This window comes from Apus apus, chromosome 12, assembly GCF_020740795.1.
Source record: "Apus apus isolate bApuApu2 chromosome 12, bApuApu2.pri.cur, whole genome shotgun sequence".
NCBI lineage: Eukaryota > Metazoa > Chordata > Aves > Apodiformes > Apodidae > Apus > Apus apus.
Window position 1 is genome coordinate 12,937,353 of NC_067293.1, and position 141,779 is coordinate 13,079,131.

General features: G+C 44.2%; 4 protein-coding genes and 1 non-coding gene across 8 annotated transcripts; 2 read left to right on the forward strand and 3 right to left on the reverse strand.

The window, feature by feature from the left end:
* Positions 1-391: 391 nt before the first annotated feature.
* On the forward strand, positions 392-6,563 carry CD40LG (CD40 ligand). The gene is made up of 6 exons (XM_051630620.1): positions 392-601; positions 2,420-2,557; positions 3,448-3,493; positions 3,796-3,852; positions 4,153-4,215; positions 6,190-6,563. Exons 1-6 carry the CDS (start codon positions 446-448, stop codon positions 6,561-6,563), a joined length of 834 nt encoding a protein of 277 aa, XP_051486580.1. The 5' UTR covers positions 392-445.
* Positions 6,564-11,270: 4,707 nt separating this feature from the next.
* Positions 11,271-51,089, reverse strand: ARHGEF6 (Rac/Cdc42 guanine nucleotide exchange factor 6). Of its 3 annotated transcripts, XM_051630161.1 has the most exons (22): positions 50,894-51,089; positions 49,774-49,857; positions 41,798-41,882; positions 36,958-37,085; positions 36,344-36,545; positions 33,678-33,748; positions 32,158-32,252; positions 30,554-30,649; positions 29,606-29,728; positions 28,208-28,346; positions 26,605-26,664; positions 24,321-24,467; positions 23,318-23,404; positions 22,250-22,328; positions 21,313-21,446; positions 20,893-21,018; positions 18,048-18,068; positions 17,162-17,255; positions 16,085-16,174; positions 15,173-15,272; positions 14,260-14,314; positions 11,271-13,620 (listed from the first exon to the last, which is right to left on the reverse strand). In XM_051630161.1, exons 1-22 carry the CDS (start codon positions 51,056-51,058, stop codon positions 13,480-13,482), a joined length of 2,322 nt encoding a protein of 773 aa, XP_051486121.1. In that variant the 5' UTR covers positions 51,059-51,089; the 3' UTR covers positions 11,271-13,479. The 3 variants fall into 3 exon arrangements, with proteins under 3 accessions (XP_051486121.1, XP_051486120.1, XP_051486119.1); XM_051630160.1 differs by lacking the exons at positions 49,774-49,857; positions 50,894-51,089 and adding an exon at positions 45,004-45,123; XM_051630159.1 differs by lacking the exons at positions 18,048-18,068; positions 50,894-51,089 and having other exon boundaries at positions 49,774-49,997.
* A 7,979-nt stretch (positions 51,090-59,068) lies between these two features.
* RBMX (RNA binding motif protein X-linked) lies at positions 59,069-69,720 on the reverse strand. Of its 2 annotated transcripts, none has more exons than XM_051630055.1 (9): positions 69,637-69,720; positions 68,127-68,253; positions 67,823-67,929; positions 62,274-62,445; positions 61,060-61,176; positions 60,593-60,707; positions 60,354-60,479; positions 60,174-60,262; positions 59,069-59,672 (listed from the first exon to the last, which is right to left on the reverse strand). In XM_051630055.1, exons 2-9 carry the CDS (start codon positions 68,233-68,235, stop codon positions 59,365-59,367), a joined length of 1,143 nt encoding a protein of 380 aa, XP_051486015.1. In that variant the 5' UTR covers positions 68,236-68,253; positions 69,637-69,720; the 3' UTR covers positions 59,069-59,364. The 2 variants fall into 2 exon arrangements, with proteins under 2 accessions (XP_051486015.1, XP_051486014.1); XM_051630054.1 differs by having other exon boundaries at positions 60,174-60,277.
* LOC127389869 (small nucleolar RNA SNORD61) lies at positions 68,001-68,073 on the reverse strand. The gene has a single exon (XR_007890725.1). It is a non-coding gene; the product is annotated as a small nucleolar RNA SNORD61 (small nucleolar RNA).
* Positions 69,721-74,215: 4,495 nt separating the features above from the next.
* Positions 74,216-106,682, forward strand: LOC127389501 (transmembrane 9 superfamily member 2-like). Its single transcript, XM_051630053.1, has 17 exons — positions 74,216-74,434; positions 74,959-75,026; positions 76,344-76,437; positions 78,093-78,220; positions 78,446-78,575; positions 80,794-80,921; positions 83,235-83,346; positions 85,728-85,807; positions 86,741-86,849; positions 90,923-91,055; positions 92,606-92,725; positions 92,897-92,954; positions 95,664-95,823; positions 96,399-96,550; positions 97,994-98,105; positions 98,526-98,697; positions 106,046-106,682. The coding sequence occupies exons 1-17, from the start codon at positions 74,315-74,317 to the stop codon at positions 106,111-106,113; spliced, it is 1,944 nt and encodes a 647-aa protein (XP_051486013.1). The 5' UTR covers positions 74,216-74,314; the 3' UTR covers positions 106,114-106,682.
* Positions 106,683-141,779: the final 35,097 nt, after the last annotated feature.

Below are 141,779 nucleotides of genomic sequence, written 5' to 3' on the forward strand. Positions count from 1 at the left end.
CTTTTGAGAAACAACTGACTTTCTGAGTGCTTCCTAGCCCCTGGAAGCCCACACTGCAGTTCAGCAGCTCTGCCTATGGATTCACAGTCATAATTTCTTTGAAGATGACTTGCCAAGAAACTTTCATCCACAGCAGAAAAAAAAAAAACAATGGGGTATAGTCTGGAGTGTTTCAAGGGCAAATATGAATATATGGAATAAGAACTTCTCTTTGCTTCTGGTACAACGGTAGGAAAAAGCATGGAAGTGCACCAGAGAAGAAAGTCTAAGCAACTTTTTTGTTGTGGGAGATGGTGGTGAACAAACCTACCCACTACGAAGAGACTTTTCCAGGAAGTGTAGGTTGCTGCAGCCTCTATCCCTTGAGCAGAGGGTGCTCACACAACAGTTCTCATGCTACTTGCAAGCAGCACATTTGAAGGAGCCTCAGCAACGTGCGCGGAGAATGAACGAACCCTACGGCCCCGCGACAGCCCGACCCATCAGCAGCACCTCGCCCAGCACCATGAAGGTGTTCATGGCTTTCCTTGCTGTATTTATTGTAGCACAGACGATCGGGACCGTGCTCTTCTGTTTGTATCTTCACATGAAGATGGATAAGGTAAGTGGAGAAGTAAAATTGTCTCTGCTGGATCGCTAACACAATTTGCCTTCAGCCCTGGTGAGAGGTGGTCACCAAAAGGAGGAACATGGGAGATTATGCTGGCCACTGGATGGACAGGGGGGTGGCATTTATAACACCCATGTTCCCATTTCTGCTTTAATTTGCCCCTAAGATGTACAGTGAGGAAGAGACCTGTTCCCTTCAGTAACAAAACTAGAACAGATCAATCAAGAGGAGCAGTTAATAACAAACCTGGCAGATGATGGCCAGTCTGGGGAGAAGACAGTAAGTCTTGAAGAGGTGTCTATTTTAGGCTCTTTGTTGTTTTTTCTGATGCTGGCAGCACTGTGACAGTAATTGCAAGGATGGAGGGTCCAGAAATGAATATTTTTATTAATATTTTATTACTGTTTATAATTGTGAATTCTACCAACATCTCTTCAGGTTCTTTCTGCTTTGGGAAGAAATTAATAAATCTTAGTATTTTGTCATTTTTTTGAAGAGGCACAGTATTGGTGACCCTGCCCCACACTTGGGACAATATTTACCAAAAAATTAAAAACTGAAAAGCTGGTTTTGAGATTGCCATGACTGCAGCCATCCTACATGATGCTTAAAATCACTGATGTAAAGCTACTTTTCTTCAAAACAGAAAAGACTATAGGCTAAGGAAATGAAATATGTCTAAAACCCCAAACGAGTTCTCCTTATCAGATACAACGATAAGATCATCATTACTGATTTTTAAACATGTTGTCTCATCTTAAATTGACGTTTAAGTGGGCATCTACTGATCTTCGAGGGTGGAGAGCGATCCTGAGCTAGAGGGACTTATTAACTTGAGGGGCTGGAAGGGGACTTTGCTGCACTAGGATTGCAGCCTGGGGAGAAGGGGTGAGTGGAAGGACTGACCCAGCAGAGTGAAACGTGACTGCACAGGGCTGTGGCAGAGGATCAGAGACAGCTAAATGGTGGCAGGAAGATTTCAGCTGCCTTCAGAGCTCATGGCAGGGCTTCAAAAATGACCCTCTGCATCTCAGCACTGCCTGCATGGAGCACTCTGCCAGGCTTTGTTCTCATGTGTAACTGACTGCTCTTGTCTTTACCATTTAGCTGAATGTCAGGTTTTTATTAAAAACAGGTGTAGTTTCCAAAATCAGTGTTTTCTATCTACACATCTACTTACTCATTCTTTGTTTCAGCTTTCTGATTATTTTTTTTTTTAATCTGATTTTTTTAATCTGAAGCTCTTGGCAGAGTTCAGCCCCAACCAACAAGTCATTTTGGTCTCTTTGGCAGTTCTTTTAGTCAATAAGCTAGCCAAAAGACCATGAAAAGCCACCCTGCAGAGCAAAGCCACCCTGCAAGCATCTCTGCCGCCTGCCAGGGTCACTGGGGCAGAGCAGCGAGCCCCGAGCCACGCGCTGAGGTTTCTGTGCTGCTGTCTGCAAATGCAGGCAGGCAGGTGTCTGCCACCTGCTTTTTGGAAAAGGCAGAATGGATAATTTAAATTAATTATCAAAGTGATAGAAAATAGGAAGGGATCTTGAGCAGTCCTCCTCACATACAGTGTTACCAACCAGTCAGCCCTGCAGGTACAATTCTGGGTGTCTGCAGGTGCAGATGTTGTGCTGGAGCTGGTGGGAGCACTTGGTACCTGCTGTGTGTCTGCCCTGCTCATCCCAATGCTGAACCAGCCTCAAGCTTTCCAGGCTGTAATTCATCCCTGTCAAGAATACAGCTTGGCTCTGCTGCTGGCATTGCAGGTTTCCCAAGAGCATCCCATTCACCATCTCTTCTCTCCCCCGCTGGCAGATGGAAGAGGTGTTGAGCTTAAATGAAGATTACATCTTCCTGAGGAAAGTACAGAAATGTCAGACAGCAGAAGGTCAGAAGTCTACATTATTGGACTGTGAAAAGATTTTAAAGAGCTTCAAGGACCTCCAGTGCAAGGTATGCTGCTGTTTGGTGGATAAAGACCCTGCTGAAGGTGGAGGGGGGGCTTCCAGGCACACACGGCTTCACTCAAAGTGTTATTTTAAACCCATGCCTGCCCTTTACCTTGGGGCTGCATGTCACACGTCCTTCCTTACTTACACTATATTATTTTTACACTGTATTTTTACATTATATTAATATCAGTGAAAAACCTCATCCTCTTTTTTCTCAAAATGGTCTTGATCAGAGCAGGTCCAGCTGCAGCATGCCAAGGGATGTTCAGGGCTTGTGGTGGGAGGGATGGAGCTGCAGCCAGGGACAAGCTGCTCTCAGTCCTTGACTTCTACATCTAGGAAGAGCTATGTTGACCAGAGCAGGCAGGAGAGGGACATTCATTCCTCATTATCAGTGCCTGATGACATCAAATGCCTTCAGGTTTGCATCAGCACCCAACTGACAACAGCAAATTGTATCTGAGATCGGCCTCATTCAACAGGCCTGAAAACCCCCCTCTGTAGGCAGCAGAGGCAGTGCCCAGCTTGCTGGGCTGCACTGGCAGCTGGACTATCCAGCATAGGTTTAAATGACCTGAAAAGGAGGTTGTTTTGTTTGTTTATTTAATTATTTTATTTTCAAATAAACTTTCCTCATCACCTAATATTCATTGCATAAAATAAAGCCTACAAACCCCCTGCTGTGAAGAGCCAGTCAGCCCGTGGCTGTGTGTGGTGCTGGAAGGGCTCAGCAATTTTTGGGTACTCTCCTCTGAGAGCTGGCAGGGCTGTCAGAGCCAAACAGCACCAACCCAAGTGGTGGCCAGAGCATCCTCTACACAAAAGCTTTCAAAAGTATTGATTTTTACATCTTAAAAAACCCAATTTTTTTTTTTTTTCCTGTTGTTACAGGATGGAGAAGCCAGCAAGGGGGAGGCCAAATTTGAAATGCAGAGAGGTGAGTTTTCTGGTGCCACCAATACAACCATAGCTTGCTGGAGGCAGGTGGAGTAGCTTGGTCTGGGCAGGGGTTCCCTTCACCCTGCAACAGCCCACCAGTGCCCCAGGCACGGCATGGAGGTGGGCAACAGGGTCAGGGTTTGGAGCATCCCATGGGGGTGGGACAGGGCACGGCACGGGGCTGGCAGAGGGGGGCACTGGGCACGGTTGTCACACCAGGGCAGCTGTCTCTGAGTGCCACGTTGCCTGAAGATGAGGAAAATGAATCCAAAATTAATCTGTGGCCTTTTCACATTGTAGGCCATGAGCACCGTGACCATCCCCGTCTGATGCACAAGAATGAGACACTGGTGGAAGGTAAGGAGTGGCACATCCAGGTCCTGTTCCCACAGTGAGCAGGGTGGCATGGGTGCCTCAGTGGGCTTTGTCCCTCAGGGGCTTCACCTTGGAGGCAACTGAGCATCTTGGCTGAGCAGAGGCCAGATCCTGCCTCACCCAAGGCTGACCGAGGAGACTTTGGAGACCATGTCTCTGAGCTGGGTTTGGCCCATGGAGAAATAACAAGGGTGGGAGGTGATTCCTGCAGAGGAACTCTGCTGCCTGGAAGGGGACAGGGAGTGCCATGGCCTTGATAACACCAGCCTTTCCAAATTGCAGCAGAGAAGAAACAGCCGATTGCAGCCCACCTGGCAGGTCACAGTAGCAACGAGAGAGTCTCAGGTAAGACAGACCTACTTTGACACTCCTTGGCCAGGGAGCCAGCAGAGCATGGCAGTCTGATTGTCCTGGCCAAACCCTGCTGTAAGGGCAGGGACAGGGCCAATGCCACTCCAGCACCAGACCGTGTCCCCAGGCACAGCAAACCTCCCAGTGGTTGTGTCACCACCTGCACCTTTGCCACACGGGGTTCGTGCATCCCATGCCAGCTGCCCTCGGTGGACTTACATATGCCCTCCTAGAAATGCACCAAAATGGCTTCATCCTTATAGTATTTTTTATGAGGGGAAAACTGTTTCTCTTTGAATTTAGGGAAACCAACCCCTTGCTTTTCTTTTGGACTCAAAACTCAATGCTTTTTCTCTCTTGGCCATACCTTGCAGGAGTGGCTGTTGGTGGCTGATCTAATTATCTTCTCACCTATGGTGGTCCTGGCAGCAATGGGGGCTGGCTGATGACTTTACGGTTGAAGCATAGATAGCTCCAAACAGATTCATGGCTGTGGCCATGTTAGGTCTGAGTCCCACCTCCATTTGCATTTGTGCATCCCTTTGCACAGACCATGGCTGCTCTCGCAGCTCCATCCCCAGCACAGCCCTAGCTAAGGGACATCCTGCCAGAGCAAGGATTACCCATGTAAGAAAGAGCTTGCAAGGTCAATCTCTTGATCTGGCAAGGATTTCTCAATCTGAGCACGTTTCAATTAATTCTGGAGTAACTGCCAGTAATCAGCAGCTGCTCTTTCCATCTCTGACGCAGCATTTCACCCAGAGCTCAGTCTACCTGTGGAAAGCTTCACGTTAGATAAGATCAAAGAAGTGAGAAGCTTGCTGCATTTTAAAACTCCCTGCTTAAGCTTTTGTTAAACCTATAAAGCAAGCTGAAATTGGCCAGAGAGCAGCAGCTGCCTGGAGCTCAGCTCTGCTCCTCAGGACTGGGGCACAAAGAAAACATCCCCATGGGATGCCCAGGCTGAGTGGCTCCCTTAGGACCACCTGTGTCACCCCACTATGGGGACTGGGACTCTGGGCCAGGACAGTCAAACCTGTTATTCCCCATGGAGTTGGGCTGCTCACCCCTGATCTTACAAGTGTCTCTGTAGGCTGGGGAGGGTCTGGAGGAAGAAGTCTAAAACCCCTCCCAGCAGTGGTAGCTCAGCCCCTATAGCCGTGGCTTCCTGGTCCCTTTATTAACTTATCTGCACTGACCCCAGTGGGAGCACATGTTCATGAGCTACTCTGATGACACCAACAGTGCCCCAACAGCCACGCCAGGAGCAAGTCAGCATGGGCACTGGTCCCAGCAGAAGGAGGCAGCACTTGCCATGCAAAAGCCTTCCAGCTCTCCTCCCTGCCAGGAGGACCAAAACTCTGGGACAGTTATTTTTGTGCTTCCTTGGCAAAGTCTTGCCTTCTCCAGAGGACAAGTGGAGGAGGGACTTTAGAGGAGGCAGCACCCAGTTTGGAAAACCTGTGTGTTCTGGCATAGTTGCCTCTGAAGACAGGAACTTCAGTGTGTTTTGGAAGTGCTCTGAGAGCTCAGAGGCTGTGCCACCAAAAGCTGCGGAGATAACAGCCCTACAAGGGGGATGCAGGGGTATTTGGCCTGTGGTGGCAACTGTGTGCAATCCTCCACCCTAAGCATTTCCACTTGGTTGAAGGAAGGAAGCAAAGTGCTCCTCCACTTGCGTAATCAATTCAAGGGTGTCCAGGAGTCAGTGACCAAGAATGTAGGTTAAACACTTCCTGACCTCAGGGAATGGGGCCCCTTGGCTTAGGGGTCATTAAAAGGCTTAGCAACATCTCTAAAGGAATTGGCCAAATGCTGATGGTACCCTAGGGTGGGCAGGACCCACCCACACACCCCCAGCAGACAGACACTGCCACGTCAGATGTCTGTAGGGTGTTCCCCCAAAATCAGCTTGCCAAACTGGATGTCTCCTTCTCCCAGCTCATCTGCCATGTTTTCCCCCCACAGTGCTGGAGTGGAGGCCTACGATGTACGGCCCCATGAACGACAACTTGATATCCTACCAGGAGGGGAAGCTGAAGGTGGAGGAAGCAGGGCTCTACTACACCTACTCCCAAGTCAGCTTCTGCACCAAGTTGGCAAGTTTAGCACCCTTCACCCTCTATATTTATTTGCATCTCCCCATGGAAGAGGATCGGCTCTTGCTGAAGGGACTAAGCACCCACAACACCTCCAGTTCTTCCTGCATGCTCCAGTCCATCCGGGTGGGAGGCGTCTTCGAGCTCCGGAAGGGTGACATGGTCTTTGTCAATGTGACAGACTCAAAGCAATTGAACTACAAACATGGCAGCACCTACTTTGGCATCTTCAAGCTGAAGTGAGGAGGGGACTTCCCTGAGCCGGGGGTCCAGCCCAACTTTGTTGAACAAAGTGGCTTTCCCTGTTTCCCATATTTATGTTCCTCTGCCTCTTTGGTCTTCTTGTTTCTCAGTTTGTATATTTTGTTATTTATTAATGAGGGCCATGGGCCCTCAAGAACAGAAATGGAACAAAGTGTGAAGCTGTTGTTTGTGCTTTGCTTTCTTCTTTCATTGCCAACAGTTGGGTACATGCTGGTGATGTGTGTCTGGGTCCACCATGCCCCACGTGCCTGGCAGGGTAGATGTCCCGTTATGTCACTAGAGCTTTACTTAGCAAATTCTACCATCAACGTTTCTTTCCTAACAACGTAGGATGGCTCAGGGCACTCCAGCCAAGCTAGATTCATACATATCTCCCGTGCCAATCTGCTCACAAAACAGCAATGGAAAAAAAACATGAAAAGGCTTAGGAACGTCTCCTCTAAAGGAATCAGTCAGCCAAGTGCTGTCCTTGTGTGGTAGCTGCTGGTGATACATCATTGCCACCCTCTGCTTTGTCTTGAGAAGCCCCTTTTTTCCACCCATGCCTACCTACAAAACTCAAGCAGCCTTCTCATGTAGGGTGACACTGCCTTGGCCAGGTCCATCCTGGGTGACATTTGCCCTGCACTGGAGGGGCAATCTTTGGCCAAGGGGGACTGTTGATTGCAAGGCACACGGCGGGTAAGGTGCTGGTGGTGAGCTGCTCTTGGCGACCTGAATCTGCTTGCTAGACTGTCTTCCTTTCAGCTCCACAGGTAGAGGACCCTCTGCCTGTGGATCATTTCTCTCCTCTGTGGAAGGTACATTGGCCACCACCATCAAATTTGGATCTGTCCTCTCTCCTGAGACCTATAATTCCTCAGGAAAGCACAGGAGTGGCAGGATCAATTGCTTTTTCCCAAGCTTTCCAAAGTGCATGTGCAGAGCATCTTCTGGCTGCCCTCACTGAGGATGTGCAGACAGGCAGGACCCCATCTCAGCCAGGGGAGATCCAGATGACACTGCACACCGGGGTGTACCTGACCTCTGCTCCAGCTTGGCACTCAGGGCAGGCGAGATGAGCCACACCAGGGCAGAAGGGTATCAGTGCAGCACATTCTAAAGGCACCTAAAGATGCCAAAACTGGCAAGCCTGGAGTGTTTGGTTTATACAGGTGACACTTGTTGGAGTGCAAAAGTTTGGAAATACTGCTGGAAGTAATTTGGTCTGCAAGTGGAAGAGCTTTCAGATGCAGGCAGTCCCTGGGGTTTGCTTGGCTGGAGGCTGCAGGTCTGGTGGGCCAGTCTTGGCTCAGCTCGCTGCCAGTGCTGGGTGCCTGGCACAGCCCCTCCCAGAATCAGTAGAGTCGGCCAGTCTGGTTTTGCTATGTTAATATTAAATCAATTAATTTCTGGCAAAACTGTAACTTCATCTGAAAATGGACCATTCTCGCTATTTCTTTAACTAAACTGTCTTCCACTGGTGGACAGAGAGGGGCTCTGTGCCAAGGGGCTGCATGTGGCCGTGTTTGGCAGCCAGTTTTGGTGTTCCCTGTTCCTCCTTCCTGAGAGTGAGGTTTCCTCCACTGTGGCAACTAAGGCAGTTTCTGAATGAAGAGACTGGGTGCTTTGTGTGCTTTGAATGCTGCCCACCCTTCCCAGCCCCAGACTGGGACACACGGGTATTTCCCAGAGTCCTGCTTCAAGCCTGGGGACCAGGAGGGCAGTGTGGCCAGTCCCAAACGCTTCACAGAGCAGCTGTCCCACCCTGCTCCTTGGGGTGTGCTGGGGGTGCCAGGGCTGGGCAGCACAGGGGGCATTTTGGCTGGAGGAGAGAGCAGGGACCCCCTGAGAGAGGCAGCAGGGCTGAAGACTCTGGCACAGCTGAGGAGCATAAAGATGGAGGTTAATTTAAGGAGATTGAGGACACCTGGCTGGGAGAGGGTTCTTCCTGCCTGTCCTAAGGGTGTGGAGCCTGCAGGGATGTCTCAGCTTTGAAGCAGAGGGATGGATGCATCACAAGGTGGGATCTGGTGGTGGTGGGGGTCACACTACACCTTGGCTGCTGCTGAATCCCAGCCAGCCCCTGGGGACTGGGCTCACAGAGACCATGCTGGGGGGCTGGAGAGGCCCAGCTGAGGTGGGAGCTACAGGGGAAACCAAAGACTGTGCCATGGTCTGAGAAAGACCATGGGGGGGTTGTGGGAGGGGAGAGTTCAGGGGAGTGTGCCCAAAACCTTGGGGAGCAGAAATGCTGTTAGTCATGGATGAAGGGGAAGGGTGTTCAGCTCATGACCCAGAACCTTGTTGCAGCTCCCCCTCCCCGCCCCCCCAGCTTTGGTGGCTGTGAGCATTCAGTGGGGGTGTTTGGGCTGGGTGGCAATTCCTGGCCAAAATCACTGACAGAGGATCTGGGAGCTGCAAATTGCATGGAGGAATAGCTTTTTCAGATGTGGTTGAGGGGAACAATTGAGGAGGGGAAGAGAAAACAAAACAAAAAAAGGCACAAAAGAGCTCGGTAAGTTCTGCAGCAGGAGCAGCAGATGCCAGCTGCCACCTCCCCTGCCCACGGGCTGCCTGCCCAGCCCCAGCCCCCTGCCAGCACTGCTGCCTTTCCTGGGGCTTTTGCTTCTTGCCTCTGTTTCTTTGCTTGCCAAAAATAGCCCGTGGGATTCAGATGTGAGGTGGTGTGTAGGAGGGGAGGAGATGTGATTGCTACCATCCAGCTGTGGCCTTCTCCTGAGCAGCTTTGTTCTCCTCCCCGGCCCCTGCCTGGAGCTGTGGCGGGTGCAGGTTTCCTCTCCTCATGGAAAGTCTGAAGGTTTTCAATACATTGACTCTTCCCTTGACGTGGGGCCTCTCTGCCACTCCTTGGTCTGTGGATTTTTATGGTTTCTGAACTGATTTTGGTTCTTCTTTCTGAGTAAAGAAAAGAAGGGGATGAGAATGTGATGAGTACCTGGGGCACATGAGCAGGACTGGCACAGGATGGTCACGGATGAGCAGTGGCAGGAGCAAGTGGCAGCATGGCCATCTGCTGGGCAAGGTGTTTGCACAGCTCAAGGCACACTGGGCTCACTGGGAAATAGATATACTTTTTTAAAATTCTGTACAAGAAATGAGACTTTGTTGTGTTGCTTGCTGCAAAAAAAGGCTGTGGTACCGGTTTCCAGGCAGTCTCACCAGCTTGTGTCACTGAGCTCGGGGCTGCTGGGCAGCAGGAGCCAGAGGATGGCCATCCACATGCTGTGTGACTGTGTGTGGTGGCCTCTCAGGTGACAAGCCTGTCCTCCCATCTCTGTGCACTACTTTGTGGTGGTTTGTTTTCGTTGTTTTTTTCCCCCTCTTGTCAGCTGCTGAGGGCCTGGGTGCCAGCCCTGCCTTGGGATGCCCGGGCTCAGCACCAGCATTTCCTGACCTTTTTCCCTGGTCAGGGCAGTGTCCAAATCTGCAAGGTCTCTAGGATCTGCCTCGGTATCTTCTTGGAGGCTGAATCCATTGCGTGGACCCCTGCCTGGGGACATGGGGACTTCTCCCTTCTGCTTCATTCAGTTTGGGCTCAGGGGCAGTTGTGTCATGGAGTGATGTGGTCAGCAGGAGCAGCCCACCAGCTGTGGTGATTATTTGGGCTGGGCAGATTCAGCTGGGATTTTTTTTGTCTGTGTTTTGTGTTGTTTTTTTGGGGTTTTTTTGGTGGGTTTTTTTTTTTTTTGTCTGTTTTTTTTTGTTTTGTTTTTTTGGTTTTTTGTGGGTTGTTTTTTTTTTGCATTGATGGTAATTTGAAGCCAATGTCTGTTGCTTGGAGTAGGTTGGTGCTGCTTGTGTTGGAGCTGGGTCATGGAAAGGGTCTGTTTGGGAGCTGGAGTAAGTGAAGGGGCCAAAGGGAGCCTGTATACAGTAGGAGAGCAGGATGGAGGGTCTCTGGTCAAGGCCTGGGTCTGGCCTCATGGGGACCTGGGAGTGGAGCTGCCCCCTCCAAAATGAGCCTGTGGGCTGCCTCAGGTCTGGATGTGGCCCTCTCTGCCTCTGCAATTAGTCCCCAGAATGCCACTTGGGTTCAAGCGGGCTCCTGTGCAGACTTCGGTGTCTTTTCCACAAGGCATCCAGAGCCAGTGTTTTGTTTTTCACTTGTTCTTTTTCCCACTCTGGCTGCTGTGTCTGGGGAGGGAGAGCAGAGTCTGGCTCTCCTGCCCTTGATCCTCCAGCTGCAGGCTCAGAGCATGGCCTGTCTCTAACAAAGAATGAAAAATACCAGCGTGCAGGAGAGGTCTCGTCCAAGTGGTAGACCAAAGGAAATCCTGTCACCACACCTAATCTCCAGAAAAAAAACACCCACTAGCTAAAAAAACCCACCATATATATACAAAAATTCTCAAAACAGGCAGGAAGTCACTTATCTACAGCATCCTGGCAGTGCAGAGGAAAGCAGCAGGTCTCCATAAAGCATCCCTATCAACAGACTGCAAGAGGGGCTTGAGGGATGGAAATGCATCTCCACCCCAGGACCAGGCATCCTTCCCTCTGCAGGGCTGGGTGGTGGTGGGAGCAACAGCCCAAGTATCAGCATTTGCACCAGTATCCCCAGCAGCATCCAGTAAATTGGAGGGTGGATGATGTTGCCATGAACATTTTGAGCAAACCAGGGATGCCTGGAGCAAGCACTGGCTTTGCTTTTGCAGTGGAAAGAAGGGAAGCAGCATCAAGAGCTAAGAAGCAATTTTTATCCTTCTTTATTTGTTGAAAATGTCAATTAAAAAACTGTTCAAAATAAAAACATGTTAGAAAAGTTGAACTTGCATAAGTAGTTACAGTAAATAAACCTACATGACAAAGATAAACTGGAAGGCAGCTGACACAACATCCATCTAAAGACAGACTCACTGGAACCTATTTACAAAGCACTGTAAACAAAGTAAAAATATGGAAACATTGCTGTCCATCCAGCATGGCTTCTCTTCCTTTTTATTTTCATGTCTTTTTTTGGCTTCTAGCTCTTGATAAACACTTGATCCAAAAGGTCCCAGTGTGCCCTCCATCACATTACATCTTATAAACATGCATATGTACACAGCACAGCTTTCAACTAAACCAGGGGACAGCAGGAAAACATTTCCACCCTCTCCCTGGAGAGCAAAGGGCCCTTGGTTTGCTCCCTTGCCCCGGCTGCACGTCACAAGCCTGGTCCCCAGGCCCCCTTTGGGCAGGTAGCAGGATTGGGCAGTGCCAGGGTGTTTGGGCACAGCATCCCAGAGCAGCAGCAGGAGCTGCTCCGTGTGAAGCCAAGGTCCTTACCCTGGAAAACCATTAACCAGCTCAGTAGGGCTTGACTGCTGACCAAATTGCTCAGCTGCATGTCTGGGTGGGGAGGCAGGGAGCTGCCATCCAGCTAGGATGCTCTGGAGATGGCAAATGTAGCCAGAACAAAAAAGACCTGTTTTGTCCTAGGAACAGCTTAGATTTAAAGACTGTTTCTTCTTACACTCCTTGTGATGTTTTGGAGTCTAGCTCTCCCCAGACACCGTTTGCTATGTTCTGGCTAAATTTTAATTGTAAGGAGGGAGTTGTAATTATTGCCTCCATTATGTCCTTCATGATCAACGTGACAGTATGACTGTAATGAGCTGTGGTGTGTCTGCACAGCCTGGGACCACGCTGCCCTGAAGATACATAAGACTTAACAACTTTAACAGGTTACTTTTATAATGTTGCTAAGGAAGGAAGGAAAACATCAGTTCTAAACTACGGTATAACACCAAATAAGATGAAGATAGCTGATACAGATGCATGTTGCCCACGTGCTGTGTTTGAGGAGCTCTACAGGGATCTGGAAGGGTGTTCCATGTTCTTGCCCTAGGAGCATTCCAGCTCTTGTCAAAGCACAAACAGATTTCCTATCCCAAGAGAAAGTTCCTTTTTCCTAGCAAAAAGCCCCTTTGGGGGGAGGTGGGGAGAAGTGGCCATTGGCTACATTCCCAGCCTTTGGGAAGGAGCATCCGAGAGCCTAACATGGGCAGAAGGGAGCAGGGAACCAGCACATTTGGGGGTTGTTGTTTGTTGTCAAGCAGTGTTTACATTTCATACAGAGAAAAGCATGTCCTGCAAGGGGAAGCACAGCAAAACTATAAACTCATAGGATACCTGGACACTCAATGTGAAAACAAAGGAGGGGGTAGGAGTTACAGATCATGCATAAGAAAAGGGATGGGAGGGCAGAAGAGCAGTTACCTGTTGTGCTAATCAAGAGTTGTGAGGAGGCAGCACTGTGCAACAGACCTTCCCATGCGCTCTGACAGGTGCTCCAGATCTGACTTCCCCAAGGAGTTCAAATGTCTTCACGTTAATTGCACATTTTAATCAGTATCAAGGCCACACAGGAACCACAGTATTGCTGGGCTCTAGTTCGCTACAGTCAACTAATGGGGAAAACAAAGGTGGATGGGAAAGCTTCCCCAGTTGTGATTATCTGAAAAGAGGAGCATGGTGCTTTTTGGTTTCTGCTCAATGCCACCTCAATGTTTTCATTCAATAAATAGGTACCGGTGCTTTTGAAAAGAATGAAAGCATTAAAAAGTGCCTAAGCTTCCTCTAGGAAACTGCTGCCAAACCCTTTGTGAGTGGCAGTCACCAGCAGAGTTTGCATTTGCTCCCCGTAGCAGGTACGATGAGGTATTAGTTGCTGCAGATGAATTGTGAATCATGGACCGCTTGCTTACTGGTTTAGTTGTGATTGTTTCTGTTTATTTCCTTACTGGATGGAAGAAAACCTATTCTTTTTTCCTCTATGATTTTTTTTTTTTTGTAACAAAATTCCCCAAACCAACAAAATACGGAGCAAGAAGAGGCAAAGGATCCAGTTCCACTTCCCAAAAAAACACCTGAGGTCACACACACCACTGCCAGCAGCTTCTCCCCGAATTCAGGCGATCAGGGACGACTTGCGCCCCGTGTCCTCCCTGCCACACTCGTCTGTCTGCTTCAGCAGCCTTCTAACCAGCTTCTCCAAGTCCTTCCTGGATTTAAGCTCTTCCTCCAAACACTGTTTCATCCTTTTGTTTTCCTGTGAGGTGACAAATAAAGGCATAAAGATGCAGTTAATAGCCCTGCGCTTTATGGAATGAGGTACTTTCACACTTTGCTGCCTGGTGCCTCAGAGGAGAAGTATCAAGGACATTTGACAGGTCACTGCCAGCTTGTGAGGATGAACAACATGGGTTACCCGTGGTCCAATCCACTCAAGCAGACCCTTACTACCTCACAGACCTGTACAGAAGTCCCAATGACTTCAAGAAGGCAGAAGCATTCTCCTGGAAACCTAATTTTAGGCTGGGTTCAAGGACCCTGTTCTCCTGCTGGGGTCTCTCCTACCTCCAGGCTTGCAGCTGGAGGACCTACATCCTCTGAGTCTACAAGAATTGGTATCCATCAGACCCCTATAAAATGAATAGTCAAGCTGAAAGAGCTTTTAGAGTAGGGGGAAAGTTTCATGTTACCATGAAGACCAACTACTCCTTCCCTCCTGCTGGTTCTGGTGCTCAAGCAATTGCTTGATTCAGGGACCTAACACCAGAAGGAGCTGAGGGATAAAACCAGCATCAGCAAGACTCTTCCTGGACACCAGCCAGTAGAAGACAATGACCCAGTGCAGCCTGGCTGGGTTTTGTTCAACTCCCAGCACAAACGATCCCACTAAAATTACCTGCTTCAGTTCTTTGACTTCATCTTTCAGTGCATAAACTGTGTCAACGAGGCTCCTGCAAGAAGAAATTAAAAATAAAAGATATAAAAAGATCTGGAGTGCAGTAGCAACAGCATGGGTGCTAATGGGGAAGGTGCTTCCAGCTTCTGCTTTGTTCTGCTGCCCCTTGCAAGCATCAGGCTGCAGCTGCTACTGCCCATGAGGGGACTCTGGAAACATAGCTCGGGAGCATTTACAGGCCACCAGTTCAAAGTTCAGGGCTCTTTTCTCAAAACTCAAAAAAAAATACCTTGTTCTGCTATCTTTAAATTATCAACAAAGGTCTGTGGCTTTGGCTTCCTTGTTTACGCTACTGCAATAAATACCAACTATTTTAGAACTAGAAATGCCTGAGCATCTTGTAAAATGGCCTTGAATCCTCGAGGTTATGCTGCAAACAAACAAGGATGAAAGGAATTCACTGTCTGGCTTAGAAAAGGAGTGGATCAACAGTCACCCAGATGCTGAGGCTGGACGCACTCACAGTCAGGGTGCCACAGAGGCTGCTGAGGGGTAGCAGCAGCCCGGCATGTCAGTAGTTAAAAAAGAAAAAGAGCCATTTGTTTGGTTTTGTCCTCACTGACCCCATTAGCTACATCTGGATCAGCTCTGGGACTGCATAAACTGGCTCTCAGGGCAGCACACAGACTCCCAGAGGGCTACAGCCACGTCAGAGCAGCTGGGAAGGCAGCTCTGCTCTTCAAAAGGGACAAAATAGCAACTGAAATAGCCTGGCAGCTCTTGCCAGGACTAAGGCAGAAGTCAGTGACACCAGCCCCTCTCCTCTCCAGAGATGCAGAAGGTGAAAGGATTGGTTTAAAAGTCTTTCCAAAAAGTGGCCCAGGGATCTGCACTGGAGAGCAGCCACACTTACTTTTCCTCTGTGACAGTCTGGCCGTTGCTTCGTGTTTCCTCTATGATGATTTTCTCTTCCTCAGGAAGAAGGACTTGGGGGATGGAGTCTTTACGGGAGCCTGTGTACAAGAATTAGTCACAAGGAAGAAAAAAGGAGACTTTTTTCCTGATGCCCAGGCCACTCTAGAGAGACAGCACAGCAAATACAGCCTTGTTCTCCTGCTCCTCTGATCTGCTGGGGCAGGGACACCGGGGCTGGAGCAGCCCCCAGCTGCCTCCCATGGTTACATACAGCCTTATACCTACAGACTTGGAGTTAAAGCAGCAAGTGGAAAGTTTTCAAGAGTGCTTATTGCATCCAAAGCTACATCATGACTTATAAATGAAATAATTTTATCAGGGTCAAAAGCTCTCAGGAGAAACATGCCCTCCCTTTTAAAAATATACCATTATTTGATAGTTCAGTGATTTAATTCGACATTTCACCACCAATGATAAATAGTTATCTTTCCAGACTTGAAGATGTTAGATAGGTTCTTATGAAGCAGCTTGCTCTTAAGCACGCAGCTGATTGGGAGATAATATTCATGCTTCCTTTCTAAAGCTGTATGCAACCTGAGATTACCATCAGGTTTTCAGCGCCGACAGCCACAGGCACTTACTATGTTTGCTTAATTCCTAACAAGAGCTGGTGAAATAGCTGTGTCTCATCTGCCCTCCTACCTACTTCATTCTCTGTGTTTAGAAGAAAAAACAATGGCAACTAAACCACTGGGTAGATGAAGCTCCCTTATCTTGAAGATTGAACACCACACAGTTTCCTAGCATGAGTCTCGTTGCTGCATGATGCAACCATCTGGGTTTTTTTTCCCAGAGGGGTTATCAGCATTACAGGCAGAGTAAGAACTAAACACTCTGGTTGTGTGCCCACCTGAGCTGAGGGCTTGCTGGAAGCCTGCCCCAGTACAGTATGCCTCAATCACCTTCAGGATCTGAGCATCTTCTTCCAGCGCAGCCGTACCTGTAAAACATTGCAGACACCAGCTGCTGCCAACAGCCAAGCACTTGGGCTGCATCTCTCCCAGCCTTTGCTCCCAAGTCCCTTAACAGAAGAGCATGCTGTCTCCTTGACTGACACTGTCTCCAGGACCTTGCCTAATTCCTTTTTGAGGTCCTTTGCATCTTCTGCCCTTTGCAATGTCCTGTTGCATTGAGTATCATGGCTAAATGGTAGGAAAATGCACTTCTAGCTGCTCATCTCAGCAAAAGTCAAGGGGTAATGCCTGACTTTGGGTGCAGGGAGCATCAGGAGATGGGTAGGCAAAGTAGCCCTGCTAGGAGGTGTCCGGTACAGCCTTCTCAGAGCAGGACATGGAAAAATGAAGTCTTCATTTCCAGCATTAGCTCAGTGCTGTCTTCTTGAGGGAGACAACTAACCTTCAGGTTTTATACCACAGCAGGTCACCACTGTGTGACCATGGCCTTTCATGTAGAAACCCCGAGGAGTGTCCCAAGTGGACTTCAGGGAGCTTTCAGCACATCCCTCTGCAGGTGAACACCCCTGTAGGGATAAGGCCTTTTTTTGTTCCTTGATGCCCAGTGGAAAGTGTTCCAGGACCTGCCGTCACGGCCAGGTAAGAGTTTGTCCCAGCTCTCAGATGTATTTTTATGACTATTGATGTGCAGTTTTACTGCAACTTTTAACTACTTGGAAGTAGTTCCTTGGCTTTGTACCCAGAACAAGACCACCCACAACCTGAGGCCTTGTGTTAGCAATCACCTTAGGAAGGGGGTAGCTTGTCTGTCACTCGTAACTGGAAGGGGATCTGTCAGAGGCTGAGGACCTGTGTGCTTCCAGAAGCTTCCTGTGCCCAGGAGCACATAAGCTTGCTCACAACGTGAGCATCCTGTCACATCCTGCACTGCAAGAAAGGCCATTCTCAAAGTCCCATGGACGTCACTGAGCACACAGAAACCTCCAATAAGAAGAGAAAAATACAACACTTACTTTTTCGAATAACAAACTCTTCATCAGATGGTTTTCTCTCAGTTTTCCTTTTTGGAAGAAACTTCTTCATTGTTTTTGGACTTTTGCTGGAATCCTACAGAGAAACAGACTCGTGTTGAAGCAGAACCACAGGCAGCCCCAAGAGCAGAGCAGAGCAGCTGAATGCAGCTACCCGTGTTACACACAACAACACATTAGAGAACTACAAAGCAGACAATGACAAAGCTGGGGAAAATGATGCTTTTTGCCTTTCCCATGTGCTAGTTGTGGCCCACTGCTCCCTGGAGCACCTGCAGGTCTGGGACAGGACAAGCTCCTTTAGCGAATTCGATGCTCAGCTAAGATCCTTAGCCAAAGAATTCAAACACATTCACAGCACTTTTAGTCTGCTTACCAACTCTGGGGTCTTTGCTGGAAAAGCCTACAATCTTTCCTTGACTCAGTTTGATTTCTAATATGAAACAGTCGACAAATGACATTGCCTCTAAATACACACAATTTGTAGGAGAGTATAGATCCCCCACACATACACAGAGAACAAACAAACACGAAGTTAGTTTTTGCTACGACTCCACAAGTAAGAAACACAAGCTTTTATCTCCTTCACTGAGTTACAAGTCTTGCTGATTGGGAGAGAATTAGTGTATTAGTAGGTTGCAGGCAATCAGGAGTCTATGCAGGAGAGGAGACATGCCAGGCAGTTTAAATACCACAATACTAAATCCTTCTTAAGAGTTACCTCAAAATACATTTGCCAGTCGACACTGAGTCTTGTGATAACTTACAGATACAGCCAGGCAAGATTAGGGTCGTGCAAGCATGAGAAGCATGAACAGGAACAAGCATTCTTTGCCAGGACAAGCCAAAGAGATGTATCTACCCTTACCTTTAAGATATAAGACATCCTCTACAATGAATATGCAAAGAAAGAGAAGATGAGTGTGAGAGACTGATGGTTTTATTGACCAAGTCCATTAAATCCACAATTCTAAAACACATTTCAATGTTAGTCCTGTGATTAATGCGGCACACCCTGTACTGGTTTTTGAGCACTACCAACATGCAAAGGAGCAAGTTGCCATGCAAAACTGAAAAAATTACATGTGAAACACATGGTAAGTGGGCATTAATACATTCAAAACATCAAAATAGAGAACATGCCTATGTTACATGGTTAGCAGTAGGTTTCTGTAGATGTTGGTTGTCTAAAATGGTGCTTATAAACACAGGACCCATTGCTGCACGGCTGGCTCCATCCGAGCCCCAGGGAGCACCTTGGGGTCTGGCCCCACACTCAACACTGGTCTTGTGTTCTCCAACCCAACCCAGCCGGGATGATGAGATGCTCTGCCCAGCCTGGTGACAGTCCTCCAGGACTGCATCTTCTCAAAGGGGACCCCCTTGAGGGACCTGCCGTTCCCCCTGGTAACTTGCCAGTGCCAGGCAGCAGGACAGCAGAACCCCCCTGCTCCAGTGGCAGGACAGGGAGCTGCCTGCACACCCCTGGGATGCTTGGCACAGGGAGCAACAAGGCTCTCCTGCAGGTCTGGCCAGCAAAGTAATGAATCCTGATGTTATAAACCCTCCATGTAATGCAAAGCAGGCCACTAAATAAATAAATAAATAAATAAGAGCTGAATACATCATCTGTGAACCTTTTTCACTTTGCTAACCTGAATCCGACACACCGCTTTACCCACAGCACCTGCTCTGTCATTTCAAATGATTACTGGAAATGGAACAGGAAAAATGACCCAATTTCAATGGAAATAACATGAGTGCTGTGCAGTACGCAAGCAGGTTCTGGGGTTTCCTGAGCACGGCGAGGTGCAAGGAAATGCACAAGACTGTGCCATCCCGTCCTATGCTGCTTGAAGCCAATTAGAGTAACACTGGATGTCTGAAATTCTCTAATCTTCTAATCAAACCTCCCCACTCCCTTCTCTGCAAATAACCTTTGAAATTTGAATTTCTTCATTATTCCACCAATACAGGAAGGTGCCTTCATTATAGGAAGCTGTTAGTACAGTTGATTTTGTGCCCTACTTTAATGTAAAAAGAAAAACACAACAGTGAAATAGGAATCCTGCTTAGTGACCAAGCACCCCAGAGGGAGGGAGGAGACAGACGCAGATCTGCTTGGGCCAACAACTGTCATCACAGGCACATGTCCACAAGTCACTCCCCTCAGGGGAAGCTGCCCTCTCGGTGCAGGCTGGGCTTACTGGGTACCAGGCTGCCTGCCCAGCTCTGCCCTGGCTCTGGTGGACCCACTGGCTGTTGGGTTTCCACCAAGGTGATGAGCTCAGCCTGTTCCCATGCAAACTAGTTTTTGTCCTTTGACACCTTGCACGCTGCCATCCTGCCGGCAGCAGCATCCCACCCCTCAGGGCTCCCTGCCTGCCCGGCCTCTGTGGCAAAAAACTTCTGACCTGCTCTCAACACAGAGAGTTAAACTCCTGCTATGCACAGCAGGGGACAACTGAGAGACTGCAAAAGACCAAGGTGTTAATGATACCACTCAATCTGTGGCTTTGGCCTACCTTATAAACAAATATCAGCCTCGCACTTCCATGCAGAATAATTTCTCCTCTAATCAAACCTCTTCCTATATTTTAATTCACCACACAAGCAAGAAATGGTTTTGTCTACATTAGATTTGGACCATGCAGACTTTAAGGATTGTTTCCAGTCTGCTCGGCTGCTTTTTGAACAACTTAATTCCCAAAGAGAATGTGATGTTTTACAAATTTTAAGAAATAAATGTAACAAAATGCCGTGAGGCTGCCTAAAATCTCTACCTGGAGCAGCGGACCCACAGCCTCCCTGGCTGCTGGGCCCCTCATCCCTATGGACTAGGGGGTTTGACCCCTCTTTGTCCCTGTCCCCACTGGCAGCCCGGGCAGTGACACTCCCAGGGCTGCTGTACCAGGAAGGGTGGCTGACTCAGAACTGGAGTGCTTGCTCCGCAGAGGGAACGTTACCACAGTTACTAGTGAGTAATCCCAAAAGTTTAATGTGAGGTAGGGAAGGAGAGTACTGCAGTTGCAGCAGGGGGTGAGAAAGGGAGCAGGGTTGTATTTTGGGTTTCCCCACGCTGCCTCCCACCTTGGGGTTTCTGTGGGGGAAGCGATTCCTCAGGTTGCTGCCTCCCAGCAGGGTCTGGGTGTGTAAAGTGCTGGCGTGGGCGGCGAAGGAGGGTTGAACCCCATGGCTGATGCAGGGAGCCCTGCTCCAGCCACCAAAACACGGGATGGGGAGACACGAGAAATATCAACAGGCCTCTTCCCTCTTTCTCATTGCTCTGCTTAATCCTGCAGCACCGGTTTGAGCAACGCTGAGCCGCTGCTACGGCTCCTCTTGGTGCAGAACGTGGCAGCAGGGAGCCTGGCTCACACCCACAGCTGTGACCAAGGCAGAAGGAGGAGAGACAGCTCCACCATGGCACCGATGGGACACACAAGGCTGAGGGACACCCCACTGTGGGACTGATGACATCCAGCAGCCAAGGGTGCTGGCTACAGCAGCCGTCAGCAAACATGGGGAATGGGGCTGAGCCTGCAAACACACGTGCTCCTGCTTCCCTTGCAGCACAAAGCCAGCCACAGCAACAAGCAACATCCCCAGTAACCTAAGCTTCTGGGTCCTCACTACTGGGACAAGAACCCTGGGCACGAGCACTAGGGAATGCCATGAAACCAGGGCTCTCTGCAGGCAGGTGGGATGGTTACCTCTTTGTAACTCAGCGCTGCCGATGGTCTGAGTGGAGGAGCAGGACGGAGGCAGCTGAGGCTCCAGGGCTTAAGGATTTTGGGGGGTTCCAGAGGCCCACGGACCTGTCCGGCTGAACTAAATGTCTGAGAAAATAGATGAGAACAAACGAAAACTGTTAAAACACCAAACAACATAGAGGAGCAGAGGGAGGTGGACAAGAAGAGTGCATCTATAAGTTGCCACATCTAGGTTGCAACCAAAACAGGGCAGGATATGTGCAGAATGGTAGAAACACAACATGGTTACAAGCAGAACTGCAGGATGTATCTGACAGTTGTACACATCAGCTCTGTACCAAGGTCTACTGCTGAAACTGAGACACCAGGCTGTGCTGAGACCCTGGGCAGCAGAGAGGCTTGGGGAGGGGTGATGCTTACCGAGTGAGCACTCCAGGACTGTGTTTTGGATATGGTGTTGCATGTCCCTTTGGTCAGCCTCTGCAAGTGGTCCAGCCATTCATGCAAGTCCTGGCTGGAGCTGCAGGACACGGTGATCCGCTCCATCATGTTCCCTGTGGCAGAGGGTTAAATAACCGTCTTTAACACGTGGTAGAGACCCAGGAGGAAACACAATGTGAGCTCTACTCGACACAGCAGCAAGCCGGCCCTCAGTTTGAAAAGTCCAGCGGCTGCAAAAGGACAAAGATGTGACTGCCCATCAAGGGACCATGGGAGCATCCACAGAAGCAGCACAGGAAAAGGGAGCTGGCAAGATGAATGTGTGAGGAATTATTTAAGGTTAAAAGTAAGCAAACACATTTGCACGATTAATTGGGCCCTGACACCAAATGCCACCAGCACAAATAGCTGAACTGCAGCCAGGTCACTGAGCATGACAACTGTGTATAGGTACAAGCAATGAGATAAACTGAAGGGGAAAACTGGCTGGAACACTAGGAAAGCTACCTGATGACCAGAGCTGTTAGTCTGACAATAAATTAAGTGCTCATAACTGCATGGGATAGACCCAGGATGCAGACAGAGCATGCATGCCACAGAGCAGTGCTAATGGGGCCACAATCAGCCCTGGCAGGATATTTGTCCCATATGAACACTGCAGTCTCCAAAAGCAGCCCAGTGCCAGAGACAGAGCTCGAGAGCACTGAGAGGAGGTTGCCTCGAGCAGGAGGGAGATGCTCAGGAACTCAGACAACACAAGGTAAAAGAGCTAAAAAGAAGAGCTTTGTGCAGTGGGTGGGGACACAAGGAGGACCAGTACCTAAGGCTATATATATATATAGATAGATATATATATCTAAGGCTATAAGCTGCTGTTTGAAGCACAAGGATGTCCCCAGGTAGGGGCCACACTGACCTGCAATTTCAAACACGTGCTCGTTCCCTTCAGCATCTTCCAGCTTTGTCAGCGTCATTCCTGTCAAAGGCAGCTTTCCCTAGGAGAAGTGAGGAGGAGTCAGTGTCTGCATCTGCTTCCCAGCGGGTGCTGTTCTGCATGTTTCTTCTGATTTCTTTCTCTTTAGGAAATGCCATTAAAAACTAATTTGTGAAAGCTTCAGACTGCAGGAAGAGCCTCCCTTAATGTATGGATCTAGATTTCCCTGCACAACTAGGTCAAACCCCAGAGAAGAGGCTCCCATTACATCTGAGTCATTCCTGGCTCATCTGCTGCCCCTTCCCTTCACTAGGTGCAAACCCTTTTTACAGCCAAGTCAGGATGAACTTCCCCTGGTTTTTCTGAAAGCCTCACCTGTCCCTCTATTTTGCATGCTGAACTACATGCTCACCTTACTCACCACTGGTGGGTAAAATCTAAAAACCCAGCCAAATCCTTCCCAAATCTTTACCATCACCCTTGTATATGACAAAGGACACAACATCCCTTCCCTGGGGGTATTGACTGTTTCAGTCAACTGAAGAAAAGCCAAGCTCCCAACAGCCTGATTGCAGCCATGCCAATCGTAAAACGCAAGACATACAGTGCTTTGGGGTGCCTCATGGAGTGAAAATGTTTGTCTCTGTACAGTGGGCTTTATAGCAGTGAAGTATTTTCCAGAGATAGCCCAACCCTGAAAATTAGCTGTCTGGTCATGTGGGGCGGAACCCTACAGCTGGGTCAGGACACCTTACACACACACACAGACACACAAAAATCTTGAGAACAGCATGTAGGACATGCTTCTGGGGTTTGTTTTTTTCCCTAATTTCACAGCATTCACACTTACCAAATGCTGTTTAACCAGGTGGCAGGACAAAGGCACTAAGTGTCCTGGCAGGCATGTTAAACTAAGCCCTGTTTCCCAGCCTGGGGCATTTGCATCACAACAGAGAGGTTTCAGGAAAGAAAGGATTTGAATTTGATAAGAGCTATCTGACTTCCTTTTTCACACCTAACGCCTTGCAGCTTCAAATTAAGCATGCCTACCTGATAGATGAACCCACTCATCCGTGGGCTTGCAGACAGCATCAGCAAAACGTTTGAAAACAACAAGAAATACCGCTCTTCCTTCTCCTGCGGGGAAAAACGTTGATGTTGGTCCAGTTTGCAATGCATCACAAGCAGCTTCCTCCAGCATCCTTCAGCAAACTGAATCTGCTGCAGCTGGAATCGCAGCCTTCCAGAGACCACCCCCAAACTGATTATTTTGGCTCTTTTTCTTGACAGCATCTCATTTCTGTACTAGCTTTTCCTGCATACATTTTGCCTGCATCCTGCTAATCCTGACAATACTATTGACTCCCAATAACTTCAGAGTGCCTCAGAAGACTAAGACCTTATGTCCCTCAGCAGTTCACACCCCAAACAAGACTTGAGGACTAGACTCTACAGGGCTTTGTTTTACAGGTCTTCCCTTCCCGTGGGAAAGTTGCTACAGCAAGCAATTCAGTGCCAAGAGGCACTTTCCCACACAGCAAACACCAAACATGGTTTTAACAACCCTGGTGAAGGTGTGTGTCGAGCACTGGTGTGATGCTTTGGGAACAGCAGCACAGGAATCCCTCCAGTTATTTCCAAAGCACAGTCAGCTCTGGAGCAGGACATCAGGGCAGCCACCACACTGTGAGCAGGACGTGGCAAAATGGTTATGCTAATGCACACTTTTAAGTCAATCTCATTTCTCAGAGTAAGTCACAGGGGGAAAGCGCGAAATTAATGTGCTATACAACACTGAGACACTTCTGCTTGAAAAGTGTGTCACTGAAGGCTGAAGCTGAGCCCCCAGGGTGTGACGCAGTGCCTGGCTCCAAGGACGTGCACAGCCCCCTTGCACAGCACTTCTCCAAGTAAAATTATTTATCAGCATTATTTGTCAGCACTTGGCTGGCCTGGGGTGAGAGTTGCTGCCACCTTGCACCACTGATCCCACGAGCAAGGGGGGGCATCTGAACACAATGTCTTTACCCAGGAGACAGGCCACTGAACTCACCTCACTTCCCCCACACTGTACCATAACCTGGGACATATAGATGATGTTTCCCATTGTTTTTATGTCCTCTCCTTCCCAGCGCTGGATGGATTCAGAAAGGATCTGCAGTTCAAGCTGTTTCCTCTTCCTTAGCTCCTGGCACTGCGACTGGGAATCACAGCAGGGCACTTTGTTAGCCAAAGGGCAAACCCAAACCACCCCAACCAAGATGGTTTCACTAGCAACCCTCCAACAGCCACGTGGGCTCAGGGCTGGTCACATCTAGAAATCAGGAAAGCCTGCTTTGGCTCTGTCAGACAAAGTTAGTTTAAAAATAATCACACCCTAGCAATTTATGAAGTAATGAATATGTTAAAATGTCAAAGAAATTGCAAACTGTGCTGAGCAAACTTTTCCTTCCAAACCAGTCCTACCTCTGAGAGTACAGGGTCACATTTTCCAAATCAAGACTGAGCAGAGCTAAATGCCTCTAATTTTGCTGCTGCTCAGAGACATTTTTGCCCATTTTGCCCAAACAGCAAAGAGAATTATACTCGCAGCGATGCAAAGTCCCCACAGGTCAGATGGGTGGATATTTTCTAACCAAAATTTGCAAACCCAAAAGCAGGACTTGGTGCGGTATTTCAGCTGTGAAGTAGCACAAAAAAGAAGTTTTCATAGGTGCCATAACTGAAATGACTGCACCAATGCTCAGCATCTGGGGACTCGTAGAGATCCATGGAGCAGCCAGGCCTTCAGCAGTTTTCAGGAAGCAGAGGACAACGCTGACTGAGCAATGACAGCCCTGCAAATCCAAGCAAAACTTGCCTTGACTGACCCCTCTCCTAACAGGGAAAATTGCTGCAAAGCCAAACCCAAGCTCAGTTTTTACCAGCTGCTTGTTTTTTTTTCCAAACCCCTGTTTCTGACAGAGATTTTCCTCCTTTCCAGCTCATTTTCATACAAACTCTTTAGACTATCCAGATCTTCAGAAGGAGAGGCTGTATTGTGTCTAGTCTGAAAACACACACTTTTGAACCAAACTGCGGGGGCTTCCTCTGGTTTTGCAATTGCTGTGGGTTTTGATGGTTCTCCGGGGTGTCTGAATCCAATGTTTCCAGGATGCAAATCCATATGAAAAACACAGCAATCCATCACAGTCTGTGCAGATGTGACAGATGTCCCTGTCCTGCCATCACTCAGGAGCATCCCTGGTCCCACCACAGGACCATGTGTCCATCACGAGGGGCATCTCTGCCTATCTAACCTCAAATCCGCACTGAACCTTTTTCAGCTGTATTGTAATCACATTAAATTGCTCTGTGCCCAACTACACATTTCAAGTAAAACCATCATTTCTGAGCACTCCTGAAGATTAATGACACCTTGTAATTTAAATGAATTATTCCCCTGTTGTCTACTAGAATATATAGAAAGGGAGCTGAGTTTCTAAGTAGATGTTACAAGATTGCCCTTTCCTGTTTTCTATGAACTTTCTCCTCCCCATCTTTTATCTGCACTGCTAAGCACTGAAAACTTGCATCTGCTTTGCGAAGGAAGGAAGTTGGACCACATCTGGAGTGGTTATAGTGAAAGGTATTCAGTGGCTACAAAGTGAGAGAGTCTATAGGTTTTTTAATAACTGAAAAAAGCTTTGCCAGGTAAAGCCTTTGCACACATGGGTGGCTTTACCCCCTCTTTTTCATCTCAGGACTTTGAGGGGTGTAGGTAACACAACTCACAGAAACAGGACTGTTATCTCTGACTCATCCTTTCATTGCTGCTTGCTCTGTTCACCAGCCAATGGCCACAGCACCTGGTGCCACAAATTACCTGCAATACGGTCAAAGCCTCCTGATGCTTGGGGAGCAAACTGCAACAAAACCAAGAGTCACTCAACAGGCTCAGATGGGTTGAGTCAGACACTTGTGTTAATCTTTCACAGCTCATCTAAAGGAGCAAGGGATGGTCTAGTTTCAGGTGGCAAATGATTAGGGTTTGGAGGGAAAAGGAGAAGAAAGGGACCCCGCAGTCACCACTGCCCACATGTGGCTTTCTGCAGTACAGAAAGTCAGAGATCCTCTGTTTCTGCTGCTGGGACCGTGGAGCCGGTGTGGAACTCCTGAAACACACAGCCAGAGTGGCAGCTCGAGGCTTAAAACTTCAAATTAAGATCCTTTATAACCCATCTTTTCCAAGCCAAGAGACCTTTTTTTCTAATGAGGAGACAAATGTCAGGCTTGACTCATTCTTTGTGAAATGCAGCCCTGAAATGGAGCACTCTATTTTAAGAATTGCCACCTACCACAAGGGACTTGAAGGATGTGATGGCTTTCAGAACCTCTTCGTGATCTGCATGCGCCTCCTGGTGAAGAGAGAGGAAAATCCTTCAGCAGCAGCTGCAGCTGCCTTGCACAGCACCCACTGCCCAGCAGAACCAGGTTCCCCCAGGTACCAGAGTTGGCTTCCTCACCGCCCTGCTCAATGTGACCTCTTGGGTCAGGGAGGAGAAAGCAGGATACTGGCCCTTATCTCTAACTGCAGCTGCATGCTAGTACACTCTTGGCACCTTCTCTTGGGCATCTAAGGCTACATCACCAGCTCTTCACCTTCCAGACCATGCCAAGCAAACCCTGAGTTGTCTAGGTTGTTGTGATGGAGCTGGCCCTGCAGCTGTCAGAGGATGCCTGGGATGGCTCACCTCTGAATGGGGGATGAGGGCTGCCCTGGACAGACCTGTCCCATCTCCACCTGCACAGCAGTACAGGGAATGCTATGGCATATATCCACACTGCATACATCTACACTGCATCCATCCATACTCCTCCCACGGCATCACAGTTTAAACCTCAACCCTACTGATTCATGCAACAAAACCCCCACACTTGGCCTCGAAGCTCAGAGAAACAGCTGATGTGTGTGTCCCCAGATCCACTGCTGACCCCATACAGCATCCTGCAATGAGCTGCAGGTGGCTGCAGCCAAGCCCAGCACAGTCCCAGCAGCTCAGCTAAGACAGGTGAGAGTGGGATAGGTCAGTCTGGTTTGTGCCTACAGGGCAGACTTTTATGCCCCCTCCTATGCAGAAAATCCCCTGGCTCAAGCAGAGGTTTTAATCCTCTGGCTGGGATGTGGATTTGAATGATCATGGCTAAACATGCTGAGTAATTAACGGCTAATTAATCCTGGAAGAGGGAAAAAGCAAACTAAGTTAAAATAGACTGCTACTTCTGTTTTCTTCACCTCCTTGCACCACCCCTGAGGTTTGCAGCCCTGTGGCTGGAGGACCCCTGCAGGTGAGTAGCAGAGCTCCAACAGCAGAGACCTTTAGAGTCCCCACAGAGGAAAAAATGTCATAAAGCAGGTCTGCCACCTGCCGAGGAAGTCTGTCCTCCCTCACTGCTCTCCCTGCTCCCAGGCACTTCCTCCACCCCCATGTCTGCACTGGCTGCCAGATCGATGTCTGCCACCCCACAGGACCACCAGCCTCGGGCAAGGGGTGGGAATGTGCCTGTGAGCTGCAGGAGCAAGCAGCTGGGGACAGGATTCTCATGAAATTATAATCAAAACACTGATTTACTACCTGCCGTGCAAATAAATACCAGTTGTAGCCTGACCCTGAACCCTGCTTTGACTTGTGCTGGAAATGGCCCACCACTGAGAAAGAGCTGGGGTGAAGAGCAGGTACTGCCTACCCACAACATCCCCAGGCTCCACTGCTTCCCCTCTTTTAATCTGAAAGGTAGATTATGTCCCACGGAGGTGGAACAACTCCCTGGAGGGGCGCTCAGTACTTTTAGCAATGTGGTGCTCCAATTCCAATGGGCAGAGGTACCTCTTGCAGCTCATGGGCAGCTCCTGCAGCACCTGGGGGCAGAGCCTGCCCGGCAGCCCCACATCCCACCTACCTCCATGTGCCGCTCCAGCTCCTGCAGCAGGGTCACATATTTATCCAGCCTAAGGAAGGGTTTGCTGAGGCTCGTGGTTAAGATGAGAATGCCTGGGGTGGCCGCACCCTGGCTCTCCATGAACTTCTCCAGCTCATCACTATAAATAGAGACAACAACAAGCAGGCAGGCTCGCCGCTGCTGAGGGCTGTTTTGCTGCCTCCCACACTCTCCTGCTGGCTGGGGCTCTGCTCTGAGCTCTGCCTTTCTAAAGGCAGCACAGCCTCCCCTCTGAGCATCACCCCACTGCAGACCCAGTGTTTCCAGCCAAGCAAGACCCCACTCCCCAGTGATGCAGAGGAGGGTGCTGGGGGTTGTTGGTTTGCACAGGCTCTGGGGTACATGGGTGCTTGCAGCTGGTCCCCCAGCAGAGCAAGGTGGCACAGGGCCAGGTGCCTGGTGGACAACAGGGGCTGCAGAGGCTGCTGCTGTGCTGGAGGACATTGCAGCAACATGACAGGACCCTGCTGAGAGCTGTGATGCTGTAGTGAGCTTGTACATAGTTCTGGAAAACACAGCTTATGTGTGTCAGTACAGAAGCCAAAGCTGATCCTTTGACTGATTTAAGAGAAGGGATCAGACTGGAGAACAACATGAATGAGTCCTTTAAAGGAGCCAAGCTTTTTGCTAGGCTGAATTAAAGAGGGATCTCAGCAGGTTAAGTACATATATTATGAGTTCCCACTACAGAACAGGAAGACTTAAACAGTATGCCTGGGTCCTGGCTTTCCCATCACTGCAGGGAGGACAACTAAGCTGCATTAGGGATGACACAGTTGTAGCCTTTTGGCTTGGCATGCTCTTCAGCATGACGTTATACAAATTCAAGTGTTTACTCAAGTGGGACTTGTTGAAGGACAATCTACCAGTGACCCTGCAAATCAACCATTCGGTTGAACAGCAGCTCAACTATTAAATTGGGTAATTCCAGGAGATGCAATGACCACTCTCCTTCTGCAGTTATGTGCCCCACACTGCAGTGCCACAGGGGAACACACTCCCATGTGTGAGCACTTCAGCAGTGGGTGTAAAACAGCATCTGGGCCCTTTAGCAAGTAACAATCACAGGAGATGCTACTGCAAGGGCTGAGGTTGCCTCTGTTTTACCCAAGAGTCCTGTAAGCTCAGACAGGAGCTGTGAGACCTGCTCTGGAGACAAGCAGCGTAAGTTGTCTCCATGCTGGATCCGAGAGGCTGAAGAGGCCCAAGGTCCCAGCAGTTTTCCCAGCAGTAGGATCCCATGCTATGCCCCTTGCCCCATTGTCAAAATACAGGTCAAAGGCCATGCCAGGTCATTAATAATAAAAGTAACTTGTTAAAGGAGGGATTTCAGCCTGGACCTTCCCCTCCACCACTCACCTGTGCTGCGTGAGGACGCTGACGGCGCAGGGGTGGTTGGCGCAGTACGTCAGGTACAGGGAGCGGAACTGGGGCATCAGGCTCATGAAACAGCCTCCCACACGCTGCTGGTTCTCGGGCAGCCTGTGGACACCAACACACCAGCACACATTGAGCCTCTTGATCTGCACCCTGCAGCTACAGCACTCTTAGGTATCTGCCCACCCGCCGCACGGGGACATTTCCAGGGCACCACTACAGCAACAAGCAAAATACCCACGCCTGCCACTTGGGAAGGGGGAAGGAAGCCCTCACATGGGATTGGGTTTTTGTGGTGCAGTCAGTCATACCACAACCCGGTATCAGCCCCAGGACAAGGTGTGACCCAGCATGTCCTGTCCCATCAGCAGAGCTGCAGCTGAGATGCCACAGGCCACTGTGGCTGGTGAGGATGTGCTGGGAAGCACTGGGGGCAATGGAGAGGTGGTGCTACTCACTGGGCTCCCCAGGAATATGAGAGAGGAGATGTGGAGAGAAAAGGAAGCCACAGCCTGAATACATTTCCAACATTCAGTCTTTTCTCCAGCTCTTTTCAGCCCTTCCAAAGGAGAGGCTGGACTAAGCTCTGCCACCTTCCCCTGAGGGAAATTACCTCTAATAATCTGCTGTTTGCTCCCTGGCAATCCCCATCCTCACACCTGCCAGATCTCCCACCCTACATGTGTATGCACCTTTAATCTAGTGACACTTTCATTCAGCAGATGCCTTAACAGCAGAAATGTCAAGAGTTTCTTCTACCTTCCCTCCTGCCAAAGCACTACCTGTTGCCTTTCTTCAATCCTGTTATTTTCTTCTATATTTAATGTGTCTAAGACAGCAGCCAGGAGGAACTTTAATGAATGTGTCTTCCTATTATTTTTAGCTGCAGTTGAATAGCTTAACACCCTCAGCACTATGGCACAAGCTTACTTCGCAACTTCTTCCAAGGCTTGGTTCAGTGTTTGCTGAAATGCAGAGATTTCTTCCACATTTCCCAGCAATGATGCGATGTCCACGGCGCTGAGTCTAGAAGAGTCAAATCACCAATTAGCATCAAAGAGATGTTTCTCTCAGGAGCACCCCTATGGTATCTGTAAGCAGTCCTTCCAAAAAGGCCCAAGAATTTCTCTTTCCCAGATACACAATTGGATATAAGACAATAAAAAATCCATGATCTGTAAGCTACAGATCACAGCCTCCCAGAGAAGAAGTCTGCTGTCAGGGATTACCTTAATTGGATTTTAATCACTTAATCACACTAATCTTCTCAGATGCTTAGCTAACAGACAACGACAGATGGGACTTCAGCCAGGGATGGGGAGGGAGGTGTGTGCACAGGCACAGAGATAGCTTTGTCTTCATGGACTCATGCTGTGTGTTTCCCCTTGGGAGGAGGGTCCTACAGAGCTGTCCCTCAGGTAGGACTTGCCTTGTTCCTTGAACAAGGTTGGATTTTTCCTAGCCAGAACTAACGTGTCTGCTTCTCTCATCCTCATACCACCCTCATTTAAGCCATTTTTTGCCTAGAAGGCTGCGAGCATGACAAATTTTCACAGCTGAATACATCCCACATGAAGATACAGGGAAGAAAGGAGAGGTTTAAATACAAAGGCCTTAAGACACCACTTTCCCATCTCTCTGGACAAAGTTTAAATATCTGCCCTCTGCCTGGGATGCCCTGGGGCTGCCTGGTCCCACAGTGCTCGCAGCCAGAGGGACCCTGGCCCCAGTCACAGCCACACAGATGGGGTGACCGAGACAGCACCGTTCAGAAGAGATGACTGTAAAGCTGAAGCAGTAAGCAGGAGCTGAAGCTGACTGCACCAGGTCTTTTATGCAAGGTGAAACCATGGATAGAAATCTGCTGAGAGGCACCAGTGTGCTGCCTGTCGCTGCCTGGGCAAGGACAGGACGGCACGTGCTGCCTCCGCAGCTCTGGCCAGCACGGGCGGAAAACACCGGCTTCTTTCCGCAGGTGAGCCCTGACAAAGCCCCCCAGTAGCTGCTTGGGCAGTAAGGAATGGCAGCACGTTCTTCCCAAGCATGAAGGTACTTTAATCCAATGGCTGTGCAGACGGGGAGACAGGGGAGTCACTTCTTGCTGGGCAGCAGTTTGGACTTAGCAAGAGGCAACTTAACTGCAGAGAACAGGTGCTGTCACATGCGAAAGGAAGAGATGCCGCTGAGACAGTGCTTGCGGCTGAGAAGTCACAACGAGGCAAATTACAAGAGAAGAAGCCATGCAAGGCATTCTGCTGGGAAACATGCATGCTGGGACAGCCACACGGGAGCCTGCAGATGGGTTGTAACAGCCAGGTGGAAATGCCCATCTCTAACATGGCCCAATGCCTGCACGATCACTGAGGAATAGGAAAGAGCAGAAACCTGTACAACAGAGGTTTTTCTGGTTCACAGAAGCTGTGAGGCTTTACAAGAAGAGCAGTAACAGACCCTAAACATACAAAAGCAGGAAAGTAATGAACTATGGTCGATTTTACAGGGTTCTCTCCACCTCAGATGCTCTCATATCTTACTTATCATAAGACTGCAGGGGTCTTAAGTAAGTTCCCAGAAGTGACTGTAGTTCCTTCGCATAATCTCGTTCTGTTTCCAGAATATTTTGCAACACCTAGGGTGAGAGACAGAGCACCGAGTACATCTTAGTACTAGCCACTAGTCAAAGGAACATGACATCAGCTTCCAAGTGTGGAAAAGCATGGAAGTGTATTTCAAGTCTATAAATTACATTTGTTAATGCAGAACCCAGAATACTCAGGAAAGATCTGGAGAGTCCAATTTTGGGATTTTACTTTGCAAACTCGGGGAGGCCTGGAATGCAGGTGTTAAGGGCTGCTTCTTCTTCTCTGGCAAAGCATGAAGACAATGTCAGTTCAGACCTGAGTTAAGTATTTGATCCCTGAGAGGCTCATGCCCAACCCTGCACGCATAACTGGCTGCCAAGGTATGCAGACAAACCATTTGTGCATGTGTCCTGGGAACATTGTTTGCACAAAGGCAGGCAACGATTTTAATGCAACAGGGGCTGGACCAAGGACGTTCCTGAGGCAGCTCAGGAGGGCAGGGCACAGCTCACTTGCCATTTCAAGGATGTGCACAGTTGGTTTTGGTCCTGCTAATCTGTCTCAGCAGCCTGTCTCTGGCAGCAGGGTAGGCAAACCTACTGCTTGTATGCTCCCAGTCAGCACTGAAGTTTCTCCATGTAGAAGAGCTTTGAAGACAGTGGAGGTGGTTCCCAGCTCTCTGGACATACTGTTTCTGCTTTGCCTTGCTTGAAATATATTTAGACATGCTGATGAGCACGTTCCATCTCTGGCACAGAGAGCCAGGGACGTTCATATACAGGCATTTTAATTATCTGACATCACAGGGCTGCTCTAGCCCGGACACAGCAGGAAGGTACCTGCTCCCCTTTGCCAGACATCACCACTCCAGTAGCAAGATGGCAGAGGAGGTGATGTCTCTCCAGCCCTTCTGCAGCTGCAGCTCACAGCCCAGCAGGCTGACCTGCTCCAAAGCCAAGCCCAGTTAACAAGCCAGGCTGTGAGCTGCAGACATTGCCCCTTCTCTGAGGGCTGCAGCTGCTGGCAGAGGCACAGAACAGGCAGCTTGGGGTGTAACATCTTCAGCCAAACCCAAGACAGAGATCAAGAATCAGAGCCCTAATTTGACTTGCTTCATGCCGTGACATTTTCTCTCCATGTTTATCAACAGGAGGTAGCCACCAGCTGATGGCAAGGATTGGACCAGAGACATCATGCCTTATTCCCCAATACCGATCTCAAAGCTGCCACCTTTGCTATATTATCTCAGTCACCTACTTTGAGTTTCTCTTTCTGACATCTTGCAGCAACTCACATTTGTGGTTTATTTTCTTGATAGCCCTGAATCAAGGAAATGGCAACAGCTGCATTTAAATACAGTCACACCCCCAATTGTTACAAATTGCTTCAGTGATTTCTAAGGGAAGGAGACAGTTCAAAAGATGAGTAATACGCTACTTATTAAAATATATGATCAGCACTTTAAAACTTACCACAGGGTAATAATTCTTTGTCAGCTGAGTGCTTTCAAGTCCTTTTAATGCTTTGGGAGAGAGTGGTTTATCTGTACAAAAAAATACATCAATGAATTACAGTGCACAGCTCTAATTATTACAGCAGGAAAAGTCACTGCTGGATCATGTTCAGTAAATGTAACTACAACCCTCTGAACACAAAACTTCAATTGCAGGGTTTGTTTGCCCGCTTCAGGAAAACCAGGAGCAAATCAAAGGCGTGCGGGACACTGAAGGCAGCCGAGCGAGTCACACCAGAAGTCTCTGCCAACTAACTTACAGGTTTGCTCTGAAATCCCTGGCAGCAGCCCAGTGTCTGGCACTGTTTGGAGCTACAGTGTAGCTTCACCCGGCCCACAAAATTTGGGTTTTAAAACTGGGTGTCTATCAGAAATGCTGGATGCAGCAATTTGTTCCAGGTGATTCACAAGGCACTAGAAGCCGACACCAATCAACGTGCTGAACCCCAACTCCCACAGTCATTTGTGAAGCAAAATCCCTCTCTGAGCTAAGGCAGATTTGAATAAAAAGCTCACACAAACCTGGAAGTCAACTCTCATCTTCTTATGCGTTTGCTAAATCCCTGCAGATGCCTCCAGCGTGGTATGTACGTGCGTACACACACACAGGCACAAAAGTGTCTGCTCCACTTTCCTTCCCTGGAGAAGCCCCTTCCCTGCCAGCAGCTCAGCTCTGCCAGCTCTCTGGGCACTATCACCCCTGTGAGCTGGGACAGGCTGGCACCACTGGCCCTGCCATGCTGCACACCTTGTCCTGAAATGCCTCTGTGCTGCACTGAGTAGCCAGGCTCTCCTTTCTTCCTGCAGTCTCTCACAGAAGGCAATTATTTTCACACCGATAGCAGAGGAGCAGCTTGAAATTGATAAATTTAGCCCCTGGAAACCACAGCTTGATGTATTGTCTAATTATTGCCCTGTAGAATTTCCTGTCACTTCCAGCTGGGAGCCCTGTGCCTCATTTAAAGACTTGGAGGAGCTTTGCTCCACACAGCTAGTTATTTCCAGCCAAAGGGCACGCTTAGGACACAGTGGAAGTACAGACAGTGTGAAAAATGAGTAACTCAATTTAGAGTGACAAGTTTTGCACTTTGGAGGTGGGGAAAGCAGCTCCCACTGGCTTGCAGCAATCGTTCCCCTGGGCTACTGCCCCCAGGCAGAGGTTCTGGGGCAGGAGAGGGTTAGCTGATGGTCCCTGCATCCATCATTTGCAACATGGCCACATGTCCTGAGCAAGCAGAGACTGGGAAAACAAACCGTCCTCCCACAGGAAATGGGTGCAGGAGAGAGAATCTGGAGGGAAAAGTGCCACAGATAAAAAAAAATTGGATGGGCTCCTACATCAGGATGAATGGGAGGCTTGCCCTTCATTTCAAAGAGGTGCCATCGTTCCATGCCACTGATTTTCCCCATGGGACTGAAGTTTGCTCTCCTTTTTTTAAAAAACATTTCTCTTCTCCACTCACTGACTTACTTAGTGATTCCCAGATTGTGCCAGACAAACCTTCAATCTCTGCCGCAACATCCTGCTCCAGCTCAGACATCACTTCCCAGGGGAAGATGGTGGGAGGAGATGAGACATCCTAACAATTATTTTTTAATTTAGAATTAAATAAGACCTGGCCTAATTCTGAATACTCACTCATTAATTTTATTCTTCCCTCCTTTGCTTTCTTCCTTGCCAAGTGTAGGAGCAAAGATGTCTAAGGGGCTGTACACTTTGCAGCCCACCCTTGATGTCTCATGGCCTTTAAAAGCCAGGGCTGATCCTGAGCCATAAAACCAGCCCCTAGCACACAACAGGTCTCTGTCTAAAGTAAGCCCTCAAGGTTTACATTAAGAAATTAAAGTTGGATTTTGTAAAAAGAACAGTTTAGTGTCACACAATGGCCTTAGAAGCACAATGGGGTGAGCTGCTTGAATGGCTACGTAACGCTATGGGGCGGTGAGCCAGGGGCATGCTTCATGTCATCACCACCCACATCTGGTTAGAATCACATCGCAGAAAACGTTAAGGACACTCAAGACAAAACTCAGTAAAGGCAGATGTCACCAGATGGATCATTCCCTCCCTCTTCCTTTCTCAATATCGCCTGCAGCCTTGCAGCAGAAGATGCATCTGGGAGAAACTGCTCTGTGTGAAATCAGCCATCGCTACGGACAAAACCAAGGGACCGTTCCCTCTGGCCATGTGGTTTTTGTTGGTTTCCTCACTGAGGCTGTCAGCATCCACCACGATCAAACGTACATACATTGCCTGACCGAGGTCCCTAACAAAAAGCTAATTCTGTGCTCAGACACTGGAACAACGTGGCAGCTCCCCAGGAGAAAGGGGACCCGTGCAGCCATCTCCAGCCCCCGGCGACATCCCCACTCCTGTGCTGCTGGGGCTTGGGGGGCAGCAGAAAGGCCCAATGAACAAGGAAGAGGGAGAAGCAGCTCTCAAACAACTCATGCGAAAGACTAGGCTTTATCCTTCTGGCCTCGTTCATCTTTCCATTAGCCCTCCTGCTGCTTTAAGGACACAAAATGGTCCTTAATAAATAGCAGCAATTTCCCAAAGGCACAAGGATCTACACTGCATTATCCTGCTGTCATTCAATCAGCCCTTGCAGGCAATTTGCTTACCGGTGGATTTGATTTCTCTGACGTAGTTGCTTGGGAACCAGCCTGTTTTTCCATTCAAGGTCCCTTCCCACCAGCCCCCTTCTTCAACCCGAGTGACATAAATAATATCTCCTTTGTTAACAGAGAGTTCATCCTCATTGGTCTGCTTAAAATTGAACCTGGCCTTTACCACCAGCTGATGACTTCCATTCTCGGTCATCTCCTAAGGAAAGAAACATGGAAAAACATTAGTAAATAGTCCAAAAAAGCTGAAGCCACTAGGACAAGCTATTGTTCTTCTTTGTTGTGACAGCTGTTTTTTCAGTATTGCTCTTTATAACAGCAATAATGTCTTGCTTTTGTGTAAGCATTCCTGCCAGAGGACCACAAGGTCCCTTCCAAGCGTTAATTTTGTTTCACAGTGCTAGGGAGGGCAGATAAGAATCCCTCTTCTCATGTCACAGAGAGGAGCCTGTGTGGAGAAGCCACAAGACTCTCTCCAGCCACAGCAGCAAAGCCATGATGGAGATGAGAGGAGAACAAGCCCCTCTGGCATGCTCAACCTAGAGGTACCAGTCACATCCCTCCACCCCTGCAGCCAACAAACCCTTGATGAAATGATAAATTAAGAATACCACAAGCTTGGACTGCCTCCTTAACACCCTTGCTGACGGTGAAGCTGTGCTGTTGGAGTCAGAGTGGGGACCTCCAGCCGCAGAGCTAAGAGACGATAGATGTGAACATGGCCCTTTTGATGGTTGATCTGGTGAAGCAAAAGCAACATCTGAGTTTTACCCAACTGTCCATCATCCCTCTGCATCACAGCAAAGAGTAAAGCCCATAAAGAAAGCAAGAACAAGGAACAACAGCTGAAGGATCACCTATCAGAGCAGAATAGCAAGTACACTGCGTCTCCAGTGTGAGAACTCCTAGTGAACAGTGAGGATGGTTTCGCTGGGCTGGCTTAATCCTTCCATGATGGAAGAAGTTGAATCGCATCCCAAGGCTCTCCTAGGTTGTGGCAGCTCTGCTACCACACATCTGATCACAGTATGCTTTTGAAATACCCCTTAAAACTTCAGAAAAACAGAGTAACAGCCCAGTGCTGCCCAACTGGGAATGCTTCTGGGATCTGAGTAAGTCTTGTTGAAGGTGTTTCAAAGTTTAGCACTTAGGTCACCTCTGCAGCTGCAGCGTGGGCTGCCCTATGAGTGGGGAAGAATGCTGAACAGCTGGTCCACACAATTGCTTCTCTATTTAGATAAGTCCTTCTGGGTTCATTATGCAGCTGAAGGAGGCTAGGCACAATTCTGATTACTGTTTGTGAACTGTTGCCATTACCACGTGAGAGAGCGATTCAGACCATGATGTGGAAGGGCAGGAGTGTCACTCCCAGGAGACTGACAGCCCATGGAAAGGCTCAGACCATCCCAGCAGCTCTTGGAGTTGCCTCCTTTGCATGCTCTAAGCTCATCGTTTTGCAAACTGGTCTCTGGGCTTGTTCCTGCCTCCATCTGCCTGATGCTGGAAATAATGCTGCTGGTCTCACACATCTATTTTTCACAATTAGTGATTTGTAAAAAGTTTTCTGGTCACAATTGCTCTGTGCTGAGGCTGAGTCAGTGGCCACTCATCACCAAAAGAAGTCCTGGCTCCTGCAGGACCTGACAGTGCTCATCCCCAGAGTCCTACTTCACTGCTGCAGAGCAGTGAAAACATGGGATTCAAGCCACCACTTCTCTACTACTGTACCTCATACAACACTCAGACCACCTCCTTTCCATGTGCCATGGTGCTCAAATGAAGCAACAGCAGACATTATCATTTCAGTAAGCTGAAGTACTTTTGAGATTTGCCCTGAAGCTTCTTTTTGTATTTAAGAACATTTCTTTTTCCCAGAGCTGTTTGTTTTACACCTGTAATGTGAATCTAGCATGCCCCTGGACTTCAAAAGAAGAGCAGAGAAAGAGGGGTCTGCAGGCATCGCCCTGCTGGCTCTGCTCATCCCCTGGGTAACATTTGGAGTTCTCCTTTGAAAACACTGCAAGAGGAGAGGGTGATCAAGCCACCAAGCATGCGCAGGAATCAGAAAACACAACAAGAAAACAAGACTGCTCTGCCCCCATTCTCCTCTAGTCTGAATGTCAACATGGAAAAATCATTCCAAAGGGGAAGTTTGGTGGGAGTTACAGGAACTTAGCTGGGCTTTTATTCTCCCCAGAGGATTTGTGTTTCAATAGGAAAACACTTCATCCTTACATTGGACCTGGAGCAACACAAACTATGAGCTCCTGGAGAATGGACTTGCTTTGTCTTTCTCCAGTGCCTTGCACAATGGGGACCAGAACTGTGACTACAACTTCAGGCGCTGCCGCCTGATAAACCCCCAGTCATGCCAAACACACACACTGGTCTGCCTGATCCATGCTCCAGTGATGGACAATACTCATGTTAAATCTTGTGTGCTGTCAGTGAATCAATTTTCTTTCTTGCCCTGCTCATTACACAAGTGCCTGATGACCATACTGTGAATTCCCAGCTCCCTGGGCTGCAGCAACAGCGAAACCTCTCTACATGAAGAACCCACTTTGCAAACACAGAGTGGGCTTTTCTCTCTGAAGCATCCCTGATACTTAAGCAGGAGCAGTTTCGGCTGCTCCTGGCAACTCACAGGCCAGGAGGGGGCTGCCATCGTAAGGTTTTCTTTCCCTAATTCCTTCTAAAAAGGGAGGGCATAAACCACGAGTCCAGATTTCTCTGTTTATTCAAGCCAGCAGCAACAGTCCCACGGAAATGACTCGGTTACTGTAGATTTTATGCTTCTCCCTGCCCCTCCCAATCTTCCAAAGCTTTTATAAATATCTGCAGCAACCTAGAAACAAATGTAAAACTGACTTTGACAGTTTGGCAAGGAAGTATATAATTTATATTGCATCATGACAGCATCCTATTTTATGCCTGGTCCAGCATGGAACACTGCTGCCATATGTTGCTTAAACTATGGTTAAAATAGATGGGTTTTCTGCTCACATTCCTACACTATTTTTGGCAGATGAGACCTCATCTGTTCCAGCACAGCTGGTTTTCCTCCCCTGCCCTCTCTTTCATATAAAAGCTTCAAGCTTGGTATTGCTGTCACTTGGTGGACAAATTTGCTGAACTCTGAGTTTATCCACTACAAATGACGCCTCAAGTTGTTTGCATAACAAGATCCATAAAGACTTGAGGATTTGGACTTCAAATGGATGCTCAGAAACACATTCTCACGGTGCTTCCTGAGCTGTCACCTACTTCCCTTGGCCTCTGACATGGGTGTCAGGATGCAGACATGCCAGAGCCCCGGCCACAGCAGGAGCTGCAGTAGCTGGTACCAGACTTGTCCTGATGCTCCACTGCGCCTTTGGCCTCTGGCAAGATGGACAAACTGGACCATCTGCAGTGGGGGTTTGTAGGACACAGGCTCTTGCTTCTCAGGAACTTGGCCAAGCCACCAAAAAGCAAACATTTTAGAAATGTATTTATTTTACCCTGTACTTTTCCCAAGGGTGCTCTCTGCCTGAGCAGCTAATTATATCACAGGCATTGCGCTTTTTAACATTTAAACAGAGAAAGCATATGTTCAAACAGATGTTTGCTGTGAAAGAAGAGAATCCCAGCTTCCCTATAGCCTATAGTGATAGAAATTATCCCCCAGCAGAGCTATGTCCTGAGCTTTGCCTGGTGGCTGCATGGGTGACCTGGGACATGGGTGGCTGCAAGAACCAAGCTGGGGCTGTAAATATCAGGACTGCTAGAACAAGCCCACCAGCACGCACACACCCCACCAATCCAGCAACAGGCCAGCACAGAAGCAGTTTCTTACTCTCTTTGCTTTCTGAATAACAATGCTAATGCCAATCATAATGACAGTGTTTGCACAGGCTATTCCCCATCATCCAGGTAACCTGCACTCTGTATCTCCCACGATACTGAAGTGCAAGAACTTTCTACATGGGGTCGCTGGGTGCTGTGATTTAATGGAGAGGTAAGAGGCTGCAAGGAGATGTGCTGAGCCTGAGTCACCATCACTGACTTCTAGGGAATGAGCTGGTGGCAGAACTGAGTGCTGGCTGCAGAAAGGCAGTTTAAGAACCTGAATTTCTTCAGAGCAGCATTATACACATACGAATATGTGTGTCTACATATATACACTATGATTATACATTATGTACTATATGTGTGTTGCTGTTTGAATAACATATACATTATAATTTATACTATAGTTTATATAGTGTATAAGTATAGTATATATTCTTTTTATAAATTATTTTATAACACCTTGCATCAGAATAGAAAACAGAAAAAATTGAGATGGTCCAGACCCATCAATGAGGTTGTTCCATTGAACACCTGAGTAGCTTCTGTACTAGCAGAAGATAACTCAAAAGCAAAAAATCAGCTGAAAGAGAAGTGAAACAACTGAGAAGACCACTGCAAAACAATTCCAGGCAAAATGCAGTAAGCCAACAGAAGAACCTTCCCATGAAAGTAAAATTGTAGGTTTGGGTTTTGAATTTTTCTCCTTTTAATCACCTAAAATGCAATCTGCAACAGGGAAATCAAACTCTCCTGCCAGTGCTGGCCTTTGGTGGGCATGCAGGACTGTGCAAATCGGCTCACATGACTGGGGGCCAAAAACACTTTCCATCCTGTAAACTCGTTCCAGCTCAGTGCAGACCTGCTCCTCAGCCCCTAAGCAAAGAGACCCTGGCCTCCTCACCCCTTCCCAGAGCACCACATTGCCCTCCTCTCCTCCTTGAACTTCTTCTTGCACAGCCTATGTGACTGAATATCAGCTCCAAGCAGCCTACAGGGAACAGCTACATATTTGGGATGGAAACAAGAGAAGCTGACTTGCTTTGCTTCAGCAGCCCGTTCCCACACCCAGGGAGGCAGGACAAGCCATCAGCTTGATTCCCAAATCCGGGAGCCTACTCCATAGATCCAGGGAGAGGAGAGAGAGAAAATATCAATACAATTGACTGAGCATCTGGCAATGACGTTTGTTTTGACATTCAGTAAAGATATTATGCAGATGGATCAGTTTTTCTCTTTGGCTTTAAAATGCACTATTTCAAATCCAATATTTGCATTTTGGGAGATGCATGCTCATTTACATTGAGGCTCCCTTACGATGACCTACTTCAAGGTCTCCTAATGCTATCAACACTGAGCTGAGGTCCCTGAGTGTAAAGCGATAATCACGCTCTGCAGAGTGTATATAACAACTCTGAAATGTCACATCTCAACCCAGAGCTGGCAGAAGCATGAAATGTTGATTCCACTGTCCAGCATCAGGCATTGGTGCTGGCAGCACAATCTGCCAAGCCTCCAGAAATCATCATAAGCTAGGAAGTACAAAAAAACCCTGACCCACTCCAGCACATACAAGAGACAGATTTTTGGAAAGACAACAGAAAAAACCTTCCTTCTTACCTTCGGTAGCCTTATTTACAGCTGTTAATGTACCCAGGACCTTGGAGAACCGTTCTCCAGTGTACAAATCATGTGGATCAAACACCTGCAAAAAAGGAACTCGGTCAGTTGAGCCCAAAACATCTCACTCCAACCGTCTGAGCAGCCCACCAAGGGGATGACAGTGAGGACTAAGTAGCCCATATGTCTCGGCAGGGGAAGGTGTTTATTCAGGGCTGAGTCCCATTTCCTTTACAGAGTGAATTCTTGGGTCACTGGTGGCAGGCAGTGTGGGGAGGGCAGGGGGACGCAGCAGCACTTGGAGTGTAATGCTGGGGACAGGGAAGGCAGAAATCAGTGCTGTCTGCAGAGAAGGGACTCCTCCAAAAACCACAGAGAAGGTTATTGCTTGTCTTGAGGGAAGAAAAGATTTTGCTGCTATTTTTGCTATTGAAAGCTGAAGAGATTGAGGCTGTACAAGTACATGTATATGTATATACATACATATTTTCCACAGCAGAAGAAACAAACACAGAGAATTTTCTGCTATTGCAATATGGCATATATAACACATTTACATTTTTTTACAGGAAGCCAAAACCAGTTATTTTATGTGCAAAAAATCCCACTCTCAAGGATTTTGTGTTCCTAAGTCTCAACAGAAAAACAGATGCACGCAGTTAGCAAGGGTTTATTTCCTATGACTGGCAACTTGGACCTTGAACACCCAGCCCTTCAGAAATCACCCCCAGCACAGCGAGGGGCAATGTGAATTGCCAAAACACTGCAATCCCACCTGACATGTCAGAAATACCCCTGAATTCATACAGACTGTACAAATCCTATCATTAATGAAGGAAAGATAAGTGATACAAAAATCTCCTGTTACTGGTACCCTCAAGGCACCATCTGCTAATCCCCAAATACACGTTGTCTTGCAGATGGAGACCACACATCCACAAAGCCCACAAACAGGAAAGGTGATTTTAAAGCTCTTCTGGCAGACACCAGGACAAATACTTCCAATGCACTGAGGAGTGCATCCTGTTAAGTAAGTACACAAGCCTCATTTACCCTTAGGGTAGTACTGCCCTTTAAAATGGCCCTTGCTTTCCACATATAGCTCCTTGAATATGCTTGGCATATTTCAAATAGGAAAGGGGCTGGCTGCTTCCGCGGCCCTGGATGCTCACGGCATCTCTTCCTCTCAACAGACATGAGTGCAGCAACAAAGTCCAGCACGGGCAGTACAAAGGCTGCTCTTTGTTGAGAATGTATTTTAAAGATTACTCAGCCACTCAATACTGGGAGAAAGGCTTTACTCTAAAGAAATGTAATCCATGCTCAGAGGGGAACAGTCTGCCATCATTACAAATATTAAAACCAGTAGCTCCGCAGCTCTGATCGCACCTACTGCTCTGCACAACGTGGGGACAACCCCACCTACCTCGGGCTGTTTCCGAGTCGATCCATCTCCCAAGCTCACTTGGTTTTGCTCCTCTGGATCATGTGGATCCTGTCCCCTCTGCCAACTGGTGCATGAACTAGTTTTCCTGCCTCGCAGTTGCAGCCAGCGCTATCTGAACATCGCCTCCAGCCCTAAGTCAGTGTCTCCATGGAAAGGGAGATGGTAACAGAGAGCCCGGGCGTGCACTGACCCTGTTGGCAGCTGCTGGGGGATGCAATGTTTCAGTAACGTGCCTGCACCCTCCTGCCAAGCTGGAGAGGAAAGCAAACAGCAAGGCTGGGATGTTTGCGTGCATCTCTCTGGTGTGTCATTTTCTCAGTCATACCCTTTATCTTCCACTACAGTAAGTCCAGAAAAACAAGTCCTGCCTTGAATGAACAGCATCTTTTTTTTTCTTATCTTTCTTTTCCCTTTTTTTTTTTTTTTTTTAAAGGACCATAGTAGTAAAATACATCCCTGATCCTTCAAAGCACAGAACAACGCTGTCAGATCAGAGTCCTCAGACCGACAAGGTCCAGAAGAAAACAGCGGCGGGAAGGATATGCAAAAATTTCTAGCACAGAAGCAAAACCTACCTTTCAGGACTTTTTTTCATTGAAAAATTGCCTGGAATAGCTACTGTGAAACAATGGCTATGTGACAAACTCTCTGGATCAGCTACTGTAATGTAAATATACTCTGCAGCTTGTTCCAGAACAAATTAATCATACCAAAAAGTCCTCACGAACTAAAAATTACTTTTTGGCCAGAACAATCTATCCATAACTACATTCTTAACTAAGAGACAAGCTGCTAGCCTAGATGAAAAATAGAGGGCAGGAGAGGAAAGGCTTTTTTGTCTTAGCTCATGGAAGAGCTGGTGGACATAATCAAAACCCCACTTAAATCTCCAGCTGTCATCTGAGGCTCTCCATTAAAATGCTTTTCCAACTTTCAGAACCACAAACTGCAGCTCCCCTTGAGAAACAACACCCCGGCTGCTCCCCCTGTCAGGCATCACAGCAGGAGAGAGAAAACCTGCACTGCTGCATCGCAGGCCTCCGAAAGGCAGCGGGGTGAGGAGGGGCCGGTGCTGGCAGGGCAGTGACCAGAGGAGCACCCAGCTTTTCAGGAAGAACGAAAACTCAAACCAAGCTGCATCTAGAAAATCGCCGGCACCCAAAATCCTGAGTTGGGGGCTGCAGAAAAGTTAAGGGAAAAGCCGGAGCTGTTTTATCTGCACAAACTATTTCCCCGGCAAACCTCAAGCTGGGTGCAAAGCCCAAAGCTCAGCACAACCGCGACCCTGCCTCCAGACCCGAGAAGAAGGGCTGGACGCCAGGCCGCCCCAAGCCCGGCGCTCCGGGCTCTCCCTCCGGACGTGCCTCTGCCCAGCGGAGCCGGCTCCTCCGGCCCTGCCGACACCGGCGAGACCGAGCCCGGCGTTGGGGCAGCGCCGGGACCCCAAGCCCCGCGCCCCGGCGCTTCCACAGCCCCCGCCAGCCCCACGTCAGGTCTGCCCTCCGGGCAGCGGCGAGACGCGCTCCGCCCCTGGCAAGCTCAGCGGGGACCGCCTGGGGACACCAGCTGCCCGTGGAGGGGGATGTGGCACCCCCGGGAGGGGGGATGTGGCACCCCTGGGAGCTGCCTGGCAACAGCGCCCGCGACCGACCGGGAACACCCGCAGGGACCACGCAGTGACAGCCGCGCGGGACGCCGGCGAGGCCCGGCCCGGCGCGGGGAGGCCGGCGGGACGCGCCCGGTGCCGGTGGGTACTCACGGCGGCGGGCAGAGCGTGGCGCAGCCGCGGGGCATGGCGCTGCTGCGGGAGGTGCTGCGGGCCGCGGGGCGGCCGCTGCGGCTCTGACCCGGAGCCGGATCGCGTTGCGGGGAAGGGAAGGGAAGGAAGGGGAAGGGGAAGTGACAGGCGGTGCCGCCGCCCCGCTCCGCCCCGCCGGTGGCTGCGGGGCGCGGGCCCGAGGTGCGGGCGCAGCTCCCTCCGCCGGCCGCGGGAGGGAGGGAGGGGACCAGGGAGATGGGAAAGGGAAGAAGGGAAAGGCCAGAGAGAGGGAAAAGGGGAAAAGTAAATCAGGAATGAAGGATAAGAGGAAAAGGGAGGGGAAACGGAAGGGAAGGAAAAAGGGAAAGGGAAAAGGACAAGAAAGAATATAGAGGAAGGGTAGGAAAACAAAGGAAGAAACAGGCTATTGACATTGTAATTACAGGGGGCTTGCACCACTGAATAGGGAAGCGCTGCCGAAGGGGCTGCAGATGAGGCACAGCTCTGCCGAGGCAGCGAGTTCTCAGAGACAGTCCCTGCCTCGGCGAGCTCTGCTGCCTGTGCCCATCTGCTCGGGAACGCGCTCCTGCGGGGAGCCTGAAATTCCCCGGACGCGTCAGTGCAGCCGTGGGCTGCAGCGTGGGAAGGGAACAAAGCGCCGTGCTGACATGCAGGGTGAAGCCTGGCTCTACATCCCAATGCCATGCAGGGACACGGGGGTCAGACGCCTCCCACACCTGCAAGGCAGAGGTCTCTGGGGCACTGGGTCACTGAATTCAGACTCACCCATTCCCCAGTGCTTGCATTGGGGGCTGCTGGGATGGAGCTTCTGCCTTTGACATTACCCAGTTACGAAACCAGAAGGGAAGCCAAAGCAGAGCAAGCTGGGGGAGCACATGGATGGGGAGCCAACAGGGCGATGACCTTTCCTCTGCCTTCCCAAGACCTCTGTCCAAGTACAAGCAGATTGGTGAAGGCTGCAGGCGTCTCCAGGGGCAGAAATAGATCCTGTTCTGCCCACGATGGCAATGACACACTGCATGTTCTATGATTGTTCTGGACAGTGATGTTTAATCCAGCTATTGATTTAACTTAGTTCACAAAATTCAGCCCCTTGCCAAAAGTTTTGTGGTTGTATTAGCAATAAAATGCTGCTGCTGAATGAAATCTTGGTTTCCTCAGCAGTAAATGGTGCTCAGCTATTGAGCTGCTGTTATAGGCACAGCAGTGCCACCAGCAAAAGGAAAGACTAACAGTTCCCACTTGTGCCCTTAAGAGCAAGCCAGGCCAGGAGCTTTCTACCAGATTTTTCTTTCCTCATGATCTCCTTCCTCTATCTTCTAAACTACTCCACCTGGCCACCAGGCCTGAGCCTCTTGCATTCCACTTTCCACCTCAACCCACCTATATGAAGCCATTACTGCCTCAGCTGTACCAGATCATAGGTCATATACCCAGGTCACAGGTTGAAGCCACAGTATAAATGAAGCACAACCAGGCTATCTGCACTGTTCCTCAGTCCAAACCACCTGAGAAGCCCTTAAGAAGAGTTAAGCTTCAAAGAACTGCCCACGTGCTCTGCCCAGGCCTGTCTCAGCAGACCTTGGCTGATACACATTCTGACTTGGATCAAAATCTAGCACTGAAAAGCAGCTGGGAAACTTTAGACACAATCTCACTGTTTCACCTAATTATGGCACTTGTCTAGTCAGATTATGTTGATTCTCCTGCTTGCCTTCTTTTTTAGGACTAACACATTTTAAGCCACCAATCTTTGCAGGCTTCAGTCCTGGGCTGGATCTAAGGAAGAGTTTGGTTATTTATACCTGCAACGAGATAAGACTCTTCCAGCTCACACCATTGCTTGTAGAGCTGGTAACAGAGTTACCTCAAAGAAGGAAGGTGACAGAGAGTCCTCTCTCCCTTCCACTACATCCAGATCTTTCACTGTTCCTGTAACATGGGAGAAGGTAATGTTTGTCTTGCCGTGTCTTTCTTCCACTTCCAAGATTGAGTTACCAGGACAACAAAGAAGAAGGGTAGGAGGGAAGTGCGTATGTGCAACTCTTCAGGAATAACCTCTTTGCATGCCCTCCCACTGGAAGATTGGCAAGCAGTATCCACTCTGTGGAAGGTGGGACTCAGGTTTCCAGCAAATGCTGTTGGAAAACCCTGCCTTCCACACTGATTCCCCACATGCCAGCAATGCTCAGTGAAGGGATGTTCAGCTCCTAATGGCAGCTGCACAAATATCTACGGCAAAAGCAAATTTAAGGCATAGTATGAAGGTATCTGCTGCTTTGGCAGAATACAATGAAATTTTTCATGCCCAAGATTTCCCAGGATGAGTCCCTTTTGTATAATAAATCAGTGTCCAGAGTAGAAGTCGTGAGCTCTGAAATTCCTCGGAACATCCTCTTTCACTCAAATCTGCAACAGGAACAAATCTCTGACCTTAACACACTTCTGAGCCCCAAGACAAAAGAAGTGGCTCAGATCCAGCCCCAGGCTACTTCTTTGTATCTAAGAAACAAGAGTTCTCTGTGGCATTTGGAGAAGGGCCAAATTTGACAGAACCATTAGGGTTTTATTGTCAAATCTGAAGTCTGGGTAAGCAGCAGGATGGCAGTCAAGGAATTCAATCCTATTAAACCAAGAGTTTCCACATTACTCTTCTCAAGCTAGGTTACTGAAGATGAGATTTTCTATCCTGTGCTCTTCTTCCTTAGATGTAACACCAGCACTGCAACTTCCTTGCTGACAGATCTTGGAACCAGAAGGTTCCCTGCCTGTTCTGATGCTCCAAACATGCTTTCAGAGTGAACGTGCTGCAGAGAAACCTCCTCTGAAGGGCATCAGCCTTTCCCAAGGCAAGCTAAGCATCAGACATGAGGGAGGGCACCTAAATGTATGCTTCTTAGTATCTCCTTGCCAAGAGGGTCCAAACAGGACAGCATTTAGAAGGAACAGATGGAAGAGAGTTTTAATGCCTCCTCTGCTTTTGCCTCCAAAGCACTCAGAAAAGCTGGCAATATGGGAGGAGAAGAGCCAGAGGAGGCATAAGCACTCTGACTTGTGCCATATTTTGCTCACCATCTCAGCTGTTCTACCTTGAGTGTTCCTCTGCCTGAGGCTACAGAGAGGAGCCAGGAAGAAGCAAAATTCCTCTCACTTGGCATTCCAATATGACTTAATATTTTGGGGTTAAAAAAACCAACACAATTTTACTGCAAAATTTAAACCTGAGTTTGATTGATTTGAACTTTTACTCAGCTTTTGAGGTCTTCTTTCACAGCAACCAAGCCAGAGGCAACCACATGAGCACTGGGGAAGTTCATGAAGGGTCAGAGTATCTCAGAGATTAAGAGGGTTATAAATCAGAAGAATAAGTAGTCAGAAACTTTCTTTTTTTTTTAAAATGAAAGCCAAGAAAGAAAATACACAGGGAGGACCAGAGCAACACCCAGAGCTGGACACACCGTGTTGCTAGTTCCTTGTATCTGAAAATAGTAGAGTGTGACTGCAATATTGCAAAACTGGCTTTCAAAACTCAGATGTTAAAGCACAACAGTTGAGGAATGTTCCTTTGTCCTATCTTTTAGGTTTTTAAGACTCCTACTTTTTAATATTTTCCACCACAACCATGATGATTAGTTTTAAAATAGAAAAATAAACTCTCTGAAAAACTGAGGAAATCACATGGTCAAATTCCATAAGACCAACAACTTATTTCTGATATGATAGGCCTTCAGTCACTCTACATATATTTGCTCCTAAAACTGGGCTGTCAGGCTCTGAGAAATTAATTACTGGGAAAGAACAGGCTAGTGAAACAGTCCTGTAATGAGTAAATTTTCATGAGCTGAAAAAGCTCTGAAGAGAAAAAAGGCTCTTTGCTTATTTAGACCTTAGGAAAAGCGCAGGAACAGAACTACCATGGGCTGGTCTTTCTCACTGTGGTGCATGAATATTGTGTCATGCCAAGGATGGTGTCCTGGCTTCTGGAACAATTTGTCTTTAGAATATTTTTTTTTTTTCACAATGTTGAGAATATTCAAATGAGGCAACAGTGGCTCTCATAGGTTTCTTTCTTACTGTAGGAATTTAAGTGTGATACAAAAGTCTTCACATTTTAAATACCTATGCACTTAGTAAAAAATCTGATGGCAAAAATTAGCTGAACTCTTAAGTGATTTAGACTCTGATCTTGCAAATGTGAGCTAAACTTAAGCGTAAGAATCAGCATATATATAGGATAAGGAATAGCCACTGAAAAGGTGTCTTTTGTCTTCATTAGGATTATTTTTGTGTGTAAGGATCAATGCAATATTATGTGTTTGGCAGAATCTCATGCAACATTTGCAAGATGAAAAATACTGCAGTATTAAGAATATTTCACCTTCACGTTAAAGCAAAGCTAAACCCTGCAATCTCTTCACTCTAGTAATGAAAAAAACCCTCATGTAAACAGGTCCACACTGCTTAGCTCTGTTTAGGCAGACCTCCTGTTATTGCTGTATTTTCTATCTGACCATTTAGGTTTGTCTCATAAGTCAAAAAGGAATCCAGTAAGCTCACACTTGACACAGTCCGTTTGCAAATTCTCCAGACAGCGTATTAAATGACCCATGCTCTAGCTTATGTTATCAATACAAAACATGAGGCATGACTCATGTAATGATTTTCTCCCTCTGGTATCTGTCTTCCTTTCAGAAGGCTGATTAAACAAGCATGTTATGATAATAAAATAAAGGATCCAAGTTGACTTACCTCCACTTTAAGGACTGCACAACCTTTCAAGAACTCTTGAATATTACTGATGCAATCAGCTTCATTTTTAGGTTCCAGGCAATACTAAAGAAAGAAAATCCACTGAGATCATTGCATTACCTCCTGCCTAGCCTCCGTTCAGGAGGCCTGCATGAATATTGACATGTGCATTTTATACTGAATTAGGGAAGCTTCTTAAGGGGGCGGGCGGGGGTGGCAGGCAAGCTGTCGAAGCAGGAAGAAAGAGCCACTGGAGGAAGTGATGCACACATTGAGATGGTCGGCATCTTGAATATCAACATATGACAGTGCCCTAAATGACAGTGGGAAATTGATGACCTTTAAGAACACACTGTCCCAAACCATCACATGTAAGCAAAAGATAAGGAGCTAGCAAAACTGATTTTTTGCATAGTAAATTATCACTCCTGTTTTACAGGGTGAAGAACCTGTTTTTCATGTTTTTAAATTAAACAGCTTTTCTTCTCTGTTGCCATTTCCTATCTCTCATTGGAGTCCTTCCCTTTTTTTCTCGTGCAGTTACTTAGAACGCTTTTTGGACTGAATATATACCTTGTAAAACTGTAACAAGAGATACTCACATAGCTTAAATAGCTACAGTACCAATGCATTTGCTGGCCCTGGGACAGTTCAAAATGGCATGGAAGCAAGATTTACTTATTCCTAACCTTATCTGCTTCTCCAGTGTATTTCCCAACTAATTAAGTACTTTACAGTACGAGTTCTGTAAGAGTGAATATATTTACAGTTGTAATTAATTATATTTATGTAAACAGATTAACTGCATATCCTTCTATTCAAACCCATGATGTTTTATATCTCTGGCAGGCCCAGTATTTCCTGCCACCAAATGAACATGTAACTCGGCCAACTGCAACCTTCCAGCGTTTTGTTTCTAGATGCAGAGACAAAAGAGCCAAAGCTACAATCATACTTCGTCCTCAGTTAGATACAACTAGTAACTGAAATGTAAACCATGCATCTCTCTGATGCTTCTCACTCATCTTGTCAAAGACAACCATACCTCAAAATGAGCAGGGCAGCATTTTACTGAGCAGCGCTGCGTTTCAGGCTGCCAAAATACGTTCTGAAAAGTTACCTTTTCTGCAGATCCCGGAAGAAGTCGATTAATGAGCTTACAAAGTACAGTTCCATCTTTCAGAGAAGTTTTCAGGAACTCCTCCGGATCATCAACTGTTTTCTTAGGGGAATTTAAAACTCCTAACGAAATAAGCCATGTTACAATTTGTTCTTCTGGATTCATCGCGGAGAGCCCTGCCAGCAGCGCAGTCCTCCGGTGCAGCAGCTTGCTGGAACCCACATCCGTGATTACATCTTCCTGCCTCTGCTGCTGCTTGCACAGCTCAAGTGTGAAACTACTTTTTTTCTTTGCTCAGCACAGAAACTCACCAAATCTTAAGAACCAGAAGTACTGTTACTCTACGATCAGGAACTGTTTTTTTATCAAAGTTTTTAGCACTGCTGCTTTCAACACAGACAGTGAAAGCAGATCTCCTAACTACACATTATTAACATTATGGAAAATAGAAGTATTTTATGTGGATACTTATTCCACCAAACAGATCTTACCTAGTGACTTCCTCCCTGTGGTAGCTGGCATCCTATCACCTGGCAAACTTGCTCTTATGTGGCTACTGCCTGAAGAAGTAAATGTAAATTTGCCTTTAGTACTGTAAATAATGAGGCATTTACATATCACAATTGAGCTTCACACTGAAGATGATTGGGAGGAACATCACACTAACTTTAAATCTTTTTCAACTTTGTATGGCAAACCTACTTAACAAAACTGCCTTTACAATAGCTTTCTACTTTCAAGATCTCATTTTTGAAAATAAATTGATCATGCACTTAATGTAGAAAAAAATTGTTTTTCAACTATTTTAAACAAGAAGTGCACATGTAATCCAAAATGGATATTTGGAAGATTATAACTTCTGAAAATAAAACATCCTGTCTAACTGGTAAGTTCCTAAATTTGCTATCCAAAGCCGAGAATGAAACCTTGCAGCTACTATACTTATTCTATTAAAATGTCCCTTTCCACCAGCTCTTCAGGATCCAAGCATGAAGACACAAGTATCAAGAGTTTTTTTACCCTCCTCTGGACAGTATTAACCATCACTATTAGTCATATGAATTTTAAAAAGTCCAGTAATCTTACAATTTTCTTATCCAATTGTCCTTTTGCCAGAACAGATGGAAATCAACGCAATTTTCTGGATGTCAAAGAAGGTAACTCGAGCATCAGACTGAAGTAATAAAATAGGAACAAATTACCCTAGAGACCGGAATTTATCAGTAACAATATTCTGAGACAATTCGCAACACTGGCACTTGAAGCAACTGTCTTCAAGTCATCAGCACTGAACTCCTTAGGCTAGTAACTGAAAGGGTAGGGAGTAACAAAACAGGAAAGACATAAATTGCATAAAATAAACATGCATGGTTTGTGTGTCTCCACTTCCCAGGTCTTGTGACTGGAACCAGGACCTGTGTAAGGATTATTTTTTAATAGCTACCAGTAAGAAATGAGAACTGCCCTTTTAAGTTAGACAGACTTCTGACACTTATGAGGATGTAGGGATAAATGCCAGTTCTCAGTCGTGTGGAAATACTAGTAATGCATTGCTGCAGGCAGTGTGAATGATGAAGCTGGCTGAAGTTAAATCACAAAACTCACCACCATCTGGCGAATTAAATCTACAACTATCCACTAGTGTGCAAAACTCTTCCAATTTATGACAATTACAAGAAACTTTTTTTCCTTTCTGTAGTTCTCACGAGGACTACTATTTTGTAGAAGTGAGCACTTGCAGTCTTAAGTTTTGTAGCTTGCTTTTTCCAAATCTGTGCTAGGCAAGACAGCTGGCAATCCTCACTCATCTACTGCGGACAAGTATTTGTGTATGGAAGACATCCGCTTCAGCCATCAGAACACACCAGTTTCTGATGTAAAGAGCAAGAGAAGTATTTCAACATAGGAAAATTACACACCTACTTCACTGAACTCAGTGCTAAAAACCTGAACACGAGAATACTTCACCCACTCCCTCCTCTAAAGCAAACGTTTTTTCCTGTAGACAGGCAGGTTTAGTTTTGTGACTATTTCACATGCAGCTGTTGCACTCGCATAGATGTTAATGGCTGCAACTACTATTAAATGAAAATACTACCCCCATTTTCAACAATTAGCAACAGCTTGAAAGAGTGACCTGGAGACATGCATATTCAGAAAGCCCAAAAATTTAAAGCATTTTTCACCGATCACCTCAAGGACAACCGTACATCTTTCAGAAAAGACCCACCTAAAAGCATTCCAGCTTATTCATCAACCTCCCCTGACAAATTAATCCTGCAGCAAACCCAGGCTATGAAGGTATAACCATCAAGCAAGGAACACTTTCTGGTCCGGTCTTTGGAAAAGATTTTCTCAGGTTATTTGTTGACAAATCAAATGAGCTGTCAATCACCTCTTGCAGAGTCAACCTCCACCCCCAAGTTACAAACAATTTTATTTGCAGCCAGACTTCCACCAGTGATGACCATATAGAACAGTATTATTTTAAAAAATTAAAAAGGGAGGGGGAGTGATCTATACCCAATTATCAAAGGACTCTGATGATACATCAGTAACATGGCAACAGGAATAAGAATAGCATTCAGATGTTCAGCAAACATTCAAGAGTCATTCTCCTCAGTCACTCACTTTTATGTAACTTGCTCATTTTTTCAGCATAGAGGGAAAACACCCAACACAATTAACACTGCTGCACCATTTTTCTGCTGCAGAATCTGCTGATGCCTTGAAGTAGTGACTTACAATTATGAAGGCTGAGTCAGTACAAGCTAATTTACACTGGTGATAGATTCTCATTATTGAGCATTTCAGGCACATATGTGTTTTTTTTGCATGATAGCTCATATGTTGGCATTAGATTTTAGTTAAAGTAACAGTTCTAGCCTAAACAGCAGTACCCAGACTATAAACTACTGCTGAAAACGGAGTATCTTAATATTATGGCATATTACTCTTTCTAGCAGGAAGTCTCTCAAGAGACCACTTTGTAACAATAAAACTCCATTAATATGTAACATTAGTAATCTACCATCCAAGTGTCTCTGAGCAATAGGTATTTTAATTTAAAAAAAAACACCACAAAACAAACACCAAACCAAAACCCATAATGCATTTAACAGAAATTTATTAGCCCTGGGAAATACTGCAATTCTACCCATCTGCTACATACAGGCTGACTTACTCCTAGAAAATGCGGTCCATAACTGAAGTTTAAAGTTACACTTTAATCCCAAAACTCAAAAGGTAGTTTTAAATCCCTAGACAAGGTATCCCTTCTTTTTCCTCTTTACCTGCTCATTATAAACCGAGTGTTAATTGTTTATGTAAGATCAGTTTATGGCTACCACAGATGAAGTGAATATAAACTTTATTGTCAATGCCTTTTAATACTTCTGTCAATTTTAAGTCAGTTTTCTACATCAATAACTGGTGCCTGAGGATTCCTCTCTCACTGGTACATCAACACATATGTAAGATAGAAATATATCAAAACCAAGGCAAAGCTATGAAGAAAGCATCTTGTTGCAAGAAATGCAGTGCTGTCTTGAGTTCTGCAAGAAGCTAGTACCTACAGGAACACTAATTATTCTGGGGATTTATCACTAATATCATCTCAGTACATCAACACTTCCTTCCTCTCATCCAGAAGGCCTGGACAATTATACACTGTTAGTGCAGTAACACTGTGAAAGTTTTCAGGTTTCTTGGTGAAGAAGAGTTTGTGACTATTTAGTCCTCTGTATTTTAGAGCATTAAAACTCACATTTATATAAACTGTTGGTTGTTTTCAGCATAAACAGTAAGCACCCTATGTAAAGGACAACCCCGACATATTTTTCTGGTGCAGAATCTACCAATTCAGGCACATTGGATAATAAAAGCCCTCATTCCTGACTCTTGGAAGAGGTTAGCTATGGTAGACAGCAACTGACTTTCACTTGAGAATTTTTTTTTATCAAAGAGATTAGTAGTTCTGCTTTCAAAGGCAATTCCTGAATGGTAACACAGTCCTCCTAAAAGAAATACTGGGTAACACCACTTTCAAAAGCAAAGCTTCATCAGTTGCACTTTGTTATCCTTCAATTTTCCAACGCATATCCACTGCTGCACTGCTTTCTTCCAGCCAGCATAACTGGAAAAAGGAAATGCAAGTTATTACACTCTCACAAACCAAAAGACAAACCAGAAAGTTAAATCATGAGTTGATTGTTTTTATTTAGATAATGCATACACATTTGGATTATATTCAATCTGTCCCAACAGTATGGAAATACATCAATAGCTAACTACAACTATCAGAACAATCAAAGGATTACTTATATTAATGCACACTTCTTGTACAACATTGTCTTTAGAGCAAGTATTAAGTAAAGCCTCTAAGTTCTGTGCATATCCCACTCCAAACTCTTGCCTACTACAAAATCCCACTAGCCCATGACTATCTCAGCATCCTACTCAGAAGTCCTGTAATAAACTGGTATACACACTGGTACTAATCTTTCATGTAATTATGTGCTATTAATTAAATAAAACTTGTGATCAAGGTGAATGGTTTGTTAAATTAGTACAACCACATCCTGATTTCTTACAGTTAAGTGTTACCTTTCCTGCCATGTAGCCAGTTGTTCTGTTTACAGCTCCCTAAAGTTAACACTGTCACCATGCCTGCTGAGAATTTGGAAATGTTTATAAGCTGCAGTGTGCTTTTGTCTTTTAATACTTTTATCAATTACAACATGGCCCACTACCACCAGTGATAAAACACACATGCTGAACTAAAACCCACTATTTTTTCCAAGAGAAGCTTCTTCACTCGCGAGGAGTAATTAACCTTCTGCTTCCGAGCAATAGAGAGAACTGAAGCTAACAGAGCACAGACTTGTAAAAAAGCTTAAAACACTGACACAACATAATGATCATTTGACAAAACCTTTAAAGACACAGTGTTTTCTGCCTTTACTAGGGGATTCCTGATCTGCATGAGCCTTAGAGGGTAAATTTAGAAATTGACTCCTGCTAATTTTTCGCAGGTTGGTGAGGAAGCAAGGGAGAAAAGCTTAATTTTAGACATACTTCCCTAGTCCACTTTGGTGGCATATTACTGACAGTGATTTTTGAATGAGAAGTGATTTCTGAATTAAAAAAAAGGTTAGGGCTTTTTAGTCTTTAAACAGTGTTCAAACAGTAGTTTCCAGTAGCATCTGTGATTTAAATATTTCAACAGCCTCACTGAAGAGGAATGCGAAGATAGGGAAAGTAACAATTTTTCTTTTGTTGGCTGAAATTTTATCTAATGATAGAAAAAGCTGGTCAGGTAGCAGCTTTTAGTTTATTTTTTATGTACCCTTAGTCTCAGAACAGAAAATATCCATGATGCATTATATTTTATCTGAAACACAATCCAATACCCTGAAATTAAATTGTATTTTTTCTTATCAAGATAAGAGTAGCAATTTATCGAAATTATTTACAAAATATCCTGGCATGTTCTGACAAAAGGATTGCATAGACACTTAGCTGCTGTTGCTGACACACTAAAAAGAATAAACTGTAATTCAAATGAGGTTACAAACACTACAGTGTGCAAAAGAACCTATCTATCCCTCACACAAAATGGAACTGCCCTGAAATCAGTGACCATGTCAGATGAACAACACTGTACCAACTACAGCTTTTTCTTTTCACCATTTCCAAGTTGGTTCTCAAAAGCAGTATTTGAAACTAGCAGCAAAATATGCACTTACAGTTAAAGAATACTTTGAAAAATACTTTTAAAATTACATAGGAAGTACATATACTTCTTACTTACATATTTCTCTTGGAAAAGTGATTTATCCTTCACTTTGTATTAGATTTTAACAGCTTTTTGCACTCCTCAGAAGTTATCGTCTTTGTTTTTTAAATTATGTACTATAAAGTCTTCTGAACACCTTTATTAACATGACTGCCACTATGCCTATTTTGTTTCCCTGCAAGTTACCAGAGAAACAAATGAGATGGTCACTATGTCATAAAGCCTAAAGACAGCTGCTTCTAAGTATACTTGAAAAATTTTAATAAGGTAGGCTTCAAAGTCATGGAATGCAACAGACCTACAAGGTCTTTCATCATGCTAAAGATGCCTGGAAGTTTGCAATTTAATCCAAGGGCCTCTGCAGAGCCTATTTCCTAATCAAAGCTTATGCTCAGTATAATAATTAATTATATATTCTTCTCATTTAACAAGACTGATTAAACATCCAAACTGACATTTACTATTCCAATTCAGATTTTTATAGTCTGGTCTTAGGAAGATTCCTAAACAAAGTACTCTCTGCAGCATGATTTGAATGGCATCTGTAATTGTATTTTATATTCAGCCATGTCCAAAGTGGACCAATTTCTCCAGATGAGAAATCTCACTGTCATTCCTAACTTGATAGGCTTAAAAAGCTTATTTAAACCTCCTCCTCCAGAATTCAAACAGGCAGTTCATTTAGCCACCAAGAATATCCATCTGAATCTATAAACACAGAACCACCAGAAATCTTCCTTCAGCTATGATGCTAGCTTAATGCTTACCTTATGTATTGGTACAGACACCACTCATCTTCACCATCAGCATAGATGAACCACCGTTACTTCCTTGGTACATTCCAGAAGTTATCACCCTGCAACCAAAAAAAGATACAACAAATTGAGAACAGAACATTTTATGGTACAAGTCAACCTACAGTGCTTCCCCCCGTTTCAAAAAAGGCACAAATTTGGGTTTGCAGATTATTCTGTTCCAAGTTTTACTACTTCTCTTTTAAGTGGTGGACGATTCATTGGCTTAGTGGAATGGCTTAGTGACAGGTTGCATGGCTTATGGATTCTCATTCCTTTTCAATGGTGCACTGCCACGTTAAATCCATAAGTTGAACGACAATATTTACTGAGGACTACACAGAAGTACAAAGCTTTTGGGGTTGTGCTTTTTTTAGTTGGAGGTCTTCATGTCTACTATATTCAACAGCATCTTTTCAACTTCATGGCTTACCTGAGCCATAACAACTTGCCACAGGTTCTGCCACATGTACTAGATATCCCTGTAACGCAGTGTCAAACAGAGTCAGGCATCCAACTAAATGTCAAGTTTGCAATGACTTGCTTCAAACCTAATTGCTGAGCTGCTATTTGTCAATCTAAACCAATTCCTGATTTCACAAGACTTTAATTTTAACATAGCATATGCAGCCTCTTTAAGCATCTTCACTGGAAGATACTTGGCACAAAATACCCCCTCCCAACCTTACTTGGCAGTATTCTGTCTACAGTGTGCTGCACTGTATCTTTAGTTTCAAAATTAGTGCCATAAATGCTTTTATCCAAGAAGAAATCTTGAATTTGGAGAACTTCTAATGTATTGAAGTTTTGGGTTTTGTTTTCTGTTGGTTTTTTGGTTTTTTTTATCTAAACAGCACTTCCATTGCCATAACGTGCAGCTTGTCTTACTGTACTAGAGGAAGGTAACTTGGTTCATTTTTGACTTAGACTGAAAAACTAGTTTGCTTTGCTTACCATCTTTGCTGTTTCACAGGCATTAGATGCTTTAAATCAGCTGTGGAATGCTGAAAGATTCACTTGTTTTTAGGAAGCCATAAGCCTTTGAGAAGTTGGAGAGAAAGACTTCTTTGCTTATCTTATTTTCTCCTTTGGAATCAAAGATGTTCCTTTAAAAGTGAAACACTACAGAGTTGCAAAAATTTGAAACAGTATGAGTAAGCATCATTTTGCAGCTTCTTTGATGGAATTGGTCAGTTTTTCTTTTATTTTTACAGTATTCTGTAGCTGACTTACATGTACATGATTTATTTGGAGGGGAGATCTTTTCAAACTCCCCATGGAACAGGAGGAAGGCAGAAAGTACTATTATCCACTTGCTTTTCCAGGTTAAGTGAATATCCTCTTATTTTTCTTAACACAAGGATCTGAAGGCATTTTGTACTGGGAACACTGACTGACTTAAAGTGTAGGCAAAACTGAACTTTGTGTGGAATATCCCCACCACCCTCCAAATCACAAGCAATACTTTTAAGAATTAGGTGCTGAACATGTAGAACAATCCATCTCCATGTTAGATGGCTGGATGTTGTGTGGAAGAATTTATGAACTGCTTGTTCCATTCATGAGGAAAATCAGATGGAAGTGTGGCATTTCAGGGAAACTTTACTTTGAAATTACAACACTAGTACACAGCTCAAGTTTTATACATTTAACATCTGCTTCTGAAAGAAATGTTAACAATTTTGAAATGAAATTAAACATTGGTTTAACTTTTCCTCACAAAAGCATAAAAGTCATGGAGGGGAAAACTTAACAGGCAACAATAAAAAAAGGTAAAAACAACTTTTCCTTTTAGTAGTCCTCTGGTAGTAAAGATAGAATAACTTCCACTTTTTAATTTTTTTGAGAAGTAATCTGTCTTGGTCCAAAAGTTTGTGTTTTTAGTATCTGCTTCTGCCTCCACCTCTATCGGATCTGCTTCCGCCACGGCCACCACCTCTGGGTGCTCCGCGGCTTGAACTACTGTAAGAATCACGAGGAGGTGGATAGCCCCTTTCCATGGATGGGGGAAGACCCCTGTCTTGTCTTCCAACACGATCACGGCCACTTGAGTAGACATCACTTCTGCTGCTTGAGTAACTTTCTCGGCTTCCATATCCATCTCGTGTGCTGCCGTAATCATCATACCGACTGCTTCCACCATAAGATGGCGGGGGCCCTCGTGCAGGTGGAGCACTACGTGAGTTACCTGCAGGGTCAATGGTCAGGTAATATGGCAACACCATAAGTTATATATCACAATTTCAATCTGAATTTACAGAATTGCTGTATTAAATGTTTACTGCTACCCTTCTGTATGTATGGAGATGTTCTTAATATAATCTGCCATGTTAATGGTATTTTTATGTGGGTATTGCGTATCAAGCAGTGAGTGGATTTAAAGACTCTGAAGGAATGAAGACGGTTGTTTATTCAGGCAGGCACTTTACTGGGTATTCCAGAACAGCTTGTTATTTTAGAGAAGAAACTCAGCCATATTTTTCCAGACACAGTTGCAATTCTTAACTGTAGACTTTGCTTCTTTAGCTTAGAGCTTATTTAAAAGGATGATCAAATGATAACCAACAACACTTTCACTGTAAGGGAAAAAAAGTGTGCCACTTTCCCCCTAAACATGAGCAACCTAGTAAAAGTCAGGTTTCATGACACTTGTGCAAATTACTACATGATCCTCAAAATGGTTTCTTACCGTAACTGTCATATGAATCTCTGTAGGAGCCTCCACTTGGGTGATCCGAGTAGTCTCTGTCACGTCCACCACCATATCCATCACGATCACTATAGGAGGAAAGACTACTAAGACTTAGTACAAATCAGCAGGATCATGGCAAGAATGAAGTGACAGGGAGAAAAATCCAACAGTAGGTACCTATATCCTCTAGAGGGGTATTCGTCACGTGAGCTGGAATGACCATAATCACGGTACGCGTAGTCACGTGGAGGTGGTGCGTAGTCCCGTGTATCCCTGGAACTGGGATAATCTCTGCTTGAGTAACTGCAAACAAGAATTGAGATGTTGGCTATAGGTCACACCTCAAATCCAAAGGACTAGAAGCCCTTCTCTGAAGAACACAAAAAAAGCCAAACTAAATTATTTACAAAATTTACCCGTCTTTAGTGCTATAGCCATCATCTCTTGGAGACATGTAGACATCTCTTCGTGAGGGCATTGGTTCTCTCCGGGGAGGACCACCGTAACTGTCCCTTCCACGTGATACAGGAGCTTAAGAGAAACAGTTGACATTTTAAAACTAATTAGCATTTTGCCACACAGAAGAGTCCTCAAGGCACTCAAGTATCAGCAGCCTGTTTATAACAATGTAAGTGTACCTCTGTAGCCTACATTTATAATACTTTACATTTCTGCTTGTACAATTTTAAAGCAGCACTAGCAGGAACACACTCATCAAATCACAGCAATTTTTCCAAACAGCTACAAAACAGCAACAGATTAGAAAAACAATACACTGTCCCACAACAGATTTAAATTAGAATAAATGATTTGCAACAGTTCCTGAAGAAAGGCTAAGGTACTACAGCTGACTAAGCAACAAAGTAATTCAGGAAGTCCTTACCTCTACCTCCCATACTACTGCTACGCACTGGTCCTGAAGGCGCAGATCTTTTAGGTGGAGGGCCTCCACTTCGTGGAGGTGGACCTCTCTTCATGGGAAGTGGCCCTCGAGAAGACCCTAGAAGGATAAGCCATGAACCAACTTCGTTATTTCTGCAATATTCACCTGTATGCCCCTAAAGCCTAAACTACAGTAACATAGGCACTGTTATTACCATGTGATCAGAAATGAACTTCTAAAATTATACCTCAAAGCCTTCCCTTGTGTTTTGGCCACTACCAGAATGCTACTGCCAGATTAAGTACCCACCAAACTAGCTTTTCCATAGCCTAAATGCCTGTCAAGAACTGTCTTTTATAACTTATCCAAAAGCCACAGCATGTGACACAAGGGAGAAAGACAGCTGCTATCTGCCATCAGTTACAGCTTAAATGCTCAGTAAGGTACTGTTCTCAGAAGACAAGAGCCACCTGGGAGGATGTACTAGATAAGATCCTACAGAGAAGGAACAGAGGCACTGTAGTCTGTAGAACCTACTACACACTCTTGATTCAAGACAGGAGTTTTCACTATTTCCAGGGCTTTTTTTCTGCATTACAGCTTTTACTGTTTTACTGCAGGAGCTGCTTTTTTTTTTCTTTTAAGCAAGTTTTGTTTTGATACTGAAGTCTCTGCATAAACAGCTTGATCTTAATTTAAAGAATATCCAGTATCAAGTAACATACTATCCTTCTACTTCAGATACCTTCAATGCACTATTTTATAACAAGGCAGGCTTAGTTTCTGTAAATCCCACTATGATCTGGAAGGATCAGTCCTAGAATTTAATAAGTTTAGACCTCTTGCCAGTAAGAATGCAAGGCAGTAGTTCCCTTTCCCTGGTGGAAGAGAATCGCTTTTTCAACTTGAATATCAGAAAGCTTCCTTTCTCACGTGCAGGGTAGGAGTTTTGCTTTTCTTTCATAGCCAAAAGTCAAGTGAAGTGTTAGTTGTAGAAGGGAATCTTCATATTTGAAAGCCTTTTCTTAAGGTGTACTTGCCTAATAAAAAATTTGACTAAATTGCTGAGATCATATTTCATCATTTTAATACAGAACAAGGAGTGCACTATTCGGCTGTTTTGACTTTTATTTTTCCAGTAGGATTATTGTCATCTTCCAATGGTATTGTCTTGTGTGTTGTCCAAGTATATAATGAGAGAGGTAAATACATACCCAAGTGACTCCCTCTTGAAGGTGGTCCTCTTGCGCCACTTCCGCCTCTTGCACCTCTAAGGCCCCTGGGAGGACCTCTGCTTCGTGGAGGGGGTGGCGGCCCACGCCTACCACCACTTTCAAAGGATGGCTTGGTTGCTTGTTCCACTTTAATTGCTTTCCCATCTAATGACTAAAGAAGAAGCTGCTTTACTTACTGCTCAGTCACTTTTGAACTTCTTAAATTAGAGCCCCTCTAGTTTCACTAATACAGGGCTTCCATTTTTTAAAGTTAGAGCAATTCTAGAACTGATTTCAGTCTTCAGTATTAGTCCCCATGTACTCAGCAGCACGTTGGGCCTAATTTCTACAGTACTTCATTCTTGTGGTATTGATGAAAAAAATACAGAGCAGCATCAGAAAAGACTTTCAGTGAAAACACAAGTGTCCAATGACTACGGCAGCCCCATGTCATTTATTCTGTAAATGAACCATGATTTACGATCTCCAATTTACTTTCAATTGCCACGGACTTTTGTACCAAACTAGGACTGCACCAGTAGTTACAGGGTTAAGCTGAAGATATCTTAGCTTCAGTTGGGGTTTCTGGCAATGGGGAGGCCGTTTAGTACATTTTCTTGATGTCCTGAAATAATGGTGATCACTGAAGTTTTTAGAAGTGATTTCAGCATCTACAAAGCAGACTGAGTATGAGAATTCACACCTTTTTTCTACTGTTTCAAGCTGGGTTTTCAAAAAAGGCGACTGTCAGAATTTACTCTACTACTTGCTTTTCCAGAGCAGAGGTGCTTTGTGGGGTGGGGGTTTTTTGTGGGGAAAAAAGGTTAAGATTTTTCTGCTATATAGAGCTGCATTACAGAACTCTGCAGCCAATTATTACACCTCAAACATGAGCAGGTGTTAAGAGTTGACCTAATTAATCACATTTTTATGTAATACTTCAGACACCACAGATTTGGTAATTACAGCAGAGCCAAGATTAAAAGCTCTACTGAAGTTAGGCTACTGCACATTATCCTGGCAAATATGGATTATTTGCCTTTTTGCAGTTGATATTTAACTCTGCTAGGGCAACTAATTAATTATACAAGCAGAGAGTTTTGCTTATTGCACTTCTTTGCTACAATACATTAACAAGTGCACAACAGCTAATAATGTCTTACTCTGACCTGGTGACAGTTGTTTACTTAGGCACTGAATCTTTGTCATCCGCTGAAATCAAGCCTTCTCTGAAATCATCCACTTTAGTAACTTACGTATTCTGCCACCATACGTATTTGTAGCTATTGTTGGAAAAACCTATGTGTATACCCACAGGTCCAGCTTGATCCATTTTAAGAAAAATGTTAAGAAATCCTGGGAAGATACTGGTCTTGGCTTTGCCTTAATAGAAGTATTTTACTTATGGAAGGTTCCTCAAAGCGCCTTTTGGCATGACAAGTTGAAAATTCCAGGTGCAAGCATTAGTACCTCTCATCACTGGAACTTCTTACTTTGTATCATTATTTCCTCCTCATCAGCATTCATCTGTCTCAGCCATCCATCTCAAAACAGGAACAGTGGGCTTGAAGCCTCAAGCTTTGCCATCATGACCACTGTTGTCCCCGTTTTCATGTCTGATTCCTGAGAACCGTCCCTTTCTCCTAGCATGGGTTCTGAAAACCTGCATGCTAGGTCCAAATTCTTGTATTTTTTATGTAGGAGGTAGTTTTTCCTTACCATTTCTCCTCCTATTTCCTTTTGCCTTGCATCTTACCTAGGCAAAAGCTCAGATTTCTTTCAAAACCATCTTATGCAAGCAGTCTTAAAAAGGTATGTCTAAGGTTCAAAAAGCTTCTTTTTTAGGGCAAAGATTTTTTTTAACTAGAAGATATTTGTCCTATTTTAAAGCTGAGGGGACAACTCCGTTTTACAGGTTCTTAGGTCAGAGGGTAGGTTTCATATCACTGAACATGTAAAATTCACACAAGCCATCTAAGAATAAGGATTTTTTTCTCAATGAGCCCAAAGCACCAGCTGTCAACAAAACACTCATTAGTTCTGTTATAACCTTGATTCAGAGTGTTACAGTAGCATTTTCAGTATGATATGGACACCACTAAGTGGAGTCACCTTGGTGCTAAAAAGCAGAAAAGTAATTTAAGATCCTGAGTCATTTAAAAATAGATTTGCAATCATAAAATGTGGCATGAACAACCTACACAGATTTGCAAGGTCAGCCATGGAATCTTAAACAGGGTTAGACTGTCCTGCAACTGTTCCACATTCCAACAGAAAAGCTGAACTTAAAGTTTTGGGAGAGGGGCAGAAATCCAGCATTCCAAATAAACTGCTACAGAAACTTGCATGAAACTGCAACCTAACATCACATGGGGCTTTCCTCTCCAATGGATTGTTCTACTGTTGATGCTGCAGTGACTCCACTGTTTCTGCAGGTTCCTTGATGACACATGAAGCAGGCTTCTTTTCACCAAATATATTCAAGAACTGGAGAGAATTTCTTATCAGGCTTAGCTTCTACATCCTGTATTGCTTCTTCACCAGAAGAACTGGAAAGACTTTCTCTTGATTAGAACAAGACAACCTTCTGTCGCAACGAATACAGTTTAGATAGTTGTTAGAATTGTAGTATTTGCTTCCAACCTCTTAATGCAGTCCAGCTGCCTTGGCAGGTCTACACTGGAATTAAATATTTGGCTTATCCCAGGTGTTTCTCCTACTGTCATATCTCTCTTTAATTCTCCATTTTGTACTCAGGACTTAAAACCTAGAGATGTTAAGAACAGCCTACTGCACAGAATGACCACTACAAACTTGTAGTATTCACACTTGTGTCCAGGTAAGTGCAAGAGCACTTTGTGACGTTGGCATGTAGACTTCACTACCACGCAATTAAGGTTCTTTTTGAGGAAGGCTGATAATTTGCTATGATAAAGTACTTCCAATGTTTCTTCAGTTGCTCAGACATTATAACATTGATCCAATTCTGCAGAGAAAGTAATTTAAGTGAAAAAATCTCCACCCCCACTCCAAAACCATCATCTCCTGACCTCATTCTGCAGGAAAGAAATTTATCTTCAACAAGTTTAAGACTAGTCTGTGCTTGTCCCATTTTACAACATTAACTCCTTTCTCTCCCTCATCCAGAAAGGAGTAAAACATTTGATGTATGTTTTTCATGAACATTTGCAAAGTAAAAAACAAAATCCAAGTTTACTCTTGCAGAATCGAAGTCAGCCTTTTCCACTTGCTGCAACTTTCAATTCCTTTGGAATGACAGAATAAGCAGAACACTGATGATGCAGAACTCATTCCCCAGGCAGACAGGTCAACTTAATCCTTACAGACTGCTTAAGCTACTGTTTGCAGAGTGCTTCTGCTGCTTCTTAGGAGCCTGTAATTCTCAAGTGCTCCAATCCATGATTTCCAAATGCACAGAAAAACACCACATTCTGATTTATTACAATGGTCTCTTCCCACTGCATGTCCCAAACATCACTCCTCAGATCCAGAATACAGTCCTTTTGAGGTACAAGCAGTACTGTCCAGAATGCTTTCTGAAACAAGGACGGACTACCTCATGAACATCTGTATCTTCTGTATCCACGGTCGAACCAAGCTAGACCAGTACAGAACTGGAACTATAAAGAACAGCTTCTAAAGGTTTATGTTAAGTAGGTCAATCTAGGCCAAATCTTGAGTGGAGATGTCCTTTTCACACACTTTTTGCTGTTTAAATTTCAAAGCAGATAGAGGCATTTTTATATTTGTAGTGGTGAAGACAGAAACCGTGCGAATGATGATCCACAAGGCAGTACTTTCCAGCATTTCTTGACAGTGATGCAGGTGGTGCATTCCACAACATGCAGACATTACTTCAGCCACAAACATTCAATCTCACTGAACTACTATTCTAAGCATTACTTTCCTGAGCATTTCCAATGTGACCAAACACATGCTGTAACGTTCAAGATTTAGAACAGTTGGTCACTGTTTTCAGATGGATTTCTATTTGAAAGCTGCACTCCACAAACACTTGGGATTAGTGACCAAACTCCTTTCAGTTTGATATTAGCTTTGGGTGCTTGAAGTTACCTTAGGTGAGGGTTCAGTGTAATTACTCCTTCAGAGGAATCAGTGTGAAAGAACTGCAGTAAACGGGTCTTCAGAATTAGAGCAAACAACCCAACTGAGAAATTAATTTGATGCAAGGAGCACCTTTAAGAATGTTTAGGCTGGTCCAGAACAGACATCACTCAATTTGTCACTCTCTACCTTGAGGAAAACTACTTACTTGTTTAAAAAGGAACCAAGTCTCTGAAGAAAGTATCATTATCATGAAGTTGTCCTAAGGCACACACAAACTAAGTACACAAAGCAGAAAGTCTGCTATAACATGAAACAAGGAAGTTTTACTATTTGTGTTCATTGTGAACACTACAGCAAGCTCTTTTTCTTATTCTCAAAGTACAAACATTGGTTATGCTTTACTTACTGACTGCAGTAACTGACATTTTTCTTCCACTTCAATGTCTTGCACTAACAAGACAAACAGCTATCAAAATCCCAAGTGTTAATCAGAATCAGTAGAGCCTTCTTCACCTTACATGAATGGCACCTCAGACACACTGCTTAGAAAAAGGTCAAAGCAGGGTGACCTTAACACAACTGTCCAGGTTACACATGAAAGACCAGAGTCTGAAATTCAAGTTAACTGAGAAGACAACTTACACTACCTAAGGAGACAGCATCTCTATGAAGATAAGCAGCTGCTGACCTTTAAGTTGCAAACGTGCATCTAGCTTTTCTCATACTGGAACCAATACAACCACAACAGCCTACAATCTTTGATAAATCACTCTGGTGTTCATCTTGGCACTTCTGCTCCAAATTCTCAAGCATTTCAAGACATTACATATGCATTTAACTTTTACTTCCTCCCATATTGTTTGCCATGCAGAGTGTAAACAAGCAAGTTCACCTGCTGGCTAACTGCAAAGCTATTTCACAGTAACTGGCAAGTTGCTACTCATATAAACCAAGCAGACTGATGATACAACTCACAAATTATGGGGCTATCTACAGATTACCAGATAAAGCATCAACACCATCAACGTTCCAGCAAAGTAGGGAAGTGACATTAAACCCATGTCAAGGGATACATTAATAGTTTTTAGGCAAGTCACTTCCCTGAAGTGTAATTTACAGTTCTGCATTGAAATATGCGAAAAGAAAAACATTACAGAAGATGTGGAATAATGAAAAGCTGACTACTAAAAAGCCCTTGACCACCAATCTGAGAAAAAGAAAAAAAGGTATTATAACTGATTGAAAGCCAGACTCCACTTTCTACTGGCAAATCCAGAACCATGAAAGAGTCACTGCAGCTTCATGGAGACACAGACATTTCACTTAACTTAAAGTTATGACTTGTCTCCAGGATCTTCTAACTCACTGTCTTTCCAACTTTTATTACTAGCTAGTTTGCCCCAAAGATCAATACTGCTGATCAGTAACAACAGCAATATATACTTCATCTTAATTCCTACCTTTCCATTCATATCTCTGGCAGCATCTTTTGCATCCGCTGGACTCTCAAATGTGACAAATGCAAACCCTCTGGACTTGTTGGTTTCACGGTCTTTCATCAAAAGGACTGTAGAAATAAAAGGCATGTTACCCTTTTCTGTAATGAGGCAGCAATACCTAACCTTTATTTAACCTTTTAAGCTCAGAACTTCTTAGAGGACATGAAAGCACTATCATTTCAGATGATCAGTGCCAAAAAAGTCATCACAGCTATACTGTTGCTTTTAGTATCTTAAAATAGCAAGTATTTTTTTTTCTTTTTACCTTCCACAATGCGTCCATATTTGCCGAATACAGCCTCAAGGGCTTTTTCATTAGTCTCTGTGTTCAGGCCTCCAATGAACAGCTTCCCAGGACGATCTGCTTCAACCATTTTGATTCTGTAAATGACCTATTAAAAGCACAAGGTTGTTACTGACAAAACATCAGACTGCAACAGAAGCTTTCACACCATCTCATGGAATATGCATTACTTACTTCCTCAAAAGCACTAGCTAATTTTCTTGAGCAAGATGTCAATTAAGAGAGGTACGGTATAGTGGGCATTTTCAAAAGGTATTTTTTTTAGTGAAGCAAATAGAATTAGTACTGCTTTCAGTTATTTCTTCAAATTACATAGCCGATTTCAAACAGATTAAGTTAACTTTTAAGTGCAACTCAAGTCTGATAGGAAGATCCAGTACTACTGCTGAACGTGAAGTATCTTCCATATTTGCAGTCTTTTTGCCCTCGATGGTAACACTAGGATGCCCTTCCTCTAAATCCTACCATAGATGTTTTAAGAAATTTACTTAGTATGCCAAAATAAAACCAAAATATTAACTTTAAAAGTCATCTTCGGCCAGTATTCTAAATTAAGCACATTCTTTAAATTATTTAAAGTACGTTATGCTAAAATCCTGGCATAAACAACGTGTCAGCTTGAACGGATACCAGACCATCCCTGCAGCTCTATCCAGCAACGCCACAGCTCAGGCCAAGGGGAGGGAGGACAAAGAAAGGAAAAAAAAGCGCAACAAAGACAAAGCAAAACCTTGACGTGCCTGGCAAAACGCCTGGCGCCAGGGGACAAACGTTACCCGCATGCCTGCAGCCCAAGAGGCGGGAAAGCCCAGAGCAGCGTGCGAGGAGCCTGCGCAGCTCCCGGGCGCGCCGGGGACAAAGCACCCGGGGCTGGGGGGCCGCGCCGCGCGCGCAGCCGCCCCCCCGCTTCACCCCGCGCCGGGCGGAGCAGGGTGGGGGGAGCACGGGGGGGGCCTCGGACCCTCCGCGGTCTCCAGGCACCTCCACAAAATGGCGGCCACCTATGGCAAAGGATCTTCCCCCTCTCGGCACCAAACGGCGGCCTCGGCGCTCACCGAATGGCGCAGCTCATCCCGTTTTGAGCTGCCCGCCCGGCCCCTCCCCTCGCTCGCCCCAGGGATGCGGAGGCCCAGGCGGCGGGACCCCAAGCAAAAGCCCCCGCGCCTAAAATGGCGGCCACGGCTTCTCACGCGGTTGGGACCCCCCCGCCCCCATCCCCATCCCCACAACAGCAGCACAGCTCCCCCCACCCCACACAGGGCCAGCCGGACAGGAAGGCAGGCCTGACTCCGCCGCGCCGCGCCTCGGGCCCGCAGCGCCGAGCGTGCGGCACTCAAGCTTCCTCGGACACAGGCCGAGCCCTTCCTTCACCGCGCTGCCTCCTACCCACAGCCGGCTCCCACCCCACAGGACGCTGCTTTCCCCATCCCCGGAGCCCTCGGGCCTGCTCCCCGTGCCCGGCAGCACTCACCTCCGCCGCCACCGACCTGCAACTGCGCAATGGGAGCGAACAAAGGCGCTGCGGGCCTTTATAGCCGTGACGTCACAGGGCCCGGGGCCCCGGATGTAGCGGCGGCGAGCGCGGCGGGGGGAGGCGGCGGCTGCGGGGGCTGCGGGGGCTGCGGGGGCTGCGGGGGCTGCGGGGGCTGCGGGGGCTGCGGGGGCTGCGGGGGCTGCGGGGGCTGCGGGGGCTGCGGGGGCTGCGGGGGCCGGGAACCGCGTCCTGCCGGCACGCGGGGCTTGATCCTCCGGCTGGGAAAGGCGGCCGCCGCTTTGTCTGCCGGCTGCTGGTGCCGCTGCAGGGAGGGCGCCCAAAGGAGCGGTGGCTTCACTGCTTGGGGGGCTAAATCCCTGCGTGGGGTCGGTTCAGCGCTGGGGAAGCGTCTGTGCGGGAAGTGAAGCCCCTTCAGCAAAAAAACAGTCCCGAGGCGGTTTGAGTTAATTTAATTAATATGTGTGCCTGTCAAAACCCCTTCCTCGGAGGCTTTAAACTGAGATGAAGTGTCGTTTGAAAAGAAACACGTTGTTGAGAGCGTAAAGGTTTGCGTTGGTTCAGCTGACTCAGTTTTTTAATTCTGAGGTTCAGTGGCAGGTATTTTCTGTTGCTGACTAAAGTTGAAGTGAGGAGGAAGTCTGTGTGTACAAAATTGGCTCAGTTTTCATAACTATTTTGTAGATTATCTAAACCAGTATTAATCAGTCAACAAGGCCTATTTTCTTGAGTCACCCAGTCTAATCACCACTTAGTCTTCTCATTTAAAAATGGATTTTTTGTTACCTGCTTAAAACCCAAGTGATGAAAACAAAAGGGAAGGTGCCTGATAACATATTCTGTGCAGTTGTTAAACCACAAGTATTTTGCAAGTACATCTGTCTCCATTCATTACCTTTCACAAAAATTCCACAAGCACAGTAAACGTTGTCAATGAAAACCAGTAGCCAGGACCTGTACCTAATATCTGTTCCTTCTCCTTGAAAAAGGACCCATAGAGTTGATTGCTATAAGATGCAAAAGCTAAGAAATTTCAGGTTCCTTGAATATTTTAGGGTTGCATATAGCTCCTCACTAATCTTTGTGCAGTGAGGGAGCAGTGCCAAGATCTATCACAGGTAAAATTATTTAATACACTTGGCTCTTATGCTGACATCCCACTAGGGTTAACCAGAGGACTCAGAACTTCAAGTGAAGCTCTTGATCCCTGGTTTGATTAACAGGATGCCACGTACTTAGGTGTTCCTGGACAAATTGTTGTGCTGAGGCATGTCTCAGGTCTCCAGAACCACTACATCTTCCTATATCAGCTGTGGCAGCTCACCAGGTGGTTTTCCTAGGGCTTTTCAAAGTGTATTCATGCTGTAGGTAGGCAGTGGTGCCTGCACCTATTGCTTGTACGCACGCAGCAAGATCCCTTTCTTTACAGATTACATAGATTACATAGATTCTCTTCACTGAGAAATCCCCAGAGCTGGTAGGGCTCCACAACAAACCTGCTGGGACCTAAAACAAAAATAACCCTCCACCTTTTCCATCTTCATTGCTTTTCTTTGGACAAGCTCCAGCAAAATTTATTAGGAAAAGGTTATCAAGCATTGGAACAGGCTGCTCAGGGAAGTGGTTGAGTCACCATCTCTGGAGGTATTTAAAAGACACACAGAGGGGGCACTCAGGGAGATGATTTAGCAGTGGCCTTGGCAGCTTTAGGTTAATGGTTGGAGTTAATGGTCAGACTTAAAGGTCTTAAATGTTTTTTTCCAACATAAATGATTCTATGATTCTGTCTTATTTTCCCATCCTATAGCCCTTGTGAGTCCCTCCCATAATTTATTTGTGGCAGCTGCATGGAGGGATAGGAGGGGATGGGTGAGGTTGAAGCAATCAGAAATGGTAGCATAGTTTCCTAGGCTGTGTTGCCTTGTCAGAGTCACAGGAAATAAAGAATATAGTCCACCAGCATGGGACCTTTTCCAGTTCCTTACATAGGGGATGGACATTGCTGAACTCTTCTGTGACTTCTGTTCTCCCTTGTGGCCTTTGCAGACCTTTATTTCTGAGAGGTGCCATAGAACCTATAGATTCTACTGGTACTGCCCAGTGCTGTTATAGCTGTGTAACTGTTGCATCCTGATAAATGAACATCAGACTCTATTCTTATCTCCAGCTTTTCAGTCTCGTCTGTTCAGATCTGATATTCGACTGTTCTTTGTGTTAGAGAAAGCAGAAGGCAGTATTACTTCAGACTACCTTGTAGAACTGTTGAGAATAAAAAAGAAGGTAGTTCTCAAACACTGCACTCGAGGCTGTAGTACATACTTAAAGATGATCACCTCTCGAGCATAGATGCTGAGTTTCTGGATGCTGTTGTTGTGCATGGGAAAAGGGAAAGCTGACCTTTGGTAACAAAGTGGGAGGGCACTGCATGTGATGACAATGCGGTTAACAAGAATGGCATAGCTAGACAGTCACCCAGCTATCACATGAAAGAAAGATTCAAATTCTAGTTTCAATACAGAATAATTTAAACCTCTTCATCTCCCTGGTATGAATAGTAAAACCTAGAGGAAATAGTGAGTCCTGTAGGCATGCTAAAAATAGTCTTGTGTGTGTGAAGTCTCTTTGTGCTTTTGTGACATAGTCTATTTGCTGAGCACCTCCCAGGTAACTGGAAAGATAAGCAAGTGCAAACTAAAGTGTCTTTTCCCTCTTCTGATTAAAAGTAAAATATTTCATTGGTAATTCTGGGCTTAATTTTACTAACATTCTGTTGTCACGTACTGTACATGTAGCTAGATGGGATTAGTATGAACATAATTACATTTGAAACAGCATTTGAACAAAAGTGCTGTAATTTTATGAGGGCCAAATTCTTCTATATTTTGTCCTAAAAGACCTTAGTTCCATCTACACTGCAAAATGGAACAGTATTTTACTATATTTCGCTATATAGCTTATGTATGGTCTTGCTTCAAGTTCAATGAGATAGGTCTTTTCCCTAGAGAATTAGAGGATCTATAATTCTTCTCCCTCCTTTCCTCTTTTTTTTTTTTCTTTCCTTTTTTTTTTTTTTTTCCTTTCCCTCCCCCTTTTTTTTTTAAAAAAAGAAAAATTACAGAAGCCTTCAGGGAACAAACTGCAGTCTAAATGGAAACTAATCCCTCTTATGTTTCATTCACAAGCAGTTCAAGGCTGAAGAGCCATGACAGTTTATTTTGTAAATGATCCTTCAACTTTGAATTTCCTGATAGGAAATTAAGATAGTTTTAAGAGGCACCACAAATGGGAAACAGACTTAGATAGGGTAACTGGGGAGAGACAACCTTCAGCCAGAATACTATCTAACTAGCACAGATATGCTTGTCCTTGCATTACCACAGCATAGAAATTTTTCCTTACATTTTCAAAAGTTCTTTTCCAAGTAACAGTTGAACTAGAGTTCAACAGTAGTTTGGTGCAGCCTGAGGTTCCAATATCTGAGCGACTTATGCTAAGTGAAAAGTAAACCAGAGCCTAGTCCAGCTGAACTCTCAATGTCTAGCTGCAAGCAAACCCAACTTGAATCATCAACATACATATTTTATTATTTTTTTTGGTAGTTTTCACCTAAAACGTCACTCTCTTGGGTGGATCCTACGATGTTAAACAATGTTGTTGAATTAACACTACAAACCTGTTCATGCAGAGGGCAGTACTTTGGATCTCCCTTGTACCATGCTGCATATTTTCATCAAAAATATTGGCCTTTTACCAAGTTCATCATGCTTTGGTTTTAAACTGGATGAGAGTTCAGGAGAGCTGGGGGGTGAGGACTAATGAATACATGAATAATCTGATCTCATAAGACTTACTCAGAATGAATGAAAAGGGAATGTAATTCCCTCTAGACATACAGTAAGAAATTAATAACTTAAAAATCAGTTTAATACTTTCATGACAAAGAGCAATTTTCTAGGCAGCTGTCAGTTGATAGGTATTTATAGATATTCAGCATTTTTCCTCTGTAGAACTCAGGCTGGAGTGGACAAGGGCAACCACAGAACAGCTGTTTCTGGCACTGACTTTGTCAACCATTTCTAGACCAGGACTCCATAACCTGCCTTGTGAAAATCACCTATTTGGGATCTAGTTATGGCCCCTTTCGGTTTAGTAATTAGCACAAGGTGGATCACAGGTCCCTAACACATGGCTGGAGCTGCCTGAAACAACAACACGAATTTTCCAGGCTCAGCTGAAAAGACACAAGCCAAGCAATGACTATGAACCCTTCTCCTTTTGCCTGGTGCTATCCGTACGGTACGGGCCAACCGCTAGCGACTGACGAGCTTCTGCCCTGGTAAAATCTGATGTAAAGCCTTTCTCTGCTGGGGGCTAGAACCTGAAAAGGAGCTCTGGTACTAGCTCTGGTAGGAGCTCTGCTACGAGGCACCACAGAAAACCGGGCGGGAAAGGCCCGCGGCGCCGGGCGAGGGGCGGGGCTGCCCTGCCCCAAGATGGCGGCCGCCGCCTCAGCCCGTCCCCGCGCAGGCGCCGCGGCCCAACGCGAGGCTGACGCCGCCGCCCGCGGCCTCCTGCCCGGCCGCCCCCGCGAGGCGCTGGCCGGCGAGGCGGGGCCGCAGCCTCGGCTCATGGTGCCCTCGCTCCTTCGGGTTGGAAGATGAGGCTGCTGGCGGCCGGTCTCTTCTGCTTGGTGGCACCTCTCTGCGCCGCCTTCTACCTGCCCGGCTTGGCGCCGGTCAGCTTCTGTGAGGAGGGCGAGGAGAGCGAGGGCTGCAAGGTGAGCGGCCTGGCGGGAGGGCCCGGCACGGGCACGTCCCCTCCTCGCCGCGCGTTCCGCTCGGGGTTTCCGCGGCCAGGGAGGCTCTGCCGAGTGTCCCCCGAGCCGCTGCGCGGGCCCCGGCAGGGCTCGCTGCCCAGTCGGCTCCGGGAGGCCAGCGCCGCCACCCCCCGCTCCCTTTCCTTGGTGCACCCGCTGTTTGATTGTGGCGAAGCGCTGCGCTTCCCCACCGAGCTCCCCGGTCAGGGCCGGGCGGGTCCATTGCCGGTGCCTCGCTGCTTTGCAGCCTCCCGTGCTGGCCGCGCAGCCGGGGCGGGGCTCGGGCTCCGCCGGGGCCGGGGCCTGTCAAGTCTGCGCTGGCTCGGGCTTGGGATAGCGAGCTCCCAGCGTGTCACAGCGCTGCCCAGCTAGCCGGGCGTTTCGTTTCGGCCGCGCGTTGGGCTTTTTGTGTGTTTGTTGTTTGGTTGGGTTTTTTTTCAAGTCTGTATTTTCATACTCTTTCTTCCCCTCCTCCCCGGTTTCAGTCACTGATTGAGCTCTTCGTGAACAGGCTGGACTCGGTCGAATCGGTTCTGCCGTACGAGTATGACGCGTGAGTACATCGCAGCCGCCTTCCAGCAGCGTTTGGGAACCCTCTGTTCGGTCCTCAGTGCAGCCGTAACAGCTCCCAGTACAGCAGGGGTGCTGCTTCTGAGCCGTGTTTTGGAGGGAGGAGTAAATCCAGTGTTCAAGGGCAGGCGCGAAATGCAAGAGGGCATGGAGGATGCACCTGTGCCTCCTGGCTGTCCTCTGGTGTTGTTAGACAAGGCTGCTGGGTCTCTAATGGCTGCGTTTTTTTGAGCTCAGTGCTGGATTTAGTGTTGACTTTGTGATAGGTTTGAAAGTTCTTCCTGTTATTCAAATCTACGAAGGTGGGAGCCTTGTATTTCTTGTTTCTGGGAACTAAAATAAATTGCAAGTAAGTAATTGTTATTTTTTCCTTTTTTCCACCAAAGCTCTGTATTAATTTCGTTAAGTTTTTTTTTTTTATTATTCCCGTTTGTGAAGACTCTTACTTGCTTTTGCCTATATTTATAGGCCTAAGCAATGATGGGTAATATGATTTGCATTCTTCCTGTTGGGCACGGAGAAAAGAAGAACTTGCCAGGGTTGTAGGTCTTATCTTGTGTAGTGCAATAGTAGCAACAGGAGCAGAGACTTAGCTTCAAAAAGCCCACAATGTCTCTGTATTAAACTTTATGGAAGCCAGTGAAGTTAGGACCACTGTTTCAGGAAAAGTACATATGCTCCAAAGATAAGTGATTTTCTTTTTTTCCATAACCTGCTTTCCATGCTGCTACTGGTGTTGAAATAATGAAGATCCAGAATGGTTGCATTCTCTCTTCCAGCTGTTCCAGGATGTATGTAGTTGGAATGAATTGTTGAATAGCATTTGGCAGCATGGAACAGTTAATATTAAAAGCACTTCCTTCTTTGGAACATGATTCATATGAAATGCTATTTGTAGAGACTCCTTTAAGAAAATGGTGTAGTTATTTTTCTGAAACTGTTTTGCAAGAGAAATGGGCAGTCTGTAGCAGTCTTTTTTTCCTGGTATGAAACATTGCAATGTTTGTTTAAACTGCCCTTTGAAAAAGGTGCTTGGAAGTAAGTATCATGCATTTTGTTAAAGGTACTTCAGCTGTGATATATCATAGTTGAAATTGAAATAAAAGTAGAAATATTTCTAGATAATAAATGCCAAGCTTCTTGGCAAAGGCAGTCAAATTTTTGCTGACACTAGCCCACCCACCAAAAGAAACACAAAACCTGCCATGTTAAGGACATAACGTAAGAAATTGGTTTAGGCCAATATTTAAAGTTATAAGTCAATTTAAAAGGTTATCTTTTCTACTTTTTTTTTCTCCAGTTTTGACTTCTGTCAAGATACGGAAGAGAAAAGACCATCAGAAAATCTTGGACAAGTGCTGTTTGGGGAGAGAATAGCATCATCTCCATATAAGGTGGTTTGTTTTTTTTTTTAATCCCTTGAAGTTGATCCTGTTTAGTTTTATGGCTGTGATTCTGATGGCTGTAATCCATAGACATAGCTGAAGATTTGATTATTGTGATTATTTTTTATTTTAATACAAGCTTTATAGTGTTTATGCAATAAAAATAAAACCTCTCCGACTGCCACTCCGGAGACATCTTGAAGTGGCTGTTTAAAGTTAGGAAACTGAGCCAGTAGTAACTCTTCTTTTCTGTTCTTGTGTGGTAGAGAAGCCCTGGAGCTATATCTTAAGCAGTACATTAACAGTTGAGTGTATAGTGTGTTATGTGATATGAAATTACTTTTAAAATACTGGAGGCTGCAAACTGGTGGTCCAGGAACTGTTTCATATACTTGGTTGTACTATTGGGCAACTTTAGAGTGGGAAGGGAAGGCCAGGTTTGGGTCACTTCCAGCTTTTCCCTGCTTGTACAGCTTTAAGATCTATTGTCTGAAACCAAATTTTTCATTGTTGGTGCATGTCACTTGAAATGTTCTATAAAATAAATGCATGGAAGTATTTTATAGATTAGGTGTGTAGTCTTTTTCTGTTTCAGGCTCTGCTAGCATGACCAAATACAGCATCTCTAAGGCCATGTGCTGTCAACTTGGAAAAATTATTGGCAGTAAGAGAGGATATGGTCAAACACTGGCTCTTAATGCTGGAAATCTGTATGCTGTTTAAGTGCAGCTTCCACACTGGGATTTGCTGGTGAAACTGAAAACTGGGCAATGTTTTGTATTAGAGTTACTAGATAATCCAAATCCCTGTGAGAAAGAGCAGAATTTGAGTCTACTGCTGCTCAGTCATTAGGGACTTGGTCTCATGTTTTCATAGAACTGTTCAGGAGGTGATGCCTCCTCCCTGGTGTAAACTACTCCTAGAAGTCTCTTTGAGCTAATGTAGTGTAAAATCTTAGGACTGCTGGCCACAAGAAGCTTTTAAATACATACCATGGTGGCTCGTTTGGGCTGCATACCCGTTGATTAGATTATTGTAACAATTACTTGTTAGAAATGGCTGCATGCTACAGTAACTAGAAAATGCTGTTACTCGTTAGCACTTAGACCTTGGTAATGTTAGGATTTCTCGTTGTGTTTTGTGTATGTTAACTCACTAAATTCTGAGTGAGAATAGAAATTTGATATACAAATGTTGAACACCTTTGTTATAGATGGTGTCTGCACTTGAAGCATAGGTGCTGTGCAGCTTGTTTCATTTTTGACAAACTTGTCTAACAGCACAGCCATTATGGGGAAAGTTAAAATTAAGATGAAATGTTCAAAAACTGTGTAGTTAAGTCTGGTTTAGCAGATGATGAGATTTCCAAAATTAAAACAAGCTGGTGAAAGAAAAAAGCAATACCGTTTCTACTAATTTTCAAATTTCAATCCTCAAGGTTCATCTGGAGGTAGTTTATCTGAGCTATTGAAGAGATTTTTAGCAGTGTGAAAGGACATTACTGGTGTTTGGATATACATAAATCTTTAAGGAAAAGCTATTGTATGGGAAATTCTAGCTTTAGAAACTTCTTATAGCAAGGAAGTGAAGTATCTCAAAGAAAGACTCACAAAGATTGTTGAAGCAAAACTGAAATTATTCTTTTGGTGTGTTTTTTTTACCAGTTCACTTTTAAAAAGCAAGAAACATGCAAGAAGGTTTGTACAAGATCTTATGACCCAGCCAACGCTGCTGATAAAAGCAAACTGGCTTTTTTGAAGAAAGGAATGCAGCTGAATTATCAGCATCACTGGTAGGCCGAGATACGTACTTGAGGCTGGCTTTTATTTTTTTTGGCTTTTTACATTGTTACCAATGTTCCAACTGGGTGCTTTCTTCCTTCTTCTATGTGATAGTTGTCCTCTATTGTGCATCTTGTGGGTGCTACAGAAAACTGTATGAATTACATGCATGTTAAACGTCAATGTGAAATAAGGTGCATCCCTTTCTGAGGACATGTTCTTTGATTTCTGTCCAGGATTATTGATAACATGCCTGTAACATGGTGCTATGATGTGGAAGATGGAGAAAAATACTGTAATCCAGGATTTCCAATAGGATGTTTTGTTACTCCAGATGGTAGAGTTAAAGATGCTTGTGTTATAAATGTAAGTGGTGGAACTTTTGTTTATATAGCAGATGTGATTTCATTTACAGTTTTATTTTTAAGCTTTCCTTTCCTGAGAAAGAACAGATATCCTTGTAAACTTGGTTAATGTTCAGAAGGTGGGCATTGGCAAAGCTAATTGCTGCTTCTGTATGCAGAGTTTCACTGATATAATTGTCCAAAAACAAAGTCATGTGTATGTCTTTTGACCAATATAGATAATGCTACAAACCAACTGTATTGGTGCGTAAAAGCCTTAGAAAATTGAGGTTTTGTTCTGCAATTTAATGCGTATCCATCTTTATACTTATTCCTTCTTTGTCCATGTCGTATTTATGTGCAAGACAATCTTTTATTGATTACAGATAGAAGCTTTGTAGACCTAGAAACAAGCACTGTGTTCTAGTTGCAAAAGTTACATCTAGCACAGTTTACAAGTTAAATGTGTCAGGGTTTTCCCAGGTGACTGGAGGATAACAAACAGAGCTGTGACAAGGAAAGAATTCTGTTGACAACAGTTATTAAATGTGTCAGTCATCCTGGGAGTTCCACACTGAACTGGTACAGTTACAGATAATAGGGATACAGTTTTACTTCTCTGGGGGTGAGGGACCACAGTCCTCTCAGTGAGGGGAGAACTCTCTGCTCTGCCACTGACTTGCTGCTTGTTTGCAGGGCAGCTAGTGGATTTGTATTCAGCAGGCCTGATGCTTCTTGGAGGTGATGCATTTATTGTCAATGTTCAGTTTAAGCTGTCTACAGTCACCTTCCAACTCGTTACTCCTCAGGTTCCTTAGACTATCGAAAATGGTCCGTGAATTGAATAATCTCTTCTAGTTAGGTGGTTGGCTCTATTACTTGGTATGTGAGGTTGGTTTTAGATAAATCAGTATTAGTGTATGTTGTGTTGGAAGCTGTTTGGTACACAGAAAACAGTTGTAGCAAAGACAGCAACTTGGATGAAAAATTTGGATTTTTTGGGGGATGGAGAGAGAAGCTTCATATGTAGGCAGCAGTGATTGAATTTTCTAGTGAGTGTTTTGGGAGCTTGTACTGTGTATCCATGAAGTGCTGTGCAAATCATCTGTGCTAGCTGTGGTGCAGATGCTCTGCCAGTGGAGCTGTCATAGCCAGGGTCAGTTTTAGTTCATAGATTGTCCCTGCAATTAAGAGCATTGCATGGCATAGAGCTAGAGGGATGATTGTTACACGGGCAAATAAGAATATAACACAGTGGATATGACTGTAATCTCTGGGCTTGGGGGATGTCGTCTTCTTTTAGAAGTATACCCAAATACCTTCTCCTGGAGACATAGTTATATTTAAAAAAATGGGGGCAGAAAAAGGTTTGTTACCAGGCAGTGGCACACCTACAGTTCATCTTTGCAGTTATGCAGCTGATGAGCTATTTTAGAAATGGAGGAAACCTAAAGATAGTATGACACAGGTATGGTTCTAGTCTTCTCCCAGTGGGAGTCTTGATCATAGTGAAAGCTAAACTTAATGTAAGACACCTTCGTATTATGCTGGGAGGTGGCAGGGGATAGAATTATTATGGCAATGGGAAAATGGCTAATACTAACAATATATAAAGGAATTTTTTTACTTGGAGACTCAATTGGCAGTCAGTCATCCTTGTTCTCTAAAATTAATTTTTTTTAAACAATGGCACTTGAAGAAAATTCAAGTCTACTTAGTTGAGTCCAGTGTCATCTGAGCTTTATATAATTCTTCATAATTGCAAATTCTGAAGGATAGGGATGACAAAACAAAATAGTTACAGAAAGGCAAAAGGTAGTTTTTTGAAGCAGAACTTTGGTTGTAAGCTTCAATAGCTTTAGAGTCTATCACAGAGACTGTGTGTGTGTGGGAGAAATGAATCTGAATTACTTGTACATCGAATACATACATCTTGTTCTTGCCTTTTTTTGTGGTAAATACAAATATGATTTCAAATTAAATGTTACCAGTAACATAGATTTGATACTTTATTATGTGGGTTTGTATTTATATAATACAATATAATATATATAGACTATATAGATATATAATTATAGAGAAATATTTTACATGGATTTTTTTATTTTTTAAAAGGGAATGTTGAAGTATTTCTTCCTTTTTTGCTCCTTCATTGGACAGTTGTGTAATTTTAAAGTTTTTGACTGCTTGCGCCCTCTCCTGTTGGAGAAGTTTCTCAATCTCTTGATGGTGTTTTGTAGTCAGAGTTCAATAAGAAGAACACTTTTTACCTCTTCAACCACGTTGACATAACAATCGTGTACCATAGTGGGAAGGATGAAAACTGGCCTGGTGCAAGGCTGGTGATGGCGAGACTGAGACCACAAAGGTAATTATGCATAATAAGTACCAAGTTCTATGACCAGAGTCCTAACAGTAGCTGTAAACTTAGAAATTATACTTGGTGTTAATGAATTCTGAGGAACCGTTATTCTGACTTCTGATAAAACTTTTGGTACACCAGTTAATGGCTGGAACTGTATTCACAAAGAGCAATTCCACAACTGTAAATATAATTTAACTGCTTTTTAAAGTGTTCCCCAAAGTTTCTTCTGATGGAAAGACTCCTTATGCAGGCTCTTAGAACCTGATACAAAAAAATAAAAGGTTTTTTGTGTTTTATTGGTTTGCACCTGAGCATGAATTATTTTATTTTAAAAGGCATGTTTTCATATAGGTTGAGAAACATCCTTTAACTGGGTGACAGTTTCCCATGTAATCTCTCTTCCTGTTGCTGCATTACCTCCCAAATGTGCTTTTTATCATTATTTGTACAGGTGTGCTTATTCCTGGCTTAGTTTGGATACTGAGGTTTTGGGGAAATACCAAGTTAATATTGGTATTCAGAACAGCAGAAGATGATGACTAATTTTCTAGGAAGAGTAACTTACTTTCTTAAACAGTAGCTTCTTAGTTTCTGAAACTGAAGTGATTACTTTGGACTCTTGTCAGTCTGTTATGCACAGTTCATACCTTCTTATATTTGAACACTTCTTTCTCTTCTACAAAGCTTAAGTATATTCTTGAATTATGCTACCCCAGTTGATAAAGTCATACATACATGACTTGGGTGTACTTGTTTTTTCGGTTGTAATGGTATAGTGTGTTTAGTGAATTACACTTGCTATGTGAATTACACTTGCTATGCAAATTTATTTCTTCCATTTATATCTGCTCTGAAATGGTGGCAAGAAAATTCTACTGACCTTGTCAGCTTTTGATTAACACTTTATCAGTTGCATCCTGGATAATTAAAAAATGAGACTTCATCTTTTCACCAGTAATGCAGACCACAAGGGGGCACAGTTAGGTTGCACATAAGCTTAATTTTGTCATTCTCTGACCTGGTGTCGTGCTTCATGCTTTGAAGCTCTCCAGATGGGGGAGTATTTGTGGTTGGAGCACCCTGGTCCTTTCACGAAAGTTTTAATTATCTTGAGGCTTGACTTAGTTGGTGATAAATAATAGAATTGTTTATCTAAATTGGATAAATAGAATTTGCTCAATAGGGTGTGAGAGGTAAGCTATTTTCCAGTATTAGAAAAGGTTTACAGGAGTGAATTCAAGCAAACCTTAGGGTTTCTTTGGCTTTGTGCTTTTATAGCTGCAATATTTCTAAGGTACTCCAGAGAAGGGTTTGCATATTCAGACTTTAGCATGTGCGGTGTTACTCTGAGTTCTGTCTTTTTCCAAGTACACAAGACTGGCAAGAGGTGAAATTAGACCACTTGTATTGGAATGAAAAATGGAGGGGTTCTCAAAATAATTTATTTTGCTATTTATTACTAAAAACAGTAATTTTTTAAAAAAGAGAGCCCGAAATCCACCAAAATAAAATAAATGGCCTTCTCGCTATGAAACTTAAGGGAAGGTGAGATTTCAAAGAAATGATCTGTCTGGTGAGCACACGCTGAGGTTAAGTCCCTTAGCAATAATGCACTCTTGTTAAAATGTGGAGGGGGAGGTATGGTGGTAGAGAAGGGGTACTTTGTGTTAAAACTTACTGTCTTGCCAGGTAAAGATCTCCAGACTTCACATCCCGGTTAACCAAGCAGCATTTTTGCTTTAGATTGGGACTTCATTGTGATCATGGCAAAAAAGTGGGTAGGGTGAAACCACATCTCATGACCCTTCAGAGGCTTGCAGTTCTTGTCTTCCACATGCTTAGCAAATGACCTTACCTGTTACGTTCTCAAATGCCCAGAAGTGGGAACAGGTGTTAACTGAATGTAGGACAGTGATCCGAAATCCAGGTCCCTAGGATGCTTTCTGAGGAGAGTTTAGATCTTGTCACAAGTGCTTGTGGGAGCTTGTGTTCAGTTCTGGTGGGGCTTTAAGGCTGTTACAGAAATTCTGATTAATGATGCATAATTGCTTACATTATTTTATTTTTCTCATCTGTACCTACAAACGTAAGTATTAATAAAAATACATTTTAAGTTCTCCAACCTTTGTTGGTAGAAGAAGAGAAAAGCAGGTTTCCAAAGAAGCTGAACAGCTGGTACAAAATTATACACATAGCTGTCCTTGTTTTGTTGGGTTTTTTTTAGAAAGAAAAACTGGTTTTAATTACCTTAAAAAATAATTTGTGAAAATTCATCCTGTAGGGCATATGTGATTTTAACTTTCCCTCCCCCATTAGCTACAAGCATACGGATGAGAACAACTTAAGTTGTGAAGGTCCTCCTATGGAGATTCCTGGAGAATTCTCCAATAAACTGAATTTGATCTACACTTACTCTGTGACATTTGAGGTGAGTATTGAATCTGTTACGTGAATATATAATTCCTAAAAAAATGCAATTAAAACAGCTGGGTAACTCGCTGATAACCATAACTGGATTCAAGCAGTGTAAATTCCTTAAGGGTTGTCTTGTGAATCAGTTTTCCCAAAACCTCGACTTTTCCATTATTGTAGTTTAAGTGACTCTTGAAGTGTATAAATAAAGACTTTTTTTGCCTGCTTTTATTAATAATAGAAATAGTAGATTGACTAACTGCAAGAGTTGTCTTTCTTGAGCTGTACTCTGTATTTTCAGACTTCAGTCAGGGTACTTAAAGTCTCATGTTGAAGAAGTTTGTATATTATATTTGGAGGTGCTTTTGTGTTAAAAGTTTATTTTAGCATATTGTAAAGCAGTTTTCTCACTTGGTATTGCTGTTATTCACTAACTTTTTTTTTTCAACCTTTAGAGTTAATACCTTTAAGTTTACTAATACTCTTAATGTTTTATTCAGCCTGTTATGACTTAGGAGGAAATCGGGCTTTTCTTGCAATTGGGTCTTTACCCCAGTATGGAAACTGAGCCTCTGGGGAGGGGGGGTGTGAAAATAATTTGGTTTGTGCTACTTTAAACCTCAGTACCTTGGTTCCAGTCCTGAAAGCATGGTTGTTTTTTGATGTAAGACACCAGTCTTGCAGAATTTGGCTTGAGACCACTAGCTTGTTTTGCATAGGCAGTGAAGCAGCTGTCATATGGTAACAGCTTTCATTCTTCCAAATTGAATTTGATTTGAACCAATGACCTTGAGGTGCAAGACTCTGTATCCTGTTACTTTTCCCTTGAGACACCTAATCCTCTTTAGACTCTAATTTTACTATGTGAATGAGCCTCCTGTCTGTTACATTTATGTTTGAATCTTGATGATAAATTGCAATTTAGAATTGCAACATGAACTTTGCCTGGTTACTCAGTGTGCTGTGCATTTGGGCTACCTACTCCTTTTTAGGGAGTGCAGCAGGTGAGGCTTAGCTGCTGTGGGTTCAGGTGCTTCCAGCAGAAAACACTTGGCACGTCTCAGTCATCAGGCACTTCAAAACTGCTCATTTTCTCTGTTGTCTGTTAGCCTTGATTTGAACTAATACCTAGTACATTTTACTTTTTACCATTAGTTTCAAGATAACTTCAAAGGGGAGTATTTATCAGTGAAAAGTACTTTTAAATAGGAGAACATTAATTTTAGTAAGCCTGAATATATAAACCAGTAAAATGTCTAACAGTTTTACAGTCCTTTCTAGTATGGCAGCTGGCTTCTGATGAGAAAGCTATGGTGTCTGCTTTAATTCACTGAAATGGACTGGGTATTTAGCTGTGTGTGTGAAAACAATGCAAGCATGTGAGCACTTTGGTACTGAAGCGACAAATTTAGAACCATACTTCTGAAACTGTCCCAACTGCCTGTGAACTATCCATTAGCCACTGATTGGGCTGATGAAGAGCAACTTGCAGCAATTTCAGCCACCTTGGTATTTTGGTGCAGTTCTTTGTTACATTTTCTTGATCTGGAATGTTAATCAGAACCTAAAAATTCTAGGCTGGAGACATAGTCTTAATTTTGAGAATTAACTGTACAAACTTACCACCTGGTGAATAATAGTAATAGTAGTAGTAGTAATAATAATAATCATTTCAGCAAAACTTCATGCCAGTTGGGAGATAATTTGGTAGCAGGACAGCAGTTGCACATAGCATGAGACGAGCTGTGGGGGACAAGGCTTGAGGGTCAGAAAGAGTCGTCACTCGTTTAGTTCTTGCGTGAAGTGTGTAGAGGGGGAGGAGGTAGAAGAGAATGGAAGCGTCTTTCAAAGGTGAAAGTTGTCGAATTATTTCTTCTTAAATTCTTCACAGGGTTATCTGGAAATGGAAGTTGCCTGCCAGGAATCAGAGTAGAAGATAGTCTGTATCAGCCAGCTTTACGGCAGGGAGCAGGGAAGCCTCTCCTAAACACTAATAATAATAGAAGCCTATTTATAGAGTATGTTTAAAGAAGCTGAAGTTTAAAGATCAGTGTGCTATGCTGGGAGTATCTTGTAGTGATGGCATAATTGTTTTTCAGCATGCATTTGGGAGCTGCAGGCAGCTGCATACCAACTTATAGAAAAATGAGGCTTAGTGAAGCCTCCATTGAAGGCAGAAGAGATGGATGGGAGATTTCAATAAACAAGATATTCTTTGAGAGGCTGAAGAGGCTAATTAATGCAAGAGAAGGGTCTTAACATCTAGGGTTAATAACCAGCTTAAATATTAATGCTGAATGGAAGGTTTGTGGAAGAGATGTGATGTGCTTATTTGTTCTTGGACACTGCAAAAAATTTGTACTTATTTCTATTAATTGCTGTTTACTTTCTTTATAGGAAAAAAACAATATCAAGTGGGCTTCTAGATGGGACTACATTTTGGAGTCCATGCCACATACAAACATCCAGTGGTTTAGGTAACGGTTGCTTTTCTTCAGTGAACAACCTTGCAGAGGAGTGCAAAGATTCCTTAGTTGTACTTCTAGGGATATATAACTTCTGCTGTGATAGAACAAAGTCTGATAGTTTTCAGGCAAGAAAACTTTCTTGTTTTCAGTGAAATAACTTTCACCAGTCTTCATCTTTTGGGAGCAACTGTAGTATTGCATTTCACTGAAGGAATCCACCATTAGTGTCCAAAAGGAAAGCAGCTTCCAATGTTTTATTTATCATCTCCATTCTGTAGAACTTTTGAGATGCTGCTTCTCTGCAGTACTCTTCTTGTTACTGTCTGGCTTTCTCCAGCTGCCAGGAGAGAAGTACATATGTGCACTGAACGTTTTGTACTTGGCAGCTGCTTGCAGTAAAAAGGGCTTTTTTACGAGTAAAAGCTGTATATTAGAATCTCTCAGCTATTTCCCTCTGTACCACACAAATGATATCAAGTAGGTGCATAATGTGAGTTAAAATCGTAATCTTTTGCATTATAAAGTGTTTGAAAAGGCTAATCTTTACAAAATATTAAATAGCATGATGTAGGTTTCACCAGTTAATAGATATAAAATCTACTTGACAAAGTCCGCTTTAAGAGGTGTAGCTGTTTCCCTGGGGTAATTACTTCTGAGCTATGAAAGGAAGAAAATGAAGAAAAAGAATATATAACTGTCTTGAGAATTAAGACTAAACCATGAAATACTATTCTTCTCACTTCTGCCTCCTAAGAAATTATAAAAGTGCACAAATTAAAAGTTTATATTCAGTGGGTAGGAAAATACTAAAAGGTCTGAATGACTTAAAGTCATGAGTATCTAAGGCTGTTCCTCTGACTTGAGCTGTACATGTGTGGGTTGGAGTGCATGTCCTGAGACCTGAAAAAGTGGATTAAAGTTTGACTTTTTCTTTATCCACAGTATAATGAATTCCCTCGTAATTGTTCTCTTCTTATCTGGCATGGTGGCTATGATCATTCTGAGGACTCTTCATAAAGACATTGCAAGATACAACCAGATTGACTCTTCTGTGAGTAGGATTTACAGCTTTTACAAAAGCATGTTTTTCTCATGATAGTCTATCAATTAGTTTTTAATACAATCTAAAGAGGTATGTAACTACATATCTGGGTTTAAAAATAGCTGTAATGCCATTTCGTCTTTTCTCACAGCAGGAATACATAGACAGCTGTGAAAATCTTAGTTTTCTAGCATCATTTGATGCAAGACAGACTTCAGGTTTTAGAAGTGATTCACAGGAACTTTTTTGTAGTGAACAAACTTGTATCTGAAATTTAAGTCCTCTTGTTCCGAGGTCTCAACCAAGGAAGACTTCTTTTTATTAATACTTTCATGATATGCCAACAGCCACAAGATGTAGCGCAGGTGTTGAAAAGTGTCCTGGAGGTGGTTCATCATATAGATGTGGCAATTCCTCCAGAATCCTATGGTTGCATTAGGTAGTCAATCTGGACACGTAGCTGGTGGTATGACACTGACCTAAGCAGCCAGTCTGTTGTTTATGGAGTCTTCACCCTTGGAGATATTCAGAAGCCATCTGCACATGGTTCTGGGTAACCTGTTTTAGGTGGCCTTGCTTCAGCAGAGGGTTTGGAGTAGATGACCTCCAGAGAGGTCCCTTTCAGCACCAACAGAATGATTCTGTGTCTCTCAGCCTGTGTTTATATGTAAGATTTCTTGACAGCACAGCTCTGATTTAAATCATATTGTGTGGCCTTAGCAAAGGACCTGCACTGTCTGTTTGCAGAGACATTGCTAGCAAACATTTGTCTAAAAATGTGTTTTATAGTCTGAACAACCAAACTTGTGAGAGAACAGTTACTTTTATTGGTAACTATTTTTTCCCCTCTTCAGGAGACCAAATTTAAAACTGCTGTAGGCAAGTGTTGTCCCCATTGTAGTGAAGCTGCATTGGAAATCTCAGTTGCTGTAATTTTTCCAGTTCCACGGTGGCATTTCTTTATACTAGTTTGTAGTAGCTTGTCCAGAAAGAAATTGTGCTAACACATGACTTCTGAAGTTTTAGGTCCAAATTTCATGAGAAATATGATGCTGTGCAACTTCATAAAGCAAAGCATTAAAAAAAAATCTCAGAAGACTATTGCAAAAAGGATAAAAAAATTAAGCCAATGTCTAATAATGGAGAGAAATTAGGGTGAGGAACAGTAATTGCCTTACTAAGATACTCAGATTAACATAGATTAATACAGATTGATGTTGCTTTTTTGTCTATGGCTAGAAAGTGTGGTGGAATAATGCACTTTGTTTCCAGTTAGAAGACTGTAATATTACAGTTCATGTGCAACACAGCTTATGATCTCAAGCTGTGTTACAACGACTTGGTGTGTGTGTAAATGATTTTATTTTTTTAAATACAATTCTCCTGATGATCACTGAGAGAATATAACTCATTGTTAGTTAAAAAGACTTGACCAGTTGATTGTGAGTGAAAGAGTAATTTTTACTGAGCCTTTCTCATTAGTAAAAGTGGTATCTGCAAGCTAAAGTTGAGAAATAATGTCAGATACTTCAAAGGTTTAAATTTCCACTGTCATTGCTGTCTGTGTGGATAAAGAAATACTTTAAAATGCACAAAAATGTTTCATATTGAAACTAAAACATCTGAAAGTACTTTTGTTCTTCTTTGTGTTTTTGATATTTAATATCTTTTGTTAATGCAAATCGAGACAGTAATTAAAGTGGAAGAATTTTTCCACATCCTTTAACTGATCGTTTTTTTTGCAGCTCATGTTTGATCTCTCAATTAAATTATGTTCAATTTTTGATACTGTGTTGGTCATTCTTAATGTGGCGAAGAGCAAGACTTGTAGAAGCTTGTTCAGTTTTTATGGACAACAGCAGGGCTTGGTGTGACTTTCAAAATACACACTTTCTAAATTTCCTTGCTGGTTTAAGGGACTTAAAAACCTGTGAAATAATTGTGCAGAAGGGGACCTGGACTGAGGAAGCTGCAATTAAGCAATTTAGTATCTCACACTTAGATAATGCTGGTGATTTTACTTGGAAAGAGAAGGAGGCACAAGCCTGTGTGTTCAGTCTTAGTGTGCACATCGAATGTTCAGCTAATACCACCTGGCTTCTAGTGTGATGTAGTGAGTCCTACATTAATGGAGTATTTAGAAAAAATCAGACTAGTTAGGGTCTTGTGAGTAAGAAAAGATTCCTGAACTGAAGATAATGAAGTGAGTATATTTTCAACAGTGAGAGGTAAAACGCTTGTCCTCTTTTTAAAAATCTCTTTGACCACAACTACTTGAGTGTAAGGGACTTAAGTCTTTTGTTAGAATATTTTGAGAACTAGGCTAAATTAATAGATAAGGTGAGGATTACTGTACTTTGAAAAAGCTTACAGTGATTTCAAACATTTGCCAAGATTCAAGAGTATCTTTTAAGATTTTCTCCATTAATTTTTTTTTTAACTACAAAGTGTATCTTCCTACTTGGATTAATTGTACAATTCTTATACTCATCTTTGAACAGTAAAGGTTAGCACTGACTCATAGCTAATTGGCCTGTAATTGAAGAGTTTTATTAAAAATCCAACTGTGGGATGAATACTCTGGCCCGTAGCTTGATACAAAATAAATCAGGAGTCTCGATCTGCCAAGCTTGCTTTCTTTGTTTTTCACAATCCAAGATATTTACCACATAGCGGTATGTTTTGAAGTTTGTATTGAAACCAGAGGGTGTCTTTTGAGTGTATTTTTCAAATTAGGTGTTGATAAGAAATGATACTAGCTATTCCAAATTAGTACAACATTTTTCTTGTTCTGTCAGGAACTGAGATACTAAGCATTTATTTCTGCTTAGTGTTCACCATTTTGAAAACAGATAAATACTTGTCTCAAGTGGTAACTTCTGGAGGTCTTTCATTCCTTAGTTACAAATGCTTGGGAAAAGTCTGACCACTCTTACTTCAACAACTCTCTCATTATCTGAATTTCAGCTAATTGCGATGACTTATAGGAAAGTGTGGTCTTTATGCTTCTTTAACCAAACCAACCTGTCTTTACTGTAAGAACACTTGTGTTGGAATTCTACCTAGGTACCTGGTATGATTTTCTTTGCAGGCATAAGTTGCTGGGTTTTTTAAGCAAAGTGTTACCTTGTGTTTAATTTTTAATTTTTGCTTTAGTGTATCTGACTTCCGAGAGTGATTTCTAGCCAGGAAATGCAGGCAGAGATATCAGTATGGGGAATAGAAAGCTAATATTCCAGAAAAAATAATAAATTACATTATCTGTCACAAGTTAAGATGCTCTTTGTTATTTGCCAACTTGGTCTGTATTCTTTCTTGCCTTTTGTGTCCTTTAATTCTAGAGGTAAGCAGTCCATTGAACTAAACTCAATACTTGTAGCTTGAATGAAACCTGTAGTTTTTAACTTTGTGAGGAAGAGAGTAGTGGTCTTGAGGGGTTGGTTATTTGTGGATGGGTGTGTTTGTTTTGGGTTTTTTTTTTCTTTAGGTGAGGGGAGGTGTTTGGTTTTAGTATATTTATAGGAAAGCTTTATTCTTCAGCAGTGGTTCAGCAGAGCCACTGAACTGAGGATCCCCCCTGTGACATCTGTCCATCCATCTCTGGCAGTGGGACAAATAGTGTTGGTACTTGCCCCTAGTGATTCTAGGGAGCAGACTTTCTTCTGGAGTACAGGGACCCATTTAAAACCATTTCCAATACTGTCATTGAGATGATGTGCTTTGTAATGGAAGCACAAAAAGATAAATGCTTGAACTAGATTGAAATGCTATAATCCAAGTTAAATTAAATGGAATGTTTTGTTTTTGTTTAAATTTAGAATGATTTTATATGGTTTGGCTAATTAGATTTTGTTTTTTCTTGCTTTAAGAGATGAGGATTTTCGTGATAAATCCTGCCTTCTACTTTCACTGAACCATTAGGGGGTTATAAAATCAATGAGTGATGAATCAGATGCAATTAGTCTGCCTTTGGATCTAAACTGGAAGTTAATCAAACTTTAAATATGTATTTTGCATCTTGTTTGTGTTAATTCACTACTGCATTATGTATATTTGCTAAAGACATTGCTGATTTTCTACAGGAAGATGCCCAAGAGGAATTTGGCTGGAAGCTGGTTCATGGAGATGTGTTCAGACCTCCAAGGAAGGGAATGTTACTGTCTGTCTTTTTGGGCCAGGGAACGCAAATTTTCATTATGACATTTATTACTTTATGTAAGTAACTTTATTAAGGTCATGTGTTTGTAGTGTAATTGTCTAAGGAAGATAAATGATAGAAGACTGCTTTTGGAAATTAAGTCCTTCTTTTAGTAAAATACAGTATCAATACTGTTTCCTAACAGCAACCGTAGAGTGGTTCTGGGTAGCTTCAGTGACTCTGCTGTGAGTCATGTCGTTCAAAACATTATCATATCTGGGCTAATTCAAATTCTTCATGATTGCACAAATGAAGCTTCCTTATAACAAGTTTATTTTTAAAAAACAAACACAGATTGTCATAGTATAAATTATCCAAGGATCCAATAATGCAAGTTCAAGGACATGTAATCAAAGCTTTAATCTTCTCAGAACACTTTCTAGCTAATATGTTTGACACAGCAGCCATGCAGAAAGAAGAGCAAGAAAGTGTGTGTGTGTGTGCAATAATTCTGGCAGAATGTTGAGATATGGGAGCCATAAATAACTACATATGTGTGTGATGATGAAACCTGTCACAAGTTGGTGTTTTATTATACGTTACCTGTCAAGTATTATCACCATACCTTTTCTTATTGTATGGTAGAATTGGGAAGTATACAGGTATGTGTTACAAAAGAAAAAAACTTTTAAAATTCTGCTTTCTAGCATTTATTCAGATTTCTCGTCTTTCATAGAGGAGCTGCTTTTTTTCTATTTGTTACATGATGCTGTAAGATAAATAGAATTTTCTTGATGGGCTTGTCTTTCAGTATTGATCTTTTTAACTTGCTTAGCTACAATAGTTTCCTGTGCAACTAGTGTAGTACAGAAAGAATTTGAGGGGGAATTCCTTTTTTATTTCAAAACCAAAATTTCCCACTAGAGATCACAGACAATTCCTCTTCTGAGAGTGTCTCTGGGCTGGACAATTAGTTCAGATGCAGGCAGCTTTCTTTTGTGGAAGAAGCTTGTTTTCAAGATAGCACATTCTTGAGTAAAGTGTTATTGATCCTGCGGGTGAGAGCCTTTTGTGGAATTTCAAGGAAGTGATTCATACCTTTAAGATGTTCTATCTTCACACTTATTTCTACTTAAAAAAAACCCAACAAAACAACAAACATACTTTTCCAGCTTACAACCTCCCCCCCCCCTTAACTCTGTCAAAGGTTTTGGCTTCTCCAGACCTACTGTGCTTAGATGTGTTTTATGCCACATGTTAAACCTCCCTTGTTACTTACATGGTCAATACGTACACATGCTGTGTTTATATGAGTACTGTAGGATTTTGGAAGCAGTCTTCAAGCTGAAATTTTGTTCAGGTTCATTGTTCACCTCTGTGTGGAGTTTTATTTATCAGTCTTCTGGCTATGAGAAACTATCAGTTTAAAAGATGATGTGGAAATATGGCTTTATTATCAATGGAACAGTGACATTAGGGGTATGGCCATGTCAGGGGGATATATAAGAGCTTATACACGTGGTCTTCATTTCAATATCTTGTAGTGGAAGGGGTAAACCTGTACAGTGGTATGTTTTACAGGGGAATTGTGATGTGTATCCACAAATGTCTAAAACTTTCTCTTTAGTCCTAGCTTGCCTTGGTTTTCTTTCTCCTGCCAACCGTGGTGCTTTGATGACCTGTGCAGTTGTTTTGTGGGTCTTACTGGGAACTCCAGCTGGCTATGTGTCTGCTAGAATGTACAAGAGTAAGTATATGTGTTTGTTTAATTTGACACAGCAGGTTAAATTCACATTTCCTGGGCTTAGTGTAAACCTTGGACTGGGGCTGGTGTCTCGGACAACAAATCTGCTTTGTTGTTGTGCAGAATGGTTGGAAAAAGTTCTGAAACTGAAATTGTTTTTACTTTTCCCCACAGCATTTAGAGGCGAGAAGTGGAAGACAAATGTTTTGCTTACAGCTCTGCTTTGCCCTGGGTTAGTATTATTTCCCCTTGGTCTTTCCTTTATTATTAAGTATATATGAATCTGAGGTGGGAACGGGGTGGGGGAGAAATGCTTGTGTGAGTATTGTCTTTGTTGTTCTGCAAGTTGCTGTTCCTTTTGTATGTTGCCTATCTGTGAATGTAAAGAAAAGTGAATTCTGAGGAGCCAGAGCCTTGTGCTCTAGGACACAGTTTATTAGCATCTTATTCTGTTATCAGCTGAGGGGGTAGGTGGAATGATGTGACTCTTGTGAGGTAAGTCACAGCCTTTGGTAGTCACTGCACCAGAACATTAGGCATAGTGATGGGGTAATTTCAATTAGGTACCACCTAACTCATTATGTTCCAAGTAATTCTCTATTAACTGTTAATAGGTAAGGTCACTTTGTCAAGACATAGGTGGTTTTGTGGTAAGTTTGGATTGACTGTAGTACTCTTCTGTAAATAGGGAGAGACAGTCTTTTAGGCAGAACCTCTTATTACTTAGTCATTATATCAGTGTTTTTTGTAACTGTATTGTTGAAAGGGACTTAGGAAATAATTTTATTTTTTTTAAAGTAAATAGCTGTATGCTAGTATCTTAAACAGTAGAAGAAGTTTAGTATGCTTTTGGATGAGAATGATGCAGACATTCTCCTAAAATGGTTATAATTTTCTTATATAAGTATAGATAGTGTCCAGTTCTGGATCTGGCTCTAGTGTGTATCATACTATGGCTTGGGAAGGGTGAGAGCTCTCCTATCTTTTGTTTTCTTACAGCTCTCAAGACCTTTTGAGAGAATTAGGTCAGTGAAGAAAGGGAGAAGAAACTAATTTCTTGGAACATAGGAAATTCCATTTAAATATGAGGAAAAACTTCTTTACAGTGAGGGTGACAGAGCACTGGAACAGGCTGGCCAGGGAGGTTGTGGAGTCTCCATCTCTGGAGATATTCAAAACCCACCTGTATACAGTCCTGTGTGAAGTGCTCTAGGTTATCCTACTTCAGTAGGAAAGTTTGACTAGATGATCTCTAGAGGGTCCCTTCCAATTCAAGCAATTCTGTGATTCTTCTGCAAGTCTTCTGTATTTCTTGGTTTTTGGATACATGAAGCTGTCCCTTTACATTGTCCTTGGCAAAAGCTGAGGTTACAAATAATTTCTTCAGGTATTCTCCCCCAAAAAGCTCAGAATAAATAAAACATCACCTGGTTTTGAGTAAAGCAGAATGTCATCAAATTAAATGTAGTGCATTCGATAACAACTGGGTGTTCTATGAGGAAATCTTATTTCTAAACAAAATGTGCTTCAGTATCCCTGCTGTCATTCAGATACTATCTTGAGAGAGAAGAAAATATTTATCAGTGAAAGAAAGATCATGCTGATCATTTAAACTCCCAAATAAATTAAGTTTCACAGAGGAAGTAAAATGATTGGGAATGGTGGAATAGGAACAGATGTCTTGATTATGCCATGCTAGTTCAGTGAATTTACATAATATCATAAACAGCCTAAGGCCATTATAGTCTCAGCAGACTGATGAAGCTCATATTTGCAGTATTTTTTTCTGACTTTGGAGGGGGTAAGTGGGATCTGTGTTATGAGCTTGGCAGATGATAAAGTTTAGATAGACTTCTAAAATGGATTTTATTTTTATTTTTTGTTCAACAAGATGCTTACAGCAGGGGTCGCTTGGGTGTGTGCTTATGTAACAAGTCTATTCCTCCAAACAGTTTTGGCAAGTGTAAGACACCTCCTAGGAAGAAAGGAGCCTGCCTATTGATCTTTTCCTCCCTCCTTCCTTTTTTAAATACAGTGGAGGATGCTTGTTCACTATCGGGCAGTTGAAATTCTGCCTCAGGAACACTTCTGTAACAAAACCCAGACAATGATGCACTTCTCAGGTGCCCTTTGTGGGGCTGAATTCTCTATGATGCATCTCTGAATCCAGTAATAATAGCAATTCAGGCAGGCTTTTACATGGGGTTCCCTTGCAGTATGTTTTGGATTTTTTTTTTTTTTTTTATATTTTACATCTTCGTCATATGTCTGGGAGTTGTTTTCTAGTGTTTTCCTAGGATGTTTACAAAATGATGCAGATGCACTTAACTGAAGATGGAAGAAAAGGTCTGGAGACATGTCATGGCTGATGCAGTCTTGATTTAAATTCTCTGAAGGTGTGGGCTACTTAAACTGCATAACTGCATGAGGTGTTAATACAAAGATTCTTGTTGTAGGGAAGAGCCCTCTTTAAAGAGGGCTGCAGCAGGGTGTGCATTTGTTGTGAGAGTGATGTGTGTCTGACTGAGTCAGAGCTTTTGCTGTCCCTGTGGGTTTTTTTTTTTTTTCAGAGGGAGTTTACTGATTATAAAGGAATTAAATGTCTGGAAATGATAGTAAAGGTGATTCTGTTAAGAGGGGGTTTTATTTGTTTTCTCTTTTTGCATTCTTTGTGTAAATTTTTACAGTGGAATCTTTGTTACTTTTTGGTTTTATGAGCAGTGTCTTTATTTAAATAGTAACTTTACTATAAATACTTGCATTAGAAGCATTGGATGTTGCAAGCATTTTTACATTAACTGCACTATTTCTGAAAGTAACTAAGATTGTTAAGGAATGAAAGATTGCAAGAAGCTACATTTTTCTGTGCACACTTTGTACTTATTTATGTTACTTGTTTTTTTTTAATACTGACTGGTATTCTTTTCTGATTTGTTTTCAGGATTGTCTTTGCTGATTTTTTCATTATGAATCTCATTTTGTGGGTGAAAGGATCCTCAGCTGCAATCCCTTTTGGCACTTTGGTTGCAATCCTAGCTATGTGGTTTGGAATTTCAGTCCCACTAACATTTGTTGGTGCATATTTTGGCTTCAAAGAGAAGGTAGGGCTCTTTCAATACAGTTTTGAAATACGCAATTGAGCCATTGAATTATTAGATAGAAACATCTATGGCCCTATGACTGTAACATGATGTTTCACTTTATCATGATTTTGAAACCAAGTATACACTTAATGTCACACTCAACTTTTTTTTTCCTCTCCATTCACTAGAATCAGAATTTCATAGTGTTCTTGGATGTCTTGCTTGTCTTGCTGCTTCCAGTAATCCCTCAGCAGTTTCATTTTTGAAGTGGTATTTCAGAAGTAGTTCAGATCATATTTTACTAGTTTAAGATAATACCAGACAACTGGCTTTTTTCTTTTTTATTAAGCACCAGGCAGATTTATTTCCATTTGTTCTGATTTGTTTAGTGAGCAATAGTTGGAATACCTAAAGCGTGTGGGTTTTTTCCTAATGATGGATAGATCGAGTTTGTAGTTTTCTTGGTTTGGTAACTTGTGATGGCTTATGGTTTAAAATAAAGTTATGTTCTATTTATCAAATAATAAGATGGTAATGTTAGGGAAAAACAATCTTAGCTACGATGTAACAATTTCTTTTTATTTATTTTGAAGCCTATTGAACATCCAGTTCGTACAAACCAGATTCCTCGCCAAATTCCAGAACAGTCCTTCTTCACAAAGCCATTGCCTGGTATCATAATGGGTGGTATCCTGCCCTTTGGCTGTATTTTTATTCAACTTTTTTTCATTCTGAATAGCATTTGGTGAGTATCACTGTTGTTATACTGGTTTGATAACAAACACAGCGAGTTTGAGCATCCCAAACCAATGAATACAAAGGATAAACCAATTTATAAAACTTTTGATCTTCTAGACTTTCATGGAATTTCTAGAATCTGCATATTTACTCCTGTGCTTAAAACTGATAAAACTAGTTCTTATTGAGAACTGCAAAGTGTGAAATTAGGAGTTGCCTTGTCTTACCTCTCTGGCTCTGAACAGCACAAACGTGGTTTCATGCTGTTGTGGTTAGGTGGAGCCTAATCCGTGTGTAACTGTTATAATTTATGAAGCTAATGCAGTATAGCAGGTTCAGCTGTTAAATCAGAATCAGGTCAAGAGCTTGGGATTCCGTGTTCTGCAAAACAAAGACTCCACCCCCTGTGAAACATCTATACCACTCCTAAGTCTTGTCAAAAACCTAGTCAAACAGGTGCATGGAAAATCAAACCCGTGCATTCTTCTGTAACTTTCACAATGTAAATGTGAAATGTTTAGTAGCTTGTTGTGAAATGGAAATTATTAACCTGCAGGTGCCAAATGTTTAAGGTGTCCTCTGTTTTTATTGAGATTTCTTACAGAACAGTTTTCTAATTTGATTCTTAAATGCAAATATTTTCAATATGTTAGCCTTTGACATTAGTCTCAAAAAAACTAGGAACCATATGATATAGCTGCACTGGAAAGTGCCATCAACTGTCAAACAGATAAACTCTGGGCTTTTGTAGTTGAGATTACTGAATTCCCAAACTGTTTCTAGTTATTTATCCTACAGAAAGGCAAGCATGGAGGGGGAATGTGCTGCTCCCAGCTCCCTCTCAAATCTTACACTGCAGTAATTGTCATCATCACTCAAAGTTGATTTGGTTACTTAACTTATCTGAAAGACACCAGATCAAAAGTAAAAAAGCATTTTTTTTTTGGAGTTTTGTGTTTGGTTAGCCTTTGGATTGGAGTCAGACTTGCTCTGACAATAGGCTTCGATTGGAGGAGCATGTGGTTGGATGTGGTGAGGAGATGTGGGGACACCTGGAAAACTTAGCTGCACTAGGAGGAAAGAAGTGAGTACTGAACCAGGGAAGGTGCAAGTGATGCAAGTGTCGAGGAAGCTAAAGGAGACCTGAAGTTTATGGAAACTGCCTGTAACTGTTCTCTGCCAAAGCTGATTGAAGGTCATTTCAAGGGAAGCATAATTGAGGACTTTGAGCATTGCTCTTTAAAGCAGTGGTTTTATTTACAGACTATGTTCAGATAGAGGAAAAAAGTCTCTTATGAATCAGCCAATAGTGGTATAAAAGTTACCCCAGTGGTGTGGGCTTGGGTTTTGTGGGGTTTTTTTAATTAGCTAAGCAGCTGGCCGGGTAACAGTGTAAATTATCTCAGAGAACTTCAGTCAAAAATGAGACTCTTGTTTTTATTTATTTTAGGTCTCATCAGATGTACTACATGTTTGGTTTCCTGTTCCTAGTTTTTATAATTCTTCTAATTACATGCTCTGAGGCTACGGTTTTGCTGTGCTACTTCCATCTGTGTGCAGAGGTAAAAAAATAACTTTTGTGTAATAGCACTTTTAGCTGGAAGATGTTAGAAACTGAGTTGAGGTATTCACATATATTCTGATGTGTTGGACACTGAATGGATTGTATAGTTGGCCTCTGACGTTCCTGTCTTGGCCATTCTCCTGAAATGTACCTTTTGCTTCAAAAGCCACTGCTTGCAGCAGATAAACAAAAATAAACAGCCTGGATCTTAAATAATTTCATGTTCATAATAGAAGCAATAGAGCTGACTCAGAGAGGAGGGGGAAAAAGTAGATAGGTGCTATGTTGAATTTTTTCTTTTTTGAGGTACATTTTTGAAGAAGTGTATTTCAGAAGACAGTGTTACTTTTTAGCCAGCTTATTTATATTTTGGTTTCTGCATGGTGTCTCTTATGATGTGGTTTATCATTTCTTTCAGGATTATCATTGGTGGTGGCGATCGTTCCTGACCAGCAGCTTTACAGCAGTTTATCTCTTTATCTATGCAGTTCATTACTTCTTCTCTAAACTCCAGATAACAGGAACTGCTAGCACCATTTTGTACTTCGGTTACACAATGATCATGGTCTTGATTTTTTTCCTTTTCACAGGTAAGTACAATGTTCAAACTAAATGAATGTGGGGGGTTCCACTTTTTAAGTGAGAAACTTTAGGGTATAATTTAGGCTATCTGAAACATTCAATACAATTTATGACTTTTTAGGCAGTGTTACTTTTATGGTTTATGACACCACATATCACAGTTAGATACTCTTTAAGATTTTTTTCCTGACTTGAAATTGCATTTCTTTATAGTATAATTAATTTTACTTTATTGCATATTGTATTAGCAGCGAGTTCAAACCGTTATATTTGCAAAGTGCTGTTCTTGTGTTCACTTTGATATCAGGGGTGTTTAACTTGATTCTGGATTTCATAATTGGTTCTAGATGCTCTATAGTTAGACATACTGCACTCTGCATATGGAAAATAAAAGGTATTTTCAGCTTTCATTATTAGCAAGTGAAGCAGGCTGGTGCTGGGGAAAGAAGCCAGTGCTGACAGTAGAGAGTTTTAGTGCTGTTAGAGGTGGTCTTACCTGCTCGGTGAGCACCACTTTGGGCAGGAATGTACCTTATCTGGAGAAAGCTATTTGAAATACCTCTCCACTTTTAGTAGTCCAACGTTTCTGATGTTACTCATGCAGACTAAGTGTCTTCTACAGTATTATGCTAATATTCATAGAAACTTGGCTCAAACTGTAATTTCGAGGTTGATTTGATGTGAAATCTGTGCCAGATTTAGCATGTGTTAGATGAAATTAGAAGCTCTTTGAAGGGTAGTGGCCCTTAAAAATAGCCAGGAGCATTTTGTATTGGTGTTCATCATCCTGCTGCTCTTGTGCATGTGGTTGTAACTCATGAAGTCAGTTCTTTCAAGTATCATTGTGCTTAGCATCATGAAATACTGCAGAGGTAGAACTGGAGAAATGCTAGTTGATGTGCAATGGGGTGTTCCACAAAACAACCTTTAGATCCCTTCCTTCTAATTGTAATAGATATCTGTGGATGGCACAGTGGTTTGGATTTTGTTACTTAACATCTTTTACCTGGTTATTGAAACCTGTCATAATTCCTTGCTGTTGGCTTTATGAAATGCATCATTTAACTCCCTTCATGCAGTTAGAATGGCTAAAATAACTGATGAAAGTAAGTCTAAGCATCAGACTTCAAGTTTATCAGTTCAGCAGTGAGAAGAACCTCTTTCATCTTTATTGCTGCTAATACTGGTTGAGTATGAGGCAACAAAAGCACTGTTCATAGTAAAACACTGAAGAAAATTACTGTATGGGTTTGAATAAAACAAGTATTCTGTATAAATTATGTTCAATAACGTTATCTGGCACTTACGGCTAGACTTTTATTCTTTATTTACATCTGTGTCTCTTCAAAAGATACAAAGTTCTGAAATGAAGTTGGAAAAAAAGGGAAGATTTATTTATTTTACTTTTTAATTATGGGAAGGCAAACATAGAAGTTGGCATATTGCCAGTTAAAATCCTACTTAAATCCTGGCAAAACAGACAAGCTCCAGATGTCCTCTATAATATATATATTTTAAAAACTCATACCAAAACAAACTATAGTGTAAAATGTTTTAATTACTTTTAAACTAAAGCAATATGTTAATGTGTGCCTGGGTTTTAGCATAGGTTAGTTGCTATTCTGCCAATTTCAATTTCACTTATAAGATGCGAATTGGTGGAATTAAAAAATATCCCTTTCATATATAAAATGATAATTGAAAATGTCGTGGCAGCTGCTGAAATGGTATTAAAAGCTTCAGATGTGCTGATCCTGGAGTTCTTGATGTAGGGACCAGTGAGGCCCCAAAAGTACAGTAATAAACTGTGCTGCTGTTACTTTTGCAATGTCTTTTTTTTTTTTAATAGAAACACAGTAGTGGTGGCTGTGCTGTTCGTAGTTCATGAAGAAAGCTGTTGCTACATGGTCAGTTCTTGTTTTTTTAAAGGTGAACTGAATAAAAGGGAGAAGGTACATGGAGTGTGTAATGAGTCCTTACTAATGTAAAAACACTGATTTGTTTATTTCCAATGTTTAGTTTGAGAATGGATTTTTTTGGGCTGAAGTGTAAGCTATTCCAGGTAGATGACTCAAGATGAGTTAGGTGTAAAATATTCCTTAATAGCACTTACTTTGGAAAATAATGGTTCAGTCCTTCACAAGTTTATGGAGGTGAAGGAATTTACTAATGTATCTTTACACTTTGTACACAATAATAGTGTTCTTGCCGACTGGAGGTTCCTAAAATGGGACCTTGATTTGTTCCACTTAAGTTAGCACTAGGCATTTTGGTTTTCTCTGTTCTTGTATATTTAGTCTCAGCAGCTTTGACAGAAATAAAAAGGGCAGTGTTAATACCTCCTGCCTGGTGGTATGAGGTGTTACTGTGGACCTTACAAAAGGGATCAGAAAGAGTAAGTACCTAGGAACTGAATGCTTGTATGGCAACAACAACAGTAATGCAGTCTGACTGCTGAAATCTAACAATTAATGTGCACAGCCAAACAAGATCATCTTATTTTAATGATCAAAGTGCAGCTAATCTTTCAAGAAATAGTAACTGTGTTTGAATGGGGATAGCTGCGTGATTACATGCGTTCTGTGCTAGGAGACGAAAACATGCTGAACATAGTCAAAGCGTGTTGCTGTATGGTGACCTCTATTTTTGAACATCATTTTCACTTGTGAGTTAATGCCATTTTCAAAATTGAGTTTTGATCTTCTGGGTAGATTGTGTTTAGAATCTGAGATTCTGAAGCACCCACCACTGTGCAGTGATTGAAACCAGTATGATACAGAGAGCTTTTAAGGTACATGAGAAGTATCAGCCAAGTGCAGAGTGCTTTTCTATTTGCTTTCTTACAATCTAATCGTGCTTTGAATTATTTTCTCTTCATTAAAGAATAAAGCTAGAAGAAATGAATAGAGCAGAACAGTCTGCTTACTGCGTTTTGGCATTATTCTTTGTAATAATTCTTGGTTTTAATTTTGAACTTAAACAGGTTTACTAATAACTTTCCCGTAACCCTGGTTAGGTGCTAGCTCATCATCTTCTTTCTGTGTATAAGAAAACTGTTGCTAAGTTGTAATGTGTATTGCAGACCAGAGTATTCAACAGTATTTCAGTATAGAAACTGGAGGATAGAAAGATCTGAGGTGTCAGTGTCTCCCTAGTAAGTACAAGCAGATCTATTGGATATGTTTTGCTTCTTGGCTAGAGGAATTACTTGAGACTGCGTCTCAGCTGAGTTCTTGAATTTTGAAGTCTTCTACCTGTACCTCCCTAGGGTGGTCAGTGATGTACAGTGGGCTGCAATTCACTAGGATGGCATCAGTTTCCCAGACTAGTAGGACTTAATTAGAAAGGCAGAATCTTAAAATCCCACTTGGGAAAAAACAAAGATCTACCCCACAAAAGCAAATTCTTAAATGTATGTTGTTCAGATGCTTTTTCATTTAATTTAAGCTGGTAGTGATTAGGATTGGTTAAAGTAAACATTAGCCACAAAACTAATTTGTAATATTAGATTAGAACAACAAACAGATTTCACAGGCTCATTGGAGGAACTGGTATCAGGCTTGTTGTCATTGTGCCATGTTGTTCAACATGTGCGTATGTAAGCTGTAAAACCTTACAATGGAAAGGAGTTCAAACCAATCAGAAAATAATTTTAGAGGTTTCAACTGTTAGAACTAGTGGGGTTTTTGGTTTGTTTGGGAGTTTTGGGTTTTGTGGTTTTGTTTCTTTTGTTGGTGGTTTGTTTTTCTAAACACTTACTGTTTGAATTTTTTGAATGGCTTAAAAAAAACCAACTTTGAATATGTTTTCTGTCACTTCATGTTCACTGGTGTCTGTCAGTAAAAGCAGTAAGCTGAAGAGATGAAGAGATATGCTCCTTGTTGACAGTGCTTCAAAACTTTGGTTTCAGTTTGAATGTGATGTGAAAGAAGCAAATATAAGCAAGATCCTTGTGTGGTGTTATGTGAAGTTTGCCTAAATAGTCCTAGTATTCTAATAAGAGGCACATATTAAGTTAGGGATGATACTAGTTTTGGTGTAAGATGTGTATAGATAAATGCTCTAGATTGAAGAGCGAGGATGCTGTTCAAGAAAATACATTCCAAGCCACACTACTTGAGATGGCAAGGTTGTATTTTCACTAGTGCAGCTAATAATGGCAATTTTACTGGGTAGAGCTACAGTTGTAGTTCACTGATAGTGCATTTCTCTGTATTTTAAGATTGGCCTTAATCAAAGTACTTAAAAGGGGAATCGGGGAACCTGTTAAACTAGTCAGCACTGCCCTAAAGATCTAGTATGTCGATGTTTTTCTGTATAAACTGCTAAAATTTGGAACAATTGGCAAACCTGTGAAATGGGCTAAAATGTAGAAAACAAATTCTAGTTAGAATTTTCAAACTGCCAAACTAGTTCAGAGTTATTTTTCCCCAATCATTACTCATTTGCATATCCCTTTCTGGTTGGGATATTTACTCCTGTACAGAAAATTAGAAGCTTTCTGACTGAATTACCTTTTTGTGGACCTCTTAGCAGTTCATGGACTCACAACCACCCCCTGGGCTGAGGTGGAAAAAACAGTGATTTTTCAGTGGAACCAGGCACTGTACTGCTTACATTCTTCAAAAAACTGTTAAGCCTTTTTCTTCAGTACCATTTGCTGTGATTAATTTTCACTTCTAAATCTGCAGTTGGAATCTTGAGGCGTATTTTCAACCTAGTCGTGATTCCGCCAGCACCTTTAAACAATTTGAAGTTTCTGGTTCATAGAGCTAACCATACCTAGAATTTGTAATATAAATTTGTTCATGAAAGGAAAGAAGAAATTTCATTACTGGTGAGACCTAATTATCCATGTGGGATTAAAGCATTGTGAAAGTAACAGCAGAAGGAAACTTCTCACCAGGGAAGGTGTATTTTGGTCTTCTCTCCTGAGTTTATAAATTCATGGTTCAAATCTGATGTCTGACAAACATTACCACTTACTGCTTATTTTTTAAAAAAGTAGTCTTACTCTACTTCCAGCACACTGGCAAAACTTCTGATAAAGTTTAAAAAAGGAACAGGGGGTACTTGGTCTTTGATTTGCTGAACAGACTGTTTTTAGGAGGGAAGCTGAAAATCAATGTTACTGAAACCTGTGAAAATCTGTTTATGGATAAAATGCTTGTTCACAGTGTGAAGTCTTCAGACTTTGCTGTGAGTGAGAGTATGTTGTATAGAAAGCTGGTGTATCAGAAAGATTCAGAGTGACGAGGACTGGAGGAAAATGCTGTGGATTTAGAGTATGTTCCCATATCAAGTTATGGCATGCTCAGAAAATTGCATGGAAAATCTCATTCTTGTATTAAAAGTTGTATATTTTTGTTATATTACAGTTTTTTTTCTAGAACACCAGATATATTTTTAAGATATCTCATCTGTTAAACATTTGGAAGAAACATTGCTTGCAAAGCCATTAAAAGGCTCAAAGTGAGCTATATTGTAAAACCAACTAGAAGGCAGATGCTGAGAACCATTAGGAAAAAACCATGAGAGTAAGGCTTAGAGTAACAGTGCTGATACTGGAGTATTGGACACAGTAGGAAGGAGTGAGAATTGACCATAAACTGCGAAGACTTAGTGATGTCAAGCCTACAAAGGAATTAAATTCCTTCTGTGGTTGGTGTCTGATCTCCTATCAACAGCAGTAAATCTGCTGTCTCCTACTGTTTCAGAGGATGATAACTGCAAACTTGGAGGGAAAGGGTAATGTGGCATATAATAGTAGGCTGTCAAAAAGCCTTTAACTGCAAATATACATGGTAGTACAAAGAGTGCAAGAATTGGCATATAGATAATAAGCATCCAAAGACAGGTTCCTCACTTTCCAAATGCGTAGGTGTGGTGTGAAAGCCAGAAGTGCAGTGAATGTAGAGAAATGCCTAATAAAGAACCTCCTAGTTAGTAAACTGGTCACAGTGAGATAGTGGGGAAAAAAAAAAAAAATAATTGGAGCTGCTGTTAAACATGGGCTGTACAAACAGAAAAGGATGACTGTAAAACTGGGAGAGCTGAGTGCATGATCTTGCAAGTACTTGCGGTGTAGCTGGTAAGGGCTGTCACAGGGCTGGCATGTAGCTGTGTCTTTGGGAGTGAATTCAGCTGAAATGAAGGCATTCCCCTCTTTTAGTTGGTAGGGCTTAACATCTGTATGGTGGTTTAGCTCTAGGTGATGGGGGTACGTGAGGAACAAGGCATCGTTTCTCTTACAGGCTGAAGATTTCATTATATGGGACTTGATGTCTCCTGTCCTATTAAGTTCTTAATTTAAACATGAATGTGTTGGACAGTGTCTTTGCAGTGGCCTCATATTAGTGGCTGTGGGGTGAAAATTGCAGACTTGTTCTTCAGCTTAAAAGTAGAAAATTGGTATGGCCTAATCTCATTCAATATCATCTTTTCTCTCCATCATATTACTCTGCAGTGTGCTAACTTGAGACACAGGACTTAACATATGGCCCAAAATCCATCCAGAGGTAGTTGGGAGGTTTGGATTGGTAAGAAATCAAGGAAGGCTGTACTAACCAGACCACAGGTCTGCTGCCCAAACCAGTAGTACTCCCAGGAAGATACGCGAGAACAGGGCAAGCGTGTGCTGGTGGTACCTTCTCCCAGTTTCCCATCAGCTGTGGCTCTGGGGCTCTTTTTAGCACTTGAAATGGTGTCTCTGTAATTAACACCTTTTGTGTTTTTCAATAATTTGCTCAGTTGCCCAAAGTAGTTTGGTTTTATTATCTGTAGTGACCTGTGACAAGAAAATCTGCAGCTTGAATACAACTTACGCGATGTTATGTGTTTTGGTTTGTGTCAGTGGTAGTGATTCTTGTGCCCAAGTGCTGAAACATAGCTTTAGCAAAGGAAGTAACAGAATAGAGAGGGTAAGAAGCTCCCTATTCTTGAGTGTAATTAGAGCACAATGAGCAGAAAACTGGGCCAGGTGACTTTTCCCAAGGCCTTGTTTTGTGTCATAATTCATAGGTGGTTGTGAACTATTGTAGGCCTAAAAAACCCAGGACCTTGTGTATTGAAGTGAGTTTCTTAAATAGTTCTTGTGTGCCTGCTAGTGTTGATAGTAGCATCACCTTCAGTGGTTTAAATATACATCAAGCAGCCTGGTGCTAAAAGTCATTTTTGGTCTAAATCAATAGCTTAGCCTAGGGATGAATGTGTGTTGTTATATTTAACAAGTGCTGTTATTCTGGATAGTTAGCTGGATTACAATGTTATATTCTGTCCTTCTGGGAAGAACTTATTAAATTTTTCTCTGGGAGCAAACTGAAATACAAACTAACCATTTTCACTTTCTCATTTTAGGGACTATTGGATTTTTTGCCTGCTTCTGGTTTGTAAGTAAGATTTACAGTGTTGTGAAAGTGGACTGAAAAGCTTCAAAGTGTCTTTTGAACATATCTCCCTTGCTGTTTCATATTTTTTACCCTATATATTCAAAAACATCCTGTGTAATTATTCCAATTTGCAAAAGCTGAAGAGCAGACTACAGCATAAAGTACAGAATTTTATGGAAGGAAATGGCGCCATTGGAAAAATGTTTACGTCATCAGTATATTCATTAAACATGTTCATTCTAATAATTCAGAAATTAAATCAAAAGTTGATTTATGATAAATAAAAGTTTTGTGAACGAGTTTATTTGAAAAATGAGTGCATTATACAGTCCTCCAGCTGAAATTCCTTGTGTGTTCTTTCTGTTTGGGTTTTTTTATTACCTCTTTCGGTTACCATCTATATACCATGAAACCATACAACTGTCAAGTAAATCGATGTAAAATGTGAATTTTTTTAACTTAACTATGATTGTACATACTATCCTGCACCTTCTTTACAACTAGATATCTTCTTACAAATGCACATGCATTTAGTGTAATGTAGACTTTATTAAAAATATCAACACTGGGTTTTGTTCAAATAAAACTGCACAACTCTAGCTGAATTTTTGCTTCTTTGTTAATTAGTCCACTACTGGGACGTAGATCACATTGGTTTGACCAGTTGAAAGCTCCTGACTTTTATAGTGTTTATAAGTAGTTTGGCTGCAACTTTGTCTGCAGGTTGTTTATGCAAAGAGGAGGACTGGAAGGTCACTTGAATCCATGGCTGTAGGATGGGCAGGAGCTTCTGAAGCTGCTGCTGCCATAACTTGTGCCTCAGCTGTGGGCTTAACTCTAAATCTTCCCCAGAATATTTTTTGCTTGGCAAACCATGATTTTCTATCAAAGAATGAAAGCCTTTTCCTTTTTTTAGCCTCCTGAAACACACGTCTCAGTGTTTTTCATCCTGTGAAGACTGCGTGCAGCTTCTTGGGTAGTTTGGCAGTGAATCTAGTGGGCTTGGGGATGGGTGATTCTCAAAGGTGAAGCCTGCCTTCCTGCTCTGCAGGGTTTGTGCTTACATGCTGGATTACATAAGATGGAGTATCTTAATAGTCTCTTCAGTTATATGATTGTCAGCATTCCTTTCTCAGGAAGATAAAGGCTTTGAAGAGGCCCCCCAAAATCTTGCATTGTCCTTGAATCTGAGCAGAATCACTGTAGACACATAATTCAAATGGCTGTGTTGCTGACCCCACTGGAGATGAATAAGGGGATAATGGGCAAAATACTCAAAGCTTATTAACTGGCATATGGAAACATTCATCGCTGGAAGCTGCTTTTCAGTGTCTAAGCCTGCAATTTAACAAGACCCAAAATGACTCCATATCTTTCCATAGTCATACAAATACCAAATAATTACAGTTAATGTGTATCCTTTCCAAAATGTAGTATTTGGTATGAGGATTTCAAGTATCACTTCTAAGCATAAGTTGTTCCTTGCAGGTTACTAAAGTGTGGGACAGATCACCTGGCTAAGATGGATGAGTACCAGGTTGTCTTTTGAACAGTGGCTGTGGCATAAAAATGAGGCTTCATACAACTTAGTAAAAAGAGCCAAGCATTAGTGTACTAGGAGGAGCTGGCTACAATAAAGATTGTTTCAAGTGAGGTTCAGGTATGCTCTTGATGGTGACTCTTCCTCTGAAATGTTTTCTTCTCTTACCACCAAAGTATCTATTTCCCTTCTGTTCCTCCCAGAGGTGGAAAACTACAGAGTTGCCATTAGAGAAATCAGCTTGGGGTTATCTACTAGTTCAAGAGCACCATTCACTGTATGAAAAATTTCATGCTTACATTGAAATTGATGCTTCTCTGTTTAAAAAGGTCCTTTCTAATACATTTTATATTTAAAGTTTGGGAGGTTTATGGGATACTTAAAAAAAAAAAGTTGACTGAAGCAGCTTTTGAATTTTACATGTTCAAAGCGAAATTAATGAGAGAATTTGGAGCTACAGTTGGCATAAAATCCCAGCAGGAAATTTTGCCAGATTAATAAATACGCATTTCACAAGAGGCAAAGTAAAACGATTTGTAAAATAGTATTTACAGTGCTTTCTCTGCTTTTCCTGTGACTACCAGTGAGCTAAAACATAGAATCTGATGAAGCAAGTGTCTGAAGCTTGCCAGTAGTCTAGAGCCAAAGCTGTGAACATAACACCAGTCATTCTTGTGCAGTTATCAGAGGACTTGGTTTGTTTTTTAATAAGTCCCATTCATGCAAATCTTGTATAATTCGTAATTCAACAGTCTTGGTGGTAGAGACAAAATGTCATGGAGCAACAGAGTATCTAAAACAGAAAAAACACTGAGTTTTGTTCTCATTTCTTCAAAATAGATGGATACTGTCATGGCAAAGGCACTCGTTCTTTAAAGGTCTGTCTGGGCTGTGTTTGGGTTTCTAAAGTGAACTTAAAGCATGCTCTTTATTTACATGCTACAGGGATGGACTAGATGATCTTTCGAGGTCCCTTCCAACCCCTAAGATTCTATGATTCTGTGAGCTGGGGCAGGCAGTATCCTGACTGACTAATAATACCTGAGTGGTGACATGCTTTAAAATAGCTTGTCTGTTGCTTTACAATCCATGGACACCTGTGAGATTTGCTGCTGCTGCACTCCCCCTGCCTAAGAAATGACAACTCATCTCTTGAAGTCCTTTGCATCTAAATCTTTTTGCTGGCCTCCAATCTGAAATTTGTGCTGTTTGCAGGGAATCTGGATATAAGCCCTCAATTTTCTGGTGTATTTTTTTTTGTCCAAGGAAAATCTGCCAGTTGTCTTTTGGCTTCGCACTTCTAGAGAAAGCCACCAGGCTGTGAGTTAAATAAGCATCATTTTAAGCACGTATCTATTTAAAGGTGGTGTGAGTCCTAGCCAGAAAGTAGTAGGCAAACTTCTTGGTTTTTTTTTTATGTTGTGACTCTTGGCAGTCTTTTAAACTGGGGCTGAGGATCTTGTCTGCCCCGTGTTGAATCAGCCATAGGTTTTGAAGATGAAATGGTCAGTAACTGGTGTCACATGGAAATAACCATTATTCATCTGCACTCATTAGAACAACAGGCTTTGTAAAGCACTCCCTTTTTTGTTGCAGATACTTGAGCCTGCTTGGCCTCTTTAAAAAAGAAAATAGGCTGTTTAGCTTTTCTGAAGTGCATGGCATTTTTGATGCTCCCAGTAATGGATTTGCAGCAGACAAAGTAAAGCATCTCCTGTGTAAGACTCTTGTAATAAACACCCAAATCCAGCAGAGTTTGTAGCATGTCATGTTTGTAATTTTTTTAACTGAAACTTGACAAGTTACAACAGAGCCTCAAAGGAAGGAGGGATTTCAGTGCTGATGTTTTACGTTTCATTCCAGTTGCTGGAACAGTGTTGAAGAGAGGCAGCCCCCTCTTCCTTCCTGAATGCACATGCCAGAGTGAGGCCGTGCTGCTGTACAGCTGGGCTGGGAGGCAGGTGCAGTGTGTAGGTGGGATTCCTGCCCACCCAGATGGAAACCTTGAGGACTACAAACAGTGCTGCTGTGAGGGAGCTGGGAACACGTGGTGTATTCCTGATTAGTCGTGATGGAAGGAGATTTGATGAACAGCAACGTACCTGTCTTCAGCAGCTTGCTTAGTGTTCCTCATACCAGTTGTGCTTTTGTATTTGACAATGCATTTCAAGTTCTCATTTAAAATTTGCCTCAGAACTCAGTCTGCGATGCCAATAGCTCCAGTGTTTACAGAGATCTGTTGAAAAGGACTGGGAAAAAGGAAATGTCAACCAAACTTTGTCTGCACTTAAATGCTTTAACAACAATCACCACATGAAGATCCAGCTGTGAAAATCACGCATAAAGGAAAGAATATTAGGTATTTTGTGTCATAAGAACTGGGGACAAAGAAATGGCTGCTGAAGTGGATGGAGAAAGATGAGGTCATGCTGGTCAAAAACTAAGGAAAGCATGATTCTTAGACATGTGATTTACTGTATAAGATCTGTCCTCCATAGTCTTACACCAACATTCAGCTGACCAGTTCTGTTCCTATGAGCTTCATCACCAAAGCTAATGGAAATAAAGTGGTAATCACAGGTGTCGCTTTTTCTCTGACCAACCTTCTGTTACTTTACATTTTTACTTGCAAGCAGGAATGAAATCGCTGCATTTCTACAAAGCAGCTGCCTGAGAGTAGAGATGTGATGCTGCTGTGCTCTTCACCTGCAACTGTGACCTGTTTAAGGCAACTGACCATAGATCTGAGTCTTTAAAAGAGTGGCTGCTAAACTCATGTCATGAAGTGGAGTTATTTCAATATTCCTATTTTTGTTAAATATGAGCAGTGTGCATTCACCATTCCTTATGTCTACGAAAGGCATGTCAGGTGGTGCAGGTGGCTTTAGTTTATGTGGCCTCTGTATTTTCTTTCTCTTCCCCATCTGGGGAGGATATTTTGCCCTGAGCAGAGCTCCTCTTGCCACAGAAGTGTAAAAAAGAGAATCTGAACCCATTTCCTAGAGCTTTGCAGTGCCCTCCTGCAGTGACTGAGCCCAGGAGACAGTCCCAAAGAGCACAGCCCTTGCAGCAAGTGCCTGAGGGCTCACAGATTTGAGAAAAGATCAGCCTGTTTTAGCCTATACCTAAAGTCACTGCTTGATCACAGCGTGATTTGTTTGTGAAGGGGCTTTATATGGCAAAGAGTGTGTGGGAACGGGCTTAAGAACAGCCCAGGCTTTTCTGTAGGATAATGACCAGCCACTCATTTCTTCGGGAGAATTGGTGCATCTTTCTTAGTACAGTTTCTTTACACCTGGGTGGGATGTCTTTGACTTGGCTGGGCTAAAAGCAGGATGGATGCCTTTCATATTCTGAGATGCTGCAGGCCTGTACCCAAAACTTCAGGTCAGGGTCACCATCTGTTTTGCTCTCTGAAGTAACTACAGTCAGGCAGTTCACAGCACAGTACTTCATCTTCCTAATCTAGTTGCTTCTTAGTTACAGGCTACTCACAGTAATTAGCTCTGTTCATACAAACCAGGAAGCCCTTAGACTTTCTGTGAAGTTATTAGCGCCAGGATTTGTATAGATAACGTTAGAGTCTGTGGAGTTTACCCAAGGTAATTTATATTCTATTTGCAACTCAGGGAAAACTCTTAGATGTTTGACATCATAAAACAGTAAGACCAAGATAATTATTGCAGGGGCAGAGAAAACAGGACCCTGGAGCTGTTTTGTTTATCATAAAAAGTCACGTTAATCAGATGTGCACATGTGCCTCCCACATTGCCTGGTTTTGGTTCCCCCTCATCTGCTCCTTTACAGGCTCTGCAGTAGATGAAAAGGCATGGAAACCTTGCAAAAGTCCTTTGGACTCTCCAGGATGGGGTCTATATGTGTACATCCAGAGGGTGTTTATCTCCCTCTTGAGCTACTATTAATAGTGAGGAGACACATGCACCTGAGCTTGGGAAGAAGCTGTGGCTGCCCTGGAGAGGGCAATGCAGGAAATCCCAGTGGCGCGGTTGGTGAGTGGATTGAGAGCTGATGCTCCTGGACTGCACTGGAGCTACTGGTGCCGTGTCAGCATCTGGAAACACTCACCCCAAAGGATGATGGCTGCAGGCAAAAAGGGATACAGTAAAGACACCTTTCTGGCACCATGGTAGGACCCTGTGCTGCCTGGTGCTGATGGGCAACCACAGCACCCTTGGCAGCCCGGCCAGTGGGGCTGGGGGCAGCCTGCACCCGTGTCCTGGCTGACTGAGTTGGCTTGGTAAGACACTCCCTCTGGCTGGAGAGGTTTTCCCACCACTGTCCTGAGACCACCGTGTCTATAAGAGCCCTGCCTCTTCCTTGTGGGTTTTCTGGAACACTGGTGTGAGCAACATCTGGATGTTTTGGGAAGGTCTGCAGGGAAACACAGTCACCTTGGAGGTGCTGTGAGTAGCAGAGAGGAAGTGGTTTCCCCAAAGTGCACAGAAGCTGTGGCTGCATTTAGCTCAGCTCATCTGACAGATGCTGTTTGTGCCTTTATGTTCTCAGGTCCTCACTTTATATGGCCTGGTTACACATTTGGGGTTAAACTTAATCCAGATTAAGAGACAACCCAACAGATGAGCAGGGGCCCATGTGTAGTTTCTCTGTGGGTTAGCATGGGGTACTTTTTCCAACAAATTTCCTACAAATGCTGGCACTGGACATACCAGGATGATCTCCAGCTACTCAGCTCTTTTGTGTTTTTCTTGGCTGGCCTTCTGTTTGCTGCAGACATGTGGGGTGCATCAAGTACATATTCTCTGATGCCCACAGGCAGCAGCAGGAGGAACCCTCCAGGTTTGTCACTAATATTGGTCTGGAGAAGAAAGAGGAGCATTGTTAGTGTTGGGTGGGTTCTGTGGTGTCCAAGCGGGGTGAAATGGCTGCAGGACACTGGGTATCTCTCCAGGAGAGCTGCAGATGGGGCAGCAGGCAGGAGCTTCCAGCTCAGGTGGGGAAAGTGGGGTCATGCAGGCTGCTGTGCGTCCTCAGGCTCCACAAGGAGCCAGTCCAGCTGGCTTCCAGCTTTCTCCCACCTCTCCAAACACCTCCTTTGGAGGTTGCATCAGCAGGGAAGCTTTGGTTAATAGGAAGAAAAAACCCGAGGCAGATACTTTAGCTGAAACAACTGCCTGTCATCCCTCATGCACTCCAGGGTGAGCTCATGCTGCAGAAAAAAGTGCTGTGGGAACTAGGGAAGCCAAATCAGAGGTACAGGAAAAGCAGTCTAGTGATATAGTGTGTGTCTTGGGGGGGCTGCCTAGACAGCTTTGTGTGGGGCAGGCTGGGGGAGCTGAGCTACCTCCAGCATCAAAGAGGGAAAGCAGTGAATTGGATGAACAGGTCTTAATTGTGCAGCTGAGGGTCATTAAGCAGCAGAGTCCATAAGACCCTGTGAGGTTCTGCAGTTGTTAGGGTTTTCAGGTGTGGTGGTGGGAGGAGCTGGAATAGGATGTTTGCTGGGCTGCTGGTTGGAGCTTCTGCTGGACCTCTATCTCAAGCAGTAGGACAAGATGTGAGTTAAACAAACTGTGAGTTGAACTTTATTGCTCTGAAGGGAGTGGGGGGTAAAGGGGATGTTTGTGACAGTAACTGTGGTCATCTTGCCTTGGGGTAGGGGCTTCCTGGGCAGAAGTGGGCTGTGTGGTCATCTGGGAGGAAAGAGCTGGTTTCTGAGGCTCCCTTGGAGCAGGAAGTGTCTCTGGGCAGGACAGGGGCTTTGCTGTGATTTGTCCTGGCTGGGTGTCCCGAGGCTGTAATGCCACTGTCACAGCAAACTTGGGAGACCCCCAGGCCAAGTATCTCCTCGAGAGCTGGTAGACATGTGCTTTCTGGAAAACAGAAGGGCCCTGGTGCTGCAGCACCTTGAGGTGAGGGAAAGGATTGTCCTATGCTTAACTGAGACCAAGTGGCTTTGTGGTAAAGTATCCAAACTAGGAATTTTAAGGCAGGGGATGAAACCCTTGAGGCTTTCTTAGTTAGCTGAGGTGTTTCTGTGCCTTGGGTATAAAACCAGGGAGGCATTTGTCTCACAGTGGCAATGAGAGATGGTGCTTGGCCCTCAGAGGTGGCATGTGCCAGCCATGGGTGGCTAGATGTTGCATCAGCATTTGGTGGCACAGGCAAGGCCCCTGATGCATGTCATGCTTAGCTCCTGTCCTATCATACTGTGATCTGTGTTGTGACTGATGGAGATATGTCTGTAACATGCTTAGGGCTTGCTCTTTGAGAAGGGCTGACTGGGGTGGCTGTAGATATGGAGATCTCCTGTAGACCTTGTAGGACACTGTTGCTTTGGGGGACATAGGGAGGAGGATGCATTTTACCTCCCAAACTTCTGACTCAACCCCAAACCAGCATGAAAGAAGATACCTTGGAGGCCCCTGGACAGGTCCATGGCCTGCAGATTAAACCCATTAGGTGGCTGTTGTCTCTAGCTCCCTCTTTGCATGGCAGATGCTGTGCCATGCACTCTGCAGACACAGCTGGGCTCTCCTGGCCCGAGGTAGGTGTCTCTGGGGAAGTGCAGGATGCCTTCCCATGCATAGCATCATTAACAGCTTTAAACCACCCTTCCTGCATCCAGTGGGTCATTCTCTTTACATACTGACTAGTGGCATCCAGGCTTCAGAAACGTGCCTGCTCTGTACCTAACCACGTGCTGGTGGATCTAATTAGCTGCCTCCTTGGGATCATGCCATGGGGTGTGTGGGGCTGGGTCTTTTTATTTCCTGCTTCTTCCAGCTCTGAATGACTCCCAGGTTTCCTCCTGCTCTTTCCCCTAATGAATTGTACTGGGCTGGGACAGACCTCTCAGCTGAAAGAGTCTAATTACTGGAGTAAGGATGAAATAGCCATTACAGTGTTTGTTACTAGTTAATTATTGCTTGTTGCTGCTCAGAAATGGAAGGGTACAATTGCAGTGTAACAGGCTTACCTGTGCTAAATAACTCCGTGTCACAGCTATGGGAACCTGAAGGCTGATGGTTACTTGCTGCTTGTAGTGCTGGTCTTCTGGGGATGTGGGGAGAGCTGAGGCCCCTTTCTGTATCACACTTTTTTTTTTTTCCAAATTCTTGTTGTTTCCTGCTCATCCTGAATATTTTTTACTTGGTTTAAAATGGCTGCTGTCTGCCCTGTGAGTCAAACACTGCACTCTAGGAAATATCAAGGAACAAATTCACCTGCCAGACTCTTAACGTTACAAAAAGATTTCTTGTAACTAAATACACAACATACCTGCTGCCTACTTTGCTCATTTTTAATTTGGAAAAGGTGGAAAGCTGATGAGGGGAAGAGGAGAAATCTGTGCACACAAACTGGAGGACTGATGGGTGACAACCAAGCGGAGGTGATTTATGTCTGGGTAATTTTCCAGCTGCCATAGTTTGTGTTAGCGCAAATGAGAATTGATGGCAGTTTGAGTTAGTAGCTGATGCAGTGAGGAGCTGGCACATGGTAGCTTTGATCTCCTCTGCCACAGGAGCAGCCACTGCTCAAACCACCCAGGCTCCTCTGCTGAAACCTGGAGGAGTGGGTGGGCTGCAGCCACGTGGAGGGATGGGTGCCTGGGAGAAAGGTGGGAATGGGTAGAGGTGAGGCATGGAAAGGGCTGTGACGGGGGTAGGGCAGTGGGAGCAGAGCTCAGTACATGCCCAGAATGGCTGGGAGAACACATTTTTTTATTTCTCTATTTGCTCCCTCTTTCCATAGCCTTGCTTCTCTGCTGTCCAGAGCACTTCAGACCTTGTCCGCATCAGAGTCTGTCTGTGGCATCTCACGCTGCTCCTCCAAGCACTGATAAAACAGTCAAAGACAGCACTTACCTACCAAGGCATGGTGGGCCTTGCCACCAAGCATCACCATGATGCTGAGACTATGGGGCAAGCAGCTGGGGATGTTAGAAAAACTGAAGGTTTCCCCTTGTTTCCCTTGCCAATGCCCTGGGGATGTTTGAGGTGCCCCTACCCAGCTCTTCCTTCATCCTGCCCCAATCCAGAGACAGGCAGAGGCTGGGGCAGGAGCACCATACCTGTGGAGCTGGAGCCGGGCTAGTCCCAAGGTGACATAGCAGGACCAGAGCAGGATGCCAGTGTCATGGCAGGGGCAGGACCTGTGCTGGCATGGTGTTGGTGCCCACCCTGTGTGCACAGGGCTTGCCAGGGAGGTGCTGGTGGCCACTAGAGCAGAGGAGAGGCTTTTAGTGGAGAAGAAATGAGATGCAAGGAGAGAGCATTCACCAAATGTGAAATGTGGGATGCTCACAGGGCAGCCTGGTCCCAAGCTAGTGTGAGCAGGTTGGTGTGTGGTCCCCAAAGTGGGTGTTACACTCACTATGGGGCATTTTTCATGTTTAGCTGAATTATTTTCTCAGCTGTGGTGGTGATAGATGTTTTTATTCCAATGTGGTTTATTTTCAATAGTTAAGGAGGATAATAAAACAATTGCTGGCAACGTATGTTGCTTATAGCAGGCATAGTCTTTGCTTTAAGGTTTTTTCCACAGTGTCAAAGTTCTCCAGTGGCTCTCATTAGGTAATACAATGCACACCAGTCTTTGACAGGCAGCAGGGAGAGGTGAATAACCTCGCAGAAAGAGCCTAAAATATTTAAATATAAATTATTTACCTCCAAAGTTGAGTCTCTGAATGTTTCTTGCCACAGTAACAGACTCATTATCATGTCATCCAAGGAGTGTGCAAACCTGTAAGCCCTGGTGCTTGGAGCAGTTTGATAGATAAGCCTTCCTGACAGAAATAGATGTAACTTTGCTATTATCACTCTGGCTTGCTTTTGAATTTTGAATCACTTAAAAAAAAAAAAAAAAAAAAAAAAAAAGACAACCCTAGTGGTCTGTTTTATGTAAACCTCTCAGAGATTAGGAGTTGATTTCAAAGATCATCCTCTATAAAGTCTCTTGATCATATTTTATCGTTCCTGTGACTCATGGGTGTAATCTTGTATCCCTGGGATATTCATGACATGTTCGCCTAATTCCCCACAGTAGCTAATATCACTTCTGTACCTTAAAAAAAAAAATATTAAAATATCTTTAAAGCAGGACTGGTAAAAAGGCAACTTTTACAGTCAATCTTCAGCTCCAATTGCTCCTGCTGGGGAAGTCATAATGATGAATTTGTGACATAATTTCTGCTGCAACATGCTGGGATTTCATAAATGGGGATGGTGATTATAGAGCAGGATCAGGTGAAGCTGGATTGTGATGGAAAAAGCCTCAATTCAAATGCAAATTGTTCAATAATGGCATAGGGGATACCAGAAATTACTGGCAATTTATTTTATTTGGGTTAAGCTCCTCATTCAGTCTTCTCAAGTCAGAAAGTCACTCCTTTAAGGATGTGAGCAAAAGAAATGGCTGAAAAACATATCTACCTTTTCTCAAGAGAACAAAATTGTCCTAATTTAATAATAATGAATCAGTTAGTGTAATTAATAACAGTATACTATATTTCTATGATTCTTCCCATTCAAGACTCTCCAAGTGCTCCACAAACCCTAATTGATTCCATGTTACCAACTGCCTGAAGCAGGACCACATAATTTACTCCATTTTCTGAAGATGGGGAGGTGTTTGGCCCAGGAAAATAATTTTAACCCGGTTACATTGTTTGCCTAAGGTCAGATGAGGAGCTGAACTTGGGGCAGATCTGCATTTCAAAGATCAGTCTCTACCCAGTTGGGGTTTTGACTATGGGACTGTGTGTGCAGCTATTGCAGCATCAGAATAAATCTGGCCATTTTCTGGTGTCCAGCACGTGGAGCTGGAAACAGGAACAAAGCCAATGGGCTTGCACTGGTGGTGAAACCATCAGAATTGGCTTTTCCTTAGTTGTTCTCACTGAAATTGGAAGCAAGCTGGTTTGTTTTGGGGCTTTTTCTTTGCCTTTTTTCCTTTCTTCCTCCAAATCGCTTGGAATTTAAACTGTTTAGCTGAGGATTAAATTAATTGCTTCTGTAAAATGCTGTTCCCACACCATCTAGTGTACATCTGCTAACTGGGGAGGGATAACTGAACCAGTTGCCAGATGGTCTCTTGGATTTGGGTGGCCCGGAGCCAAGGAGCTGCCAGTTGGTGGTTTGTGGGGTTCTAGCAAAGCAGTCACGCTACGTGCACATTCCCCTCGGTTACTCTTCTTTGCCTTAATGAAGATACTGCCTAATGCAATAAAGCAGCCATTAGCCCCTTCCCTGCACTCCCCCCTCCCCAAAAGAGGCAAGTTTACAAGTCTGATTTGTCTGAAGCAGGCTTTTCCAGGAGCTCGGGTTCTCTGCACGCTATGAGTGCAGAGGCACTTTCTCAAGAACATGAGCGATGCCCTTGCCCATGCCCTCCAGCTGCCTTTCTGCACTGCAGTGGGAAGGTGCTGTTGCAACAAACCTGCTGCTTGAAAGTGGGTTTTACCTTTATAGCTAGTAACTCAAAAGCTTCATTACTTGGCAGTGATTATTGAATGACATGTCTTCAATGCACACTGGCTCACATCCCACTGTTCCATTTTAAAAACTACGACCTGAGGCCTAGATGCTGTGCTTTGTTTTTAAAAAGTATGGAATATTTACTGGTGCTTGGAGAACACAGCCCTGCTCTGATGAAAGGAGTGTCACGTCAGGCTCTGAAGAGACTGTCCATAGTGGGGTAATGTAGGTGCCCTTGACCAAAACTCACAGCATCTTTCATTGGACTGGACCAGAGCTTGGGATCCTCAGAAATGACAACTGGGTGACACGTTTTGCATGGGACAGCCACGGCATCCAGAACCCAACTGAGCTGTGGACTTTGCTTTGTTACTGACTGTGTAGTGCTAGACAAGGATAGGAATTACATCTGGAGTCACTCCCAGGTGTGGGACAGCCACAGCCTGAGGTGGTTTGGAGTGGGAAGGAGCACCCCATCCTGCAGGTACAGTGCAGAGAGGAAACCTGAGCTGGTGCCAGCTCAGACTGTATTTTCCCCTTAGATGTTTCCTCTTCAGGGTGCACACCTTTGATAGCTGTGAAAATCCAAAGTTGCTTGCTAGAGTAGGAAAGGACAGAGCTGGGAGCAAATCCAGTTTTGTAGCAATGTTTTGTTTTTGACAGAGTGTGTATTTACTGAGAAATATTAGGCTAGTGTGACTTAGGCTGAATGCTGCAACATAAATGTCTGGCTGGTTCCCCTGCAGGGTAAGTGTATCCTGAGCCATGGTGCTGCTGCTCTCCCACCTGGGCTGGACCTTGCATGCAGAAATAGGCATGTGGCTGTCCAGGTGAAGCACTGCTCGGTAAAAATAACTAATAAAGCAATGGATGTAGTTGAAGCTGATGATCCAACCAAATCCAACTGCTCTTGACAGCCAGAGCCTCATCTGGAGCCTGCTCTAGTCTGTGGAGAGATTCCCACTGAAGTAGGTGGTTGTTTACCTGTAACCTTGGCACTGCGCTGGTGCCTGGAGTTGTCACAGTGGGTTGTGGAGTGTCAAGTACCCACCCTGAGATGAGTTTGAAAACTGGCCCGCCTTCTACTTGAGGAGGTCTGGGGTGGTGCAGTAGGGAACTTTCCCTGCCTTTCCCCCCACCCCTTCCACCAGCACACCCTTTCCTGTCCTGGCTTGGTAAGCCCTTTGGCTTGGATGCTGCAGCTCTTGCAGAGCTCTCCTCAGAGGCAGGGCCCAGTAACAGTATGAGGGAAACTCAAAGGAGGGGAGAATTCATGGCTTCACCGTTAAAAAACATGTTGGCAGCTGAAAATCTGGTGTTTGGTTTACTGTCAGAAAGGTGTTGGATAATTTGTTGGGGGAAAGTCAAGTTAGCAGTGGTTTGTTCTCTGCCCTGTAAGTGAGATGGAGTGACAGGACCTCCAAAACCATCCATGCAGGGCAGACCATGGGGGCTGCACACCTACCCCAGCCCAGTACCTCCAGTGACCTGAGCATGCAACAGACCCTTGCTCTCTGCTGGTGTGTTGAGAGGAAGCTGGGCTTAATGAGGACACGGGAGTCTTGGGACTTGGGGGATGATTTGCCCCCTTGCAGGAGCCCAGGCCTGTAAGCTTTCTGGGATTTCTCTCAGCTGTGCATGGCTGATTCCCTCCTACGCTTGTGGCCAGTGGCAGAGGCTTTCTCTGGTGGCAGAGCAGCGCAGTTGGAAGGGGTGGCAGAACCTTTGGGTCTCCGTCACCTGGAGGGTGACTGAGTGGTCTGAGGCATGCTCAGGTGAGCCCCTGACAGTGCCTCTGGTGCAGCAGGCCAGGCAGGGGCTGTGTGGGGATGAGAACAGCACAGGGCTATATACGGAGATATCTGTGCCGCCGTTCCAGCCCACAGCCTAGTGTTCCTCCTCTGGAGGAACAGGATGTTCCCTGCCAAAATAATTTTCTCTGGAGGAATAGCACCCTGTCCTGGGGGCCCAGGGCCAGGAACAGGCAGCTGCTTGTGTTGTTGCCCTGCCAGGCAGAGCCCCAGGAGATGTTAGGGACTTAGATCTTTTCACTTCACTCCAGCTTTAATGTGAGACATCTTTTAGAAAAGTGTGCCTGAATGCTTGGTGTTTGAGCAGGGATCTAGGCAGGAGCAGGGGATGGAGGAGAGGCTCCTCTGGTGGATATTGGCTCTCATCTGGAGATGTTCCTGTTCCCTTTGAGCTTCTTTATCTGCCCCAGGCTCGCAAGTACCACAGAGGTGGCTTATGGATGCAACCACCACCGTTGTCCATGTGTTGCAGGCATCCGCTCTCTGGCAGCTCTGCACAGCACTGGATTTGTCCCCAAACCTTTTGGCAGCTCAGGGCTTATGTGAGTAATGGCACATCTTGATTGTGAGGAGAAGAGTGAAAAAAAGAGGCATTTCTCTTTCTGGCAGTGGTTGTCTGGAGGCTGGGGATACCCTGGCACCCTCTTTCCTATGATTAGGGTGTTTTGCTGGACAGGGAACAGGGGGTCCCATGTAAGGAGCAAGTATTGGTGGGAACTGGATGCAGTGGAGTTGCTGGAGCTGGGACCATTTCATTTGGACCTTTCAGACTTCCCAATGAGGAAGAATTTTGGGTGGGTGCATGAAGCCCTTTGTCTTGTGCCTGCTTGGTTTCTCCTGCTCCCTCCAGCTGATGATGCACATACAAGACCGAGGGAGGACAAATTGTGCATGTGGCACTGAAGGGAGGTGAAGATGACTGGATATTTGGGCTCAGAAGGGAGTTATCTCTGCTGTTTCTGTACAGGGATGGGGATGAGGCCTTGGCTGAAACTCCTAAGAAATATAAAGTATGCTTTTTTGGGAGTGGAGAAAGCAAAGCAAAACATCCTGAGCAGGACCCAGTGCTGCTGCTCGGATGCTCACAGGTCAGGACCCAGTGGCTGCTCTTGGAGCAATATTAGATATATCATCAAGTCAAGATCCATGGATATACAAACTCGACCAGGCTCTGCCGTGTCCACCTTGAGAAGGGAGCTGGTGCACCTCTGTCCTTGTAAGGCACTTCAGAAAAATAGGGGATGAGATGTGAAGCAAGACTTTAGGGCTGTTTTTAAGGGTGAATCAGAGAGAGAAAGGCAAAGCAAGATGCTGAGAATGTGCACATATGGATGAAGCTCCTTTATTGAAATCACAGGCACACAAATCCAGAGAAGCCTTGTGGGTTGGGTGTAAGAAGATTACCAAAATCAGTACCTAATCAGCATGATCCCTCCTTGCCCGGGCTATGGGGAAACTGACCTTCAGAAACCCAGGTCCAGGATGAGGATGGCAATCCTTAAGGCTGTGGAGTGGCACGCAAGGGGCCCCTGCTCCATGGGGTTGTGACACAGGGCAGAGGGGTGAAGGGAATGGTCAAGGGCAGAGGAGAAACCCCAACTCTGCAGAGTTCCGGTTTCTCAAGACAATTCTGAGCTGTGATGCTTAGAAATGGAAATTTGGAAATGATCGATGGTGAGATCTTTGCTTTGGTTTCTGTACCTCTCTGTTGCATTTTTAGGAAGGCTGCACCTTCAGAGTGATTCAGAGGCTCAGGTTTATTGCAGCCCTTGTGCAGGGAGGATCCTTGGAGGTTCTGAAAACCGTGGGCAGACTGGAAATGCCAGCTGGGCTTTAGGATGGTGCGTGGCTTTGTGGGAAGCCGTCCCGCTGCGCAGGGCTGCGTCATTCCTTCTCACACCCAAGTCATTAACGTGCAGGGAGATTTGGGAGACCATCATTCAAAGCTCCATGTCTTCCACATAACGGCCTCGATTTCTCTGAGCTCATTTGGAACATGTTTGGGGGTCGGATGAGAAATGAAGCGGGATCAGAGTTAGCCTGAGGGAAGCTCCCATTTACGTGCATTTTTCTCTTTCCAAAAAGAGGTCTCCAGCTTGTGCATGCGTAGCAGAGAGTGGTCTGGACAAAGAACAAGCCCTCAAAACAATTCCAGCCCTGTCTTGGGGATGTGCCTCGCTTTCTGCATAAACTGAACTCTGTACAGCATGCTCTGCATGTTAGATTATGGCTTTGTGAGCACGTTCAAATGCAAGACTAGTATTAGTAGGCACTCACACTTCAATTTATGCTAAAAGCCAACAGATGGGGAAAGTAAATGCCAGGAAAGCAGGCCCCAATCAGGTGGCTTCAGCTGTGCTCATACTGTATTTAGACAATAGGTTGTATCACATATTTGAAGGCTGATCTTGTGAAAATGAAGCCCTGCTGGTGCTAACCCACAGAGGCTTTGCACACTGGGAAATTGGCCAGATTCCTCTGGAAAATGGTGAACCTCCAGCTGGGGGAATTAATGAAAATTCACTATTGCCAAAAAGCAGAATTTCATCTTTTTGCATGACAAAGATGAGGTCTCATTGGTGGGGATTCCCCCTCTCCTGCCACCCGACTCCACACACATGCAGTAGAAAACTTGTGGCACTGAAATACCCAAAACTGCTGCAGGAAGGAAGAGTAGTTTGTTCCCTGTATCTGCTAGAGCTAAGGCAAGAAGTTGGGGCTTCGGGTTGCAGTAGGAATGGGTAGGCTTTGTGCTCAGAAACCCTTCCTAGACATAACGAGTCAGCAGGGATGAGCTTGCCTAGGGCACCTCTGGCACTGGAGGCTTTGAGAACGGCACAGTAAGTATGTTTGCAGAGATGCACAGTTATACAATCTGCCTTGAGGTGGGGAAACAGACTAGGGCATCTCTTCCAGCTCCATTTCCTATGATTTGTGGCACCTACTCCTCAAGCTAGATGTTGGGCAACTTGGGCTCAGTTGCTGGATGAGGTGGCTGGCTGCACAGCTGTCCTGTTCCCAGTACTGGTCCTGTCCTGGACTTTCCCTGTTTTCCAGAAAGCTTTGCAGCAATTCTACCATTTATTAGTTGAATATGGCTTTGCTGGGATGCTTCCCTAACTCTCCCCTTTCAAAGTGAGTCAAGGCTTTTGCACTTTGTACCAGCTGTGAAAGTGAACTCTCCCAAATTTCTTGTTTCCTTCTATTCCCTGGCCCAGGCTGACCTCAAGGAGACCCAATTCACAAGGACCACGTGCATGAGACAAGATCTCCAGAGGATAATAGCTCCTCAGTCTTCCATGGGTCAAGAATTTTGGGGAATTTTGAACTAAATAACTTTCCCTGACCTGTTTTCTTCTCTCATTTCCAACACCTGGTTTCTGAGGTGGGTGCAGCAGCCCAAGTCCTCTTGGCCTGGATTGCAGGATCTCTGTTGGTAACACTAACAAGACAACAAGCATCTCATACTGACATCAGGTTTTTAAGTGCAGTAAAGAGCACTTCAGGGATTTTGCTCTTTTAGCAGATCTGTCTGCCTATTTCTGAGCAGAAACCTGATCCAAGGGCTTTTGTAAAGCCACATGCTCTTTTCTTCAATAGCTCAGCATTTAAGTTCTTTGACAGCATCTCTTAACCAAACTGCTTGATAATCACAACTGGAGGAAGTGAGAAGGCTGGTTTATCTTTAATGTAATAGTTACATGTGGGAGAAAAGACAACTGTGTTGCTGTGCTGTACCCTGCTGCCCTGCCACAGGAGAATGTCCTGGAGGATGGGGTGCTGCTGTACCAGGGAAGAGAGTTGCTTTTCCTCTTGAGATCCAGCCTTTGATCTTGCCACTGGATTTTAGCTTATGATGGGGAAAAGGAGGAAAATCAAGATATTTTATGATTTCTAGTGTGAAGGCAAACAGAATTTGGGATCACTGCTCCCATATCTGTCTTGACCTACAATGGGTAGTGTTGGAGGAAACCTGCTGAATCTTAAAAGACAAACAATATTTTGGCCTAAATTTCTGATCTCCTTGAACAACCTTATTGTGTTCCCTGAAAAACAACCTGCAGAACGGTTTCTCTCCATTGAAAAAGACCACTATTTTTTGTGCAATGAATATGCTGTTCTAGCCAGGGGTAAATGAATGTATTGCTTCTAGTGCAGGTATGTAACCATCTGTAGCCATCACCCACTCCTTGCACGACTCCACTAGGTGAGTTTGCCTAGCTACATGGTTTTTTTGATCACTGCAACATAAGTTTGTGTGCTCATCTTAAAATCCACGTGCTGGGGACTTCTGACAAGTGATGGAAAGGATTTTTTGGAGCCTGTTGTCATTGGCATTTGGAGAAATGGAGGGTGGGTGCAGCATTCTTGGGGTGTCAGGGTGGTCAGGTGGGATTTACTTTGTCTCCATGAAAGAGGCTTCCCTGCTGCTGGCTGGGGGGGGCTGTGTGGATGTTCAGCACTGGGGTTCCCTTGCAGGTCCCCAGCCACTGAGGGCTTTGCTGGGGTGAGCCCAGCAGGAGCCCTGGCTCCTGCTGCCTGCTCCCTGGGGTCTGGCACCCCACTTCCAGCTGCAACACTGGCCTTGGGAACTCCCTTGCTGCATTTAACAAATATGGGCTGTAAGGAGAAATGAGAACATCTTTAATCACCCCTGAGAGATTTGTGTCGTGCTTATGACTTGAATGTTTACTTGATGAAGAGTAAATTGATGCAGTCCCCCCTGCCCCCTTGCAGCCCTTGGGAACTACTTGTGAAATGAATAGCAATTGTTCTCTGCTCAATTAGTCATATATAAGTGAATGCTTCGTGGTGGCTGTCCCCAGAATGGTGTGTAATTGATGCATTTCACTGATGGCTACACCAGAAGGATTTTACTTTTCTTGCATGGCAAAGGATGGGGAAAAGATACAATGAGGGCTGAGTTGTCCTCGGCCTCTCGAGAGGAAGCACACGGTTGCTGGACGGGATGCTATTGAGCTGAGAGTGCTGCTCTTGAAACATATTGAGCTTATTAGAAGTGCATGTTGACTCTGGGACTTCAGTTTGACTGCGTGGCAAAACAGTTAGGCCAACCAATATGTGATAATGTTTTTTATAAATGTGATAATTAGATAAAAGAAGGGGGAGTTGGAGTTTAGACTCGAAGACACTAATTAAATTCACATTGACAAATCAACATATTGGTCTCATATGGATTAAAGCAGCCCTGAAATGCTTCTTTTGTTTAGATTACACTAATTAAATTCACACATTTTTCCAATCCACAACAGTTACCTTGAAACACAGAAGGCTGAAGCTAAAGCTTCAAAATACACGTCAGGGAACGTGCTGAAGTTGGAGCATTTTTGCAGGGCTAATAGCTGGGAATCCTAAGAAAATTTGGGGCTAACGATTGTGGAAATTTTTATACCCTCACAACCAAATGCTGTCAGGATGATGCATGCTTTTACTTAAATGCTGAGTGCTTAACTGCAGTTTTAAATTATGCTCAGTGATGAGGTAATAAAGTATTTCAGTAAATATGTCTCAGAGGAGAACTTGGGAAGGAAAAAAACACATCTATTCCCAGTAGCCAGTCTGTTCAGGTCAGTATTTAAAAACCATAGGTCACATGTCAAAGAATTATGGCCTGCTGCTGGCAATGTTTTTGGAAGATAGGACTTCATAAATATATCAACTACTCGAAGCAAGGCTGCCCCACAGCAGCCTCTGCTGAGCAGAAGCCAGGGGACAAGAGTTTTAAAAAATGACACTAATATTTGTGTTCGGCAGTGAGTTTCTGCTGGGTTAAACCTTAAAAAAGCCTGAGCTCGTTGATGTGGACATCACCCAGAAATGGGAGAGGTGGTGTCAAGCTAGGAGCACTCTGTGCTGAGCTGCTGGCTACCCTGCCCCTGTGGGGCAGGTAGGTGCCTTGGGAAGATGCTTTTAAGGTTGCAGGCTGCCTTTCCAGCCTCTCCTGGCTGAAGGGGACCCCAGCAGCATTGCAAGGTGGTGTTTTGTGCTGTACAGTCTGGACAAACTCTATCTCTCATCTTTAAAGACAAAAATCCCAGCGCAGGCATCACTGCCTCATCTCCAAAGCCTTAGGTGTGAGGCCCCCCCGCAATAATCTTGAGTCATCACCGTCTAGTCATTAGCAAATATTCTATTTTCTGTCAGTAAACACAATTTAAGCACTTAGCAGTTAAGCTTCTTAAGATTCATGGCTGATGAGGGAGCAATTAGGACAGGATTTTAATGAATACACAAAAACTGGGGGGTTCCTGCTGGGAAAAAGGAGAGGTTTGGGCTCAGTCTAGAAAAGTGTTCAGACACACAGCACTAAAACCTACTTACATGGGAACTCTTTACTTTGGGGCTGATTATACCAATCTTTGTTGTGTTTTCTGTTTTAAAACCTGGCTGTTGAATAGGCAGCTGGCCCTGTAGCTGTCCAAGCTGGGGGGTTTCCACTGCAACTGGTGTCACACTATCACAGTAATTTACTGTATTTCCTTGATTAGAGGAACGATTTTTGTCAGTGGTCTTGCCAGAAGGTTTGATAGATACAGGTTTTGATCACTAGTACAGGGAGAGATTTTGAGCTTTATTTCTATCCAGGCTGCACTTTAAATCAAAATGTTTCCAGCTGCAGGTGGAAAATGAGTCCATGTGGGAAAGCAAAGGGAAAGGGAGGAGGGTGGGCTGTGAGGGGTGGCAGAGTTTTCATGAGTGGTTTTTCATCTCTATTTAAAAAAAAAAAAGAAAAATCAAAGCACTGAGTTGCTGGTGGATGGAGAGTGCTATATAAATGCAAATTTAATTCACTTCTGTCTACCCTCAGCTGGGCATAGGTGAGTTGAGCTTGGAAGTGATGTGAACACATGGGAAAAATGAGCATCGTGGGGATAAAATGGGCATCTCTGGGGCTCTGCTGTCCCTGCTCTGGCTCAGACAGCCATTGGGGTGGCTGGGGATGACACTGTGCCCCTGGAGCCCTCCCAGCCCCAGTGTGGCTCGTACCTGCAGGACTACCTGTGGGAGGGAAGGGGGATGGTGTGGTGGCTTTCCACGTGGTGACCTTGTAGGGCCGCTGGAGTCCAGCAGCTAGAAATACTTGCCATTTTCAAACTCCTTTACAGAAGTTTATTATTTTATCCTGCCTAATTTGTACTGTTTGTCAATGTGAATCCTGACTCTAACTTGTACTTGCTCCTCACCAGCCACGCTGGGGAGCGGCTGCTGCCTGGGTAAGGTGAGGAGCAGCAGCAGCAAGAGCTAGTTGCTGGGAATTGTCTTATAGTAGACTTTGTTTTTTCAGGAAAAAATTGATTTATTTGGATTCAGGGTTTCTGTCATCCATCTTCATCCAGGGTGAAGTTTCTGGGGTGCTTGTACCTGGCTCTGGTGCAGAGGCTCTGGATCACAGGGTGCCTGGCAGGCAGGTGACACTGGGTCTCCCAGTTGGACCCAGACAGACAGTGCCCGTCCATTGCTCTCCCTTCTCTGGGGTGGATGGAAGTTTCTGTTTGAGTGCTGAAAGCCCCTTAAAGCCTCCGGCTCTGTGTGCACGGCGAGGGTTGTTGCTGCCGAAGCTGCAGTTCTTGCTTAGCTCTGCTGGTGACAGTGTCGTCTGAGTAAAACCCCCGGTGGCTCTGGAGGGTGGCGAAGTGCGGAGTCCCTCTGTCCCAGCCCCTCTGCATCTGGGGATCCAGGTGCTGCCTGCGTTCCTGGGATGTGTGTGGTCGTGGGGAGAGGGATGGCAACGGCGTGTGGGAGTAGAAAAGGAAGCTGGGCTGGAGTGGGAGGAAGAAGGTGAGGATGAGAGATGAAGTGTAGGAGGCTCAGCTAAGTTTTGGCTAGCTATCCAGACACTAGAATTGCTCAAGCTGAACAAAGTTCAGAATAACGTGGCTGTGACTGGTTTAAAAATGCCCATCGCCCTCGTCGGGGCTCAGGTCCTTAGCACAGATCCAGTGAGACCCTGGGTAGCTGAGTTGGTTCAGACCTTTGACAGCAGGGATTTTTGTGTGGCTGCGCCAAACCACCTCCCAAGATGGTCATATGGTTATGTGGAAATTGGAGGTGGCAGCTGGCCAGGGCAGCTGCAGGTCTAGATGTCTGGAGCCATCTATACCCTGGAGAGCATGAACACATTTCTGTTTTTCTCTTGGATGACAGCAGGTATCAAAGAAGGTACTCAGATGGGTGCCCACCTTCCCCATGCCTTGCCATGGTCACATCCCTCAGCTGTGTGACCACATTTGGCAGAGGATCTACAGACTGCTGTGTGCCCAGCTTGTCAGCAGTCTATACAAGACAGCCCACTACTGGAGAAATGTGCTTTTAGGCCAGTGGTGACCACTGTCCTTGGGAGGAGAAGTGCTCAGCTGTATATAAGGTGCATCAGAAGACTGAACAGTAAATGTAGTCGAGTGGAAACTTGGATGGGTAGGGATTAGTTGATGAACTAAATTGCACACTGCCTGTCTCCCTTCATGCCTAATGAGCAGGAACCAAGGGCCCACCCTGCCTACTGGGGGGCTGCTAGAGCTCAGGAGTCCTTGGGAGTTGGTCTGAGCCTGGTGTAAATCAGATCATTGTGTTGCCTGGTGCTTCCAGTCCTCTGGAAAATCGGCTACTCTTAATTGTAACCTGCCCCATCCCATAGCAAGTGCCCCCTCATTTTAAAAATAAAAAGCCCCAGCTGTTTGATGTGAGGATGATGGCCCTTGTTGCACCTCCATCCCCTGCTGCTCTTGGTGAGCAGCTTGCACCTTGCAGACACCCTATGGCTATGAAACCCCCAGGCTGTGTGGGTGCCAGGGATGCCACTTAACTGCACAAGTCCCTGTGAGTGAGGAGGCTCTGGGTGTGCTTGCATGCAAAGCTCATTTTTCCTGGTTCTTATTCATTGCAATATGGCTCTAAAGATAAATTTTCCCACCCTGAAGGAACCTGGCAGGTATCACAGATGTCTTCTGGAAGCATAGCAACTCCTTTTTTTTTTTTTTTTTGCTTTTGCAGGCTTCCAATCCCAAAACTGTCCTTTCTTTTTCAGAACAAGCTACAAAAAAAAGAGACCAATAGAATAATTTGCTTAAGACTCAGATTCACAGCAGCAAGTGAGATATAATTGCACCCTTTGATCTTCAAAGATCTCATCCAGTGTCTGCTGAAGTCAGTGAAAGCCACTCTGTTTGACTTCAATGAACATTTATATTATAAAACTCAGAAATATCCTTCTACTTTATCTATACATGTCTGATGCTTCTTTGGTGAAAGTAAACTTCAGCTTGTACGTCTGGGCTTTTAACATAATTTTATGTGGCATGAAAGTGTTTCATATTTGAACATGAAAGGAATAAAATTTGTTTGCCCAAAAAACCACAACTGCTATTAAAGAAGCACGTGGCATCAAGCCCAGATCACCTAACAGGAGTTTATGCAACACTTGTAGCTGCATCAGCATTGCTGAAACAAGTGCTCAGTTGCTAATGAGCTGCCAGCCAAGCAGTGATGCTGCTGTCTGAAAACCTTTCTGGCCCTTGGCATCTGCCTGTGAAAGAGATGTGTGATATGTAAGCCCAGAAAATTATCTTCATTATGCCAGATGATTCTGCACATAGTCCAGTGTTTTAGCCTACTGTAAAACTGGAACTATCTCTATGTAAATGCACTAAATTATCTGAGATTTGCCTCTGTGGGGGTTGGTGTTTTCCATCCTCATCTCCATCCCTGTAATACATCCTCAGCAGCAAATATTATGGACTAGTCCAGAGGGGAAGGTTTTAGCAGCATGAGGAATTTGTAATAGAAATCAAATATTAGTACAAGCAAGATGATATCTTGCCCAAATGACACTTGATTACATTATTAATCTTGATAGTTATACATTATTTTGTGTGTGTGTGATTTGAATATTGGATTAAATGCCAGGAAATGAGTCATTGGGATAATTTGGATTGTCAGGAAATCCAGGCAAAAATGTGGATTTACCACCAAGCCAAAATTTCCATGGGCTCTGAGACGATTTTATCTTGCTAGGATGCTAATGGAGGCTTTTCCCTGCAGAAATCCTGGGCCAGAGACTCCCATCATAGAGGCCACATACAGCTCAGCAGCACAGTGCATGCTCCAGCACTCCAGACACTGAGGGAACTGCACCCTCTGTTACAGCTGAGCATGTATTTGTGCTTTTGAGAAACAGGAATGGTGTTAATGCCACACTAACAATCATCAGCATCATGACCTCAGTACCTTTTCTTCAAACATGTCACCACCTATGGAGACTTGTCCTCCTGTGCACAGTCATCACTCTGGTCCTTCATCTCCGCTTCTTTCCAATCTGGATTCTGTCTCATCCTCTTTTTCTCTACTATTATTGCTTTGCACAGCTTTGTACACCACTCTCCATAGCATTTTTGGTCAGGGGAGGACCAGGCTGTGGTCCTGCTCCCAGGGGGATGCATCCCATGGGTTGGGTGTTGTGGGAATGACTCTCACCAACATGGGGCTCTGTGAGCTCAGCCAGGGCAGCATCAGCAGTGAAAACTGGGGCATCTCCAATAGCCAAGAGGGCTGCAAATGTGTGTATATTAGGGATCTGGCAGACTAGATATCAGATGTTTCAAATATCTCACACTAGGAGTACTTATGATCTGATATATTTTTTTAAAAAGTTCTCTTTATTCCCTGTTTTTTTAAAAATATGAGCTAGTTGTCTCAGTGTTTGTTCCTTATATTTACTGTTCAGTGGGATTGTTCTAGCTCTCCCATCTGCTTTTTGAAGGCTGCTTGTAGGGTGTCTGGTTCAGCAAAGCAGAACACTGCAAGAAAACATGAGTTCTGTAAAAATCACAGAAACCTCATTTTCAGGTTGTTGGGTTTTTTTATTACAGCAGGGTAGTTGTTGCTCCCTGAGTCCCCCAGAGTCTGTTAGAAATCTGGTATGAATGGAGAAAATGTCCCTGGAGAGTCTTTGAGAAGATAAACACATGCCTGTGTTCAGTGCATATGAGTACAGTATGATAGAGCACACTCATGAAATCATAGACTAGTTTGGGTTGGAAGGGACCTTTAAAGGTCACCTAGTTCAAATCCTCTGCCATGAACAGGGACATCTTCAACTCAGTTAGGTTGCTCAGAGCTTTATCCAATCAGATCTAGAATGTTTCCAGGGATGGGGCATCTACCACCTCTCTGGACAACATGTGCTAGTGTTTCACCACCCTCAAATAATCTGCCATTGGAATAGGAATTATCAGTGTTTCCAAGGAGACTGAGATTTTTGGACAATTCAGAGGGAATTGTGAGTCTTAATAATTATCATCACCTTTTAATTTTGCTATTTAATGATCTGCTGACTGCTAATTTTGTTGTGGAAATAGTATGAGCATGACTGCTTCCCTATATGGGGTGTGATACAGTGGTGCTTCTGACAGCTGGGCTAGGGCTTTCCACAGGACCCAACTTAAAGAGGTGACTGCAAGCAATTATTTCTTTTTTTGTTCTAAATCCCTGAGAGCTATACCACTCCTTTCCTGCTCCTTAAAACTCAAGTCCTTCTCAGTACAGCCCATAGAGATGCCACCCCATCGACAGCTCCCACCCCAGGGATAGGGACTGCAAGTGTGACCAGACAGATACAGGCAGGAGAAGGGAAGTAGAAAAGTTCAGAAGGTAGAGAAAGCTGGAGAGAAACCATGACCAGAGATGCTACAGGTAGCAAAGGGATACATCAGCTGAGTGGGTTGGGTTTGATGCTTATGGATGGTTTTGTGATTGGTGTTTTGGTCTTGCTGGTTTTGGAGGAATTATTCTGGATGAGAAATTTTTATCACATGAGCTGGGGTCAGAGCAAGGCGAGAGGAGAGAAAAAGGACAGAGCAGCAGGTGCAGAGGGGCCAGTGCTCTCCGTTGTGTTGGAGGTGAACGTGATGGTAAGAGAAGCCTGCATGGATGGTGCAAGGTTTAGGTGCTGGCACTGGGCTACTTCTGTGAAGCTTACCATTGCCACCATGCACTGAGACTTCCTCATGTTAGGAGAAACCTGAGAAGCCAGACAGAGCCACGGTGAGAGGTGGACACTGTGATGGAGGGCATGCCCGTTGGTGTCTCTGGTGTTGCACATTAGCATCAGTTCAAGATATCTTGAACCTAACGCACCATCCCAACCAACAAGTGTAAATGCCACCATGTTCTCAGGAATGTTTTTGAGTTCCTGCTACATCTGTGATCAACTGGACAAAGCCCAATTTTAATGGTGCAACAGTGACAACCAGTGGCCAGTGGGGCTAATCCGGGACAAGTGCCATCCCTCCAGACTGGGGCTGGGCACCCGGGGCTCTCACTCCTGGAGGGGGATGGGGTCGTGCTGGCACATCTCTGCCCAAGTGGTGGGAGATACCCACTGGAGAGACCCCTGAGAGCAGCAGGCTTTGGTGTTTCCTTCTGCAAGGTCGTGATCTCATGCTGCTGAAGGGCAAAATGTCAGTGTAGCAGTTTTGGGCTTAGTTTCTGGTACTGGGTACTCAACTGCTATTAGCACAGAGGATGTTTGGTGTAAAGAGGATATTTTGTGTTGGTCCAGGTGGCCTCTCCTGGGGCATCTGCCTTTTGGGGAGGTGTGGGTCCTCAGGGCCAAATGCACTAGGAGGTGTAATCAGATTTTGTCTAATGTGTGACCAGCTTTGCTGGCAGGACTCCTCTGGAGGTTGTCATGGGGTTTTGGCTCTGTGTGCCTGCTTCGTGCTCGCCCCTCCAGGATCAATGAACACTTGGTCATCCCAAGTGATGTACCCACCAAAACGTTCACACTGGGAAATCCAGAGCAAAGCCACTGCCTCCAAAACTCAGTTTTTACTCCAGCTTTGAACAGTGTTGGCCTCTTTTCTGTTGGTGTGAGATGGTCCTGGGCAGGGATGAAGCAGCCGACGTCCCACCTGCACTGTGGCTCAGAGCAGCTTCTCCACGGCCTCAATTCACTCTTTCTCTGCTCATTTTGGTTTTACCTCCCCTCAATCTCAAAGAAGTCATTTAGACCCCAAAGTGCTTGTCTTGCTCTTGGTGGCAGGGGGGGACCCTACATAGGCACAATGTTTTAGTCCCTAAAAAAGCAGAAATCCCAGTGCCTGCCTCTGCCTGGGCACTGCTGCATCCTGCTTGCAGCATCCTGGAGGACTGGGAGCCATGTCTAGCACACCATCTTACTGCAGCCTTCCCCCTCCCGAGAGAAATTCAGGGCTGTGTGGGAGCTGTCCGGTCTCAAGGTCCTCCTGCTCCGCGTTTGCCATCTGTTTTGGGCAGGCCTTGGTCCCTTTCCCAGGGAGGAAGCAGCATCCCTCCCGGGGCCACTGCAGGGCGGGCACAGGGGAGGGCAGTCTTTCCTTTTCCCCTGCATGTTTTGCAGTTCAAAGGCTGCTGATCTCCTCGTTGCTGCTCACAAATCAGTAGATGATACAGAAGTGAATATCTGGTTTTATCATAAAGGAAACCGTGGTTTCATAAACGAGGGTTTGAACAGCTCCGGGTATCTAGCTGAGCCACGGGACTGCCAGTAAGTTATTTGCAAGATCTGGACCGATTTTTGAGAGTTTGGGACCAAGGTAAGCCCCTTGCAAGCTGGCACAAACAGCCCAAGGGTATCAGCCCCTCTTGTGCGATGGCTGGTGCTGGACCAAGCTGCCCCACAGGCATCTGTGATGCCCCTGAGACACTGGGAACCACTTTGGCCCCTCGGTGAGCAGTTATTGCTGAAATAAAAAAAACTAGGGAAAACTCTTTGGTGATCATTGGCCCAATGCAAACATGTTGTGCATCCCAGTTTGGGGTTTGTTGGGTGAGTTGCATCTCCCAGTGGAGATGCCAACCACAGCCCCAGGCAGCTTAACTAAGGCTAACCTGTTAGACTGAAGTTTGTAGCTCAACTTAACTAACACTAAACTGTTTGGCTGAAGTTTGCAGTTTGGAAGATCTTAAATTCTCACCCCATGGGCTGTTTTGAGCTCTGGGGCCGTTCAAAACAATTGTTGCGTGTGGGTTGGATCTTGAAAAATGTAATAATTCTTTGGAGAGTTGAGGAGCCCGGGGCAGCAGAGGGAGAGGAGCCCGGGGCAGCAGAGCCGCTCCCGCACATGGGGTCCGTGACCAGACTGGGCTAAAAGTAAAAAGTAAAACAGGAGGTGAAACCCTTTACTTCTGTTTGTTAATCTTCCTTCTTCGATCTTTCTTTCTTTCATTCTCCTTCCTCCCCCCCTCTTTCTTTCTTTTCTTTCTTTTTTTTTTCTTTTTTCTTTTTTTTTTTTTTATTAGCAGGGCTCCTTTTTTCTCTCTCTTTTGCCTCAATAGAAAGAAAAAAAGTTTTGTCAGCACTCCTGTTTCTTTTGTTGTTTTCTTTTTCTCAGAAGTCTTTTCTGCTTTTATCCTAATCCCAGGCATGCATGAGGGAACAGTTGTGCTCTGTTGTTTGTCTGTTCTGCTAGTTTTGAACCAGTAGGGCTCCCGCTTTGTTCTCTTTATTTTCTGAACACAGAAAGGTAAAAGAGTAGGAATAGCGATTGAAACTCTTAAGAAGAGAAACCTTCGATATTTATTTAGATTAAATTCATTATTATTATTTTTTTTGCCATGTTGGTAATAATTAAGGGATGATGACAAATTAAAACAAAAAGGGGGGGAAAGAAACCTCTTTTCACCCCTCTGATATCAAGAGTTTTGCTACTCAGAACATTTAAAACTGGTATCCCTCAAGAAGCTGCATTTTTTTATCTGTGTTGTTCAATTTACTTTCTGGAACCAGACAACAATATAACATAAGCTGGAGCTGTTTTTTTTCCTTTGGGTTGTTCCTTTGTAGAGGTGGGTTTATGATTGAAGCATGTGTCTGAAAAGCAGAGTTAGTCTGGTTTACCTGGTGTATTGTCAGCCTGATTTTCAATTCAGATCTGGATTTTAAGCCTTGTATTTATGGTTCTAATTCCACCCTGGCACTTCTCAGCTATTGGGGTGTGTGTTGTAGAGCTACTGGTAAAGCTTGTGTGGCTGTTAGGATTTTAAATTTTTTAGGTATTTCTTCAGTAGTTGGGAGTAGTGGCTGATAAATTGCCTGAAACGCCTTAACAAATTAAACTAAAACTAGGCATGAATCCATCTGTTTCTGTTTCATCCCTACAAAACAAACCTTTTATGATTTTGGTATCCAACATGTGCTTGTTCTCTGTTGCCATGGAGATGCTGTAGGCCCGAAATTTATTTATTATTTTTTTCACAGGCTCTTACGTTGAAGTTTGGTTTTTTTGAAAACTGTTTTGATTAATTTTTCCTCCACTTCAACTTCTCTCTCACTTAAACTGTTTTCCCCTTTTGTTTCCCACTTGATTTATGGCAGGTCGCTGTCATTTAAATAGATGCATGTTTTGAAATTCCTCCTTTCTGCTCGAAAAGGGAAAAAAAAAAGAGAGGGGGGGAAAAAAAAAATAACCCATGCAAGTCATGCTCAAAGACTTGGTTATTGTTGCTTGTTGGATTTCTGCTCTCTGTGGTTGTCGGGCCTAATTCAAAGTAATTCAGGCTACTCAGTGGGGGCAGTGCATAGCTCCACAGGAAATTATGATAGCAAAAGTCTTCCTGTAGAGCTCTACACTTGGCACTACAAAGTGCCTCGGGCTGCAGTTACCTGAATAGGGTTGAATTAGACCAGACAACCGCATCATCCCACTTCTTAATCTATTAGAGCGATATACAAGTGGCAATTGTTGATTGCAAAAATGGGATTAAGAGGCTCTTCAAGTGAATTGATTTTCTTGTGAGAACAAAAAGAGGAAAGACAAGGCTCGTTTGAATCACACAGCCAGAAAGTTTCGTGAATGGGTTCCACTCCAAATGTTAGAATTCAAGCAATCAGTGTTTCCCCATGGAGCATGCAGGTGAGAGGAATGAAGTGCTGAAAAATAAAAAATTATGTCTAAAACTTAAAGTTTGTGATGCTCTGGCCAAATCACAGCTCTCCTCCCACCCCTCCCTCCCTCCCTGCTCCTGGCAGCAACAACAAATCCTTGTTTCAGCCAAAGACTTTGTTGCTCTTCATCAGCCTCTGCTTGTTATTCTTTAATCTTTATTTTTACTGACATGTTTCATTTATTTATTTCACTTTAACTCGGAGAAGAAAAGAGGAGAAAAGCTGCTTTGACTCCTCCTGGTTTCCCCTGAACCTTTCAATTTATTCCTCCCCCCACCAAGATCAAGGCAGTGCTGTGTCTCTCCTAAGGGACCTCCAAAACCTCGTGCCTGCACCACCCCTGGACAACTCCTTTGGAATTTCACCCAGCCCCACTGGTGCTTGCTTTTTCCCTCAGGGCTACTATTTTCACTGCAACATCAAGTTTTGTGTGTTCAAATGTCATAAATCTTCCATTAGCCTCAGGGTATCATCTACTGGGAAGAGCAGAGCCTGGCATTCCAGCCTCACTGGGATGGGTCCCATTATTTATTTTTGGATGACTCTTGGGGATGCTGGAGAGCATTCTGCCTCAGCTGAAAGACAAGGTGCTGAGTGTTTGTGTGGTGGATATTGAGCTGCATAGGAAAGGTAGTGGTGAAGGCACATCCTGCACCAAGAAGAGCTGGCTGTAAGCAGCATGGAGAATAGAAATGACAATCAGTGAGGAAAAGAAGCTGCTGGATCAGATGGAGGAAGCCTGGTGTTAGAACCAGCTGAGAGGAGATAGCAGGGAGGGTGTCCTCTCAGGCACAGGGATGAGAAACCTCCTCTCCCACCATAAAAACATGAGATCTCACCCTGGGAGCTGGCAGTGGGGCAGAGATGAGGGAGGTGAGCCACTTTCAAATATTTTTGGGGAGGAGAAGAATCAGCTGAACTAAGCTTTGCTCCACAAGTTGGAGAGGACGTATCCATCCTCATCACATCATCACCAGCGTGGCTGCTCAGAGTTTGTAATGGGGTTGGTTTGGTGTTCTTTACGTTTGTTGTTGTAGTCTTGTTTTCTCACCGGGCCACCGCTCAGCAAACAGCTCAAGAAGAAGTGTCTCAGAACAGGAAGGGCTGATGGAGTCACTGCTGGGAACCTGGGGGGATACAGCCACCAGTAATGCTCTCATCCCACCACTTTGTGTAGAGGCAGAAGCAGATTTGGAGAAAAGCACCATCCTGATCCTTTACTTGACAATTCCTTATTTCAGAAGGTAGTTATGTTCTTGCAAAACCTTTCCTTTCAGGTAGGTAGTGGTAGGAGAGACCCCTCTTGCAGCCAAAGTACCCTGCGTGCACGTTTGCCAACTGCTGCAAATCCAAATCAAACAATAAGACAAAATGTGTCTCCTGTCAAAAGCTGCATTTGTACTTCTCTGAAGGCTTCACCACGAGCAGCCACCTTAAGTTGCTTCCCAGACAGTTCCAGTCCTTCCTGTGTCTCTCTCAGGTTTAACAATTGTATAGGGTGTAATTTCCAAAGACACAGTTGCACAGATTTCTCACTTTCCCTCCTTCTTCCCCTGGAAGGGATTTTTCCCAAAATTTCAGTTGTGGGATGCCAGGAGCACCCACCAGCTGCCAGCATCCATGGGCAGCAAGCGGGCACAAATTCCCCCTTTGCAACAGCATTGCTTTCTCTAACCACAACCCAATAATTATTCCATATTTAATTACTCAGGATTGCATCAGGTCCACATAGTGTATTTGCGTGTGTGCTATCAATTATGTAATAATAAATGAATTTCCTTTTCAGGATTCCCTGCAGCCAGTGGCTGGGCTTCTGTTCCTCCTTGACTGTTCTGACTTTGAACAGGTTTATTCAGCTGTTGTCTGCTAAGCCCTACAGAAAAGAACAATAGCTTCTGATCTGCCTTTTATGGGTTATTGGGAACTGGTGGTCCGCACTACAGCTTTGGTCAGTGATTAACCAGAGTGAAAACAAACTACACAAGGCTAAGTTGATGTTGGAGGAGGAATGAACCCACTTCATTAAGGCTTTAAGAGGAAACCTTTTCTTCTTCAATGCTTGTTCACAACTTTTCAGGTCTCTATTTAATCACGTAATTCTCTCTAAGTAGGAAGAGAAGCTTGCCTCACAGCGAGAGGTCTTTTGCCACATGACAACTTAGAGAGATAAATTATATATAAATATCTTCATGGTTTTGTAGAGAGGAAACCAAATTCAGTTTTATGGTGTACAGCTAATTTACCAGTTCCTTAGGTGATGTGAACTTCCCAACATCCCACTGCAGGACAGGGAATCTTTGCTGCTCTTGCCTTTATTTCTGATGTGTGTGTGTAGGGTGAGCAAGTTGTATCTGGCCAGCACCAGGCACGGGTGGCCAGCGGGGTCTGGGGCAGATGAAGGGGCAGCAATAACAGCAACCCTGCTTCCCAGCACTGAAATAGAAGTGTTGTCAGGATGGGGTTTTTATTCCATTGCCTGTAGAAGTGGTACCCTCCTGCATCCCAGGGATCTCCTTGCAGTTGGCACCTGGGGAGCTGAAAGAAAAGGCTTTGCTGTTGGGTGGATGAACTTGGTGCCAGTGAATGTGGTGAGAGTCTCCAGCCCGAGGTCCAGCCCTTGCACCACGCTCAGCACTTGCACAAAGCACATCGTGTTGGGCAGCCCACCTGTGTTTCTTTAGTGTAATTAATTATTATTATTTTTCAGCGTGGCAGTTAATTATGGTTTGGGGAACATATGACTTTGACCCAAAGCACAGCAGTAATAAATCAACCCACTAGCTCCTCTGGGGGTATCTGGCAGCAGCAAAGTTTGTTGCTGCCACGGCCTCATGTGCTTCCCATGGTGCAGGCAGCAGCCCCTCGGGCCTGTCTGAGCGTGGGCAGGGAGGGATAACATGGACACCCTGGGAAATGCCAGGGAGCTGCTTGCTATGCACCTTTGGGTCTTTTACTGAGCCTTGGGTGGGCAGCAGTGGTTTTCATTGGGCAGATGCCCAAAGTGCAATGGTATGCCTGTGAAACTGGTGGTTGTGGGTTGGGCATGACTGGCCCAGGCTCCTGCTCACATTCTGGGATAAACAGGGGTTGACTTTGTGGTCAGGATGGAGACAGCTGTTGCTGGGTGAATGCAGGTCTCCTGGTGTTCATGTTTTTCCCTTTGAGGGCTGCAGTGGGGATGTGTAGGAGATCAGAGGTGACTGTATTACTGTGTATCTTCTGCTGATGGGGCTGTCCTCTGGCCTGCCTGGGCACAGCAGCCTGCTTTCACTGCAATTCACTCAACACCCTGGAACTTCCTACTCAACATCTCAAATTCAGCATGAAACCTGGATTTGAGTGGTCAAAATTCCCAGCAGTGACTGTAGTGTGACCAGGAGTGGTTTCCAGGGAACAGGGCATACACAGCATGGGGTGAGACCCTGTGTGCACCTCAGGACTGCAGCTTTTCCAGGGCTGCTCCTCTCTCCTGCTGCCCCCAAGCTGTTTAGGAATACCCTAAACATCCTTCTCAGCTCCCAGGAGTGGACGCAGCATCCCTTTCTCTGCCTGCCCCACGTGTTGTACATTGCTTCTCTGCACCCATCTGTTAAAGACTGTAGGGAAAGCATGGACCTTGATGAAAGAACATTTGAGGAGGAACAATTTCTAGTCCTAGTGAGGCAGAAGGGGAGCAAGAGAGTGAGTCTTGCATGTGGCATCCTTCACACTGCAGAAATCATGGGTAAGGCTTGGTTCTGTTCTTGCTGCAGCCTTGCACCAATTGATTGGTTCCACCTGGTGTGGGAGCAGAAAACCCATCAGTTCCCTTTTGGGGGAATGGCTGCAGCTAAACAGGTTGGGAGACATGGGGGTAAGCAGGTTAAAACATCTGCAGAGGAGGTTTTCCATTTCTCATAAAGGCAAGAAAAGTAACAGCTGATTGTTCCTCCTTAAACTGAACAGAGAGGGCACAGTTTTCCCTCCAGCAATGCATTGCAAAGCAGGATTTTGCACAAAACTAATTTTGTTTTCTTCAGGTGTTTTGTAAATGGATTCATTTTGGGTACAAAAATGTTTAAATACTTCATTAGCTGAATTCTTTGAACTCAAATTAGAGGAGCTTATTGAAATCATTTAATGAAGTGCTTTGGTACATGCAGAGGGGGAGGGAGGAGGGTTGGGGCACTGGGGTGGGAACCGTGTGGGTTTGCAGCAGGTGAGGATCTGGGCCAATGCAGGCTTTGGCTATTAAATGACAGCACTAAGCTGTCTTAATTAATAATTAAAATGTATGTTTAAATAATGCATCAAAGGAAATAGCTTAAATTGCAAACTTGTAATTTTGGGGGTAAATTCATGTTCAGACTCGGGCTTCAAATGTGGGAGGAATTCAGATACCTCATGTACCAATATGAAACGGATTTCAAAAGCTTCAGCTTTTGTGTTAAAATGATGAAAAGAGAGTGGTAGGAAAAGAGACTGCTGAGCTCCTCAGAGTATTTGTGAACAAAATAGCACCTTTTTGGGGAAACAAAGGCAACCCTTCAGAGTCTATCAAAACAGTTTATGCCCTGACTCCTGCAAAAATTGGGCAGCAAAAAGTGAGAGATCCTTTGGACGACTCCTCTGGAGGGAAGGCTAAGCTACAGAATGAACAGAGAAAAGAAAGGCAGATGTGCCTTGGAAAAAAAGATTATTAGACTAGTGTCCATTTAGGAGTTTGCAGCTGAATGAGGAGAAGAAACTGAAGCAGGGTGAGACTTCCTACAGTGTTTTGTATCTGGTGGAGAGTTCTCCTTGGAGACAGCACAAGGTCTCACAACATGGGCCTGAGATGTGCCATGTACCTGGAGCTGGAGGAAGACTTGGGCATCCTCCTTGCAATTTTGCTAGCTGGCACCAGTCAGGGCATGGCTGCAATCCCTGTCTTTTTCCATCCTCCACTCCATCCTGCTCCACCTTCTGTAAAATGTGTGGAAACTCACTCCTCCAGCCCATCCTGTGCTCTCCTCCTCCTGGGTCCAGCCCCTGGAGAAACCTGAATTTGCACATGGAAACGTGGCATGTGCAGAGCAGCACGGCAGGACAGGGAGCACAGGGCAGTAGCCCTGTCCAAGGCAGCATTGCTGCACCATGATGGCATCTATTTATCTTGCTTGCAGCTCTTCTGCCAGCTGGTGCCACGTCACCAGCACCAGACCATCCCCACCCAGGGCTTCTCACAGGTGGAGAAGGGCCTATTCCTACATGGAAGCCCTTTCAGCAAAAAGTCTGGAGACCAGCTGCTTAATCACTGTCTGTGCCCCACTGCACAGAAGTTGTTCCAGTCCCAAGCAGAAAATCCATCTGTCTGGGCTGAGTGACAGCTCTTCAAAGCCTGTCCAGCACTCTCAGACATTCATCCAAATAAATGTGCATCTTTGTTTTTCAGCACAGGGTGTGCTTTGAGGCTGAGCCCTCATCCTGAGCATCACTCCTGTGCCAGTGTCCCAGGGAAGGGTTGCTGCTGGCGGGGATGTACTGGATACAGCCATGTTCCTGGCTCAAAGTCTTGGAGAGAAAGGATAAACTGCACTGTTGGAGTTCAGCACCTCTGCCTTTTCAGATCTTGCAGACCAGTGAGGATTATATCATGCTATAGCAAGCGGACTAGTTTGGGTCTCATAAATAAGAGCTGCCCTGAGGGAAGCTGGCCCTCAAACAAAATACCAATAGATCCATATGCTCCTGGGCATCCTCTTCTCACATTCCCCAGAGATGGAACCTAGTGTCAGTGGTGTGTCCTGGCTGGTTGTCACTGCTGTTTTGCTCTCATGGCCACAGGGTTTGGCTGTATTGCCATCTGTCTGGTTCAACTCCAAACATAAACCTCTCCCAGGCTGAATAGAGGGAATCCTTGGTGCAAAAGGCTGGCTTTCCCTTCACACATGAGGGGTTTGCTCCATTATGCTTTGACGTCCTGCAAAGAA

Excerpts from the sequence above, each read along its gene's own strand:
- RBMX (XM_051630054.1), bottom strand. The coding sequence starts at position 68,235 with ATGGTTGAAGCAGATCGTCCTGGGAAGCTGTTCATTGGAGGCCTGAAC. Across the intron at positions 67,930-68,126 it reads ATATGGACGCATTGTGGAAG|TCCTTTTGATGAAAGACCGT; the intron begins GTAAAAAGAAAA and ends TTATTTCTACAG. Across the intron at positions 60,480-60,592 it reads GGCTATAGCACTAAAGACGG|TTACTCAAGCAGAGATTATC; the intron begins GTAAATTTTGTA and ends TCTTGTTTGCAG.
- CD40LG (XM_051630620.1), top strand. The coding sequence starts at position 446 with ATGAACGAACCCTACGGCCCCGCGACAGCCCGACCCATCAGCAGCACC. Across the intron at positions 3,853-4,152 it reads GAATGAGACACTGGTGGAAG|CAGAGAAGAAACAGCCGATT; the intron begins GTAAGGAGTGGC and ends TCCAAATTGCAG. Across the intron at positions 4,216-6,189 it reads TAGCAACGAGAGAGTCTCAG|TGCTGGAGTGGAGGCCTACG; the intron begins GTAAGACAGACC and ends TTCCCCCCACAG.
- LOC127389501 (XM_051630053.1), top strand. The coding sequence starts at position 74,315 with ATGAGGCTGCTGGCGGCCGGTCTCTTCTGCTTGGTGGCACCTCTCTGC. Across the intron at positions 76,438-78,092 it reads TAGCATCATCTCCATATAAG|TTCACTTTTAAAAAGCAAGA; the intron begins GTGGTTTGTTTT and ends TTTTTTTACCAG. Across the intron at positions 96,551-97,993 it reads TTCATTCTGAATAGCATTTG|GTCTCATCAGATGTACTACA; the intron begins GTGAGTATCACT and ends TATTTATTTTAG.
- ARHGEF6 (XM_051630161.1), bottom strand. The coding sequence starts at position 51,058 with ATGAATCCAGAAGAACAAATTGTAACATGGCTTATTTCGTTAGGAGTT. Across the intron at positions 21,019-21,312 it reads AGTCCTGGAGTGCTCACTCG|ACATTTAGTTCAGCCGGACA; the intron begins GTAAGCATCACC and ends CTATTTTCTCAG. Across the intron at positions 16,175-17,161 it reads AGAGTTTGTTATTCGAAAAA|GTACGGCTGCGCTGGAAGAA; the intron begins GTAAGTGTTGTA and ends AATGTTTTACAG.